Below are 129,018 nucleotides of genomic sequence, written 5' to 3'. Positions count from 1 at the left end.
GGGTGGGGTTGGGTCTGCTCTCCGCCTTGCACAGAAGACTGACGCTTTCCCCTCTTTAGGCCACCACTGAATCCAGATCCTCTTTTGCTTCCTGGAAGCAAAAAGCAGCAAGAGGAAAGTATCCAAGTTCTAAACGATTGTCTTGGGGTGCTTGTTGCTAATATGGTTATCTACTCAGAGTTGGGAAACACCTGCAGATTTGAGGATGGTGTTCCTGGAGGAGGCAAAAGTGGGGGAGAAAAAGGACCTCAGTAGGCTATAATTCCATAGAGTTCATTGTCCAAAGCAGCCATTTTCCCCAGGAAACTGATCTCTGTAGACGAGTTGTAAATCTGAGAGGTTGACCACCCTGCATTCAAAGTAATGCTTTCAAAGACACCCAAGGTTCTTCCACTCTCTCATTTTCATGGCTTGTGTACGTCTGTTGCTTCAGGGGGGGGTTTCACATGTATTGGGCACCTTTTAGTAGTCACTTCTATATTACATCCAGGGGTAATTTGGTAGAAAAATAGGTGATGGAGCTCATTAGCATAACTCATTTGCATATGCCCCCCAGCCAAAAGCAAGAAAGGAGAGCCTTGGACGAGCAAGGCCTTCTTGGGCTGGCTAGAGATCTAGTCAGCCCAAGCAGGCCTCGCTTGCCTGGGGCTCTCTTGGGCCACCCCCCACCCCATCAAAAGGCCAGTAAGCCACCCACCATCCAAAATCACATAAGAAGTGGAGAAGACTGGCATGGGCTCCAGGGGTTACTGTGGGCTGCTGTGGGCAAGGCAAAGGCCCTGGTGGCTGGCTGGCTGCCCGCCCGCTCTCCTAATCCAGGGATTGTTATGCAGCTGCACATACTATTCAATGACAAGGTAGGTGGGGAGGAAGAGGGGGAACCGTCAGAAAGGTTCAGGAGCTGTGCTCCTGCAAGCTCCTGCTGAATCTGAGGCCAGATTATATCACTGTATCTTTGGTATATTTCCCTGCAGTTAGATTCATAGAATCACAGAGTTCAAGTGGCCATGCAGGCCTTCTAGTCCAACCCCCTGCTCAATGCAGGATCAGCCTACAACATCCCTGACAATTGTTTGTCCAGCCGCTGCTTAAAGACAGCCAGTGAGGGAGAGCTCACCACCTCCCTTACTGGGCTCTTATTGCAGAGCCTACTATAAGCTCTTGGAGGACTGGCTACATCAGTGGGTGTAGCCTAATATGCAAATGAGTTCCTGCAACAAAGAAAAGCCCTGCACCTAACTATTCAAAAGTCTAGTCCACAGTCCTCCAGTTTGCCCATCAGAACATCATATGTAACCCTGTCAAAAGCCTTACTGAAATCCAGGTAAACCAGAAACTTGTCAATCAAACAATGAAGGAAATGAGGTTGTTCTGGCAGGACCCATTGGAGACAAACCTATACTGACTTTCCCAGATCACCAGTTTGTCCTATAGATGCTTCTAAATTGATCCCTTTAAAGTCTGCTCCAGTATCTTCCCTGGGACAGAGGTCAGACTGACTGGCCTGTAGTTTCCTGGTTCATCCCTCCTCCCTTCTTTGCAAACTGGGACATCCTGTGTGGCATGTCTCCCATCTTCCAAGAGGTCTGGAAGATGATGGAGAAAGGCTCTGCAAGCTCTCTAGAAAGTTCTTTGAGCACTCTTGGATGCATACCATCTGGCACGGGGGATTTGTACTCATTCAATACAGCCAGGTGCTTCTCAACTACCTCTCTTCCCACGTCAACCAGTCCTGATGCATTCCCATGCCTACTAACAATGAACCATCTAATATCTGGATTTTCTTAGAACCTAGGTCCCATAGAACAGGGTGGCCAACGGTAGCTCTCCAGATGTTTTCTGTCTACAACTCCCATCAGCCCCAGCCAGCATGGCCAATGGCTGGGGCTGATGGAAGTTGTAGGCAAAAACATCTGGAAAGCTACCGTTGACCACCCTGCCATAGAACTATGGTTGTCAGGCCAACATTGACAACATGCAGAAGGTTTGGGGGAGGAGATGTTCAAATAAGCAGTGTTCTGGTGTGCAATGTCTGGGTTTCTGCCAGAAGTGATGTAATTTCTCCTAAAATATAGCTTTTTTATAGACCTGTGGAGGCACTATCATGATGATATCACTTCCAACTTTGCATGGAAGTGATGTCACAGTGTCGGAACACTGCTATTTCCTCCATTGCTCTGTGGAGGAGTGGCAGGAAACCTGGGGCACCCTCCCAATGGGAAACATATGGCTACATTGACCTATTGGGATTTATCCCCAGTGGTTCTTCTAGACCAGCCTTCTGTTTCACACAGCAACCAGCTTGCTGACCTAGAGGGCCATAGAGGCTGAAGCCTCCTTCTGGTGCCACCTTCTAGCCCTGGTATTCAGAGGTTTCCTGCCTCTCAAAATGGAGACTCCCTTTAGCCATAATACCTAGTACCCATGGATGGATCTGTTGCACAACACTGTTGTAGAATAAGTGGGTATTTATTTATTTTTTTTTAAGTGCACATTTTGGACAATGAAAATTTAGAAATTTGGACGTTGAAAGAAGAGTATCGGCTATCAAAAATAATCTCTTCACGCAAAAGCAAACAACAAAGAAGAGAAATTCATTTTTTTTTCCTTTCCTTAAAAAGCGAGGGGGATGCCTTTCTTGTTTCTTCCAGAAGGAGTTCCTCAGATCTGAACACCGCGCTAGCAGTAGAGATGCACACGTTCTCCTCTCATTTCAGTTCCTGTCTCTGTAGTACTAGAGAGTGCCTTGCAAGAAAGCCTGCCTGTCAGAAGAAAAAAACAAAAATTATCAGGGCAGAAGATGAAGGAGGCTTGTGACAGTTCATCAGAAGCATCCGATCCACTGGTGGGTTTCTTTTCTGCTTGAATCCTCAGTGCTCAGAGCTACCAGTTTAGCACCTGATGCTCCCTCAAAGCAAGCCCACCTGTCAGGGGTGAAAAGAAACACCATCAGGTTAAAGATTAAGTAGAAGGGAGCATCACCCAAAGCATCCGGACCGCTGTCGGCTCTCCCTGCTCATCCAATCCGCAGAGTCCTTCCATGCTGATAGTCAAGAACTACATCAGAGCTCTACCAACTGTTGTAATGAAAGAGCCAAACTGGGTCAAAATTCAGATAAAGACAGCAGGTATAAGCAGAGCATTTTTTGTAGCAGGAGCTCCTTTGCATATTAGGCCACACCCTCCTGATGTAGCCAATCCTCCAAGAGCTTACAGCAGGTCCTGTCAGAAGAGCCCTGTAAGCTCTTGGAAGATTGGCTACATAAGAGGGGTGTGGCTGAATCTGCAAAGGAGTTCCTGCTACGAAAAACGCCCTGGGAATAAGAAAGCCCAGTAGTATAACTGAAAGTTATAACTTCGCTGATAATTGAAGCTCAAACTCAGGCTGTTGTGAGTCCTTTATTACAAAGTGGTACACATAAGTTCTCCCTATAAGCGCAGGAGCACCCTGGTCAAATGGTTTCACTTTACTGGCATAAATCTGCCCATGTTTCATACTTGGATTCCTGGTAACTGCTCACCTCTGCTATTTTACTTTGTGAAAAGCATCTCTAAGAAATTCTTTAATCCCTGATAAATATTTGCCTGCCTTTTCTTTCTCATAATAGTTCTTTTTCTGGCACCCAACATGCCCTCACAATATGCTTAACCAGGGGTCATTTCGTAGAAAAAGAGGTGTCGGAGCTCATTAGCATAACTCATTTGCATCACCCATTTGCATATGCCGCACACCTCTGACATCACCAGAAGGTGTACTAAATTATATCAGCTCAGCATCTACCTGAAAATGTTTCTTGAATTATAATTATCCAAATAATACCTTACTTCCATCTTACTCTTTAAATTACTTTCTCCTATGTGGCCACAGTGGCATGCGGAAGATTTCCATCTGTCTATATGTTTTTGGTTATTTTCCCTTTGTGTGTGTGTGTGGAGGGGGGACATATTAGAAATTTTGTCCAGTCTCAGAGTTCAGCAAAATTCTCACAAAGGGGTTGAACAATGGAGCCCAGAAGCAAGGTTTTTTTTAAGGGGGGGGGGGGCAGTAAGAAAGAGCACAATAAAATTTAGAGCTTCCGGAGCTCCACTCCTGTGAGCTCCTGCCCAAAATGAGATCTGTGCTTAACTTAAAGATTTCCTATTCCTATTCCTATTTATTTATTTAATCAATTTTTTATCCTGTCCTTCCCTGACGGGCTTAGGGCAGCTAACAACAGTTAAAAACAATATCCCCTCCTCGGTGGGGAGGCCGGGATATAAATCAAATAGATAGATAGATAGATGATAGATGGATAGATAGATAGATAGATAGGTAGATAGATAGATAGATAGATAGATAGATAGATAGATAGATAGATAGATAGATAGATAGATAGATAGATAGATAGATAGATAGATAGATAGATAGATAGATAGAAGAATATTCAATAAAATCATTTCCATGCATTTTACAGTTATTAAAACTCCAAGATACGGGTTGATGTTCTGGTTATTCTGATGTTCTGGTTTCAATTATATTGGCTCAGTGAGATTGTCGGTGCTGTGGAATAATAGCCACCTCCCCATAAACGTTGAAGGCAAGTTTGAACAGTTCGGTCTTACAGGCCCTGTGGAACTGTGGCAGGTCCCGCAGGGCCCTGATGTTTTCAGGGAGGGCATTCCACAGAGCGGGTGCTATTACCGAGAACGCTCTGGCTCTGGTGGTGGAGAATCGAGCTTCTTTCGGTCCAGGGATCTTAAGAAGATTTTGGGACCCCAAACGTGGTGCTCTCTGGGGTACATGTGGGGAGAGGCGGTCCCGAAGGTACGCAGGTCCCAGGCCATATAAGGCCGTTTAGAGCGTTGTCTTTGGTTCATTACTGAACCCCATTGGCATCTCGAGCCAGAATATGCGGGCCATTCACGTTATCACTTCCAGTCAGGCTCCAAATCGTTCGAGAAAAAATAATACGATTGCCCTGACCTGAACAGTCAAGGCAAGCTGAATCTCTTCATATCTAAGAAGCTAGGTAAGGCTGACCCTGGAAAGCACTTGAATTGGAGACCTCCAAGGAATACCAAGGCCACGACGCAGAGGCAGGAAATAGCAAGCAACCTCTCAGAAACATCCAAGCCCCAGTATGGGATGCCGGAAGTCAAGCATGACTTCTAGACGCACGCGCACACACCCCAAAATTAAAAACAAAATTCTGAAAAAAAAGTTAAATTACATGATAATTAGTTCTAATCATTAAGGTATATACTCACCAGTTATAGAAAACAGAACGGGCAAGAACCAGCCAAGACCATAGGACCATCCATAATATGTCCCTAAGAGTATGTAGTTCACACGGTACATTCCTGTGAATATCACCATGGCAATCGCGGAGCAAAGAACTGGGAATTAAAGAAAAAAAGAGGAGCTATCCCTTAGGAACCTCCAATTCCTGCAGAGCTCTTGCACCCGCCTCTCCACACAGAGCAGCTGGTAGTCAATGGTGATGATGATGATGACGACGACGATGATGACAATGATAATGATATTGGATTTATATCCCACCCTATACTCTGAATCTCAGAGTCTCAGAGCGGCTCACAATCTCCTTTATCTTCCTCCCCCACAACAGACATCCTGTGAGGTGGGTGGGCTGAGAGGACTCTCACAGCAGCTGCCCTTTCAAGGACAACCTCTGCCAGAGCTATGGCTGACCCAAGGCCATTCCAGCTGCTGCAAGCGGAGGAGTGGGGAATCAAACCCAGTTCTCTCAGAAAAGAGTCCACACACTTAACCACTACACCAAACTGGTAAATCTGGCCTCTGCCATAGAGTTTTGCCCAAATACCAAAGTGTCACCTTGACCTCCCAGAAGTGCTGATGTAACTTTCAGGTCACAGGATCAGTGATGCCAACATGGTGCTGCACATTGGATGCATCGCCCGCTTTTTCAGGATGTGTCCCTCCCCTTGTCAACCAGGTGATTGGCACCAGGCAGGTGGACCCTGGCAGCAGGGAACTCCCTCCTCAAACAGGGGTCTGGCAACCCTAGAATAGATGGAGCTCGACAACCGGGGAGATGAACCTTGCAAAATATCTCAGGGCTAGACAGCCAAACCCAAATCCAGACCATGAGTGACTGCCCCTGTGCAGAAGACCCCTGAGGTCCAGGGTGGCCTAGCTCCAAAGGTGTTTGGATTGAAGACTGATCTCCAGACTACAGAGATCATTTCCCCTGGAGAAAACGGCTGATTGAAAGGGGGGGGGGGGACTCTATGGCATTACACCTCACTGAAGTCCCTCCCTTCTACAAACTTTGTCCTTCCCGGGCCACACCCTCAAATCTCCAGAAATTTCCCAACCTGGAGTCAGCAACGCTCAGTCCACTGCTGCCATTTTGTAGGTACTAGTCTACAGGACTGAAGGTCAGGCTCCTCTCCTGTCCAGTTCATAAACCATGCTTCCTGAAGCCAACCCTGTGGTAGGACCAGGGCCTTTTTTGTAGAAAAAGCCAAGCAGGAACTCATTTACATATTAGGCCACACACCCTGACATCACCATTGTTTAGCATAGAGCTTTTTAAAAGAGAATGCCCAGCAGGAACTCATTTGCATATTAGGCCACACACCCCTGATGCCAAGCCAGCCGGAACTGTGTTCCTGTGCGTTCCTGCTCAAAAAAAAAGCCCTGGGTGGAACCAATGTTCCCTCTAAGCTGCAAAGTCTTGTGAGCAAAAATTCTACTTTGTGAGCTACTGGCATGAAAGTTGTGAGCTACTGCATAAATCAGTGGGCTTTGGGATCATCCTTCCTGAGCTAAGACAAAAATGTGTGAGCTGGAGGCTAAAAATCTGTGAGCTGGCTCACACTAACTCAGCTTAGCGGGAACACTTTATAGGACTCCAACCCCACATTCCTGTTTCCTCTACTAATCTGATTCTTCATTGTTATATTCAGGGCTTTTTTGTAATTTGCATATTAGGCCACACCCCTGACATTACCATTGTTGTACGCAGGGCTTTCTGTAGAAAAGGTCCAGCAGGAACTCATTTGAACATCAGGCCACACCCCTGACACCAAGCCAGCCGGAACTGGGTTCCTGTGCATTTCTGCTCAAAAAAAAAAAAAAAAGCCCTGGCTGTATATGCCTCCTTGCTATTTCCTTTTCCATTTCTTGCTTAAGTGGCTCCCTTCCCTTGTGAAACACTTCTTCGATTCCTATAGATCACTGCCTCTATAGCAAAGTGGAATTCTGCTCCAGAGACTAAACTAAGAAGTGACAAACCAAGCGTTGCCAATCCCCACGTGGGGCAGGGTAAAGGTACAAAAACCTCCACGAAAGCCAGCTTCAACAGTCAAGAAATGTAAGTGTAATTTACAAAATACTTATAACACAACAAAACATATCAAAAGTGAAGTAAAAAGTGACAGAACACTGACCACACCCTTATCCATAGTACTTGAGTCTTTAAGCATGAAATTTCTTGAAGTGAAGATCCGGGCTGTGGTGAAAAAAGGTCAATATCCAAACGGAGTGCAACGCTCCAGTCTTTTTGGTGAACAGGTAAAAGTCCAGCAGATCGAGTCTTTCAGAGCTTCTTCCCAGGAATAAACAAACACCTTTCAAGGTTTCCAAGAATTACCAAGCTGACCCTCAGGCTACCAGAGCTCCTTGCCTTGACTTTTACCTATAACTTAGGTTAAGCCTCGGCATCCACAGGCACACTAAGTCCAGGTTCACAAAAAAAACACCCTTGCCACCCTTCAGTACTTAGAAGCCACTTGTTGAAGCACTATGTGAAACAGAGAGAAGAGCGCAACTCTGTCGCGTTCTGATGCCTTGCTGCATTACATCATTCCACTCATCTGCTCACCAAAAAGATTGGAGCGTTGCACTCCGTTCAAATATCAACCTTTTTTCACCAAGCCCGGATCTTCAGTTCAAGAAATTTCATGCTTAAAGACTTAAGTACTGTGGATAAGGGTGTGGTCAGTGTTCTGTCACTTTAAAGTGTTATTTACTTCACTTTTGAGATGTTTTGTTGTGTTATAAGTATTTTGTAAATTACACTTAAATTTCTTTACTGATGAAGCTGGTTTTCACGGAGGTTTTTGTACCTTTACCCTGCTCCACATATCCACGTTTCTCTGTTGTGTTGCTAAATCCCCAGGTAGGGGCAGGGGATCCCCCAGTTTGGAGGCCCTGCCCCCGCTTCAGGGTCATCAAAAAGCAGGGGGGAGGGAAATGTCTACTGGACATTCCATTATTCCCCATGGAGACCAATTCCCCTAGAGTATAATGGAGAATCGATCCACAGGTATCTGGGGCTCTGGGGAGGGGGTGTCTTTTGAGGTAGAAGCACCAGATTCATAGCATAGCATCTGGGGCCTTTCCTCAAAAGACACACCAAGTTTCAAAAGGATTGGATCCAGGGGTCCAAATCTATGAGCCTCCAAAGAAGGTGCCCCTATCCTTCATTATTTCCAGTGGAGGGAAGGCATTTGAAAGGCGTGTGGTCCCTTAAAATGTGACAGCCAGAACCCCCTTTGGCGTTCAGTCATGCTTGTCACATCCTTGCTTCTGGCTCTACCCCCCAATGTCTCCTGGCTCCACCCCCAAAGTCCCCAGATATTTCTTGAGTCAGACCTGGCAATTCTAGACAAACCGGTACGTGTGAGGACTGGGTTTGGATGCTCACTGGGTGACTCTGGGCCCATTACTTTCTGTCTCATATAGGTCACAGGACTTTTAATGTGAGGAGTCGAGGAGAGAACTATGGGATTAGCAGCTTTGGTTTGTCACTGGAGAGAGAAGGAGGGAGAGAGAGTCTGGCATAGTGGTTAAAGTAAAAAGAAAAACAGAGAGGGGAAAGAAACCTAACCCAAAACCTGGAATCAAGAATCTGAAGGTTAATATACAATAAGCACCAAAAGTTAAAAGCAGAATTTAAAATAAAATTATAACCCAAAGCACATGTATTTATTACAGAAAGTTAAAAGCATCATAGTATCATAAGATCATAGAGTTGGAAGGGATCTCCAGGGTCATCTAGTCCAACCCCCTGCACAATGCAGGAAACCCACAAATACCTACCCCAAATTCACAGGATCTTCATCGCTGTCAGATGGCCATCTAGCCTCTGTTTAAAAACCTCCAAGGAAGAAGAGCCCACCACCTCCCGAGGAAGCCTGTTCCACTGAGAAATCGCTCTAACAGTCAGGAAGTTCTTCCTAATGTTGAGCCAGAAACTCTTTTGATTTAATTTCAACCCACTGATTCTGGTCCTACCTTCTGGGGCCACAGAAAACAATTCCACACCATCCTCTAGATGACAGCCCTTCAAGTACTTGAAGATGGTGATCATATCACCTCTCAGCCGCCTCCTCTCCTCCAGGCTAAACATCACCAGCTCCTTCAACCTTTCCTCATAGGACTCAGTCTCCAGACCCCTCCCCATCTTCATCGCCCTCCTCTGGACCCGTTCCAGCTTGTCTATATCCTTCTTAAAATGTGGTGCCCAAAACTGAACACAATACTCCAGGTGAGGTCTTACCAGAACAGAGGATTGGCTACATCATTAGCCTCCTTACTTAGTAAAATCATACAACAACAATGCACTACACCAGGCGTGGAATTCTAGCAGGAGCTCCTTTGCATATTAGTCCACACACTCCTGATGTAGCCAATCCTCCAAGAGCTTACAAAAAAGAGCCCTATAAGCTCTTGGAGGATTGGCTACATCAGGGAGGTGTGGCCTAATATGCAAAGGAGCTCCTGCTAGAATTCCGCCCCTGCACTACACATAACTCTTGGCACACTGACTCGGATCTGGCACTGACTTTGATCAATTCTGGACCATTTTGGCATACAATAAGACACGAGATGCAACACGTATGCCCTTGACCAGGACATAAGGCCGTATAATAAGAGACCTCGATTACATCTCTTAACCTTTGTCACTTTCTTAAACTACTTTCTTTTGGGTCCACCATTGATTTACTGTATTTTGTAATGTGAGCCTGTATACGTGCATATTTGTTTGACCTCTGAAGAAGACGATTCCAGGTCGAAACCTCTCAGGTCGAATGGTTTCCCATTGTTGTATGATTTTACTGAGTAAGGAGGTTAATGATGGGCCCCTAAATGCTTTTAACTTTCTGTAATAAATACATATTTTGTTATGATTTTATTTCAAATAGTGGTTAAAGCAGGGATGTCAAACATGTGGCCTGGGGGCCAAATAGGGTTGCCAATCCCCAGGTGGGGGCAGGGGATCCCCCGGTTTGGAGGTCCTCCCCCCGTTTCAGGGTCATCAGAAAGCGGGGGGAGGGGAGGAAATTGTCTGCTGGGCACTCCATTATTCCCTATGGAGATTTATTCCCATAGAAAATCATGGAGAATTGATTTGTGGGTATCTGGAGCTCTGGGGGGGGGCTGTTTTTTGGGATAGAGGCACCAAATTTTCAGTATAGTATCTAGTGCCTCTCCCCAAAATACCCCCAAGTTTCAAAAAGATTGGACCAGGGGGCCCAATTCTATGAGCCTCAAAAGGTGTCCCTATTTCCTATGGAAGGAAGGAATTGAAAAGGTGTGCCATCCCTTTAAATGTGATGGCCAGAACTCCCTTTGGAGTTCAATTATGCTTGTCACAGCCTTGATCATGGCTCCACCCCTAATGTCTCCTGGCTCCACCCCCAAAGTCCCCAGATATTTCTTGAATTGGACTTGGCAACCCTAGGGCCAAATCAGGCCCCCGAGCAACTGGCTCTTGTCCACTTCCTTCTCCCTTTCTCTTGCTTCCTTCTGCATCTCAGTTTGCTTTGCCAGGCTTGCTGTATCACACAGGAGCTACAGAGCAAAACCTCCATTTTCTCAATTGGTTGAGGCTCCTCCCCCTCCTGGTCCCCGGGGGAGGGGGGGGGAGGGAAAGAGCCAGAGCTTCCTTTGCTCAGTTCCCTGGATCGCGTGGGAGAAAGCATCTTTAAAACCAAAGAAAGAAAGCATCTTTAAAACCAACACGTGCTAGTGTTTTAAGCATTTTTGAAGATTTTTTTTTAAAAAAAAATAATAATCTTTAGTCATATTTTTCTGTTTCCTTTAAAAAGCTTATATCTCAGCTCCCTAATCTTAAATAGGTACACACACGTGGCCCATCCTGCCATGGCCCAGCCTGACAAGGTCTCATTTTTGTCAGATCTGGCCCTCATAACAAATGAGCGCAACACCTCTGGGTTAAAGTGTCTGACTTAGATCTGTGAAACCCTGGTTTGAACCCTCACTTCCCATTGTCCTTTATGACTGTGCAAAACTCTACAAACTACAAAGTCAACACAAATTATCAGTCACCAGACCCCAAATTGTGATTCTTTTAATCTTCTAAAAAACATTTCCATGATTTTGCATACTAATTCGCTGCCCACTTGCTCTATATTTAGGACTGTTTGCCGTTCCATCCTATTCTCTGATGAAGTGTGCTTCTAGCACGCGAAAGCAAACATTCTGAATAAAACTTTGTTGGTTTTAAAGGTACGACTTGACTCCTGCTTTGAGCAAAATTCTGCTATACGAACCAAATTTCCCAGTAATGTGATCTTGAGTTAGTCACACAGCCTCAGTTTAACCTCCCTCATAAAGTTTTAGCAAAGAGAACAATAATCATTTAATAGATAAGGAATGAAATACAATTTTAAAAATAAAGGTGTAGCAAACCAGTGCAAAGAACAGAACTGTAGGAATCCCAGCACTTCAAGTCTGTTAAACCACATACCTGCCACAAAGCTGGCCCATGCAGCAAGTTGCTTTATGGAAATGGAGCCAATGTGTGTGTGGGAAAATGAGGCACAAAGACCAAAGAATAAAACAGTGCCAGCCATCAACCCCATTAACAGGAAAGCTCGGGTGCCATGGAAATAACCTGCAACAAGAAAGAAAGGGCAGCGGGTTGGTGGGTTGGTTTAAATGGAGATTAACCAAACACACCAAAAAAGCAAACTTGATGCAAATATATGTATGCAAGGCTTTTCTTCTTTTTTGTAGCAGGAACTCCTTTGCATTTTAGGCCACGAACCTCTGATGTAGCCCATCGTCCTGGAGCTTATGGTAGACCCTGTATAGGGTTGCCAATCCCCAGGTGGGGGCAGGGGATCCCCGGTTTGGAGACCCTCCCCCTGCTTCAGGGTCATCAGAAACCGGGGGTAGGGGGAGGGAAATGTTTGCTGGACACTCACTATTCCCTATGGAGACAGATTCCCATAGGGAATAATGGAGAATTTATCTGAGGGTATCTGGGGCTCTGGGGGGGGGGCGCTGCTTTCTGAGGTAGAGGCAGGGCTCTTATTGAGCAGAAATGAACAGGCACGCAGTTCCGGTTGGCTTGGTGTCAGGGGGTGTGGCTTGATATGCAAATCAGTTCTTGCTGGCCTTTTTCTACAAAAAAGCCCCTCCCGAAACAGTGGTGGTGTCCGGGGGTATGGCCTAATATGCAAATGAGTTCCTGCTGGGCTTTTTCTACCAAAAAAAGCCCTGGGTAGAGGTACTATGTTTGCAACATAGCCTCTGGAGCCTCTTCTCTAAAGACACACCAAGTTTCAAAAGGATTGGACCCAGGGGTCCGATTCTATGAGCTCCACAAAAAGGTGCCCTTATCCATTATTTCCAATAGAGGGGAGGCATTTAAAAGGTGCGCGGTACCTTTAAATGTGATGGCCAGAACATCCTTTGGAATTCAATTATGCCTGTCACAACCTTTCTCCTGGCTCCACCCTCATGTCTACTGGCTCCACCAGATATTTCTCAAATTGAACTTGGCAACCCTAGCCCTGTAAGAAGATCCCTGTAAACTCTTGGAGGATTGGCTACATCAGGGGGTGTGGTCTAATATGCAAAGGAGTTCCTACTACAAAAAAAAGCCCTGTCTGTAGGTATCCTGTCCCAGGACAGGGAAGATTTGACATTCCATATTACTTTACCTGGCACACGCATCCCAAGCGATTTACAAGTGTCATCACGACACAATTGCCACAATCCTGTGTGTGTGTGTCTGGCTGAATTCAATACCCAGTAGTTGGAAGTCAGGGCAAGCATAAGCAGCGAGAGGCTCACGAAGGAGGAAAAGCAGGCGGCGATCCGCAGGGGTTCCATATGGAGGATGCTCAGGTGTCTGGTGGCACAGCAGGAATATCTTAGGCTTTGTCGGCCACAAGCTTCTGTTCATATACTATAGCTAGATGGATGCCTGTAATAGAAAATAGCTTGTGATTTTGATATTATTGTAAAAGGTCAATGAACTCCAGTTAAAGAACAGTTTCTAATTCTATTTGACTACAGTTCATTCAGTGGGTATTGTTTCTGGTTAGCCTTCCATACACCACATCCCCAGCTGGTTTTGTTTCTGCGTAGGCAGGGCTTTTTTTTGTAGCAGGAGCTCCTTTGCATATGAGGCCACGCCCCCTTGGTGTAGCAAATCCTCCAAGAGCTTACAGGGCTCTTCATACAGGGCCTACTGTAAGCTCCAGGAGGATTGGCTATATCAGGGGTGTGTGGCCTAATATGTAAAGGTGTTCTTGCTACAAAGAAAAAGCCCTGTGCATAGGTATGGCATTTCTGCACTGCAGGGAATCTCCATGTGCCTTCCTTTCCCCTTCCAATGCAGAAGAGGGTTCCAACACAGGATGGGGTAATTCATGGAGATCTGGCGAAGGAAGAGTTTGGGGAGGGGAAGGAGTTCAGGACTTGTATCTCTCCTAGCCTTTATGGCAGGGTTGTCAAACATGTGGCTCGGGGGCCAAATCAAGCTTCCAGAGGGTTCCTATCAGGCCCCCAAGCAACTGGTTGTCACCTGCTTCCTTCTCCCTCTCTCTTGCTTCCTTCTGCATCACAGGATGTGTTCCCAGGCTTGCTCATTTGCACAAGAGCTACAGAGCTCTATTTCCTCCATTGGCCGAGGCTCCTCCCTAGGGGAGGAAGATGGGAGGAACAGCTTGCTTTGCCAAGCTCTGTCAATCGCACAGCAGAGCTACCAAGCCAAGCCTCTTTTCTTTCTGTTGGCTGAGGCTCCTCCCACTCCTGGTCCCCTGGGAACAGAAGGAAAGAGCCAGGGCTTCCTTTGTCCAGTTCCCTGGATTGCACAGGAGAGACCAATGATTGCTAATGTTTTAAGCATGTTTCATTTTAAGCTTTTAAAAAAATCTTTGTGTTTGTCTGTGTCCTTTATAAAGTGTATATCTCCACTACCTGGCATTACATTTTATGACACACATGGCCCGGCCAGACAAGGCCTCATTTATAGACTGATCAAAGCCACCAAGTAATACACTGTCTTTCAGTTTGCAAAAATATTTTATAAGGAGCCCGATGCTCACACTGAAATGCGAAGCTTAATGCTGTGATTAGAGAATGTAGAACGGGGTTCCTAAATAATTGAGCCGTTAAACTGAAGAAAGAATTGAAATGTTATCAAAATCTAGAGACATCTTTTTAAGAAAGCGGCTGCGTTGAAGCTACACTCTTTAGGAGCACCCACCTTGTGAATTTCAGTTGGACTATTTCTAAGTTTGGGCTGATATCTATTAATTTGGGGATGGGGTTTTTTGGCCCCTTGGGGTTTCTGTTACTTTTAAAGGCCTTAGCCCCGCCAGCCTCTATCATTATTGTATTGTTTATTATGTATTGTACACAATCCTTATAATGTATTGTTGCAAACTGAAAGACAGTGTATTCCTTGGTGGCTTTGATCAGTCTATTAATTACACCAAGTGCCCTTCAAGCAGCAAGGTCTCATTTATGTCAGATCTAGCCCTCATAGCAAATGAGTTTGATACCCCTGCTTTTAATAGGGTTGCCAATCCCCAGGTGGGGGCAGGGGATCCCCCAGTTTGGACGCCCTCCCCCCACTTCAGGGCCATCAGAAAGCACAGGGGGAAATGTCTGCTGGGCACTCCATTATTCCCTATGGAGACCCATAGGGACCAGTTCCCACCCCCAGATATTTCTTGACAACTTGGCAACTCTGCTGCTTTATGGTATAACATAGCTTCAAGAGAATAAAGCAGTAGACAAGCACTCTATCGATATAGCTTCAAGAGGGAAGATTTTATTGTATACCATAGAGCCCACCTTCTGAGGCTGCCATTTCCTCCAGGGGAACTGATCTGTGGACTCCAGAGATCAGCTGTGATTTTGCTGATTAACTTGTAATTGAAAATGTTTTAATTGCTCTGCCATGACAGGCATCTAAAAAGGTAAAGGTAGTCCCCGGTGCAAGCTCGTGCTTTCTTAGCACTCCAAAAGCACATCATCATTTGCTCTCTCTCTCTCCACACCCCCCTTCTTCACTTTTTTAATTTAATGGTGAGCAGCATAAGGTTCCCCAATAGGGAAAATGGCAGCTTGCAGAGCCGTTTCCTGATGGGAAAATGCTGCAAAGGGAAAGGCATTTCTCCCCTATGTCTCTGCACAACGGTCTGGATTCAAAAGGGCCCCATACGCTACTCACTGTTTGCAGAAACAATGGCCTGCCCCTTTAACAGAGCTAAACTGGATGTTATTTACCTTTGTGCCATGGAAAACTTCACCTGTGCATTTCTACGCACTGAGCCTCTGTTAAAGGAACAGATCAGCTATAATTTCACAAGACCCTCCAGTCTCCATCTGGAATAGGGCTGCAAGGTCTGTCTGACTCAGGAAATATCTGCGGACTTTGGGGGTGGAGTCGGGAGACTTTGGGGGTGGAGCCAGGAGAAAGGGTGCGACAAGCACAATTGAACTCCAAAGGGAGTTCTGACCATCGCATTTAAAGGGACCGCACACCTTTTAAATGCCTTCCCTCAGTTTGGAATTATAAAGGATAGGGGCACCTTCTTTGGGGGCTCATAGAATTGGACTCCCTGGCCTAATCTTTTTGAAACTTGGGGGGTGTTTTGGGGAGAGGCAACAGATGCTACACTGAAAATTTGGTGCCTCTACCTCAAACAACAGCTCCCTAGAGCACATGATACCCATGGATCAATCCTCCATTATACCCTATGGGAATTGATCTCCATAGGGTCAAATGGAGTGCCCAGCAGACATTTCCTTCCCCCCAACCCCTGCTTTCTAATAACCCTGAAGTGGGGGAGGGGACTCCAAACCAGAGGATCCCCTGCCCCCACCTGGGGATTGGCAACCCTACTTTTTGCTCTGGGCTGACCTTATAATTATTGCAAATAACTTGGAAAGCTCTTCAAAACACAACTTTGACTTTGCAGTTGATCATACCTTTCTGCTCTTCTGTGAATCTTGCTTCCTGCAAATCAAATGTGCAAGTGTGCCTCCATTTAATGAGTGCCTTCTTTTCTACCAAACTATCCAAGCCCATTAAAGGGCCAGACTCCCCCTGTTATTTTTGCAAAATGATAGCTGGAATCAGGGGTCATTTTGTAGGAAAACAGGTGGTGGAGCTTATTAGTATAACTCATTAGCATATGCTGCCACCTCCCACCAACCAAAAGCAACCCAACACAAGAAAGAACCCCAGAGAGATCCAGTCAGCCCAAGCAGGCCTCGCTCGCCTGGGGCTCTCCTTGCCCCTCCCCCACAGTCAAAAGGCTAGCAAGTCACCCGCCACCCAAAATCACATAAGAAGTTGAGAAAGGTTGGCACAGGCTTCTCCAGGGGTTAGTGAGGGCTGCTGGGGGTGTGGTAAAGCTCCTGGTGGCTGGCTGGCTGTCCACTATCCTAATTCAGGGATTGTTATGCAGCTGCACCTACTATTTAATGGAGAAAGTAGGTAGGTGAGGAGGAGGCGTTAGAAAGTTTCAGGAACTGCGCTCCTGTGAGCTCCTGCTGAATTCAAGGGCTGGTTGGAATATTAACTCCAGAAACAGCAGCTGCTGATACATCACAAAGCCTGTGCAGAAGTTTGATATCAAGAGAGATTGGGTTACCCGTGTTAACCAAAGACTGCTTGAAGAGACTGGAGGATCAGTGGCCACCAGTTGTTCCCTGGCTCTCAGAAAATCTCCTCCTTTTTTGTTACTTGATAGGAGGCTTAAGTTTCACAGGAGGAAATGAAACAGAAAATGAATTTGTTTTTCAGAGAAGTAGCAAGCCAATATCTTGTGGTGAATGAAACCTGGGTGTGCAATTCAAGAAATATCTGGGGACTTTGGAGGTGGGGCCAGGATACTTTGGGGGTGGAGCCAGGAGACTTTGGAGGCGGAGCCAGGAGCACAGGTGTGACAAGCAGAATTGAACTCCAAGGGAGTTCTGGCCATCACATTTAAAGGGACAGCATACCTTTTAAAATGCCTTCCTTCCATAGAAAATAATGAAGGATAGGGGCACCTTCTTTGGGGGCTCGTAGAATTGGACCCCCTGGTCCAATACTTTTGAAACTTGGGAGGCATTTTGGGAAGAGGTACTAGATGCTATACTGAAAATTTGGCACCTCTACCTCAAAAAACAGCCCCCCCCCCCAGAGCCCCCGATACCCGCGGATCAATTCCCCATCATTCCTTATGGGAATTGTTCATGGAGGTGCATAATGGCTGTGGGGGTGGGGCTTCCCCCGCCAGCCAGCTGGCTGGGGGAGAGGGGAAGCCTGTAAAACCGGGGGATCCCCCACTGGGACCTGGGGATTGGGAAGCCTAACATAGCCTTTCAAGAAAAACAACAGGAGCAAGAAAACCATGAAAAAAATTGCAGTTCCCCCAACAAAACCAAGGCCTCCTTCTGGTGTTACCTCCTAGTTCTGGTATTCAGACATTTCATGCCTCTCAAAATGAATAATCCCTTTAGTCACCATAGCTAGTTCCCATTGATGGACCTTTTGCACGACACTGTTGCAAAATGGTTAGGTATTTATTTATTTATTTAAAATGCACATTTTGGACAGAGAAAATTATCAAAAAAATAATTTCTTCACGCAAAAGCAGGCAACGCGCAGCGGAGAAGTTTGTTTTTTTCTTTCCTTAAAAAGTGAGGGGGCTGCCTTCCTCATTTCTTCCACAAGGAGTTCCCTGGATCCGAATTCTGTACTAAGCAGTTGAGAACCCAGCACCATCCCAAAATTGTAGTTCATCTCTATGTTGCGCTAGAGACTGTCTTGTAAGCAAGCCCACCTGTCAGGGGAGAACAGAAAAATTATCAAGGCAGAAGATGAAGTAGGCCGACAACACATCACCAGAAGCAAGGCTCTTTTTGTAGCAGGAACTCCTTTGCATATTAGGCCACACGCCCCTGATGTAGCCAATCCTCCAAGAAGCTTACAGGGCTCTTCCTACAGGGCCTACTGTAAGCTCCAAGAGGATTGGCTACATCAGGGAGGTGTGGCCTAATATGCAAAGGAGTTCCTGCTACAAAAAAAGCCCTGTAGCCAATCCACTGGTGGATTTCTCTTCTCATCCAATCCTGAGAGTCCAGCACTTCCTATTAAACACCAGACGCTCTCTCAAAGCAAGCCCACCTGTCAAGGGTGAAAAGAAACACCATCAGGGTAAAAGGTGAAATCGAAGGGAGTGTTTCAAGAAACATTCTGGACCTCTGAAGGATCTCATTGCTCAACCAAACCCCAGAGTCCTTCCATGGTATGCATGCACACACACACAAATTCTCAAGGCTTTTATTGTAGCAGGAACATATTAGGCCACGCCCCATCACTGTAGCCAATCCTCCTGGAGCTTACAGCAGGCCCCGTACTAAGAGCCCTATAAGCTCTTGGAGGATTGGCCACATCAGGGGTGTGTGGCCTAATACGCAGATGAGTTCCTGCTACAAAAAAAGCCCTGCAGATGCTCATTAAAAATAATTCTGAGAAGGGTAAATGAGACGATGATCAGTTCTAATTATCAGGATATATACTCACCAGTTATAAGAAAAAGCAGGAACGTGGCCCAGCCAAGACCAAAGGACCATCCAAACTGGATCCCAAAGCCTGGGAAATGATGATTGTACACTCCTGTGAATGTGGACATGGCAATCATGGAGCAAACACCTGGGAACACACACGAAAAAGGAGTTATCCCTTACGAACCCCCAGTTCCTACGTTGCTCTTGTACTTGCCTAACCACGCAGAGGAGCTGGTAGTCCTGTTTCAGATGCCATAGGTTTTTAGCAAAATGGATTAAGGTTGCCATCTCCTTCCTCGCAACTGGTAGAGGATGGGAGGGGAGTTACTGAGAGTAGCAGTAGGGTTGCCAATCCCCAGGTGGGGGCAGGGGATCCCCAGGTTTGGAGGCTCTCCCCCCACTTCAGGGTCATCAGAAAGCAGGGGGAGGGGAGGGAAATGTCTGCTGGGAACTCTATTATTCCTTAGGGAGATTTATTCCCATAGAAAATCATGGAGAATTGATCCGCAGGTATCTGGGGCTCAGGAGGGGCTATTTTTTGAGGTAGAGGCACCAAATTTTCAGTATAACATCTATTGCCTCTCCCCAAAATATCCCCCAAGTTTCAAAAAGATTGGATCAGGGGATCCAATTCTATGAGCCCCAAAAGAAGGTGCCCCTATCCTTCATTATTTCCTATGGAAGGAAGGCATTGAAAAGGCGTGCCGTCCCTTTAAATGTGAGGGCCAGAACTCCCTTGGGAGTTCAATTATGCTTGTCACACCCTTGATCTTGGCCCACCCCTAATGTCTCCTGGTTCCACCCCCAAAGTCTCCTGGCTCCACCCCCAAAGTCCCCAGATATTTCTTAAATTGGACTTGGCAACCCTAAGTAGCAGGTAGGCCCAGCTGACATATAGCGATGTGTCCAGGGGTGTTTTTGAGCAGGAATGCACAGGAACATAGTTCTGGCTGGCTTGGCGTTAGGGGGTGTGGCCTAATATGCTAATGAGTTCTTGCTGAGCTTTTTCTACAAAATAGCCCTGTGTGAAACGATGGTGACATCAGGGGGATCTCCCTTTTTTTTCAGGATGTGTTCCCCCTTGCTGGCCAGCTGATTGGCAGGTGGAACCTGAGAGCAGGGGACCGCCCTCCCAACTCAAAGGGGGAGTCTTGCAACCCTAAAATGGATGGACCTCAGCAACTATGGAGAAGACAAACCATACCAAATATCTCAGGACTAGCCAGCCAAACCCAAATCCAGAGGAGAGAACTATGTGATCAACTAGTTTGGTTCCCCACTGGAGAGAGAAGGAAAAAGAGACAGTCTAGCTACAGGGGTAGGGAACAGTGGCTCTCCAGATGTTTTTTGCCTACAGCTCCCATCAGCCCCAGCCATTGGCCATGCTGGCTGGGGCTGATGGGAGTTGTAGGCAAAAAACATCTGGAGACCCACTGTTCCCTATCCCTGGAGCATATTGGTTAAAGCATTGGTCTTCGATCTGGGAAACCCAAGTTTGGACCCTTATTTGCCATTGTGCTTCTATGACTGGGAAAAACTCTGTGACAGGAACCAAATATCCCAATAATGTGATCTTGGGTCAATCACACAGTCTCAGCTTAACCTACCTCAGGGCTTTTGAGGGGAGCAGGAACACCGAGGAACGCAGTTCCGTCTGGCTTGGCATCAAGGGGGTGTGACCTAATATGCAAATGAGTTCCTGCTGGGCCTCTTCTACCAAAAAAAAATAAGCCCTGACCTACCTCATAAGGTTTTTGAAAAGATAACATGAAGGACTGCTTTTGGTTCCAGTTGGAGAAAAGGTGGTGTATAAATGAAGTAATCATTCAATAGGTAAGAAATGAAATACATTTTAAAAAATCATAAAGGTGTAGCAAACCAGCGCAAAGAATGAAACTGTGGGAATCCCAACATTTCTTGCCAATTAAACAACAATACCTGCCACAAAACTGGCCAACACAGCAAGACACTTTATGGAAATAGAGCCAATGTGGCTGTGGAAAAATGAGGCAAAAAGACCCAAGAATGAAACAATGCCGGCCACCTTCCCCATTAACAAGAATGCTCGGGTGGCGTGGAAAAAACCTGCAAGTAGAAAGAAGGGGCGGGGGAGGGGAATCAAATGAGCATTAATGAAACACAGTTTTAAAAGCAAACTTAATATGAACGTGTATGATTACATCCAGGCCTCAAATTCAGCAGGAGCTCACAGGAGCATAGCTCCTGAACCTTTCCGATGGCTCCCCCTCTTCCTCCCCCCCTACCTTGTCCAATGAATAGGAGGTGCAGCTGCATAACAATCCCTGGATTGGAGAGCAGCCAGCCAGCCAGCCACCAGGGGCTTTGCCACACCCCCAGCAGCCCTCATTAACCCCTGGAGAAGCCCGCACCACCCTTTCTCCACTTTTTATGTGATTGTGGGTAGCAGGTGGCTTGCTGGCCTTTTGACTGGGGGGAAGCAGCAGCTCAGGAGAGCCTCTGTAGAGTGAGGCCTGCTTGGGCTGGCTGGACCTCTAGCCAGACCAAGCAGGCCTCACTTGCCCGGGGCTCTCTTGCTTTTGGCTGGGGGAGGGGAGGCATATGCTAATGAGTTATGCTAATGCGCTCCACCACCTATTTTTCTACTAAACTACCCCTGATCACATCTACATTTTTATTTGTGTTGTTTTTTGGTAACACGCTGGATAGTGCATCTGCAGCAGCAATAAATATGAATTTATTGTTTTATTATTGTGTTGTTCACCTTAAATGTTGTTAGCCGCCCTGAGCCTGCTTCGGTGGGGGAGGGCGGGATACAAATAAAATTTCACATTACATTACATTACATAATCCAGATGTAAAGACAGTGGCAGTAGTATTGCTTTTTATAGCGTTGTATAGTCAAGGAAGAATAGGAATTGGGTGGGACCATGGCTCAGTGGTAGAGCATCTGCTTGGCATGTAGAAGGTCCTAAATCCAATCCCCGGCATCTCCAGCTAAAAAGAACCAGGCAGGAGGTGATGTGAAAGAGCTCAGCCTGAGACCCTGGAGAGCTGCTGCCAGTCTAAGTAGACAATACTGACTTCGACAGACCAAAGGTCTGATTCAGGATAAGGCAGCTTCATGTCTTCATGTGAATTACTGCAGAAATCTGCTATCATACAACCCCCCTCCCCTGGCAACACACACACGCATTTAATCCCAACAACAGAAGGACTGATTGACACTTTGTTGTACTACCCAGCAGTGGAATTCTAGCAGGAGCTCTTTTCCATATTAGGCCACACACCCCTGATGTAGCCAATCCTCCAAGAGCTTACAAGACTCTTTTTTTGTAAGCTCTTGGAGGATTGGCTACATCAGGGGAGTGCGGCCTCATATGCAAAGGAGCTCCTGCTAGAAACCCACCCCTGGATCTAACACATCCGTAGGTGTCCCGTCCCAGGACAGAAGATCTTACCTTACCTGGCACCTGCATCCCATATGACATACAAATATTATGATCGCACGTTTGCCACAATCCTGCGTGGGCACTTTGGTCTGAATTCACAATCCAGTAGTCTGAAGCCAGGGCAAGCATGAGGAACAAGAGGCTCAGGAAGGAGGAGAAGCAGGCAACGATCCGCAGGGGTTCCATAGTGGAGAGTGGGGGGACACAGCAATTGTATCGGAGTCTTTGTTAGCCACAAAATTATATTCATATGATATAGCTAGAAGAATGTCTGTAATAGAAAAGAGTTTGTAAGCTACAGAACAGCTGTAAACAGAGCCTGGAGAAGATGGTTGCTTTGGAGAGTGGAGTCTATGGCAAGGGTGGCCAACGGTAGCTCTCCAGATGTTTTTGCCTACAACTCCCACCAGCCCCAGCCATCAGCCATGCTGGCTGGGTCTGATGGGAGTTGTAGACAAAAAACATCTGGAGAGCTACCATGGGCCACCCCTAGAGTCTATGGCATTGTGCTCCACTGAAGTCCCTGTCTTCCTCAGGCTCCATTCCCAAATTTCCAGGAGTTTCCCACCCTGAAACTAGTAATCCTACCAAGGATTATTCCTTATGGAGATCAATTCCTATAGGTTATAATGGAGAATTGATCCGGGGGTATGTGGGACTCTGGGGGGTGTTTTTTGAGGTAGAAGCACCAAATTTACAGCATAGCATCCAATGCCTCTGCTCAAACCACCTTCCAAGTTTCAAAAAGATTGGATCAGGGGCCCCAATTCTATGAGCCCCAAAAGAAGGTGCCCCTAGCCTTCATTATTTCCAGTGGAAGGAAGGCATTTAAAAGGTGTGTGGTCCCTTTAAATGTGATGGCCAGAACTCCCTTTGGAGTTAAATTGTGTTTGTCACACCCTTCCTCCTGGCTCCACCCCCCAATGTCTCCTGGCTCCACCCACACAGACCCCAGATACTTCTTGAATTGAACTTGGCAACCCTAACTACACCCCCCCCCCCATGCCTGCTAGAGGGGACCTGCCAACCCTACCTTAAAAGGATGGGACCCTGTTTAGGATTGTGCTACAAGGGTTCAGAAGCTCTGCTGGAAGACTTGTTGGTAACTCTGTTTGCTGCCCCTGAATTCCTCAGGCAGGAGAAAAATTAATTGCAGGGGCTGCCGCTCAGAGCAGGTGGTGGAAAAATCTGCCCTTTGTGATGCAGACTACAGGGCAGGGCTGGCCAAACTTGCTTGATGTAAGAGCCACATCGAATAAATGTTAGATGTTTGAGAGCCGCAAGACATGAATGTCAGATGTTTGAGAGCCACAAGAAAGGGAGGCAAGCAGGCAAATAAATGAGAGATGGAGAAAGGGTGGAAAGAAAGCAACTTTAATTTTAAATGCATTCTCCAAGCCACCGGCTGGCTTGACTTGGTGAAGTGATTTAAAGAGAGAAATGCCTTCTCCAAGCTGGCCAACGGGGCAGCGGGGGCTTCAAGAGCCGCACAATATGTGTGGAAGAGCCACATGTGGCTCCCAAGCCACAGTTTGGCAACCCCTGGTCCAAGGGATTATTCCTCAAAAGCACCCACTGCTTCTTGCAAGAATCAGTTGAGTGGACCCAAGTACTTGGGATCCCTGCTAAAGACTTGCTTTGAAGGCTTATTTTCCGCCCTGTGCTGACAGCATAATTATCGTAAGTAACTTGGAAAGCTCTTCAAAGACACAACTTGAACTTGGCAACTGAACATACCTTTCAGTTCTTCCGTGAATCGTGTTTCTTCCTCCCTCCAAATCAAAGATGCAGTGAGCGTGCCTCCATTCAATTAGGGCCCGTCTTTCCTACCAAACTTTCCAAGGCCATTAAAGGGCCAGGCTCCCTCCCCTGTTTTTTTTTGTGTGAAATAATTAACTGGAATATAAGAGGTATGCCCTTGCCTCCATTTCTTGAGCATTCCCCTTTTCACCCTTAGCACATCATTGGAGTTTTCTCTTTATCCATAAGGGCTTCCTGGATCCTCTACCATGTTTGCTTCTTGTTGGAATAGCAATGGCTTGTTTTAGGAGAGCCCACCCTTCGCTTTGCTCTTTTCCCTTCCCGTCATGGAATGATTCTCATCATGCCTCCGAGTTTACTAAAGTCTGACCTACTGAAACCTGGCATAAACTTATGGCTATGGACTTCCTTGGTCCCCCCACAGGAAAAGGAACTCTAGCAGGGCATGGTCACTTCCGTAAGGTCCTCACCACCTTCACTCCATCTACCATCTCTTGCCCGTTGGTCAAGATCAAGGGTGGACAAACTTGCTTTACATAAGAGCCACATCGGGAAAAAGTCAGATGTTTGAGAGAGACACAAGCAGGCCTCGGATTCAGCAGGAGCTCACAGGAGTGCAGCTCCTGAACCTTTCTGAGGGTTTCCCCTCCTCCTCCCCACCTTGTCCATTGAATAGTAGGTGTAGCTGCGTAACAATCCCTGGATGACCTCCACCACCTGTTTTTCTACAAAACGACCCCTGGATACAAGACATGAACATCAAATGTTTGAGGGCAGGCAGGCAGGAAGGAAAGAGAAGGGAAGAAGAGGTGGGAAAAAAGCAACTTTAACTTTAAATGCATTCTCCAAGTTGCTGGCTTGGCTTGGAGAAGTGATTTAAAGAGAGAAATGCCTTCTCCAAGCCAGCCAATGGGGGGTGGGGGCTTCAAGAGCAATACAATATGAATGAAAGAGCCACATGTGGCTTCCGAGCCACAGTTTGGTCACTCCTGGTCAATATTAAGTTGAGTATGGCTGATCACTGCCACAGGAGGTGGTGGCAGCTACAAGCATAGACAGCTTCAGGAGGGGATTGGATAAGCAGATGGAGCAGAGGTCCATCAGTGGCTATTAGCCACAGTTTATTGTTGGAACTCTCTGTCTGGGGCAGTGATGCTCTGTATTCTTGGTGCTTGAGGAGGCACAGTGGGAGGGCTTCTAGCCCCACTGGTGGACCTCCTGTTGGCACTTGGTTTTTTGGCCACTGCGTGACACTGATACCAATTTCGCACACAGCTTACCTTGCGGTCATGTTCCTCTTCTCTGCGCAGTGTCCGTCGGACTTCCCACTATCTGCGCCAGAGTTACATGAAGTGTGGCAGTTTTCGCGTAGCAAACATAAACCACTAAAACCCAGTTTACGTTTGCTACGCGAAAGCTGCAGCACTTCCTGTAACTCCAGCGCAGATAGTGGGAAATCCGACAGACGCTGCGCAGAGAAGAGGAACGTGACCGTGGGGTAAGCTGTGTGCGAAATCGATGTGAGTGTTGGACTGGATGGGCCATTGGCCTGATCCAACGTGGCTTCTCTTATGTTCTTATGATTCCCTCATAGGTTCATCCACCATTTGATGAAGGAAAGTGTTGGCCAGGCTGGTCAGGATTCATGAATGTACTTGACTGTGGAAGCGTCGACTGCGGGGTGACATGATAGAGGTTTACAAGATAATGCATGGGATGGAGAAAGTAGAGAAAGAAGTACTTTTCTCCCTTTCTCACAATACAAGAACTCGTGGGCATTCGATGAAATTGCTGAGCAGACAGGTTAAAACGGATAAAAGGAAGTACTTCTTCACCCAAAGGGTGATTAACATGTGGAATTCACTGCCACAGGAGGTGGTGGCGGCCACAAGTATAGCCACCTTCAAGAGGGGTTTAGATAAAAATATGGAGCACAGGTCCATCAGTGGCTATTAGTCACAGTGTATGTGTGTATATAAAATTTTTTGCCACGGTGTGACACAGAGTGTTGGACTTGATGGGCCGTTGGCCTGATCCAACATGGCTTCTCTTATGTTCTTATGGACAATTTACAGAGTTTGTCTTCCAGCACATATCAGTTTTAAAGTTTTAATGTGCAGGAAAACAAACTGGAGGTACAGCAATGTAAAACACATAGAAACTTCCAGAAATAGGCCTGTCACTCCAGTTCCCCCATCCACTTAATTGCCTCAGAACTCTTGAATGAGCCAGATGGGAGGGGCCATCTAGAGTTGCCTTTGGGGGAGGGGGTTGAAGAGCCCTACAAATACAGCTGGTCTCCAGACCACAGGGATAAGATCCCCTGGAAGAAGCGGCAGCTTCAGAGGGTGAACTCTATTTCAACCACTGGGATTGCAATTGTCCTTATTTGGAACCCGGATACAAAATGTCAGAGAGGAGATAATACAATCACACTTGGCTCTGTTCACACAGTGTGTTGAGTCCATGCTGGATTTGATCTTTGCGTCGGGGGTTACAGTGTCCTGAATTACTGCTGATGTGGTGCCATGGTCGGACCACTATGCCCTGAAGGCCCGCATGGATGTGCCACCCCAAACCTGTCTAGGCGACGAGCGTATTTTAGCTCGCCCAAGGAACCTAATGGACCCACTACAGTTCCAGAGGGAACTGAGGGGTCCCTGGCCCCCTGGCGACTCACTCGATGACATGGTTGAGCTATGGCAAAATCAGCTCACCATGGCCATTGATGAGATCGCTCCTCGTTGTCCTCTGCACCCCCGTGAAAAGATGGCGCTGTGGTATAATGCGGATTTACGATCGATGAAACGGAGGCTCAGACGACTAGAGAGGCGATGGCGGCGGACTCGCGATGAAGCAACCAGAGCATCTTATAGAGAGTATATGAGATGGCAGTAAAGGCCACAAAGAAAACTTACTTTGCGGCCAAGATTGCATCCGCAAATTCACACCCAGCACATTTATTTAGTATCATTCGGACTCTTACAACTCTGCCACAAGGCAGACCAAACTATAGGAAATTGGAAATAGGCTGTGAGGCTTTTGCAGCATTTTTCACGGATAAAGTCTCGTTGCTCCACCGTGACCTCCCTGCCACAATTGAAACAGTAAGTGAACTCGAGCCTCCGTGCCTGTTTTCAGGGTCGGTTTTAGACAGTTTTGCAACACTCAGCTTGGAGGAAGTTGACAGAATCCTCACAACTGTACGCCCAACAACATGCGATTTGGACCCTTGCCCATCCTGGCTGATTAAAGCTTGCCAGATGGAGCTTCAATATCCTGTATGGGATATTGTAAATAGGTCCCTCTCGGATGGGCTTTTTCCAACACCTCTTAAAGAGGCGATAGTCCATCCCCTCTTGAAAAAGCCAAAATTAGACCCGGCCGAATTGGCACATTATCGGCCGGTCTCAAATTTACCCTTTTGGGGTAAAATTATCGAGAGGGCAGTAGTGTTACAGTTGCAGAGCTTCCTGGAAGATGCTTTCGACCTAGACCCACACCAGTCCGGCTTTCGCCCAGGCCATGGGATGGAGACGGTGCTGGTCGCCTTAGTAGATGATCTCCAGTGACAACTGGATCGAGGCGGGTCAGCAGTGCTGTTGTTGTTGGACCTGTCAGCAGTGTTCAACATGGTCGACCATCAGTTGCTGGTTCTCCGCCTCACCAATGCGAGGATTCAGGGGTTAACCTTACAATGGCTTTCCTCCTTTCTCTGTGATCGGGGACAAAGGGTGGTAATCGGGGGATGATTGTCCCAGAGGCATCCGCTTAATTGTGGGGTGCCTCAGGGGGCGGTGCTTTCCTTGATGCTATTTAATATCTACATGCGCACCCTTGCCCAGATTGTCAGGAGATTCGGGCTGGGTTGCCATCAGTATGCAGATGAAACTCAGCTTTATCTGCTGATGGATGGCCAGCCTGCCTCCACGCCAGAAAAACTGGCCTCGGTGTTACAAGCCGTGGCGGGGTGGCTCAGGCTGAGTCATCTGAAGCTGAACCCAACGAAAACAGAAGTCCTTTGCCTGAGTCGTAGTGGCCTGGAAAGGGAAATCCCTTTACCAGCCTTTGATGGAGCGCCACTGATATTGGCGCCTAAAGTCAAGAGCTTGGGGGTGCTATTGGAGCCCACATTGTCTATGGAGGCCCAGATAGCAGCCACTGCGAGATCCGCCTTTTTCCATCTTAGGTGGGCATGACAGCTGGCACCCTTCCTAGAGCACAGCGACTTAGCAGCAGTGATTCATGCTACGGTCACCTCAAGACTAGACTACTGTAATGCCCTCTACATGGGGCTGCCCATGTCTCGAATCCAGAAGCTGCAGCTGGTGCAGAATGCTGCAGCCAGGCTGTTACTGGGTCTCTCTATTCGGGATCATGTGCAGCCGGGGCTGCAGAGACTGTACTTGTTGCCAATAGTATTCCAGATTCGCTACAAGGTGCTGGTTATTATCTTTAAAGCCCTATATGGCCGAGGTCCTGTCTACCTTAGGGACCGTCTCTCCCCACATATTCCCCAGAGGGTACTGAGATCTGGATCACAAAATCTATTAGAAATCCCTGGGCCGAGGGAGGCGAGATTGAAGGCTACCAGAGAACGAGCCTTCTCTATTGCTGCCCCCCATTGGTGGAACCAACTCCCTGATGATGTTAGAGCCTTGTGGGACCTTGCCCAATTCCACAAGGCTTGTAAAACACTTTTTCAAATGGCCTTCAACTAAAGTACAGAGCTTCTTAACATCAGGGTATGGAACTTAGCACCAAAACTGTTTTTAAAATCTGTTCAATATTGAAAGTGTAATCGTTAATTTTAATTGATCTTACTGTAATTGTTTTTATTGCGTTATTGTTTTATTGTGGATATTTAATGATGTTGTTAGCCGCCCTGAGCCTGCTTCGGCAGGGAGGGCGGGATATAAAAGCGAAAAATAAATCAATAAACTGACCTGGTTCTGTTCTGAATATCTTTGTTCTGGATATTGTTGATCAGGCTGCCATACTGCAATTCGAATCACTCCGCGGTAAAACCGTCTTCTGCCATCCACATGACGGCACCATGAAGTTCTTTTGTTGTTGTTGTTTCCCCCACTATTATGCGTATATGCACATGCGCATAGGTCAGAAAACATTATGTGGTTATGCGGTTATGCTCATATCGCTAAGTAGTAAAAAAAAAAAAAGGTGACCGTAAACCGGAGGTCTGAGGCTCCTTTTGCTCTGGGACAGCCTTCAGACATCCGGAAGTTGGTTAATATTGCAGCAGAACTATCCAGACAGAGAAAACTACGAGGTGAAACCGGACAACTCAAAAAGCACCACAAAGGAGCAGGTAACGAAATAATCCAGTTTGGAGAAGGATTGGGGTGGGGCGACAATGATTGACTACCGGGAAAAGAAGAAGAAGAAGAAGAAGAAGAAGAAGAAGAAGAAGAAGAAGAAGAAGAAGAAGAAGAAGAAGAAGAAGAAGAAGAAGAAGAAGAAGAAGAAGAAGAAGAAGAAGAAGAAGAAGAAGAAGAAGAAGAAGAAGAAGAAGAAGAAGAAGAAGATGATGATGATGATGATGATATTGGATTTATATCCCACCCTCCACTCCGAAGAGTCTCAGAGCGGCTCACAATCTCCTTTACCTTCCTCCCCCACAACAGACACCCTGTGAGGTGGGTGGGGCTGGAGAGGGCTCTCCCAGCAGCTGCCCTTTCAAGGACAACCTCTGCCAGAGCTATGGCTGACATCAGGTAGATGTTGCTGTCTGATCAGCCATTTTTAATCCGGTAGGAAACAGCAGTGACAACTGATTAAACCATGCATCTGTACAGGCCCATAATGAGCCATCTGGGTTTTCTTAGAACCAAGGTCCCATGCAGCTAGGGCTCCCAGGCCAACACTGAAAACCAGCAGGAGGTTTGGGGGTGGGGGTATGCAAATAGGCAGTGTTCTAGCAGAAACCTGGAAGAGCTAGTATCTCTCCTAAAATGTAGCTTGATGATGATATCCAGGCCTCATCTTGGGCAGGAGTTCACAAGAGTAGAGCTCCAGAACCTCTAAATCAGGGGTGTCAAACTCATTTGTTATGAGAGCCAAATCTGACATAAAGGAGACCTCATCAGGCCGGGCCATGTGTGTACCTATTTAAGATTAGGTAGCAGAGACATAAACTTTATAAAGGACACAGACAAACACAATTAAACTTAAAACATGCTTAAAACATTAGCACTTATTGGTCTTAAAGGTGCTTTCTTTGTAGCTCTCCCATAAGATCCAGGGAACTGGGCAAAGGAAGTTCTGGCTCTTTCCTTCTTTCCCCAGAGAATAAGGAGGGGGAGGAATAGAAGGAAGAGAGGTTTGACTCAGTAGCTCTGATGGGTGATTGAGAGAATGTGGCAAAGCAAGCTCTCCCTCCCCCACGTCCTCTCCAAGGGAGGAACCTCAGCCAATGGAGAAAATAGAGGTTTTGCTCTGCAGTTCCTGTGCGATTGAGCAAGTTTTGCAAAGCAAGCTGCTACACAGAAGGAAGCAAGAGAGAGGGAGAAAGAAGCAGACAACAGCCAGTTGCTCAAGGGCCTGATAGGAGCCCTCCGGGGGCCTAATTTGGCCCCTGGGCCAGATGTTTGACACCCCTGCTCTAAATTCTATTGTGCCCTTTTTTTCCATACTCCAGCCTCCAATACTTGCTTCTGGGCTCCATTGTTCAAACCGCCTGGGAGAATTTTGCTGAACTCTTAAGATTTCACAAACTTTCTAATATCCCCCCCTCACAGAAAAAAGGGGGAAATAAATAAAATATATAAAGCAGACAGATGGAAACCTTCATCATGCCACTGTGGCCACATAGGAAAAAGTAATTTAAAAGGTATGATGGGAGTAAGGTTTCATTATTACTATTATAATTCAAGAAGCATTTGAAGGTAGATGCTGAGCGGATATGATTTAGTACGCTATCCAGTGATGTCAGGAGTGTGTGGCATATGCAAATGAGTTATGCAAATGAAATGTGCCTATGAGCTCTGGCATCTCTTTTTCTACAAAATGACCCCTGATGATCACTTTCAACTTTGCACTGGAAGTGATGTCATGGTGTTGGAACACTGCCTGTTTCCTCCATTGCTTTGTGGAGAAGCAGCAGGAAACTGGGGGTGCCCTCCCAACAGCATACTTATATCTACGCTGCCCTATTGGGATTTATCCTCAGTGGTCCTTCTGGACCAACATTCTGTTTCATAAAGCGAAGAGCTTGCTGTCCTAGAGGGACATAGAGGCCAAGGCCTTCTTCTGGTGTTACTTTCTAGCAGGGGTGGAATTCTAGCAGGAGTTCCTTTGCATATTAGGCCACACCCCTGATGTAGCCAATCCTCCAAGAGCTTACAAAAAAAAGAGCCTTGTAAGCTCTTGGAGGATTGGCTACATCAGGGGTGTGGTCTAATATGCAAAGGAACTCCTGCTAGAATTCCACCTCTGCCTTCTAGCATTGGTATTCTGGGGTCACCTGCCTCTCAAAACAGAGAATCCCTTCAGTCACAATAGCAAGCACCCACTGATGGACTTGTTGCACAACACCATTGCAAAATAATTAGGCATTCATTTATTTTTTTTAAAAGTAAACATATCGGACAGAGAAAATTCGAAAATCTGGGCATTGAAAGAACAATATTGGCTATCAAAAATAATTTCTCCACACAAAAGCAGGCAGCTTGCAGGGGAGACGTTCTTTTTTTTCTTTCCTTAAAAAAGTAAGGGAGCTGCCTTTCTCATTTCTTCCAGAAGGAGTTCCCTGGATCTGAACTCTGCACTAGCCAGTGAGAACCAGACACCATCCCAAAGTTCCAGTTCATCTCTATGCAGTACTACCGACTGTCTTGTAAGCAAGGCCACCTGTCAGGGGGGAAAAGAGCATTATCAGGGTAAAAGATGGATTAGGCTGATGTCACATCACCGGGAGAATCACGTCCACTATTAGATATCTTTTCTCATCCAATCCGGATTGCTCAGCACCACCAATTTAGCAGCAGACACTCTCTCAAAGCAACCCCACCAGTCAGGAGTGAAAAGAAGCACCATCAGGGTAGGTGAAGGAGAAGGGAGCATCGCCACTGACGGATCTCACTGCTCAACCAATCCTCAGAACAGGGCTTTTGTTGTAGCAGGAACTCCTTTTTATATTAGACCATAGCAGGGCTTTTTTTATAGAAAAAGCCCAGCACAGACTCATTTGCATATTAGGCCACATCCCCTGTCACCACCATTGTTACATGAAGGGCTTTTCTGTAGAAAAAAAACAGCAGGAACTCATCTGCATATTAAGCCACATCCCCTGGTGCCAAGCCAGATGGAACTGGGTTCCTGTGCATTCCTGCTCAAAAAAAACCCTGGGTCACACACCCTGATGCAGCCAATCCTACCGGAGCTTACAGTAGGCCCTGTACTAAGAGCCCTGTAAGCTCCTGGAGGATTGGCTACATCAGGGGGTGTGGCCTAATATGCAAAGGAGTTCCTGCTACAAAAAAGCGCTGCCTCAGAGTCTTTCCATGAAAGAAACAAATACTGTGATGTACTGGCTAACAATGTTTAATAAAACCATTTAAAAACCTTTTAAATAACGTTTTGTGCTTCACTAGAAATAACAATTTCACATAACAATATTGTCACCGAGGTCCATTCTCACATTCCAATATTACAAGTAAGGTCCTATGAGCACCCGGATATAGGCTCATTTTGTCAGTGAAGTTCCTCAGGAGTAATCCTTCCTATATTTCTTTCAGGGTTACCAGTCTCTTGTAGCAATCCAATGTTAATGCTCTTCTGCAACATCTTCTATTCTAAGTTTTCTTATCCACTCAATGACACTTAAGTGCATATATTTATATTAGGAGCATAAGCCAGTCCACACTTATTCAACCAGATGCACAAGCCTTCTGGAGTTTGCTGGCCAATAGCTGTCTGCAATGTTTTTATTAGAAGTAAGCTGTTTTTATAGATGGCCAATTGCTCTTATACTCTATAATAATTATTTATTCATTCGTTTGTTCTTAATTTCGAGCAAGCCATTCTTTCGACAGCAAATTAGCTCAAAACCACTTAAGTGTAAAATTTTAAGCAGGCCAGTACTGTGCCCCTTCTATAACCGAATGCAAAAACCCCTTAGAGTCCACTAGCAAATGCTCTATGCACATCCATGGCATGTGTGCACATACAAATACTCAGCAAAAAAAATTAAAAAAATAATTCTGAAAAAGGTAAATTACATGGTGATCGGTTCTAACCATTAAGCTAAATTCATGACGATCAGTTCTAAACAATAAGGTATATACTCACCAGTTATAAGAAACAGAATGAATGAGGCCCAGCCAATCCCAAAGGACCATCCAAACCATGTCCCATAGACTACGATTTGATCATTGTACACTCCTGTGTATGCAAACATGGCAATCATAGAGCAAACACCTGGGGACACACCCAAAACGAGTTATTCCTTAGGAACCCCCAATTCCTGCAGAGCTCTTGTACCTGCTTCACCACATGGAGGATTTTTTTTAGCCTTGTTTGGGATTGCAGAGATTTTTAACAAAATGGATTACGGTTGCCATCTCCTTCTTGGCAATCCGCAGAGGATAGGAGGTAGGGTTGCCCAGTCCCCCGAGTGACATCATCGCGCCAGAGACATTGCGTGCTGGCCACACCAGGTGTTTCCGGGAAAACTCTATGGTTTCCCCGGATGTTCTAGCGTTTGGGGAGGTAAAAACTCTATGGTACCTAGAGAGGTCAGTGCGCGACATCGCTGGCACGATGATGTCACTCACGGGTGATGCCATCATGCCAGCGACATCAGGGAAGGTTTCCCCCACCGGCACTGTGGGCCAACCCCAGGGGAACCTCCTGGGTCGGAGAACCCTTGCCCAGTCTGGGGGCTTGGCAGACTTAATGGGAGGGGACTTATTGAGAGCTGCAGGAAGGTCCAGCTGACATACAGCAATGTGTCTAAATCAGGGGTGGCCAACGGTAGCTCTACAGATGTTTTTTGCCTACAACTCCCATCAGCCCTAGCCAGCATGGCCAATGGCTGGGGCTGATGGGAGTTTCAGGCAGAAAACATCTGGAGAGCTACCGTTGGCCACCCCTGGTCTAAATCACTGCCCACATGACTCAGAAATTCTGTCATCATTTTTGGGAAATCAAGGTGACGTTCTGGAATTTAGGCAAAAACTCTGTGGTAAATTTGGCCTTTACCATAGAGTTTTGCCCAGAGTGTTACCTCGACATCCCAGAAGCGATGATGTGATTTCCAGGTCATGTGGACAGTGATGTAGACACATTGCTGCGCATTGGATGGCTCTCCCTCTTTTTCAGGATGAGTTCCCCCTTGCTGGGAGGTGGAACCTGGCAGAAAGGGACCCCCCCAACTCAAATGGAGGTCTGGCAACCCTAGAATGGATGGACTTCCCCCTTGCTGGGAGGTGGAACCTGGCAGAAAGGGACCCCCCCAACTCAAATGGAGGTCTGGCAACCCTAGAATGGATGGACTTCAGCCACTGTGGAGAAGACAAACCATGTAAAATATCTCACGGCTGGCAAGTCAAACCCAAATCCAGACAAGATAATTATGTGATCAGCTACTTTGGTTCATCATTGGAAAGAGGAGGAGGAAGAGACGATCTGGCATAGTGGTTAAAGTGTCGAATTTAGATCTGGAAGACTCAGATTTGGACTCTCATTTACCATTATGCTTCTATGGCTCAGAAAAACCCTGCTATATGAACCAAATATCCCAAAATTTGACACATAGGCTCTGACCTTACACCTACCTTGACCAATTCTGGACCATGCGGTGAGGCATACAATAAGATGTTGGATGTATGCCCTTGATTAGGACATAAGGCTGTAGAATAAGATGCCTCAAGAATATCTTTAAGCCTTTGTCACTTCATTAAATTTCCTTGTGGTCCAGCATTATTTTATTGTTTTATTGTATTCTATATTATGAGCCAATATGTGTACTGACTTTACTGAGCTCTGAAGAAGACCAGTCTAGGTCGAAACACGTCAGGTCAAGTTGACTGGGTTCCCACTGTGTTGTTTTTTTTTATTGTGCATAGGATAGAGGCTTATGATGGGCCCTTAAATGGTTTTAGCTTTCTACAATAAATACATGTATGTTGGTTTATGATTTATTTTACAGTTTGTTTTTAATGTTTGTCCTTTTAATTGCATATTAACCTTTCAGGTTTCGTACTCCAGTTTTTGGGTTAAGATTCTTTCCCTTCTTCGTTTTTCCTTGACCAAATATCCCAATAACATGATCTTGGGTCAATTGTACAGCCTGGCTTAACCTATCTCATAAGGGTGTTGTAAAGATAACATGGAGGACTGCTTTGGGTCCCAATTGGGGGGAAAGCTGGGGTATAGATGAAGCAATTATTCAACAGATAAAAAAAACCAAATAAAATTTTAAAACTAAAGGTGTCACCTACCAGTGCAAAGAACGGAACTGTGGGAATCCCAACACCTCTAGCCAATTAAACCACATACCTGCCGCAAAGCAGGCCCACACAGCAAGACGCTTTGTGGAAAAGGAGCCAATGTGGGTTTGGAAAAAGGAAGCACAAAAACCAAAGAAGGAAACAGTGCCGGCCACCATCCCAAGTAACAGGAAGTCTCGGGTGACTTGGATATAACCTGCAATAAGAAAGAAGGAGCGGGGGGCGAGAGGTTAGATGAGCATTAATGAAACACAGCAAAAAAGCAAACATGGTGTGAACGTGTGTATGATTACACCCACATTTGTGTGTGTGTGTGTTTAGTAATGTACAGGCTAGTATATGTGCAATATGAACAATAATCTAGATGTAAAGACAGTGGCAGCAGTATCACAGCAGTGTTTTATAGTCAAGGAAGAACAGGAATTGGGAGGGACTGCGGCTTAGTGGTAGAGCATCTGTTTGGCATGCAGAAGGTCCTAGGTTCAATCCCTGGCATCTCCAGCTAAAAAAAACCAGGCAGGAGGTGATGTGAATGACCTCAACCTGAGACCCAGAAGAGCCGGTGCCAGTCTGAACAGACAATACTGACTTCGATGGACCAAAGTTCTGATTCAATATAAGGCAGCTTCATGTGTATCATTGCAGGTCTGCTATCATACCGCCCCCTCTGGCAACACACCCACACAGTTAATCCCAACAACAGAAGGACTGGTCGGCACTTTGGTGTACCACGCCTGTAGGTGTCCTGTTCCAGAACAGAAAATCTGACTTTATATATTACCTTACCCAGGGGTGGAATTCTAGCAAGACGTCCTTTGCATATTAGGCCACACACCTCTGATGTAGCCAATCCTCCAAGAGCTTCCAAAAAAAGAGCCTTGTAAGCTCTTGGAGGATTGGCTACATCAGGGGTGTGTGGCCTAATATGCAAAGGAGCTCCTGCTAGAATTCTCCCCGTGACCTTACCTGGCACATCCACCCCATATGATACACATAGGGCATCCTCACACTCCTGCCATAATCCTCCGTATGCACGTCCGTCTGAAGCCACTATCCAGTAGTCTGAAGTCAGGGCAATCATGAGCAGCGAGAGGCTGACGAAGGAGAAGCAGGCAGCGATCCTCAGGCCTTTCATAACGGATGACGATCGAGCAATAATATCTGAGGCTTTGCTGGCTGCAAGGTTCTGTTCGTATGATATAGCTAGAGGGACGTCTGTAATAGAAGGAGGGGATAGAATAGAGGGAATGCTTATTAAGTTTGCAGGTGATACTAAATTGGGAGGGGTTGCTAATGCAGAAGAAGACAAGAACAGGATACAGGATGACCTTGACCGGCTGGAAAACTGGACTAAAATCAATAAAATGAATTTTAACAGGGATAAATGTGAAGTTCTGCATTTAGGTAGGAAAAATCCAATGCATGGTTATAGGATGCGGGAGACTTGTCTTAGCAGTAGTATGTGTGAAAAGGATCTAGGGGTCTTAGTGGATCATACGCTGAACATGAGTCAACAGTGTAATGCGGTGGCTAAAAAGGCAAATGCAATTTTGGGGCTGTATCAACAAGTTTAGTGTCCAGGTCACGTGATGTGATGGTATCGCTTTACTCTGCTCTTGTAAGACCTCACCTGAAGTATTGTGTTCAGTTTTGGGCACCACATTTTAAGAAGGATATAGACAAGCTGGAATGGGTCCAGAGGAGGGCGATGAAGATGGTGAGGGGTCTGGAGACCAAGTCCTATGAGGAAAGGTTGAAGGAGCTGGAGATGTTTAGCCTGGAGAGGAGGCATCTGAGAGGTGACATGTTCACCATCTTCAAGTACTTGAAGGGCTGTCATATAGAGGATGGTGTGGAATTGTTTTCTGTGGCCCCAGAAGGTAGGACCAGAACCAATGGGTTGAAATTAAATCAAAAGAGTTTCCGACTCAACATTAGGAAGAACTTCCTGACCGTTAGAGCGGTTCCTCAGTGGAGCAGGCTTCCTCAGGAGGTGGTGGGCTCTCCTTCCTTGGAGGTTTTTAAACAGAGGCTAGATGGCCATCTGACAGTGATGACGATCCTGTGAATTTTGGGGGAGGTGTTTGTGAGTTTCCTGCATTGTGCAGGGGGTTGGACTAGATGTCCCTAGAGCTCCCTTCCAACTCTATGATTCTAAGAAAGCAGCTCGATGCATTTACTAACTCTTTGATCGCATCTATCTGAGAAACGCATAACAATATTATTGTAAAAGGTTCATGAAATTGAGTTAAAGAACGGTTTTAAATTCTATTTGATGGCTGTTTAATCGATGGGTCTTATTTTTGTTTAGCCTCCCATATGCCGAATCCCCAGTTGGTTTGGATTCTGGGTAGGTATGGCATTTCTGCACTTGCAGGGAATTTCCATGTGCCTTCCTTGCCCCCTCCAATGCAGAAGAGGGTTGCCAACACAGGATGGGGTAATTCCTGGAGATCTGGAGAAAGTAGAGTGTGGGGAGAGAAAGGAGTCCAGGACTTGCATTTCTCCTAGTCTTTAGGGTATAACATAGCTTTGAGAGGGCAGATGTTGTTGTATACCATACAGTCCACCTTCTGAACCTGCAATTTCCTCCACGGGAACTGATCTGTGGACTCCAGAGATCAGTTGTAATTCTGGGACATCACTAGGCCCCACCTTGAGGCCGGTAAACCTAATTTACCACTCAGTTTTCCCCATGGCGCAGAGTGTTAAAGCTGCAGTACTGCAGTCCTAAGCTCTGCTCACGACCTGAGTTCGATCCCTGGAGGGAGCTGGGATTTCAGGTAGCCGGCTCGAGGTTGACTCAGCCTTCCATCCTTCCGAGGTCGGTAAAATGAGTCCCCAGCTTGCTGGGGGGGGAAGTGTAGATGACTGGGGAAGGCAATGGCAAACCACCCCGTAAAAAGTCTGCCATGAAAACGTTGTGAAAGCAAGGTCACCCCAGAGTCAGAAACGACTGGTGCTTGCACAGGGGACCTTTCCATTATTATTTTTTGTCAGTTCTGGCTCCATACTGCTTCAGTTTATCCCCTGATTTCCACAAGCATTTCTCTGCCTTTAGTTTTCACTCCACTTTTTTTTTTCCCACCCGGGTTTTTCCAGCTCTTCTAAGACCACCTTTAACCCAATCTTTTTTTCTGGAAGCCGATTTTGAGTCGGCTGTGTCCTAGTGTGTAGTGTTTCCAGGGTTGGTGAGGTTTTTGGTAGAAAAAGCCCAGCAGGAACTCATCAGCATATCAGGCCACACCCCCTGATGCCAAGCCAGCCAGAACTGTGTTCCTGTTGCTCGGGGGTCTGATTTGGCCCTAGGGTTGTCAAGTCCAATTCAAGAAATATCTGAGGACATTGGGGGTGGAGCCAGGAGACTTTGGGGGTGGAGCCAGGAGAAATTAGGGGTGGAGCCAAGATCAAGGCTGTGACAAGCATACTTGCACTCCAAAGGGAGTTCTGGCCATCACATTTAAAGGGACTGCACACCTTTTCAATTCCTTCCTTCCATAGGAAATAATGAAGGATAGGGGCACCTTCTTTTGGGGCTCATAGAATTGGACCCCCTGGTCCAATCGTTTTGAAACGTGGGGGGTATTTTGGGGAGAGGCACTAGATCCTATACTGAAAATTTGGTGCCTCTACCCCAAAAAACAGGGGGCCCCCAGAGCCCCATATACATGCAGATCAATTCTCCATTCTATGGGAATAAATCTCCATGGGGAATAATAGCGTTCCCAGCAGACATTTCGCTCCCCTCCCCCCGCTTTCTGACGATCCTGAAGCAGGGGGAGGGTCTCCAAACCAGGGGATCCCCTGCCCCCACCTGGGGATTGGCAACCCTAGTTTTTGTGCATTCCTGCTCAAAGAAAGCTCTGAATGTTTCTATCGGTTTTCTTTGTCCCACCCTCCTCCAGCACACTTTCCAACTATTGGACCGTTGTCATCACTCAACCACTCCCTCTCCCACCACAAAGAGGAGTGATGTCATTTTTACGGCTGATGGAAAAATGAGTGGGACTGCCAACATCCAGGTGTTGCCTGGTGATCTCCCAGTATTAGAACTGATCTCCAGGTGACAAGGAACAGATCCCCTGGAGAAAATGGCTGCCTTGGAGGGTGGGCTTTATGGAATGATACCCCACTGAGGTTCCTGCCCCTCCCCAAACCCCTCCTTCCCCAGGTCCCACTCCCCAAATCTCCAGGTATTTCTCAACTATAGAGTTGTTAACCCTAATAAGGAGAGAATGCTCTGGCACCTTTGATAATGACACCAATGATGACACCATCCTCCCTTGCAATTCCTCACCATTTAAGCCAAATGCAGAAGAAAATAAACTGATTTTTTTTAAAAAAAAAAAAAATGCAGGAATTCAAAGGGAAGACAGATATTTCAAAGAAACTTAACTTGTATCGGTTTCACTAGCAGGGACACCTAGAGAAAGGCACCTAGAGGTGAACAGTTAGTGAGTGAGGAGAGGAGAGACCATATATCAGGTACTAATTACCTGAGGGCCTCCAAACTGGGGATCCCCTGTCCCCATCTAGTGATTGGCAACCCTAAGATTGAAGAGGAGGGAGACCCAGAATAAAAAGAAGGTTGAATTCATTTTCATTGCAGAAGGGGGGGCGGGGGGGGACCCAGAATAAAAGAAAAGTTGAATTCAATTTTAGTGCAGAATTGCTTAGAGGACATCGTGGTGAACATGGATTAAAAGCAAAGTGCAGAAAGAAGCCAGGACCCCTGCTTCATTGTTGCCCTTCTTGTAGAAGAAGAAGAAGATGATGATGAAGAAGAAGATATTGGATTTATATCCCGCCCTCCACTCCGAAGAGTCTCAGAGCGGCTCACAATCTCCTTTACCTTCCTCCCCCACAACAGACACCCTGTGAGGTAGATGAAGATATTGGATTTATATCCCGCCCTCCACTCCGAAGAGTCTCAGAGCGGCTCACAATCTCCTTTACCTTCCTCCCCCACAACAAACACCCTGTGAGGTGGGTGGGGCTGGAGAGGACTCTCACAGCAGCTGCCCTTTCAAGGACAACCTCTGCCAGAGCTATGGCTGACCCAAGGCCATGCTAGCAGGTGCAAGTGGAGGAGTGGGGAATCAAACCGGTTCTCCCAGATAAGAGTCCGCACACTTAACCACTACACCAAACTGGCTCTCTTGTAGGGTTGCCAAGTCCAATTCAAGAAATATCTGGGGACTTTGGGGGTGGAGCCAGGGGACTTTGGGGGTGGAGCTGGGAGAAATTAGGGGTGGGGCCAAGATCAAGGCTGTGACAAGCACAATTGAACTCCAAAGGGAGTTCTGGCCCTCACATTTAAAGGGACGGCACACCTTTTCAATTCCTTCCTTCCATAGGAAATAATGAAGGATAGGGGCACCTTCTTTTGGGGCTCATAGAATTGGACCCCCTGGTCCAATCTTTTTGAAACTTGTGGGCTATTTTGGGGAGAGGTACTAGACGTTATACTGAAAATTTGGTACCTCTATCCCAAAAAACAGCCCCCCCAGAGCCCCAGATACCCGGGGATCAATTCTCCATGATTTTCTGTGGGAATAAATCTCCATAGGGAATAACAGAGTTCCCAGCAGACATTTCCCTCCCCTCTCCCCACCGCTTTCTGACGACCCTGAAGCAGGGGGGAGGGTCTCCAAACGAGGGGATCCCCTGCCCCCACCTGGTAGGCTTCCCAATCCCCAGGTCCCAGCGGGGGATCCCCTGTTTTGACAGGCTTCTCCCCACCCCCAGCCAGCTGGCCGACCGGGAGAAGCCCCGCCCCCACAGTCATCCTGTAGATTTAGAGCTCCTGCAGGTTTAGAAACCTGCAAACAGTTTTTTAAAATGTGTGCCTTTAAGGCTGAGCAGGAAGTAGGGAACAGGAAGGGCTTCATGGGAAAGGAGCAGTAACAGTTTCCTCAGAGAACGGCCCCTCCCTTTCTTTTGCTTTCGTTTTCAGGGCGAGTAAAGTTCTGCAGGAACAAGACCCAGTAAGTATTTGTGCGTGTGAGAGAGGGGAGGGGGGCAGGGGATTCCCTGGTTTGGAGGCCCTCCCCCCCTTTAGAAAGCGTGGTGTGTGGGGGAGGGAAATGTCTACTGGGCACTTTATTATTCCCTATGGAGAAGGGTTCCCATAGGAAATAATGGGGAATTGATCCGTGGGTATTGGGGGCTCTGGGGGGTGCTATTTTTGAGGCAGAGGCACCAAATTTTTAGTATAGCATCTAGTGCCTCTCCCCAAAATACCCCCACAAGTTTCAAAACGATTGGACCAGGGGGTCCAATTCTATGAGCCCCAAAAATATGGTGCCCCTATCCTTCATTATTTCCTATGGAAGAAAGGCATTTGAAAAGGTGTGCCGTCCCTTTAAATGTGATGGCCAGAACTCCCTTTGGAGTTCAATTATGCTTGTCACACCCTTGTTCCTGGCTCCACCCCCAAAGTCTCCTGGCTCCGCCCCCAAAGTCCCCAGATATTTCTTGAATTGGACTTGGCAACCCTACCACCTGGGGATTGGCAACCCTATTTTCTTGCCTGCCAAACTTTCCAAGCACACAAAAAGGCCCAACTGCCTCTGACGTGTCTCTGTTGTTTTTGTAAAATCATTATTTTAGGTCTCAGTGCCAAATGCAGCAGCTGCTGCCATACCACAAAACCTGTGCAGAAGTTTGATATTGAGAGATATTTGCTTACCGTGTATAGCCAAGGGCTGCTTTGAGGAACCCGAGAATCAGTGGCCACTTGTTGTTTGGTTGGGCCTCTCCAGAACTCGCACTTCTGTTTTCACTTCTACTTATTAAAGAGACTGAATCGCTCAAATTTAAAGGGGAAACAAGTCTGTTTTTTAGAGAGTTACACTCAATCTCCCGTGGTGCCACACTGAGGAATTGTAGTATGGCTTCCCACCGGTAGCATTTCTCAGCCACTGCATCTATCTTCTGAGGTAGCCTGGTAGAAACGTCATCTCTTTCATTATCCTCAACACAAATATTCATTGCTGTGAGGAAGCATTTCAAATTGAAAACAGGCTTTCAAGAAAAACAACAGCGTTACGAAAAGGAGGTCTCACAGAATAACCCCACCCCTGGTCCTTCTAAGGTATGGAGCCTTGTGAGCAAAAATTCTACTTTGTGAGCTACTGGCATTAAAGTTGTGAGCTACTGCATAGCTTAGTTTGCTCTGGGGGCATTTTTCCTGAGCTAAGACAAAAATGTGCAAGCCAGACACTAAAAAAAAATGTGAGTTAACTCACACATAACTCAATTCTCTCTCTCTCTCTCTCTCTCTCTCTCTCCTCCCTTCCTTCCTTCCTTCCTTCCTTCCTTCCTTCCTTCCTATCCTTCCTCCTCCTTCCTTCCTTCCTTCCTTTCCTTCCTTCCTTCCTTCCTTCTTCTTCCTCTCCGCTGTGTGTCACAGAATGTTGGACTAGATGGTCTATTGGCCTGATGCAACATGGCTTCTCTTATGTTCACTGGTTACCACTGGTTCACTGGTTGTGAATTCCAGGATTACAAAATTCCTGCATATTTGGGAGTGGAGCATCAGTGCCTAGGGTTGAAGGTTGGGACTTTCAACTGAAGTAAACAGTTTAACTGAAGCAAATTGTACAGAATAGGATCCCTAAGATATGCAGAGGTGGCGTATTTTTCAACAGGAATGCAGTTCCGGCTAGCTTGGTGTCAGTGGGTGTGGCCTAATATGCAAATAAGCTCCTTCTGGGCTTTTTCTTTTAAAAGCCCTGTGTGAAACAATGGTGATGTCAGCAGTGTGGCCCAATATGCAAATGAGTTCCCGCTGGGCTTTTCCTACAAAAAAAGCCCTGTGCAGAGGCATTATGGATAAAGCAATAATGAACTATAAAAGGGCTGAGAGATTTAACGCAAGCCATTAGCAAGGACATTTCAAAACCAGGTGGAAAGAGGGAGGTTTTAAATGCACTCCCAGCTCAAAATAAGTAAAAACTAGCAGCCCAGGAGCAAACGGCCATATTGTTCTAGACTTCAAGCTCTACCCGCCAGAGGGAGGGAGAGGACCAGGGCCTTCAGCTGATGCAGTGGTGCTCAACAGGGATTTATTTATTTATTTATTTATTACTTTACATTTATATCCCGCCCTCTCCGCAAGCGGACTCAGGCCTCATTTTGGGCAGGAGCTCACAGAAGTGGAGCTCTGGAACCTCTAAATTTTATTGAGTTCCAAGGGTGGAATTCTAGCAGGAGCTCCTTTGCATATTAGGGCAGGATCTCACAGAAGTGGAGCTCTGGAACCTCTAAATTTTATTGAGCTCCAAGGGTGGAATTCTAGCAGGAGCTCTTTTGCATATTAGGCCACACCCCCTGATGTAGCCAATCCTCCAAGAGCTTACAAAAAAAGCCTTGTAAGTTCTTGGAGGATTGGCTGCATCATGGGGTGTGGCCTAATATGGAAAGGAACTCCTGCTAGAATTCCACCCGTTGGGTTCTTTCTTTTTTACCCTCCCCCCAAATACTTGCTTCTGGGCTCCATTGTTCAAACCCCCTGTGAGAACTTTGCTGAACTCTAAGATTTGACAGACTTTCTAATATTTTCCCCCACAAACAATGGGAAAATATCCAAAATATATAAAGCAGACAGATGGAAATCTTCATCCTGCCACAGTGGTTACATAGGAGAAAGGAATTTTAAAAAGCATGGTGGGAGTAAGGTTTTACGATGACAATTCTAATCCAAGAAGCATTTTCAGGTAGATGCTGAGCTGATATAATTTAGTACACCTTCCGGTGATGTCAGGGGGGTGTGGCGTATGCAAATGGGAGCTTCTGGCTGTTAGGTAAATTGAATTACCGCAGCTGAAAGAGGTTCCATAAAGAACCTTTTACAAAATTGCCCAACTTTACCATGGTGCTACTCAATAATATAGCCCAGAGGTGGCCAATGGTAGCTCTCCATATGTTTTTTGCCTACAACTCCCATCAGCCCCAGCTATTGGGCATGCTGGCTGAGGCTGATGGGAGTTGTAGGCAAAAAACATCTGGAGTGCTACCGTTGAGCCACCCCTGATATAGCCCATTCCAAAATCTAGGTGAAAGTGTGTAGGGGAGTAGCTTCCAATCAGAATTCTTTCTTAGCATTTAGGCTTCTTGCATTGTTTGTAGATTGGTGCTTTGGTTTCTTTGTTTGGATGGGTATTTGGAATCTTTAGTTGGAATGCTTCATCCTCATCGTTTGCCTTAATTTTTGCTAGATTTTTTTTTTCCAACTTGCAGAATGTGGTTCCAAAAGAACCCTACTAAGGAAAAGAAAACAGGGTGTCGGAGGTAAACAGCAACAAAATAAAACAGAGTAACCTCCAACAAGTATTATACTCACTCTAATACAGGGGTGTCAAACATGCAGCCCGGGAACCGAATCAGACCCCCCCCCCCCCCCCAGAGGGCTCCTATCAGGCCCCTGAGCAACTGGCTGTTATCTGCTTCCTTTTCCATCTCTCTTGCTTCCTTCTGCATCACAGCTTGCTCTGCCAAACTTGCTTATTCGCACAGGAGCTACAGAGCAAAACCTCCATTGTCTCCATCAGCTGAGGCTCTTCCCTTGGGGAGGAGGGGGAGAAATAGCTTGCTTTGCCAGCCTCTCTCAATTGCCCAGCAGAACTGAGCCAAGCTTCTCTTCCTTATATTGACTGAGGCTCCTCCCCCCTCCTGGTCCCCTGGGAAAGGAAGGAAAGAGCCAGAGCTTCCTTTGCCCAGTTCCTTGGATCGCACAGGAGAGATACTTGAAGACCAACAAGTGCTAATGTTTTAAGCGTGTTTATTTTTTTTTTATTTGTATCCTGTCCTCCCCGCCGAAGCAAGCTTAGGGCATTTTTATGTTTTTAAAAAACCTTTTAATTGTGTTTTTCTATGTGCTTTATAAACGTTAACGCTCCCCGGCATTACATTTTATATACAGTTACATAGCCCGGCCCGACAAGGTCTCATTTATGTCAGATCCAACCCTCATAACAAAAAAAGTTCAACACCTCTGCCCTGGATGGCCTTAGGGGGCAAGGCCTCCTTCTGGGGTTACCTCCTAGCCCTGGTATTCTGAGATTTCCTGCCTCTAAAAATGGAGAATCCCTTTAGTCTCAATAGCTAGTTCCCATTGATGGACCTGTTGCACAACACTGTTGTAGAATAATTGGGTGTTCATTTTTTCTTTAAGAATACATTTTGGATAAAGGAAATTTGGACATGGAAAGAACAGTATTGGCTATCAAAAAGAATTTCTTCACACAAAAGCAAAGAACTTGAAGGGGAGACATTCATTTCCCCACCCCCTTAAACAGTGGGGGTGCTGCCTTTCTTGTTTCTTCCAGAATGAGTTTCCTCGAGCTGAACACTGCTCAAACAGTTGAGGAACAGACGCCATCCCAAAGATCTTGTTTCTGTAGGACTAGAGGGTGTCATGCAAGCAAGCGCACCTGTCAGGGGAGAAAAGAAAAATGATCAGGGTAGAAGAGGAAGCAAGCTGGCGAGACATCATCAGAAGCATCTGGTCCACTGGCGGATTTCTCTTCTCATCGACTCCTCAGAGTTCAGCACTATGAATTTAGCACCTTATGCTCTCTCAAAGCAAGACCACCTGTCAGGAGCGAAAGGAAACATCATCAGGATGAAGTAGAAGAGAGCATTATCAGAAGCATCTGGACCACTGACGGCTCTCCCTGCTCACCCGATCCTCAGAGTCCTTCCGTGATGATAGTCCAAGACCTATAGAGAGGCAGTTTGGTGTAGTGGTTAAGTGCATGGACTTTTATATGGGAGAACCAGGTTTGATTCCCCACTGCTCCATTTGCAGCTGCTGGAATGGCCTTGGGTCAGTCATTGCTCTGGCAGAGGTTGTCCTTGAAAGGGGAGCTTCTGGGAGAGAGCTCTCAGCCCCACCCACCTCACAGTGTCTGTTGTGGGAGAGGAAGATAAAGGAGATTGTAAGCCACTCTGAGATTCAGAGTATAGGGTGGGATATAAATCCAACTTCTTCTTCTTCGTATAGAACAGGATATAAATTCAATATCTTCTTTGTATAGGACGGGATATAAATCCAGTATCTTCTTCTATATCAGGGCTCTGCCACCTTTTGTAATGAAAGAGCCAAAATTCAGATAAAGAGGGCAGGTGTAAGGAAGCCCAGTAGCACAACTGAAAAGTTACAGCTTAACATCACCAATTATTGAAACATTAATTAAGCATCCATACAGTCTTTCTAGCTCAAACACAGGCTTTTGTGAGTCCTTTATTACAAAATGGCACACACAAGGCCTCCCTATAAGCACAGGAACACCCTGGGCAAATGGGTTTCAGTTTGCTGGCACAATTCTGCCCATGTTTCATACTTGGATTTCTGCTAGCCAAGTATGATTTTTGTCTGTGTGTAGCAGGAACTCCTTTGCATATTAGGCCAGTGCACTGTAGAGTCCCTGCTACAAAACAAATCCTCCTGCTAACGTTGTTTCACTTTTGGTAAAGCATCTCTAAGAAGCTCTTTTTTTAATGCGTAAAACAATTTTATTATGGTGTAATATACTGCAATTTTATCTAACCATTAATTATTAAAAAATTAATGCAAATACCAATACATTACATTTTCTCCACCCCTCCCTCTTTTCTGTGACCCCTGGCAGTGCAAATTTATCCCTTTAAGTTGTAAGAAGGTTCTTTCATAAAAAAAAACCCTTAAAAAGATTTTTAAAAAACCCATATTTGTAATCCATAATTGTAATCCATCTTGGTAATAGTTCTTTTTAGTCCTTCACAAAAAAGCAAAAAATATATACAGTAATCCAATAGTCTCATTTTTTTCATATTTCATATAAAGTTTTTAAGATTAACCATTGTCAAAGATCATCAAATGTCTTTTAACATTCCATTATTTTTCAATGTACTTTTGGAATTTCCTCCATTCATTTTTAAACTTCTCTAAGTCTTGTTCTTTTAAGATTCTTGTAAGCTTGTCCATTTTACTCCAGTGCATAACTTTCATTGTCCACTCCCACCTTTCTGGTATTTTGTCTTGCTTCCACATTTGCGCATATAATGTCCACGCAGCTGAAAGCATGTACCATATTATCATTCTATCTTGTTTTGGAAATGTCTCCATTTGTAATCCCAACAAAAAGAAATCTGGTGCCGCCTTGACATTATATCCCAAAATTTTCGAAATCTCTTGCTGAATCATTTGCCAAAATTGTTTCGCCTTTTCACAAGTCCACCACATATGGTAGAAAGATCCTTCATGTTTTTTACATTTCCAACATCTGTCCAACACCTGATTGCTCATTTTCGCCAGTTTCTTAGGTGTCATATACCACCTATATAACATTTTAAAGCAATTTTCCTTGATGTTATAGCATGTAGATATTTTCATAGAGTCCTTCCATAAGTGTTCCCATGACTCCATCTTATTTTGTATTTACTGACCATTTTATCATTTGTGCTTTAACTACTTCATCTTCTGTAGACCATTTCAACAATAACTTATAAGCATCTCTGAGAAGCTCTTCAGTCCCAGATAAATCTTTGCCTACCTTCTCCTTATAATGGTTCTCTTTCTGACAACGCAATATGCTTAGATTTCCTCTTCTTTTTTTAGGGTGTTGTCTATGGAGACTTACTGAGCCACATGGGTGTCTTAAGCCACAACTTGCAGGGCATTTAAGTTATCGCTTCCATAACGACTCTGAATCGTTCAAGAAAAATCACAGGACGATCCATTCTAATTGTTCAGTTCCATACTCACCAGTTATCAGAAACAGAGGGAACGAGGCCCAGCCAACAGCAAAGGACCATCCAAACCATGCCATCACATGTTTATATATAGCCTCGTACGCTCTTGTGAATGTGGACATGGCAATCATGGAGCAAACACCTGGGAAGACACAAACACACACACAAAGAAAATAATTATCTCTTAAAGGTAAGGGTAGTCCCCTGTGCAAGCACCAGTCGTTTCGAACTCTGGGGCGATGTCGCATTACAACATTTTCATGGCAGACTTTTTACAGGGTGGTTGGCCATTGCCTTCCCCAGTCATCTATACTTTGCCCCCAAAAGCAAGCTGGGTACTCATTTCACTGACCTCGGAAGGATGGAAGGCTGAGTCAACATGGAGCTGGCTACCTGAACCCAGCTTCTGCCGGGATCGAACTCAGGTTGTGAGCAGAGCTTTGTACTTCAGTACTGCAGCTTTACCGCTCTGCGCCACGGGGCTCCTTATCTCTTAGGAACCCTCAATTGCTACAGAGCTCTTGTGCCTGCCGCACCATACAGAGAAGCTGGTAGTCCTGTTTGGGATGTCAGAGATTCCTAGCAAAATGGATTACGGTTGCTGGCTCTTTTCTGGTAACTGGTAAGGATGGCGGGGGGCGAGGGAACTTACCAAGAGCAGCAGGTAGGTCCAGCTGATGTGATACATCACTGCCGATGTGACTGAGAAGTGACATCATCATTTCTGGAACATTGAGGTGATGTTCTGATATTTAGGCCAAAACTCTATGGTAGATGGGGCCTCTACTATAGAGTTTTGCTGAAACACCTGAGTGTTGCCCCCATCATCCTGAAAAAAGATGTAAACTTCCAGGTCAAGTGGGCAGGGACATAGACACATAGGTGCATGTTGGATGGATCTCCCCCTCTTTCTGGAGGAGTTCCCACCTGCTGGACAGCTGATCAGTGTGAAGTGGGTCTGGCATCCCTAGAATGGATGGGCCTCAGCAACTGTGGGGAGGACAAACCACGCAAAAATCTTAAGGCTGGCCGGCCAAACCCCAATCCACAGCTTGAGTGGGGGACCCTGAGCAGAAGACCCCTGAGGTCCAGAGTTGCCAAGCTCCCAAAGGGGCCTAAGGTTGCCAAGTATAATCCAAGAAACATCTGAGGACTTTGTGGGTGGAGCCAGGAGACATTGGGGGTGGGGCCAGAAGAAAGATTGTGACAAGCACAACTGAACTCCAAAGGGAGTTCTGGCCATCACATTTCATTGGACACCTTTCAAATGCCTTCCCTCCACTGGAAATAATGGATAGGGGCACCTTATTTTGGGGTTCATAGAACTGAACCCCCTATTCCAATCGCTTTGAAACTTGGAGGGTATTTTGGGGAGAGGCATTGGATAATATGCTGAAAATTTGGTGCCTCTGTCTCAAATAACAGCCCCCTCAGAGCCCCAGATACCCTTCAATCAATTCTCCATTATACCCTATGGCAGGGGTGGTCAACGGTAGCTCTCTAGATGTTTTTACCTACAACTCCCATCAGCCCCAGCCATCAGCCATGCTGGCTGGGGCTGATGGGAGTTGTAGACAAAAACCATCTGGAGAGCTACCGTTGGCCACCCCTGCCCTGTGGGAATCGGTCTCATAGGGAATAATGGAGTGCCCAGCAGACATTTCCCTCCCCCCCCCCCAGCTTTCTGATGACTCTGAAGCAGGGGGAGGGCCTCCAAACCAGGGGATCCCCTGCCCCCACCTGGGGATTGAACAAACAGGAAACCACAGTGTAAAGATTAGTAAAAATAAAAAGAACACTGTGTTCAGGGGTGGCCAACAGATGGCTGGGGCTGATGGGAGTTGTAGGCAAAAAACATCCGGAGAGCTACCGTTGGCCACCCCTGCACTGTGTGATTAACACACTTTAAACAAATACTCTACGCACTTTTCATATGCACTATTCATTATAATTGTTAGCAATCACTCTTAACAAAATTTATATGACTCTATAAGAGTTCAATGTCCACAAAATGAAATAATAATTCTGATTAAATAGATTTAGATGATGAATGCTGCAACACAATAGGTACCAGCTCCTGCTGTCTTTATATCCCTCTTTCTGGCAGACTCAGGTTGAACCATAGTGCTTGAATAAATACAGAGGTAGCAGTCCTTTATCCAACAGGTGCGGCTACATGAGTCCCAGGTTTAATTTGTGTTTCATTTTCCACTTCAACTGGCTGCGTATTCTTAATCCAGAACCCATCCTAAGGCAACAGCTCACATCCAGTTTGCTAATGTTTCTAATTTGTACAAACGCTTTCTCCAGTGGGGGACTTTCTCGCTCACATGTTACGCAATGAAGTCATCCAGAAGTGACACCATTGTGCCAGCAACATTGTGTGTGGCCGCTCTAGGCATTTCTGGGGAAACTCTATGGTTTTCCCAGATGCTCTAGCCATTTGGGAGGGGAAAACTCTATTGTACCTATTGTACTAGTTTCCCCTCCAAAATGACTAGAGCGTCCAGGAAAACCATAGAGTTTTCCTGGAAATGCCTAGAGTGGCTGCCGTTGCTATACGAACTACAGGAGATCCAGTTTGGTGTAGTGGTTAAGTGCGCGGACTCTTATCTGGATGAACCAGGTTTGATTCCTGACTCCACCTGCAGCTGCTGGAATGGCCTTGGGTTAGCCATAGCTCTCACAAGAGCTATGAAAGGGCAGCTTCTGAGAGAGCTCTCTCAGCCCCACCCATCTCACAGGGTGTCTGTTGTGAGGGAAGAAGATAAAGAAAATTGTATGGCACTCTGAGACTTTGATTCAGAGAGAAGGGCGTGGTATAAATCTATGGCCTTCTTCTTCTAAATATCCCGATAATGTGATCGTGGGTCAGTCGCACAGTCTTAGTTTAACCTACCTCATAAACGTTGTTGTGACTATTACAGAGTGGGGAGGAGAACTATGCAAACTACTTTTGGTTCCAATTAGGATGAAAGGCAGGGTATAAAAGTATTCATTCAATAGATATTAAAAAATAGGAAAATATATAAAAATAGGAAACCAGAGCAAAGAACAGAACTGTAGGAATCACAACATTTCTAGCCACATACCTGCTACAAAGCTGGCCAATGTGGCAAGATGCTTTATGGAAACGGAGCCAACGTGGGTGTGGCAAAATGAGGCACAAAGACCAAAGCAGGAAACCGCGCCGGCAACCATCCCCGTTAACAGGAAGGCTCGGGTGGCATGTAAATAAGCTACAACAAAACAGAAGGGGCAGGAGGTTAAGCGTGCATTAATGAAACAGCAAAAAATGTAAACTTGATGTGACAGTTTGAGTGATTTCTTTGGTCACAGGAACTCTTTTGCATATCAAGCCACACACCCCTGGTGTAGCCAATGCTCCTGGAGCTTCCAGTAGGCCCTGTACTAAGAGCCCTGTAAGTTCTTGGAGGACTAGCTATATCAGGGGTGTGTGTCCTAATATGCAAAGGAGTTCCTGTGACAAAAAAAGCCCTGATCACATCTACCTTCTTGGATCTGTGGGTGTATTGTGTTTTACTAATGTACATGAGAAAAACATGGTGTGATATGAACAGGCATTGACTTGTAAAGACAGTGGCAGCAGTATAGCTTTGTATAGTGTTTTATAAAAGGTGAAGGTGGTTCCCTGTGGAAGTACCAGTTGTTTCCAACTCTGGGGTGACATCACATCATGATGTTTTCATGGCAGACTTTTTACTGGGTGGTTTGCCATTGCCTTCCCCAGTCATCTACACTTTACCCCAAACAAGCTGAGACTCGTTCTACCAACCTCTGAAGGATGGAAGGCTGAGTGAACCTTGAGTCAGCTACCTGAGCCCAGCTTCCACTGGAATCGAACTCAGATTGTGAGCAGAGCTCGGACTGCAGTAGTGCAGGAATTGGAAGGGTCCATGGCTCTATGGTAGTGGCCAGCTTGGTATAGCGGTTGACTGTAATCTGGGAGGACTTGGTTTGATTCCCCACTCCTCCACATGCATGTCACAGAGCTGTTATCTCAAGAGCAATTCTCTCAGACCTCTCTCTGCCCCACCTCCCTCATCTGTTGTGGGGAGAGGAAAGGAAAGCCAGGGGTGCCAAACATGTGGCCCAAGGGCCAAATTAGGCCCCTGAGCAACTCACTGCCTTCTGCTTCCTTCTCTCTCTCACTTCCTTCTTCACCACAGCTTATTTTGCCAGACTTGCTCAATCACACAGGAGCGACAGAGCAACATCTCTGTTTTCTCCATTGGCTGACCAGTACCTGAAGCAACTTATGTACAAAAGCTCTTAACTTACGTACAACTCATGTACAACTCATGTACAAAATGCCCAATGATGTCATGTTTTCCCCTTGGTAACTTAGGCCCAAAGTATTGGCTATGAAATTTCTGTAACGAATGTCAATAAATCAAAAGTAGGTTTGCAACTTGCAGACGCACACCTGAACAGCATACTCAAAATTGCTACATCACAATTTCCACAGGTTTTGATGCAATAATTCAGAGCAAGAGGTGTCAATTTTCTTATATGTTAAATAAACACAATATTGCAAGAGTGCCAACCTTTTAAGCATATTTTAAGTTTTTAAAAAATCTTCAATTGTGTTTATCCGTGTCCTTTATGAAGTTTATATCTCCATTACTTGGCATTACATTTTATCAGACACATGGCCCAGCCCAACAAGGTCTCATTTATGTCAGATTCGGCCCTCATAACAAATAAGTTTGTCACCCCTCTAATGTAAGCTTCTCTGAGTCTCTCAGTGAAGGGGAAGGTTGTAAATCCAACTTCTCCTCCTCCTCCTCCTCCTGCATTTGCTTGGCATGCAGAAAACCCCAGATCCAATCCCTGGCATCTCCAGCTAAAGAGGAACCAGCCAGGAGATGATGTGAAAGACCTCTGCCTGAGACCCTGGAGAGCCGCTGCCAATCTGAGTATACAGTGTTGACTTTGATGGACCGAGGGTTTGATTCAGTATATGGCAGCTTCATGTTGTCAAGAACCACCCCCCGTAGTTCAGAGAAGACAAACGATACACTTCATAAATGGTTGTTTATTGACCCTTGACAACGGGTTACAGGCATGGAGGATTTTGCAAAGACTAAGGAGGCGGGCAAGCTGCCCCCTTATGTTGGTAAACCCGAACCGTTATACTTTCAAAAGCAAGCAGGAAGCAAAAACAGGAAAATCGTTATCCCTTTCCCCTAAGACATCTTGACCCCTCCCAAGTGCATCTTGGCTATCGTCATGGCCTTGGTAACGCTTAGCGATACTTCAGGCAAGTTGGAAAGAATGCATAGAATTGTTACAACAAGATAAATGGTGCAGCAAAAAGCAAAGCAACAGCACTGATTAATACAGCCTCATCAGAGCTTAACAAAAAAAATGGCAAGGCACTTGACACATGTCTTCATGTGAATAACTGCAGAAGTCCACCCTCCCCTGTCACAAGGTTGAGGGGGTTGGGGGGCTATGCCCCCTCCAACCTTAAGTAGAGGAGGGAAAACAGAGAACAATTTAAATCTCAATGAAGGAACATTGGGTGCGGTCACACATCACATTAAAAGCAGGTGTGTAGCGCTCAAATTTGAACAGCTGAATATTGATTCGATGCAGGGCCGTTCAGACGAGCAACCAAGAATGCGACTCATTCTGTTGTTGAGCGTTCAGACATCCAATACTATCACGCTATTTTCTTGGAGCATGCGTGATCAGATGGTGATTTCTGGGAGGGAGGGGGTCCATTGAACATGCGCCCAACTGTTTGGAGGTGGGAAATCAAATGTTGCTTCGGGGGGGGGGGGAGTTTCCAGAAATCCTCCACATTGAAAAAAATCTCTTTCTGAATAGTGGGATAACTCCCCCGCCCCCTCCGATCCTGTGTTGATTGGAGAAGCAGAAGCGTCACCTCAGATTTCCGGATGATCTGGCAATGCGCATGTCTGCTGGGGCTTTTTTTTTTTTTTTTAAAGGTGGGAGGCAGTATTGTGCGTGAGCTGTCCAAACACGAAAAAGCCGATCTTGTGCCGCTGTTTTGAAAAAGGGCCGGACTTTCTGTGCTGTCGAATTAATGCTCCATTCAGGCATAGCAAGCCTGCATGAGCCCGGATGACGCTCAATTCCCAGATGTGGATGACTGAACGAACACATTTAATCCGTCAGCCAGACGGAGTTGTGTCGTCACTAATGGTACGTGTGACCGCACCCTTAGGGTTCTTATGGTCTGGTAAGGTTAAATAGTTTTTCCATAGGACATGGAATCAAATCTTATAAAAACAGGAAAAGTTTTGTTTACAAAGATTAGGGTTAAAACATAGAAAGACAAGAAAACAAGCAAAGAATTCGGCAGTGTACAAAATGTAAGGAACACACAAAAAACAAACAAGACTACTGGCAGTCATTCACTCTCAGCAGTATAGTTATCTCAAGGTTGCCTGCGTCCCAAGCCTTCAGCTTAATTAAACCTGCTGCTGGAGTGGCCTTGGGTCAGCCATAATGCTCACAAAAGTTGTCCTTGAAAGGGCAGCTGCTGGGAGAGCTCTCTCAGCCCCACCCACCTCACAGGGTGTCTATTGTGGGGGAAGAAGATATAGGAGATCGTAAGCTGCTCTGAGAGCCAGTTTGGTGTAGTGGGTGTGTGGACTCTTATCTGGGAGAACTGGGCTTGATTCCCCACTCCTCCACTTGCAGCTGCTGGAATGACCTTGGGTTAGCCATCACTATTGCAGGAGTTGTCCTTGAAAGGGCAGCTGCTGGGAGAGCCCTTTCAGCCCCACCCACCTCACAGGGTGTCTGTTGTGGGGGGAGAAGATATGGGAGATTGTAAGCCGCTCTGAGTCTCTGATTCAGAGAGAAAGGCGGGGTATAAATCTGCAGTCTTCTTCTTATTATTATTACAACAGAATAACAACCATTTGCTTTAACCCTCCTAACAATGGAGCTCAACCTGTAGCCTGGCCGGGGTCCTTTAGCAGAGCATCCATCCCCTTTGCTTATCTTCCCAACAGGTGCAACTTCAAAATCAAATGAAAGCAAAGCAAAAAGCTTCCAATGCAGACGACATCAGCTTGCTCACCCTGAGTCTCTGCCTGCTCGAACACTTCCTCGGTCGGGCACTCTTCCGCCTCATCGGTAGTAGCCTCGTCTCTTCGTACAAAGAGGACAATGAGAATAATTCTTGTGGCCTCTGACCTCCTGATATCCTGCCCTTGCCATTAGCAGGTTTAATTAGGCAACCAATGAGATCTCATCAAAACTGTCAAACGACTCACTCTAGATAACTAGAGCTAGTTTGTTGTAGTTGGTTAAGTGTGCAGACTCTTATCCTGGAGAACCAGGTTTGATTCCCCACTCCTCCACTTGCAGCTGCTGGAGTGACCTTGAGTTAGCCATAGCTCTTGCAAGAGTTGTCCTTGAAAGGCCAGCTGCTGTAAGAGCTCTCTCAGCCCCACCTACCTCACAGGGTGTCTGTTGTGTGGGAAGAAGATAAAGGAGATTGTAAACTGCTCTGAGACTCAGAATATAGGGCAGGATATAAATCCGATATCTTCTTCTTCTTCTACCTGTCAAAGTTAGCATTAGATGGCCTGCTGTCAAATTACTGGCGGCACAGGTGAGTGTGATTTACCTTGTGCTTAGCTAGGTTATTAGCTTCTGCTAAAGCACCTTTAGTGAATACCAGTTCCTACAACACTTGCAACATGAGGATGATCAAACGAACACTTAGACCAGAGGTGTCAAACATGCAGTTTGGGGGCCAAATCAGGCCCTCGGAGGGCTCCTATCAGGTTCCTGAGCAACTGACTGTCATCTGCTTCCTTCTCCCTATATCTTGCTTCCTTTTCCATAACAGCTTGCTTTGCAAGGCTTGCTCAATCACACAGGAGCTGCAGAACAAAACCTCTATTTTCTTCATTGGCTGAGGCTCCTCCCTTGGGCAGGAATAGCTTGGTTTGCCAGGCTCTCTCAATTGCCCAGCAGAGCTACTGAGCCAAGCCTCTCTTCCTTCTATTGGCTGAGGCTCCTCCCCCTCCTGGTCCCTTGGGGAAGGAAAGAAAGAGCCAGAGCTTCCTTTGCCCAGTTCCCTGGATCCCATGGGAGAAATACAAAGGAAGCACCTTTGAGACCAATGAGTGCTAATGTTTTAAGCATGTTTTAAGTTTTTTTTAAATATATATTTGTGTTTGTGTTCTTTATAAAATTTATACCTCTGCTACCTAATCTTAAATAGGTACACACATGGCCCAGCCTGACGTGGCTCGGCCCAACCAGATATGGCCTGGCCCAACAAGGTCTCTTTTATGTCAGATAACAAATGAGTTCAACATCGGATGTGACAGATCAATTTCTAGACACACACGTACCCCCAAAACACTCACATTTAATCCAAACAACAGAAGGACTGATCAACACTTTGGTGTAGCATGTCTGAAATTGTCCTGTCCCAGAACAGGGAAGATCTTACTTTATTTAGTACCTTATGGTTGATAACAGACCGGCACTTTGGATCGACTCAGAGACGCTTCTGAAGTCGACCCCTAAAAATCTGTGCAGACGGCAACATCTGCTGTCCATCCTCCACCCATCCTCACCCTGTGCTCCAAGCACCTGAGACAGGCTCAAAAAGCTACCACTTCCAAAGTGGTAGCAAATCTTTGAGACGGCTGTCTATCACCTCCCTGCCGTCTGAACAGGGAAGGGCATAAGTGAAGCGACTTGACGGTGTGGAAGCGCCAAGCCACCCAGAGCTGTTGCTGGCTTTTTTCCCCCTGGCAGCCCAGTGGGAGCGCTTGTGCGCAGGAGTTCTCTGACCCTTCTAAGAAACACTTCTGAGGCACCTCCCCAAATGGAGGTGCCCGGCCGCCACACGGACGGGATGGGGCCACCTTCCCGGTACTGCGTGGAGGCTCCGGGATGGTTCTTTTTGAGCCGACCTGCTTTCAGCCGCCTCCCGCTCGCCCCAGAATGCCTGTCTGTTCTCAGCCTACCTGACACATTCATCCCATATTTGAAACAAATGAAAGAGTCACACGCTTCCCACAGTCCTGAGAAACTGCGGTCTACAGCCACAATCCAGTAGTCTGAAGCCAGGGCAATGATGAGTAGCAAGAGGCTCACAAAGGAGAAGAAGCAGGCAGTGATCCGCAGGTACTCCATAGCTGAGGATGATCAGGTGTGTGGTGGCATGGCACAATGTTCCTTGGGGGAGGGACCATCGAGGTGGCGATGCCCAGCAGTGACCAAACAATGGAAGACCTCGACAAGGCTCCATGTGTGCAGAGAATTGCACAGGGCTTAGGGAGGCTGGAGGTGATGTTATTGTCACTGTAACCTTTTGTGTAGACACGGCATTTCTGCACTTGCGACAGGGAATCTCCATGTGCCTTCCTTGGCCCCTCCAATGCAGAAGAGGTTTGCCAACACAGGATGAGGGTGATTTCTGGAGATCTGGAGAAGGTAGAGTTTGGGGAGGGGAAGGAGTTCAGGATTTGCAGTTCTCCTAGTCTTTCTGGTAATGGAGAATTATAATCAGGGGTGGAATTCTGGGTGAAGCTCCTATGCATATTAGGCCACACCCCACTGATGTAGCCAATCCGCCAAGAGCTTACAGTTCTAATTCCAGGAGTTCACCAGGTAACACCTGGAGGCTAGAAGACTAAAAGAAAACCATGCTTATATCATTCGAAATATCACTAATGTTCAGATTATTGTTAAATATACAGTATAACAAATTCAAGCAATTTGCTGATACTCCTTATGAACATACATTAGAAGACTAAACAAAGTATACAAAAGTCATGTACATAAAAAGTACAATAATCGACTTGAAAGTCCACTGACACATAAATCGGCCAAAAGTCCAATTTTTTCAAAGGTGCCAGAGTTCATTTGATCCAGAAAAATGCAATATTGGGACATGCTTCTGGTAGTAGGCATGTTTCAATGGTGATTTTTCGTCCAACAATAATTAATTTTTTCCAGAACTAAATATAACAAATAATATACACAAATAAATGTAATGATATAATGAATTCATCTTTACAATATACACACTCAAAAACAGTGACACGCACCAATAATTGAATTCTTACAACGTACTCCAGTTAAGAATTCAATTATTGATGCGTGTCACTGTTTTTGAGTGTGTATATTGTAAAGATGAATTCATTATATCATTACATTTATTTGTGTATATTATTTGCTATATTTTGTTCCAGAAAAAATAATTTTTGTCGGATGAAGAATCGCCATCAAAACACGCCTACTCCTGGAAGCGTGTCACAAATATTGCATTTTTCTGGATCAAATGAACTCTGGCACCTTTGAAAAATGTGGACTTTTGGCCAATTTATGTGTCAGTGGACTTTTGCGTTGGTTATTGTACTTGTTATGTACATGGACATATGAAGCTGCCTTATACTGAATCAGATCCTTGGTCCATCAAAATCAGTATTGTCTACTCAAACTGGCAGCTGCTCTCCAGGGTCTCAAGCTGAGGTTTTTCACACCTATTTGCCTGGACCCTTTTTTGGAGATGCAGGGGATTAGAACCTGGGACCTTCTGCTTACCAAGCAGATGCTCTACCACTTAGCCACCGTCCCTCCCATGACTTTTGTATACTTTGTTTAGTCATGTAATTTATGTTCATAAAGAAGTTTCAGTAAATTGCTTGATTCTATGTTATATGGCATATTTAACAATAATTTGAGCATAAATAATTAATGATACTTTGAATGATATAAGCACGGTTTTCTCTTAGCCTTCTACCTTCCGTGTCTTTTCCCCTCTTTGTTTTTGCAACATCCGGAGGCTGGCAATCCTACTCATTTTTTTAACTGTTTTTAAAAATGACATCACTCCTCTTTGTGGTGGGAGGAGTGGTTGAAAGATGACAGCAGTCCAACAGTTGAAAAGTATGCTGGAGGAGGGTGGAACAAAAAAACCCCAACAACAATCGTAAGACATTTTTTGTAGCAGGAACTCCTTTGCATATTGGGCCACACCCCCTGATGTAGCCAATCCTCCTGGAGCTTACAGCAGGCCCTGTACTAAGAGCCCTGTAAGCTATTGGAGGATTGGCTACATCAGGGATGTTTGGCCTAATATGCAAAGGAGTTCCTGCTCCAAAAAAAGCCCTGCCCAATGGAAACATTACACAGTAGGACACAGTTGACTCAAAATTGGTTTCCAGAAAAAAGACGGGTAAAAGTTGGTTTAAAAGAGCAGGAAAAACCCTAGATGAAAAATAATGAAAGGCAGAAAAAACACATGCAGAAATCAGGGGATAAATAGAAGCATTATGGGGCCAGAACTGACAAAAAAAACAACAGCAGAAAAGAGCACAGACACTCTTTTGTTAGGGTTACCGGCCTCAAGGTGGGATCTGGAGATCTCCCAACGTTACAACTGATATCCAGAGGCCACAAATCAATTCCCCTGGAGGAAATGGCAGCTTCAAAAAGTGGATTATATAGTATATCATAGAGCCCACCCTCTGAAGTTATGGTATACCATAAAGACCACTCTGAGCTGGATAGACCAGTCTAGCTGCAGAAGGTAATGGCAAACCAACTCTGAAATGTCTCTTGCCTAGAAAACAAGTCTCGCTCACAACCTAGTGGTGTATAATGTTAAAAGGGCTAGAACTTGTGGCAGCCAGCCAATCTTAGGATCTTCTGGGCATACTACACATGATGCCAAACAATAAGTATAATTCTCAGTTACCAGAAAGACTAGGACCGATTTCGCACTACACTTGTCCCGGGGTGGAGAGTCCTTTTGCTACCGGGGCTTCACTCCGTTTTCGCACAAGTTGCCCTGGAGCTAAGATTTGGTGTGCCGCTATTCTGCAGCAAGCAGAAACCACTTGTCAGCGTCTCCCACTTGCTGCGGAATAGCGGTGCGCCAGCTCACAGCTCCGGGGCGACTTGTACAAAAATGGAACAAAGTCCTCGTAGCAAAAGGGCTCTCCAACCCGGAACAAGCGCAGTGCAAAATCGGTCTAGGAGAACTGCAAATCCTGAACTCCTTCCCCTCCCCAAACTCTGCCATCTCCAGATCTCCAGGAATTACTCTCATCCTGTGTTGGTAACCCTCTTCTGCATTGGAATGGGCAGGGAAGGCACATAGAAATTCCCTGTCGCAAGTGCAAAAATTCTGTGCCTACACAGAAGGCTACAGTGACAATAACATCACGTCCTGTCTCCTATGCCCTTTGCAATTTGCTGCACATATGGAGCCTTGTTGAGGTCTTCCATTGTTTGGTCACTGCTGGGTGCATACCTCATTGGGCTACTCTACATATGTCACAACCTCCATGGTTCCTTCCACCCCGCAAGGTTCATTGTGCCGTGCACCGCACACCCGATGATCCTTCCTCTATGCAGTACCTGAGGATCACTGCCTGCTTCTTCTCCTTTTTGAGCCTCTTTCTACTTATCACAGCCCTGGCTTCAGACTACTGGATTGCGGCTATAGACAGCAGTAACTCAGGATTGTGGAAAGACTGTGATTTTTCCATGTGTATCGAATATGGGATGAATGTGAAAGGTAAGGTACTGAATAAAGATCTTCCCTTTCCTGAGACAGGACAACAACAGACATGGTACACCAAAGTGTTGATCAGTCCTTCTGTTGTCGTGATTAAATGTGAGTGTGTTGCGTAGCAGGGGTGGGGGTTTAGTCTTCTGTGGTTATTCACATGAAGACATGAAGCTGCCTTATACTGAATCAAGCCCTCAGTCCATCAAAGTCAGCATTCTCTACTCAGACTGGCAGTGGCTCTCCAGGGTCTCTGGCAGAGGTCTTTCACAACCCCTTCTGCCTGGTTCCTCTTTAGCTGGAGATGCCAGAGATTGGATCTGGGGTTTTCTGCATGCCAAGCAGATGCAGGAGGAGGAGGGAAGAAGAAGTAGGATTTACAACCCTGCCCTTCACTCAGTCTCAGAGCAGCTTACATTACAGGGGTGCAACCCCAGACCTCATTTTGGGCAGGAGCTCACAGGAACAGAACTCCAGAACCTCTACATTTCATTGTGGTCTTTCTTAAAAAGGTAAAGATAATCCCCTGGGCAAGCACCAGTCATTTTCAACTCTGGGGTGACGTTGCTTTCACAACTTTTTCACGGCAGGCTTTTTGCGGGGTGGTTTGCCATTGCCTTCCCCAGTCATCTACACTTTCCCCCCAGCAAGCTGGGTACTGATTTTACCAAACTCGGAAGAATGAAAGGCTGAGTCAACCTGGAGCCGGCTACCTGAACCAGCTTTCGCTGGGATCGAACTCAGGTCGGGAGCAAAGAAAATTGCTTCAGGGTTCTATTGTTCAAAATCCCCGTGAGACTTTTGCTGAATTCTAAGATTTGACAAACTTTCTAATAGTTTCCCTCATAAAAGAAAGGGGGAAATAGCCAAAACATATAAAGCAGACAGATAGAAATCTTCATCATGCCACTGTGGCCACATAGGAGAAAGTAATTTAAAAAAGTATGTTGGAAGGAAGGTTCTATGAAGACAGTTATAATTCCAGAAGCATACTAAGGTAGATGCTGAGAGCGGATATAGTTTAGTATATTTTCTGGTGATGTCAGGGGGTGTGTGGCATATGCAAATGAGTTGTGTTAATGAGCTCCAGCACCCCTTTTTCTACAATATGAGCCCTAGGCAACCCAATATGTGAAACCGTGAAAATAATAATGAATACCAATTTTAAACATTCAATAACATTGTTAGAAATTTTATAGATACTTTGAAGCACAATTCATAAATAACAAAAGTTATTTTGCAATATATAGTCACAATCAAGCCTCTGATTCAGTGGGAGCTCACAGGAGTGCAGCTCCTGAACCTTTCTGAGAGTTCCTCCTCCTCCTTCTGAGAGTTCCACCTCCTTGTCCATTGAATAGTATGTGCAGCTGTGCACATTTGCAGGAGTCCAAGTTCTATGAGGAAAGGTTGAAGGAGCTGGGGATGTTTAGCCTGAAGAGGAGGTGGCTGAGAGGTAATATGAATATGATCACCATCTTCAAGTACTTGAAGGGCTGTCATATAGAGGATGGCGTGGAATTGTTTTCTGTGGCCCCAGAAGGTAGGACCAGAACCAATGGGTTGAAATTAAATCAAAAGAGTTTCCGGCTCAACATTAGGAAGAACTTCCTGACCGTTAGAGCGATTCCTCAGTGGAACAGGCTTCCTCGGGAGGTGGTGGGCTCTCCTTCCTTGGAGATTTTTAAACAGAGGCTAGATGGCCATCTGACAGTGATGAAGATCCTGTGAAGTTGGGGTAGATATTTGTGGGTTTCCTGTATTGTGGAGGGGGTTGGACTAGATGACGCTGGAGGTCCCTTCCAACTCTATGATTCTATAACAATCCCTGGATGAGCTCCACCACCTATGGTCACAATAACAGCAGTGGGGGTGACACTCCAGCCACAAATCACTCAATCAATACTCTCACAACTCACTCATGATCCATTCCAAATTTTACAACAATTGTCCAATTGATATTATTCAACCGTTTCTCCTAATACAATATAGGAACTATTGCACGATAACTGGAAAAGTGCTTGGGCGCTATAATTGCTATGAAAGTTCGCTCTTCATACAATTTCAGTGGACTCCTTGCAGCCACCTCTGACGGAGCCGAATGCCGGCATTCTTTTGACGCACCGTTTTCGACACTTTTTCAAAGAGGCGTCTTGGAAATCTTTCTCAATTTACACAACACTAGTTATTCCAGCCACTCTGAAAATTGGGAAAGACTTCCAAGACCCCTCTTGACAATTGTTGCAAAATTTGGAATGGATTGTGACAGAGCTGTGAGAGTGTGTGAATACTGACAGAGTAATTTGTGGCTGGAGTGTCACCCCCACTGCTGTTAATGTGACTACATATTGCAAAATAACTTTTGTTGTTTATTAATTGCACTTCAAAATATAAGAACATAAGAGAAGTCATGTTGGATCAGGCCAATGGCCCATCCAGTCCAACACTCTGTGTCACACAGTGGCCAATATATGTGTGTGTGTGTGTGTGTGTGTGTACACACACACACACACACATACATATATATATATATGTTAATAGCCGCTGATGGACCTCTGCTTCATATTTTTATCCAATCCCCTCTTAAAGCTTGCTATGCTTGTAGCCGCCGCCACCTCCTGTGGCAGTGAATTCTATGAAATTTCTAACTAAATGTTATTGAATGTTTACAATTGGCATTTGTTATTATTGTCACAGTTTCACATATTGGGTTGCGACTTTTCCCATGATTCTCCTTTTGTGTATTGTACATTACAGGGGTAAACTCATTTGTTAGGAGGGCCAGATTGGACATAAATAAGACCTTCTTGGGCTGGGCCGTACGTGTCATAAAATGTAACTCCAGGTGATGGATATATAAACTTCATCAAGGACGCAGATAAACACAATTAAAGTTTTTTAGAAACTTAAAATATGCTTAAAAGATTAACATAATATTGTGTTTATTTAACATTTAACAGTCTCTGATAACGGACACCTCTTTTATCCAGCCTATTATAGTAGGCTGGATATGAGCCAAGCAGTTCCTGCCTAGCAGCAGAGGAACCACTGGGCCATGGCGTGTTTTACTGTCGCAATCAGCACCTGGAATTTCCTGTACCTTCGGCCATTTTACTGCACTTACCGTTTCAGTGTGCTTCTCAGTTATATGCAGGCCCATCAGAAGGAAGCCCAGAACTAAGACTATCACTACCACCACAACCACAACAATCAAGAGCTTCTTGCAAGGGAGCCCAGGAAGTCGGGGGGATGCAGTATAATCCTGCAGCATAATCCTGCATCATCATCATCATTATTATTAGTGAATCGCCTCATCCCGGCCAATGCCGGCGACTCTGTGATGTACAACAAAAATATACATAAAAGCCATAAAACCAATGAATTAAAAAGTTACAACCCAATGCCCATTCCTTATAATGTACTGTAATTCTGCTTTCTAAGCAATGGGAGCAGTCCCCCCCCCCCTTTAAGTGGAGGGGGGAGGGAGGTTGCCAGCCTGGCAACTGTCGCTGTCCTCAAACAAAGCCTGGCGGAACATCTCTGCTTTACAGGCCCTGCAGAATTGTAAAAGATCCCACAGGGCGCTGGTGTCTTCCGGCAGAGAGTTCCACCAGGTCGGGGCCAGGACTGAAGAAGGCTTGGCCCTCGTTGAGGATAGCTGAATCTCTTTGCATCAAAATTGCATCAAAACCTGTCTGTGCCATAGCAGTTTTGAGTATGCTGTTCAGGTGTGTGTCTGTTAGTTGCAAACCTACTTTTGATTTATTGACATTTGTTACAGAAATCTCATAGCCAATGCTTTGAGTCTAAGTTACTCCGGGGAAAACATAAAATGGCTGGGCATTTTGTACACAGGTTGTACATGATGCGAGTTTTTGTACATAAGTTGCTTCAGGCGCTGGTCAGCCAATGGAGAAAATAGAGGTGTTGTTCTGTAGCTCCTGTGTGATTGAGCAAGCCTGGCAAAGCAAGCTGTAGTGAAAAAGGAAGCAAGAGAGAGAAGGAAGCAAAAGGCAGTGAGATGCTCTGATTTGGCCCTTGGGTCTTGAGCAATGTTTGACACCCTGGTTTACAATCTCCTTTCCCTTCCTCCCCCACAACAGGCACCCTGTGAGGGAGGTAGGGCTGAGGGAGCTCTGAAAGAACTGCTCTCAAGACAACAGCTCTGTGGGAACAGCTTTGTGAGATGCTTGTGGAGAACTGGGGATCAAACCTGGTTCTCCCAGTTTAGAATCTCCTCACTTAACCACTACATCAAACTGGCCACTACCACAGAGCCATGGACCCTCCCAGTTCCTATTATCCCTTGACTATAAAACACTCTAAAAAGCAATGCTGCTGCCATTGTCTTTACATCTCGATTCCGGTTCATATCACACCATGTTTTTCTCATGTACTATCCTGGACATTAGTAGAATGCAACACACCCACAGACACAAGAAGGTGGATGTAATCACTCACACATTCACATCAAGTTTGCTTTTTTGCTGTGTTTCATTAATGAATGTTTAACCTCCTGCCCCCTGCCCTTTGTGTTTTGTTGTAGCTTTTATCCATGCCACCCGAGCTTTCCTGTTAATGGGGATGGTTGCCGGTGCTGTTTCCTTCTTTGCTCTTTGTGCCTCATTTTCCCATGCCCACATTGGCTCCATTTCCATAAAGCATCTTGCTGTATCGGCCAGCTTTGTAGCAGGTATGTGGCTAGAAGTGTTGGGATTTCTACAGTTCTGTTCTTTTCACCAATTTCCTACACTTTAAAAAAAAAAATCATTTCATATCTTTTGAATGATTACTTTGTTTATACACCTCCTTTCTTCCCAATTGGGACTAAAAGCAGTTCACGTAGTTCTCCTTTTCGCCATGTTATCTTCACAACCTTATGAGGTAGGTTAAGCTGGCTGTTCAACTGATCCAAGATCACAGGATATCTGGTTCATATAGCAGCATTTTGCCCTATCATAGAAGCTCTCCTTGTTTCGCTCTCCAGTGGGGAACCAAAACAGCTAATTCCATAGTTGTCTTCTTGTCTCTTCACAACAAAAAGTCTTGTGAGATATATTAGGTAGGAAGTGATGGGCCCAGGGCTGTTCAACAAGCATCCAAGTCCAGTTCTCTAAGATATGGGTTTGACAGTTTTCTGCTGTGTCCCTGGAAGAGAATTCCACTCTGCTATGGAGACAGTGACTGATTCCTCACTAGCCTTGACCCAGTCTCATGCTCCTCTTCTCCACGGGGCTTCCACTTGAATTTGTACAAGCTGCCACGAGGCTGGGATTCGCTCCGACTCTTCCCATTGGCAAGCAAGATCCTCTGAAAACTGGATTCTGCTTGCCATGGGAAAGCAGTGGAGCGAGTCGTAGCCCTGTGGCAGTTTGTGGAAAATCAAATGGAAGCTCCACAGAGAAGAGGAGGGTGAGACCGGGACAAGGCTAATGGGGAATCAGTCAATGACTTATAGGAGTAGAAGAAAATTTTCACAAGGGGAGGGAGCCACTTAAATGAGAAAGAATGGAAAAGAGGAATGGCAAGGAGGAGCAGGAACACATCTAATACAACAGTGAAGAATCAAACGAGGAGGGGGTTGAGTCCCACCATGGGGAGACATCCCATTGGTTGGCTTAGGAACTGGACAGGAGAGGATTATGAACTTATTCCTGTTGACCAGTGCCTACAATGACTGAGGGTTGCCAATGCCAGGTTAAGAAATATCTGGCAATCTGTGGGTGTGGCCTGGGAAGGGCAGTGTTTGCAGAAGGGAGGGACTTCTGTGAGGTGTAATCCCCCCTTTCAACCTGTCATTTTCTCCAGGGGAAAGGATCTCTGTAATCTGGAGCCTTCATTCCAGACCCCTTTGGAAGCTTAACAAAAACAAATGAGAGAATCACGGAAGAAGTAGCAACTATAGAATAAAGAAACCGTGACTATTATAACAAATAAAATTCACAAATATTCTAATGTTCTTATTATGCAAAATTAATAAATGTATAGTATTTAGGGATTATTACAATATCATACAATTCATACAAGTAGGCTCGATACCCCAATTAGATATTCTTACACTCTCTCACACACTAACAAACACTCATCCATAACAACCAAACAATATTATATCATATCCATATTTTTCACAAGAAAGTACCAATATCAAATTAGTGTGCTTAGTCACCAAAAGTGCTGCAAACGTTCATTCGGAAGCCAAAATTCATTCAAAATGGACTTCTTGAAGCCACCTCTGATGGAAGCAGTTGCTGGCTTACAGTTGACGCTCCTGTAATGAACTCAGGCAGTTAGCCTGGTAGCTGGGAACAGCTTGCACTGGTTGGCTGGGCTGCGACCGTGGTTACCAAAATGTCTCGAATTGCAAAGAGGCTTGCAGGGAAAAAAACACCTCACAGTTAGTTCCGTCTGAGTACTGGAGGAGTTCAGTTGCAAGAAGCAACTGGGAAGGAGCTGAGAACAGCCTGTGGGCTGAGTTCCTTGTGAGACAGAACTGAGTTTAAGGTTTATGTCTGTGAGGGAGTTATTGTGAAGAAAGGGGCAAAATCAGGCACCTTTTGTGAGAAAAAACTCTCTGAGGAGATCTGTCAGCACATCAGGGCAGACTCCTGGTTCAGTTTAGAACACTCAAACACACTGAAAGAAAGACTCGATTCTTGTGGCTAAGAAAAAATACTAAGGACAGACTGGGATTCCAGCTGGGTAGGACACACAAGATTGAGGGGCTTGTGATAGCACCCAAAAGGTGTGAGTCCTGGGGGCATTACCCTAAGGTCTGGAGTTTGCCTGTATGCTAGTGAATGAGTCTGTGAGGGAATATTTCTGGCACAAGTCAGAAGTCCCTGTGTGAAAGGCAAAGATTATGTGATCCTTTTCCTATTTTTATGGTTTAAGAAGCCTGAGCATAGGGCTATACAATCTTCTCTAAACAGAGTGATTCCTAAGGCTAAGGAAGCACTGACTGACTGCCTGTTTATAGATTTTATATAACTGCTGAATAAATTCTATATATCTTCTGCCAGTTCAATATTTTATATTTTAATAGTACTTCAGCCTGACAATATCTCTGGTGATCAGAGATTGTCTATTCCAGGGGTAGGGAATGTCTGGCCTGAGGGCCGTTTACGGCCCTCGAGATCACTTGGTCTGGCCCTCGGGGATTGTTGGGCTGAGCCAAGCCATGTGGCAGCCTCGCTGGGATCCAGCTGGGCAGCCAGGATCACAGTGGGGCCTGGAAAAGTCCCTGTCACCATTTAGGTAAGTTTCCCCCCCCATTTCTTTATTTCTATTTCTTTCTATTTATTCCCCCCATTTCTTTGTTTCCCTTTATCTTCCTTTCTTCCCCCCATTTCTTTATTTTGTTTTCTTCCCCCTTTCCCCTCCCTCCCTCTCTCTCTCTCTCTGCAGCCTGAGTGGTGGGCATTGTGAAGGGCTGATGCTGGGGTATGTGGGTGCAGCTGCAGTTTCCGCATGAAGGGAGGGAAGGGAGGCAGGAGCTACCACCAGTTCAATTTGCACTTGATTATCCCAGATGGTGTGACCTAATATGCTAATGAGTGTGTGACCTAATATGCTAATGTTAGGGGATGTGGTCTAATATGCTAATTAATTCCTGGTGGGCTTTTTCTACAAAAAAAAAGCCCTGGACCTAGGTATTTGCCAAGGGCGATGGGCTGGGTGTGTGTGTGTGCCAAATTAGGCTCTTCCCACATGTCTTCAAATAGAAAAACAATTATTTGCATTAATTTTGCTGGCCTGAATCGTTCTCCCTCGGCAGAGCACTGTTTTTAAGTTGATAATTTTGTATGCCCCGTGAGTGATGTTATAAATATCCAAATGGCCCTTGGCAGAAAAAAGGTTCCCCACCCCTGGTCTATTCATTTGAACTTCTGCCCGCTAACTGATTTGATTATAACCAATTACTATTATTTTACTCTTTTTTTGCCTTTTTGTGAACCAATAAATATTCCTTGTGCTTTTCACTCTAAAAAGACTGGTGCCTAGTTATTTTCTGACAGGATTTTATTTGGTGTGCCTGAGGTACTGGGTGAAAGTGACAGGAAAAATATGTAAACTTCTCTGTACGGTGAGCCAGGTACAAGAAGTCTGCAGGAACTGAGGGTTCCTAAGAGAGAATTATTTTCCTTGTGTGTGTTTGTGTCCTCCCAGGTGTTTGCTCCATGATTGCCATGTCCACATTCACAGGCAAGTACAGGGTTAAACCTTCACTGGCATGGATTGGATGGTCCTTTGGCATTGGCTGGGCCTCGTTCCCTCTGTTTCTTATAACTGGTGAGTATGTAACTGAACAATTTGAAAAGATCGTCCTGTGATTTTTCTTGAATGATCCAGAACCATTCTGGAAGTGAATAACCTTAAACGCCCTGCAAGTTGTGGCTCAAGACACCCATGTGGCTCAGTAAGTTGCCAAAGACAACATCGTAAAAAAAAGAAGAGGAAATCTAAGCATATTGAGTTGTCAGAAAGAGAAGAAGGCAGGCAAAGATTTATCTGGAACTGAAGAGCTTCTTAGAGATGCTGTACCAAAAGTAATAGATGAACAGTTACCAGCAGGGCTTCTTTTGTAGCAGGAACTCCTTTGCATATTAGGCCACACACACCCTGATGTAGCCAATCCTCCTGGAGCTTACAATAGGCCCTGTAAGAAGAGCCCTGTAAGCTCTTGGAGGATTGGCTACACCAGGGAGGTGTGGCCTAATATGCAAAGGAGCTCCTGCTACCAAAAAAAAAAGCCTTGGTTAGCAGAAATCCAAGTTTGAAACATGGGCAGATTTATGCCAGCAAACTGAAATCATTTGCCCAGGGTGTTGCCCAAGGCGCTTATAGGGAGGCCTTGCATGTGTCACTTTGTAATACAGGACTCACAACAGCCTGTGTTTGAGCTGGAAAGTCTGTATGGATACTTAATTAATATTTCAATAATTGGTGATGTTAAGCTGTAACTTTTCAGTTGTGCCACTGGGCTTCCTTACACCTGCCCTCTTTATCTGAATTTTGACCCGGTTTGGCTCTTTCATTACAAAAGCTGGCCGAGCCCTGATGAAGAAGAAGAAGATGATGATGATATTGGATTTATATCCCACCCTGTACTCTGAATCTCAGAGCCTCGGAGCACCTTACAATCTCCTGTATCTTCCTCCCCCACAACAGACACCCTGTGAGGTAGGTGGGGCTGACAGAGCTCTCCCAGAAGCTGCCCTTTCAAGGACAACTCCTGCAAGAGCTATGGCTGACCCAAGGCCATTCCAGCAGCTGCAAGTGGAGGAAAGGGGAATCAAACCCGGTTCTCCCAGATAAGAGTCCGCACACTTAACCACTACACCAAACTGCCTCTCTATAGGTCTTGGACTATCAACACAGAAGGACTCTGAGGATCGGATAAGCAGAGAGAGCCATCAGTGGTCCAGATGCTTCTGACGATGCTGTCTTCTACTTCATCCTGACAATGTTTCTTTTCGCTTCTGACAGATGGTCTTGCTTTGAGAGAGCATCCGGTGCAAAATTCATAGTGCTGAGCTCTGAGGAGTCGATGAGAAGAGAAATCCACCAGTGGGCCGAATGCTTCTGATGATGTCTCGCCAGCCTGCTTCCTCTTCTACCCTGATCATCTTTCTTTTCTCCCCTTACAGGTGTGCTTGCTTGCATGACACCCTCTAGTCCTACAGAAACAAGAACTTCGGGATGGTCTCTGTTCCTCAACTGTTTGGGCAGATTTCAGCTGCATTCTGGAAGAAAGAAGAAAGGCAGCACCCCCACAGTTTAAGGAAAGGGAAAAAAATATGGATTTCTCCTCTTCAAGCTCTTTGCTTTTGTGTGAAGAAATTCTTTTTGATAGCCAATACTGCTCTTTCCATGTCCAAATTTCCTGTCCAAGATGTGTACTTAATAAAAAAACACACCCAAATATTCAACAACAGTGTTGTGCAACAGGTCCATCAATGGGAACTAGCTATTGAGGCTAAAGGAATTCTCCATTTTGAGAGGCAGGAAATCTCTGAATACCAGGGCTAGGAGGTAACCCCAGAAGGAGGCCTTGGCCACTATGGTCTTCTAGGGCATCAAGCTGGTCCCTGTGAAAAACAGAAAAGGACCACTGGGGACAAATCCCAATGGGACAATGTAGCAGAGAGCCAGTTTGGTGTACTGGTTAAGTGCGCGGACTCTTATGTGGGAGAACCGGGTTTGATTCCCCACTCCTCCACTTGCAACTGCTGGAATGGCCTTGGGTCAGCCATAGCTCTCACAAGAGTTGTCCTTGAAAGGGCAGCTTCTGGGAGAGCTCTCTCAGCCCCACCCACCAAACAGGGAATCTGTTGTGGGGGAGGAAGATAATTATGAGCCACTCTGAGACTCTGAGATTCAGAGTGGAGGGCAGAATATAAATCCAATATCATCATCTTCTTCTTCTATATTAGAGAGCCTGTTTGGTGTAGTGGTTAAGCGGGTGGACTCTTATCTGGGAGAACTGGGTTTGATTCCTCACTCCTCCACTTGCAACTGCTGGAATGGCCTTGGGTCAGCCATAGTTCTGGCAGAGGTTGTCCTTGAAAGGGCAGCTACTGTGAGAGCTCTCTTAGCCCCACCTACCTCACAGGGTGTCTGTTGTGGGGGAGGAAGATAATTGTGAGCCACTCTGAGACTCTGAGATTCGGAGTGGAGGGCAGAATATAAATCCAATATCATCTTCTTCTTCTTCTTCTATATTAGAGAGCCAGTTTGGTGTAGTGGTTAAATGTGTGGACTCTTATCTGGAAGAACCGGGTTTGATTTCCCACTCCTCCACTGCACCTGCTGGAATGGCCTTGGGTCAGCCATAGTTCTGGCAAAGGTTGTCCTTGAAAGGGCAGCTGCTGTGAGAGCCCTCTCCAGCCCCACCCACCTCCCAGGGTGTCTGTTGTGGGGGAGGAAGGGAAAGGAGATTGTGAGCCGCTCTGAGACTCTGTCCTTGAAAGGGCAGCGGCTGTGAGAGCCCTCTCCAGCCCCACCCACCTCACAGGGTGTCTGTTGTGGGGGAGGAAGGTAAAGGAGATTGTGAGCCGCTCTGAGACTCTTGAGTAGAGGGTGGAATATAAATCCAATGTCTTCTTCTTCTTCTTGGGTTGCATTGCACCCACCTGGCATCTGACAACCTTATAACTCTGTATGTTTATCTTATAACATTTTTTGCTGTGAAGAAGAGGCATGTGATCTCAGCTGATACAAATTCAGTTTTGAGAACTGTAATACCAAGCATATGGGATAATATTGTCAGTGTATTGAGTCCTCCATCCACAGCATGACAGAAGAACGAAGCAGCAGGTGGATCTACAGTGACAGCATCTGACAGGTCAGGTCAGATCAACCTTGGGAGTGAGACAGTTCTGGCCGGACTATAACCAGGGGAAAGCACCTGCTGAAGTCAGCAACTGTATGGACTGCCGTGATTGGCTGAGCTGTATATATAAGGACTACTGTGCCAGACAGTATTTCTCTCAGTCAAGAGTTGGTTCCTGGCGTAGCACTTTGTCACTCAGTTTAATGTTATTCACCGCACTAGTTGTATTGTATATAGTCTGTAAATACACTACTTTTATACTAGGTGCTGGTGTGTGGCTCAACTTCTTCCCAGAGTCTACTCTTAAGCAGTTCTCTGTTCTGCACTCTGCACATGCACCACCAATAAATATCTTCTAGATAGAAAAACTGCCCTGGGAAATCTTACAGAACCCTCTGGATGAGCAAGACATTGTGAGTGGATTCATGGAATTCATTTATCAAAAACATGTAAGCCCTGCATGAATATACAGCCTCATGCTACATAACTAAAAACTAATCCATATTTCATGATGACTTTTGGACTATAGTGTATCTCAAATGGAAAACTAGTTAGAGTTCCCTCAAAATGCATTTTATTTTAAAAATCCAATTTAAATTTTTAAAAATCTGATTAAAATCAAAAATCCACATTTAAAAAAAAAATCATTGATTTTTTTATCCACCCTGCTCACGTCCTTGAAAGGTCAAAAACCCTCAAAGGCAGAAATGAAAGTCTGCAAATGTCAACTTCACAGATTTCAACACATTACAGGAACCTCAGCAAGTTTTGAGGAGGAGGGGCTAGAGAGGGAAAGGACACCGATAGGATAGAATGTCACAGAGGTAGGCTTGTCAATCCCCAGGTCCAAGCAGGGGTTCTTCTGTTTTCCCAGTCTCCTTCCTGCCCCCAGTCAGCTGGCCGGTGGGGGGAAGTCCCACTCCCAAAGCCACCATGTGATTTTTTTTTTCCCCTCCGGAGGCTCCAGTCTCCGATTGGAAAGGCTTCCTCTTGGGATGGGGTGTCTGTGTTACTTTGAAGAAGTTGGCTGCAACTCATGAGTAGAGAGGCCAATCCCTCGCTTCAGAGTCACCAGAAACAGGGTGAGGGGGGGAGGGAAACATCTGCTGAGCACTTCATTATTCCCTATGTGGAGATCGATTCTCATAGGGTATAGTGGGGAATTGATGTGGAGGTTTCAGGGGCTCTGGGGGAGCTGTTTTTTGAGGTAGAGGCACCAAATTTTCAGTATAGTATCTAGTGCCTCTCCTGAAAGGACCCCCCAAGTTTCAAAACGATTGGACCAGGGGGTCCAATTCTATGAGCCCCAAAAGAAGGTGCCCCTATCCTTCATTATTTCCTGTGCCTTTAAATGTGATGGCCAGAACTCCCTTGGAGTTCAATTATGCTTGCCACACCCTTGTTCCTGGCTCCGCCCCAATGCTTCCTGGCTCCACCCCCAAAGTCCCCAGATAGTTCTTGACTTAGACTTGGCAACCCTACACAGAGCCCCCCTTCCAAAGCAGACTTTTCCTCCATGAGAATTGATCTCTGTAAACTACAGATCAGTTGTAATTCCACAGGAATTAAAACACAATAGCCAAGGGGTGTCGAACTCATTTGTTATGAGAGATGAATCTGCTATAAATGAGACCTTGTCAGGCTGGGCCATGTGTGTCATAAAATGTAATGCTGGATAGTGGAGATGTAAACTTTATAAAGGACAGAGACAAACACAAAGATTTTTTTTAAAAAAAAAAAACCTTAAAATAAAATATGCTTAAAAAAATAGCACTTGCTGGTCTTAAAGATGCTTTCTTTGTATCTCTCCCATGGGATCCAGGGAATTGGGCAAAGGAAGCTCTGGCTCTTTCCTTCCTTCCCCAGGGGACCAGGAAGAGGAGGAGTCTCAGCCAACAGAAAGAAAGGCTTGGCTCAGTAGCTCTGCTGTGTGACTGAGAGAGCCCAGCAAAGCAAACTCTCCCTTCCCCCTTCCTCCCCCAAGGGAGTAGCCTCAGCCAACAGAGAAAATAGACATTGTGCTCTGTAGCTCTGCACAATTGACCAATTCTAATAGCACTGTCGCCCAGGGCTGGACTGCCCACTAGGCAAATTAGGCAATTGTCTAGGGCACCAATGGTCCAGGGGTGCAGAATTGCTCCCCACCCCCCGCCCAAAGTTCTACTTCCAAGGAAATGGGCTGAGCCCAGACAACAGAGGTCAAGGGGCACCATTGCCCTGGGTCCCCTCTCTGCTGGCCATTCCCCCTACTGCCAGCCACGGGCTGTTTGCTTGCCTCACCAAGGCGGACGGGAGGGAGCTGGGGAAGAAGTACTCCACGCTAGGCCAGGCGGGAGCCTCCTTGTTTCCCTCGTCCTCCCAGGGGTGGCTGGTCGGGCCAGCAGCCAAGGCGAGGTGAGGCAGAGTGCTCGAATCCTCACTCCCAAGACAGCAGAGGGAGACAGAGAGTGAGTGGGTGGGCTGGAGTGCATCAGGGCCAGGGCGTGGTTTGTGTCCCCTCCAGAGGGTCAGCCAGCCAACCCTGCATGTAGTCCCTGAGAGGCGAAGAGAGCGCTCCCTTCCCTGCTGGGGGATCAGGCTGCTTGGCATGTCCAGAAGCTCCTCCCTGGGGTGGCCAAGCCTCCCCATAGTGCAGTGCCCCAGGAAAAGGGGTGTCAAACTCAATTATAAGGGCTGGATCTGATATCAATGAGACCTTGGCGGGATGGGCCATGTTGGGCTGGGCCATATATGTTCCTGTTTAAGATTAGATAGTAGGGATATAAACTTTATAAAGGACACAAACAGAATTAAAGATTTTTAAAAAAAAAAAAAAAACTTAAACCATGCTTAAGCACTCATTGCTCGTAAAGATGCTTTCTTTGTATTTCTCGCATGGGATCCAGGGAACTGGGCAAAGGAATTTCAGGCTCTTTCCTTTCTTCCCCAGGGGACCAGGAGGGAGAGGAGACTCAGCCAATAGAAGGGAAGCTTGGCTCAGTAGCTCTGCTGTGTGATTGTGATAACCTGGCAATGCAAGCTCTTCCTCCCCCCCCCGCACTTCCTTCCCAAGGGAGTGGCCTCAGTCAATTGAGAAAATAGAGGCTTTGTTCTGTAGCTCCTGTGTGATTGAGCAAGCCTGGCAAAGCAAGCTATTATGCAGACGGAAGCAAGAGAGAGGAAGCAGATGACAGCCAGTTGCTCGGGGGCCTGATAGGAGCCCTCCGAGGTCCTGATTCGGCCCCCTGGCCAGATGTTTGACACCCCTGGTGTAGCGGTTAAGCATGTGGACTCTAATCTGGGTTAGATTCCTCACTCCTCCACTTGCAGCTGCTGGGTGATCTTGGGTCAGTCACAAGTTCTATCAGAGCTGTTCTCTCAGAGACCTCTCAGCCCCACCTACCTCACAGGGTGCCTGTTGTGGGAAGAAGATTGTAAGCCTCTCTGAGGCTCTGAGTGAAAGGCAGGGCAGTAATCCCATCTCCTCCTCCTATGCTGTACATAACAGTATGTTTCTCAAAAAAAGTTGTTCTTTTCAGCCACAGCTTTTGTTTTCTAGTGCGTGCTCCCAATGCAAGCATTCATTGCCAAGGATAAGATTGCAAAGAAGGAGCCAGCTTTCAAGAAAGGGAACAACAGTAATGAAAACAAGGTGAGATATTATATTTCAATCACCCCCCCCCCCCTCCAAAAAAAACCCCTCCACCACTCTTCCCTGGCTGCCAGCTACAATAGTGGAAAGTAGTTCACGGCTTTCAAAATTGGACCTGTTTCCTCAAGAGCAGATAGCAGGTCAGCCCTGCCTCCACAGCATAGAAAAGAGTGCAAAAGACAGGAATGCAGGAAGACAAAGTATGACTGGGAAGATGTGGGAGCAGAGAGATCTAAGGTCAAGACCCCTGATGGGAGGGTACCTGGGGGATAGAATTCAGGAGGCCCAAGACATCCCCTGAAGCTGGCCCCCTATTCAGGGAATACATCAAGGTTACTTTTAGTGAGTGTTGAGCCCTCTGAGGTAAATTCTATATCTTATGAGATTAGTTGCCTGTGAAGGAGTTCTGTATTCGTTTTTGTTCTGTCTGCTCACAGATTCTAAATTCCAGAAACCTCTGTACAAATCCCTCACTTCCTTGCCAATCTTTTTTTTTTTAATTTACAAACGCTTATTGAAATTTCAAAGGTTTACAACAAACTCTGTAAAGTCAACTTTTGGAAATGTGTAGATGGATAGTATATAACTAACAAAGCAGATCTCAAGATCATGAGAGCCAGTTTGGTGTAGTGGTGAAGTGCGCGGACTCTTATCTGGGAAAACCGGGTTTGATTCCCCACTCCTCCACTTGCACCTGCTGGAATGGCCTTGGGTCAGCCATAGCTCTGGCAGAGGTTGTCCTTGAAAGGGCAGCTGCTGTAAGAGCCTTCTCAGCCCCACCTACCTCACAGGGTATCTGTTGTGGGGGAGGAAGATAAAGGAGATTGTGAGCCACTCTGAGATTTGGAGTGGAGGGCAGGATATAAATTCAATATCATCATTATCAATAAATAAATAAGTTAATCTCATTCACATACAAAAAAAGAATGATCTAATACTGCTATACCAGGAGTGGCCAACGGTAGCTCTCCAGATGTTTTTTTGCCTATAACTCCCATCAGCCCCAGCCATCAGCTATGCTGGCTGGGGCTGATGGGAGTTGTAGGCAAAAAACATCTGGAGAGCTACTGTTGGCCACCCCTGTGCTATACAATTAACAGACCAATTGAAAGGAATCAGACAAGAAATAAAACGGAGACCCATTACAATCATTAAGCGCTGTAAATTCATTAGAAATAACAGGAAACCAGAAATGGAAATAAGAGAGCCTAATAAGAATTTAAAGAAAATAGAAGAATATAAAATAAAACAAAAATTACCACTCCTGTACCATAAAACATGATGTTGTGAGCCGCCCTGAGTCCGCTTGCGGAGAGGGCGGGATATAAGTTGAACGTAATAAATAAATAAATAAATAAATAATAAAACAAAAGCAAGAACTAGGAGTAAAATAGCAAAGAGTCAGAAGAGAAGCATAGACATTTGAACGGAATTGAAAGGAGGAAGTTCTAGAGAGGTAACAATCAATACAAGGAAACCATTTAGCAAAAAAGTTAGAAAAATCAGATTGTTGCAAATTAGAAGGGATTTTTTCCATAATGAAGAATTCCCACACTTTGGAGAACCAGGTGGTCATCGTGGAGTCTTTGGAGGCTTTCCAGAAGGAAGCAATGGAGGCTTTAGCAGCAATTACCAAGCTAATAATTAGTTTTTGTCTCACTCTAGGAACAGCAAGAGAGCCCCCAAAATTAAGAAAGATGGCAGCAGGACTGAAAGGTGTCTGGTAGGAAGTGATAAGTTTGATGAAATGAAGAACATTGGTCCAAAATTTTACAAATGATGGGCATTCCCACCAAAAAAGGAGGCCCCAGGCCGCCTGCACAGCTGTGCCCCCCACCAAGAGCCACGGGAGTGCTGTCCACTGCCATGCCTCGATCTGAGGCTGTCTCCCCTTGCAGGGGAGGCAGCTTCAGAGTGACATCGCTGTCTTCTGAGCCCGGCTAGGAAGCCAGGCTTGGAGGAGATCACAAACTGGTGCGCAGTTCCGCCACTCTCAGCTTCCAGGGTCTGCAACTGCGGAAGCTGAGAACAGTGGCACAGTGGGAGAGGACACCTGAAGGTGCCCTGTAGGCAAGGTGATGCCCGAGGCGGCTGCCTATCTTGCTGACTCCCAAGCACCAGCCCTGCCACCGCCTCCCAAAGTAGCCTGTTCCACTGAGGAACCACTCTGTCAGGAAGTTCTTCCTAATGTTGAGCCAGAAACTCTTTTGATTTAATTTCAACCCACTGGTTCTGGTCTGACCATTTGGGGCAACAGAAAACAACCCCACACCATCCTCTTCATGGCAGCCCTTCAAGTACTCTCCAGTCCAAACATGCCCAGCTCCTTCAACCTTTCCTCATAGGATTTGGTCTCCGGACCCCTCACCACCTTCATCACCCTCCTCTGGGCATGTTCCAGCTTGTCTATATCCTTCTTAAATTGTGGTGCCCAAAGCTGAACACAATACTCTAGTTGAGGTCTAAGCAGAGCAAAGTGATACCATCGCTTCATGTGATCTGGACACTATACTTCTGTTGATACAGCCCAAAATCACATTCGCCTTTTTAGCTACCGCATCACATTGCTGACTCATGTTCAGTGTAGGGTCTACTAAGAATCTCAGATCCTTTCTGCACATGCTACTGCAGTGATAAGTCTCCCCCATCCTATAATTATGCATTGGATTATTCCTACCTCAATGCAGAACTTTTACATTTATCCCCGTTATAACTCATTTTATTTGTTTTAGCCCACTTTTCCACCCCATCAAAGATCCGTCAAGGTCAGATGGTGCAGCCGTGCTCAAGAGTTTAACTAGACTGGGTAGGGCTTAACGCGTGGGAGATCAGGAATAGTATTTGCTCTAAAAAAACTGATGTTTTCTTTGCAAGCCTCATGAGGATGAAGGTTAGCAGGATCTTTAGTTAGCAACTGTTGCCAGAACACTCTCAGCATCTTTCTCAGCATCTTCTAGGAAGTCCTTCAGCATGTAATAGGTGGCTGCAAAAGAAACCGCTCCACCAAGTAGAGAGCCTAAGATGGGTATGAAATGCGAAAGCTCTTCCATCGCTATTGCACAGCCACACAGCAGAAACTTGGCTGCGAGAGACCACACAAAATCCGAATTGATCTGGTTCCCCATCGGAGTCTTTTGGACAGCAGATTTCAGCACATCCACTGGCATACCAACCCGTTCCCCAAGATTATGGAGGGAGTCGTCATCCAAGCCAAAGGTCTTGCAAATCTCTTTCATCGCTGATACTAAGAGGGCAGTGTCGAAAGCAACAGAGAGACCGGGCAGAAAGATCGCCCCAACGCCGCAAGATTTCAGGGCTTTTTTCCAGATGAGGTCCTCCATGGCTTCCTTTTTCTGTTCCAGGTGTTCTCTTGAGAAAGCGGGCATCGCCTTAATCAGAAGAGATCTCTTGAGATCGTTCAGGTCATCTGCTAGGGTCTTATGCAGAGTAGGGAAATCGTACATATTCAAATGCCATCTGGATATTAGAAAAACCGTTGGACTGACTATTCCTTCTTTTATCAAATTGGAAAGGCAATATGTTCTTATCCGTTCCAAGGTTTGTGTCTCACTGAAGTTTGGCTTCCTTCTCTCATTATCCATCGCCTGATCCACTTTGGTGCGGACAAAGTAAAACCGTTTCTTCATCTTTTGAATCTCTGAGGCCAGCATCGCGTCATTCATGGTGAAGCGTTCTGACGCGACGATGATGAAGAAGTCATACCTGCTAAAATTGACCTTCTTTAGGTATTCTTTTGCCTTAAATTCACGTGTCCCAATTCCCGGTAGATCCCATAATGTAATCTCTGGGAATACAGGATGTGGATATTTCTCTGGCTCCATAGTTGTCTGTTCCACCCCCGTTTTAGCTGAACCTTCTTCGCCATCTGTCATATTCCGAAAGGCATTCAGAAGGGACGATTTACCAGCTCCCGAATTCCCTGTGACAGCAATATGAAGCGTTGTGTTTTCTAATAGTTTTAATTTTTTATCAGTTTCAGCTAACGCACTTCGGAGACTTTTGTTTTCCAAATTGGACCTCAGTTTAATAAAATCCTTTTCTATGAATTGTTTTCGAGTGGCATCCATAACTGGTCTTGGGGAAAATCAATTGATCTGAGGAAGAACAGAAAGTATGATGACTGTTACTTAAATTTTACAGGATGGACAAGCAACCTTTGTTTTTGACATTTCTTATTTACTTTTGTAAGGAAACTGATTTATTTACACCATTCTTCCATCAGCAAAAAACCTAGACTTGTACTGGATACATTTGGTTTTTCTTATGATGGAGGAGGAGATGTTGGAATTTTTAAAAATTGCAAGACTTTGATCCCCTGTAGCATAGGGCTGGTGAGTGGTAACCAGATACTGGACAGCGGGAGACACAGAGACAAGGCCTCAGAACTTGGAAGGGACGCTGGGAATCCTCACTCTCCCAGCAGGTAATTCCTTACAAAGGTCAGGTAGTGGCAATGGGTTACCTTAGAGAGAAAGAGAAAAGCCGCTCCAGGTGTTGGAAACCTCTTGTAGGGCAGGTAGGAGTCCAAGGTCCAATTCAAGAAATATCTGGGGTCTTTGGGGGTGGAGCAAGGAGATTTTGGGGGTGGAGCCAGGAGCAAGGTTGTGACAAGCATGACTGAACTCCAAAGGAAGTTCTGGTCATCACATTTAAAGGGACTGCACACCTTTTAAATGCCTTCCCTCCATTGAAAATAATGAAGGATAGGGGCACCTTATTTCGGGGCTCATAGAATTGGGCTCCCTGGTCCAATCTTTTTGAAACTTGGAAGGTGTTTTGAGAAAAGGTACTAGATGCTATGCTGAAAAAAATGGAGCCTCTATCTCAAAAAACAGGGAGGCCCCCAGAGCCCCAGATACCCCCAGATCAATTCTCCATTATACTCCCAGGCCAAAGCTCATGGTGAGTTAAAGCTCGTCAGGGAGGCTTGTTACAACAAGAAAATGTAGCTAGGTGCTTCACAACCACCTCTCTTTCCACGATAGGGCTTTTTTTTGTACCAGGAACTCCTTTGCATATTAGGCCACACACCCCTGATGTAGCCGATCCTCCAAGAGCTTACAGTAAGCCCTGTACTAAGTCCCCATAAGCTCTTAGAGGATTGGCTACATCGGGGGTGTGGCCTAATATGCAAATGAGTACCTGCTACAAAAAAAGCCCTGGTCCATGTCGACCAGCAACCCAGATGCCTGCATTGAGCACGGGATTGGACTAGATGGCCTGAATGACCTCTGCCAACTCTGTGACTCTCTGATTCTATGAACGCTTGCTGGGCACCAGGAAATGTGATGGCAGTCACCATGCTGGGATCCCTGCCTGGAATAAAGGTTGCCGTTTGCATGCTTGGAGAAGGCAAACCCCTCCCTTACTCCATAATTTGTAGAGCAGGAGAAAAAACGTGTGCGAGATTGCTGCAGGTTTAGGGGTGGGAAGATGATAAAACAGGGGTGCCAAACTCATTTGTCATGAGGGCCGGATCTGACATAAATGAGAGCTTGTTGGGCTGAGCCATGTCAGGCTGGGCAGCGTGCGTACCTATTTAAGATTAGGCAGCAGAAATATAAACTTTACAAAGGGCACAGACAAACACAAAGATTTTTTAAATGCTTAAAATATTAGCACTCATTGGTTTGAAAGGTGCTTTCTTTGTATCTTTCCCATGGGATCCAGGGACCTGGACAAAGGAAGCTCTGGCTCTTTCCTTCCTTCCTCAGGGGACCAGGAGGGGGAGGAGCATCAGACAATAGAAGGAAGAGAGGCTTGGCTCAGTAGCTCCGCTGTGGGATTGAGAGAGCCTGGCAAAGCAAGCTCTCCCTCCTTCCTACCGCCCCATGGGAGGAGCCTCAGCCAATGGAGAAAATAGAAGAAGAAGACATTGGATTTATATTCTCAGAGCAGCTCACAATCTCCTTTATCTTCCTCCCCCACAACAGACATTCTGTGAGGTGGATGGGGCTGAGAAGAGTCTCACAGCAACTGCCCTTTCAAGGACAACCTCTGCCAGAGCTATGGCTGACCCAAGGCCATTCCAGCAGCTGCAAGTGGAGGAGTGGGGAATCAAACCAGGTTCTCCCAGATAAGAGTCTGCACACTTAACCATTACACCAAACTGGCTCTGCAAAGAGGCTGTGTTCTGCAGCTCCTATGCAATTGAGCAAGCCTTGCAAAGCAGGCTGCTATGCAAAAGGAAGCAAGAAGAGAGGGAGAAGGAAGCAGATGACACCAAGTTGCTCAGGGGCCTGATAGGAGCCCTCCAAGGGCCTGATTCAACCCCCAGGCCACATGTTTGACGCTCCTGCTCTAGGAATTCCCTACTCTCTTTACCAAAGAGGTTGGGAGAGTTCCTAAAGCATCACCCAGAAGTGACACCACATCCACCTGAAACTCCACCTTCCCCAAGCCCTGACCCAAAAATCTCCCATTGTGTGCCAGCTCAAGGCTGGGAACCTTACAGAGAATGAATTTCGGTGAAAACAGGGCTATTCCTACATAAACCTGTCTACAATACACGTTTCCCCAACAACAGTCAGCAACCTGCTTTTCCTGCTTAGAGACAACTCATGCTATGTTTTCCTGACCATTACTTACTCACTCCCCAAAATAAACCCAAAACCTGCAGCAATTCAGGGGTGGAATTCTAGCAGGAGTTCTTTGCATATTAGGCCACACATCCTTGATGTAGCCAATCCTCCAAGATCTTACAAGGCTCTTTTTTGTAAGCTCTTGGAGGATTGGCTCCATCAGGGGTGTGTGGCCTAATATGCAAAGGAGCTCCTGCTAGAATTCCACCCCTGCAGCAATTACTTCTCTTCCCCTCAGTTCTCACTACGCTTATGAGAGATGGGGCTAAGAAACTGAAATACCGCCCCCCCCCCACCCAACTCCAATGCTGGCATTCCTCAAAAAGAAAGGAAAGGGTACCTCCTGAGATGTGACGGGGATGAGTGAAGATGGAAGTGTGTGTTCCTCTTGTGCAGTGAGCTGTAATTCCAGGGGATCCTCAGGTCCCGCCTAGAGGCTGGCATCCCACCCACCCCCGACTCAAATACGAAATGGTACCTCTGTTCAACTAACACCCTTCTTTCCCACCAACTTCCCAAGTGCAGGACTCCCCCTGTTGTTTTGGTGAAACAGCTGGAATATCGACACCAGACGCAGCTGCTGCTGACGCACAGCAAGGTCTGTAAAGAAATCTGCTATCGAGAGAGATTCGCTTACCGCTTGTGGCCGAGAATTGCTCGGAGAAGCTGGATGATTAGTAGCCGCCAGTTCTTTGGTGAAGCGTCTTCTCCTCCCCAGCTCCTTGGAGCTCCCTCTTTTATGTATTACCTGAGAAGGGGCTTCCGTGAAAGCGAAAGCAAGTTTCTTATTTTGAGAGTTGCCCTCAGCCCTCTGATATGCTTGACCCAGCAGTGCACCCAGATTTTTTACGAGATGTAACATGAGTTCTTTTCGTTTTCTAGGCACGGTTCCCAATACAAATATTTGTTGCTGTGGATAAGGTTGCAAACATGGAATAGGCTTTTGAGAAAGGCAACAGTAGTAAACAAGGGTCGTTTTCTAGAAAAATAGGTGGTGGAACTCATTAGCATAACTTATTAGCATATGGGGCCCCCCACCAGCCAAAAGCAACCCGATGCAAGAAAGGAGAGCCCCAGGCAAGTGAGGCCTGCTGGGGCTGGCTAAAGATCCAGCCAGCCCAAGCAAGCCCCATTTACCTGGGGCTCTCCTTGGCCGCCTCCCTCCACAGTCAAAAGGCCAGCAAGCCATCCACTACCCAAAATCACATAAGAAGTGGAGAAAGGGTGGCGTGGGCTTCTTCACGGGTTAATAAGGGCTGTTGGGGGCACGGCAAAGTTCCTGGAGGCTGGCTGGCTGGCTGCTCTCCTAATCCAGGGATTGTTATGCAGCTGCACCTACTATTCAGTGGAGAAGGTAGGTGGGGAGGAGGGGGGGCGTTAGAAAGGTTCAGGAGCTGGGCTCCTGTGAGCTCCTGCTGAATTCAAGACCTGGTAGTAAAGAAAACAAGGAAAGAGATTACAGTCCCCTTCTCTCCAAAACCCCATCTTCCCTGGCAGCCAGCGGCAAAAGGGGAAAGTAGTTCATGGCTTTCAAAGTCGGACCTGTTTCCTCAAGAGCGGGTGGATAGCAGTCCTGCCTGCCTGTGCAGCATAGAAAAGAGTGCAAAAGACAGGAACGAAGAGAGACCAAGTCCGACTGGAGAGATGTGGGAGTAAAGAGATCTAAAATCAAGGCCTCTGATGGGAGGGGCTGGGGGGAGATTCAGGAGGCCCAAGATATCCCCCAAAATTGCCCCCTTCCTGTATTCAGGGAATGCATTTTAAAAATTCTCATGCCATTCTGGCTGCAGCCACTGGGGGCTTCAGGAAGGCAGGGCACAGCAAAAACAGTCTCTGACTACAGGGTTTCGCCTTTCAGCAGCGTTTACTAGGATGCTGAGGGTAACTGGTGCTTCTCAGATCCTGCTAAATCCATCACCCAAAACAGCCCTGGAGCAAGGCTAGACCAATCAGGACAAGCTACAGCAATGTCAGGATGCAGCCTCCTAACAGGGTAGCTCTAGGAATTGCTAGAAACTCTATGGTGTTACCACAGAGGTGGTCTCCAGTTTGTTCTTCCCTTCAGTTCCACCCAGCTCCTGCACAGTCAGATCTTGCAAAGGGGTGGCCTGTTTAGTCTGAGGTAGCAAAATAAATTAAAAAAAATATTTAAAAAAAAAAATCCTGAGAGCCAGTTTGGTGTAGTGGTGAAGTGTATGGACTCTCATCTGGGAGAACTGGGTTTGATTCCCCACTCCTCCACATGCACCTGCTGGAATAGCCTTGGGTTAGCCATAGTTTTCACAGAGCTGTTCTTGAAAGGGCAGCTTCTGTCACAGCTCTCTCAGCCCCACCTACCTCACAGGGGGTCTGTTGGGGGGGGGGGGGAGGTAAAGGAGATTGTGACCACTCTGAGTCTCTGAGATTCAGAGTATAGGGTGGGATATAAATCCAATATTCTCCTTCTTCTCTGTTGTCTTTTTGAGCTCTGGAAATTCATGGAGATTTCTCTGCTATACATAACTAGACGTTCTTCAAAAAGGATGTTGCTGAGCTGGAAAAAGGGTAGAAGAGGGCAACCAAGATGATTAGGAGGTTGGAGCACCTTTCCTATGAGGAAAGACTAAAGAGTTTAGCTCTTCTCACTTTAGAAAGGAGACGACTGAGCAGTGCCAGATTAAACCCTGTGCAGGCCCCTAGGCAGTCAAAATCTTGGGGGCTTGGCCCCCTCGCAAATTATCTCAGAGTTGGAGTGCCCTTCCCACCACCCACAGCCCCGCTGCATCCTACAGGCACCTTCTCAAAAGACCCTTTGACAAAGCTGTGGGGGAGAAGTAGACGGAGGCAAACGTGGAGACGACGCTAGCAGCCACACTAGGCAAGTTGGGCGAAGAGTGGCTCAGTTGCTGGCTGCGCATGTAGGATGGGAGGGCTGCAAGCAGGGGGGGACTGGGGGGAGCTGACCCGGGGCCCCTAAAGGCATGGGGGCCCATAGGCCAGTGCCTACTTTGCCTAATGGTTAATCCAGCCCTGCAACTAAGGGGACATATGATAGAGGTTTTAAAAATCATTCATGGAGTGGAGTAGGGTTGCCAATCCCCAGCAGGGGATCTCCTGGTTTAGAGGTCACTTCAGGGATATCAGAATGCAGTGGAGGGAGGGGGGGGGTTGAATATTCACTGGGCATTCCATTATACAATCTAAAGACTTGTCCTCATAGACCAGAGGTGGGGAACCTCCGTCCCAAGAGCCGTATATGCCCCTCGAGGTCACTTGATGTGGCCCTCAGGGATTGCTGGATTGAACCAAGCCAGGAGGCAGCCTCCCTGGTGCCTGACTGCCCAGCGAGGATCATGGGGCCCAGCCGTGCTGTGCAGCAGCCTCCCCAGGGCCAGGCAGAGATCACAGGACCCAGAAGTACTGTGCGGAAGCCTCCCTGGGGCCTGGCTGGCTGGCCAGAATTGCTGCAGGGCCTGAAAAAGTTACTGTCACAGTTCAGTTTGCACATGATTATCCCAGATGGTGTGGCCTAATATGCTAATGAGTGTGTGAGCTAATATGCTAATATTAGGGGATGTGGTCTAATATGCTACTGAGTTCCTGCTGGGCTTTGATAATTTTTTATGGCCTGCAAATGATGTTATAAATATCCATATGGCCCTTGGCAGAAGAAAGGTTCCCCACCCCCGTCATAGACTATAAAGGAGAATCAATCTGTGGGTCTCTGGGGGGGCTGTTTTTTCTGATAGAGGCACCAAATTACCTGCATGCCATTTGGTGCCTCTTCTCAAAATATCCCCCCAAAAGATTGGACCAGGGGGTCCAATTCTATGAGTCTCAAAAGAAGGTGACCCCATCCTCTAATATTTCCAATGAAGGGAAGGCATTTAAAAGGAGCATGGCTCCTTTAAACGTGATGGCTAGAACTCCCTTCTGTGTTCAGTCATGCTTGTTACAATCTTAAAATGTGACACGATTCTGCCCATTCTTGTAACTACTCCAGGCCTTACACACCCTGGGAAATGCTGTGTGCCACTCTGGGGTCAGGCAGCAATTTTTCTCTAGGCCAGTTTTTTTTTTTTTTTTTGCATCTTCTGGGTGTGGGGCAGGTGTCATTGGGTGCTGGGAGCAATGTTCCCTCTAAGCTGCAGAGACTTGTGAGCAAAAATTCTACTTTGTTAGCTTCTGGCATTCAAGTTGTGAGCTACTGCATCAATTACTGTGCTCTGAGGTCATCTTTCCTGAGCTAAGACAAAAAGGGTGTGAGCTGGAGGAAGGGTTGCCAAGTCCCCAGCATCCTGCAGTGTGGGACTTGCGTGCGTGCGTGATGCAACGATGTCACCCAGAACTGACGTCATCGCTAGGCTTCCCAAGCCTCCCGCCCTGGCAGGAGAATACTGGATTTTCAGCCTCTTTTCCCGCTTTCCATAACTCTGGAAGCGGGGGGAGGAGGGGGGAATGGCACCAAGGAGCATTTGCGTCGTCCGGGGAGGAGGTGCTGAGCCTGGCAAGGGAATCTTGAGAAGGGAGGCTGGCTCGCCAGCGAGCGGGTGGAGGTGGCTGCCGAACGCAGGCGGGTCTTGACGGACTCCAATGCCCGATGCTTCTCCTCCTCCCTTCCCTTCCCACCCAGCCCCGTTGCAGCAGCCGTTCTTCCTTTTCGCAAGCTGCTTCCCGCGCCCAGTCAGCTGGCTAGGGGGGGGGGGGGAGGAGAGAAGCCCCGCCTGCAAAGGACCATGTGCCTTTGCACCTCCGGAGGCTTGATTGCAAGGCTCCACTTTGGGATGGTGTGACTGCTGCTGTAAAGAAGCTGGCAGCAACTCGTGAGTAGAAAGGCCAGTCCCTCGCTTCAGTTGCCAGAAAGGGGGGGGGAGGGAGGAGGAGAGGGAAACGTCTTCATTATTCCCTATGTGGAGATCAATTCTCATAGGGTATAATGGGGAATTAATCTGGAGGTTTGGGGGGCTCTGGGGGAGCTGTTTTTTGAGGTAGAGGCACCAAATTTTCAATATAGTATCTAGTGCCTCTCCCCAAAGTACCCTCCAAGTTTCAAAACGATTGGACCAGGGGGTCCAATTCTATGAGCCCCAAAAGAAGGTGCCCCTATTCTTTGTTATTTCCTATAGAAGGAAGACATTTTAAAAAGTGTGCTGTCCCTTTAAATGTGATGGCCAGAACTCTCTTGGAGTTCAGTTATGCTTGTCACACCCTTGTTCTTGGCTCCGCCCCAATGTCTCCTGGCTCCACCCCCAAAGTCTCCTGGCTCCACCCCCAAAGTCCCCAGATATTTCTTGAATTGGACTTGGCAACCCTAGTCATCGCTATGGCGATGCCGCATGGGGCTGCTCTAGGCATTTCCAGGAAAACTCTATGGTTTTCTCAGATGCTCTAGCCAAAGGAAATCCTGCGATAAAAAAAGCTTCCCAACCTGCTTCAGGCAACCCTATCCCCTCATCCACCTCCATTGGCCAGGGGGGACCTGGCAACATTGCACCAGACTCTCTGATTTCACCTCAGAGGCGGAGCGAGCGACACCGCTGCGCTGCTGCTGCCTCTTCTCCGCTTCACCGTAGCTGCTCCTCCGAGATGGGCTCAGGCTGAGCCCATCTCAGAGGAGCAGCTAAGGTGAAGCGGAGAAGAGGCGGCAGCAGCGCAGCGGCATCGCCCGCTCCTCTCCGCCTCTGAGGTAAAATCAGAGAAGGGGAGGGTGGAGGCAGGCCAGGAGCGTGGTGAGCCGCGAATCTGGGTCCTTCTAGAGCCCATACGCACGGCTTGCCACACTCCTGGGCTGCCTCCACCCTCCCCTTCTCTGATTTCACCTCAGAGGTGGAGCGGAGCGGGTGACACCGCTGCGCTGCCACATTTTCTCCGCTTCACCATAGCTGATCCTCCGAGATGGGCTCAGCCTGAGGTGAAATCAGAGAAGGGGAGGGTGGAGGGAAGGAAGGCGTTTAAAAAGTTGTGAGGTCCCTTTAATTGTGATGGCCAGAACTCCCTTTGGTGTTCAATTGTGCTTGTCACACCCTTGCTCCTGGCTCCACCCCCAAAGTCCCCAGATATTTCTGGAATTGGACTTGGCAATCCTACACCAGACTGTTGTTTGAGGACATATCTGGAATAAAATGTAATGCCAGGTACCAGAGATATAAACTGTGTAAAGGACATAGGATTGCCAAGTCCAATTCAAGAAATATCTGGGGACTTTGGGGGTGGAGCCATAAGCAAAGTTGTGGCAAGCACAATTGAACTCCAAAGGGAGTTCTGGCCATCACATTTAAAGGGGTGGCACACCTTTTAAATGCCTTCTCTACATTAGAAATAATGGATAGGGGCTCCTTCTTTCAGGGCTCATAGAATTGGACCCACAGGTCCAATCTTTTTGAAACCTGGAGAGCACTTTGGGAAAGTCGTCGGATGCTATGCTGAAAATTTGATGCCTCTACCTCAAAAATCAGCCCTTCCAGAGCTCCAGATACCCCCAGATCAATTCTCCATTATACCCTATGAGAATCGATCTTCATAGGCAATAATGAAGTGCCCAGCAGACATTTCCCTCACCCCACCCTGGTTTCTGATGACTCTGAAGCGGGGGATTGGCATCTCTATTCATGAGTTGCTGAACTTCCAACTTCTTCAAAGGAATACAGAGCAACCAAAGGTTCAAGTTTACCTTTCCGATGCAAACGACCACTGCAAAGATTATGCAACCAACAGAGGGTCTGGGAGCAGCCATGTTCTTCTGCCTACTCTACCTGCCCCCATTTAGCCTTAAAGACACAGACACACCATCCCAAGAGGAAGCCTTTCTCTTACATAACTTGATGTTAAACTACTTGCTAGGTTTCCTATCTTTTAATTTCTTTTTTATACATAATGTGCCTGTTATGTTCTTGTCCAATACGGTTTCCAGCTTGTTTATACATACTTATTTAGCTATAGTCAATGTTATTTACTGCACTGCAATGTTATTTCCAATGTTATTTACATCCTTGTTCCTTTGCAATCTTGTTTGTTTTTAGTATTGGAAAACTCCAATAAAATGTTAATTACCAAGAGGAAGTCTTTCGAAGCCTCCAGAGGTGGAAAGGCACGTGGTGGCTGTGGGGGTGGGGCTTCCCCTGCCAGTCAGCTGACTGGGAGCGGGAAGGAGCCTGGGAGCCTGAACCCCAGAGAGCACTGAGGTCAGCCGGGAAAAACCTGCTGACTGTCCCCGGACCGAGAGAGGTGAAGCTGCAAAGCACCCGTAACCGGGCCTTCTCCTCTGTAGCCCCGAGCCTATGGAACCAACTTCCAGAGGAAATGCGGGCCCTGCGGGACCTAGAACAGTTCCGCAGGGCCTGCAAGACCTTCCTCTTCAGACTGGCTTTCCCTGATCGAAATGGAAATTGCGAAGGAAACCGCCATCAGAAAAAGTAAACATAGCACTAGCACTTTTAAAATTAACTTAATTTTAAAGTTTAATCAGATTTTAAGTAAATGCTGATAATGTTTAATGTAGTTTTATTCACTTGTATAATTTAACTCCGAACCATGTTGTTAGCCGCCCTGAGCCTGCTCCGGCGGGGAGGGCGGGATACAAATAAAATTTGTTGTTGTTGTTGTTGTTGAAAGCAGGAGAACCCCCGCTGGGACCTGGGGATTGGCAAGCCTAAAAGGACAGGAGCTCTGAGTTAGTGTATCCTCACTACAAGGCCCCATTGGCTAGGAGGGGGATTCAAAGGAAAAGAGAGCCTGTTTGGTGTAGTGGTTAAGTGTGCGGACTCTTATCTGGGAGAACCAGGTATGATTCCCCACTCCTCCACTTGCACCTGCTGGAATGGCCTTGGGTCAGCCATAGCTCTGGCAGAGGTTGTCCTTGAAAGGGCAGCTGCTGTGAGAGCCCTATCCAGCCCCACCCACCTCACAGGATGTCTGTTGTGGGGGAGGAAGGTAAAGGAGATTGTGAGCCGCTCTGAGACTCTTCGGAGTGGAGGGCGGGATATAAATCCAATATCTTCATCTGGGTAGACTAGAAAGCCAGTGATGCAGCACTGGGCAGATGCTCCCACATTGCTGCAGACAAGGTTATTCAGCCATGCTGAAGTCACAATCAGAGTCGCGCCACCCAATCCCCACCCACTGGCCAACCTCCTGTTCCCTCTCATATACTGGTTGCTCGTGACACCAGCACATTCACAACTGTTAATCTGGTCACTTACAGCAAGAGACGTCTGCTATTTTCCTGGTGAGTACACAATTGCCAGCAAGAAGACACAGACTCCAAGGTCTTTCTGATATGAACCAAATGGTTTATTGGAAGGCCCTCTAGTACAATACACTACACAAGCAACCTGCATGATGCACAAATAAAAGGTAAGAGGCGTGGATAGCGAATGCCCAGAAAGATGTGAATATGGGGCACATACAGAGGCAGGGATTTCAGTACTTACTAAATTTTGTTTTATTGGAATTCTCTCTGTGTGCCTGTAAATTTGTACTCTATAGCATTTGCATGTTATTTAGTTGTGGGTTTTGTAATTTTCTAACGGTCTATGGCTAAACACAATAAATTGATTGATACATAGGCAATGCAGAGGCATAAGCAAATATGAGTCGACAGAGCAGTTCTAAACCAGTCCCCAACAGAGGACACACTGGGTAGAGGAAAGATGAATCATAAACTATCATGCATTGCAAATACTCTTGAAATGAAGGGTTACAAAGAGGTGAGCAAACTTTTAGCCACTCTAAATGTTAGTTGCCAACTTGCCACCCTACCACCCTCCTGCCCTTCTAGTTAACAGTTCCCTAGCAAAGCAAAGCAGTCTGAAAGCTGAAAGTCCAGGGACCCAGAAAAGTTGATAGGACAGAATCTTCGATTAGGCTTGTGGGTCTCCTGAGGATGGGAGGACAGGGTGGGGAAAGGCTATTGGAGGCCTCAAGACACAGCAAAGTGTCCTCCAGGCAGGTCAACCCTACAAAGTAAAGGCTGCTGCTTTCCTGCCTTCCTCCTGGATTTTCCCAACATTTCCATTGGTTAGGAGCAGGGCCTTTTTTTGTAACAGGAACTCCTTTGCATATTAGGCCACATACCCCAATGGAGCCAATCGTCCAAGAGCTTACAGGGCTCTTAGTACAGGACCTACTATAAGCTTCAGGAAGATTGGCTACATCAGGGGTGTGCGGCCTAATAGGCAAAGGAGTTCCTGCTACAAAAAAAAGCCCTGGTTAGGAGTGGTATGATGGAGACAAGGAGAGAATTGTGGGCTTATTTTATTCCTTTGTTTATGGCTAACTTGAGCAACCAAAGTTCTGGAAACCCCAATTCTCTGTCCTGTCTTCCAGCCATCCAGAACTTGGAGCCAGTTTGGTGTAGTGGTTAAGTGCATGGACTCTTATCTGGGAGAACCGGGTTTGATTCCCCACTCCTCCACTTGCACCTGCTGGAATGGCCTTGGGTCAGCCAGAGCTCTCATAGGAGTTGTCCTTGAAAGGGCAGCTGCTGTGAGAGTCCTCTCAGCCCCACCCACCTCACAGGGTGTCTGTTGTGGGGGAGGAAGATAAAGGAGATTGTAAGTCACTCTGAGTCTCTGAGTCAGAAAGAAGGGCAGGGTATAAATCTGTAATTCTTCTTTTTCTTGTCAGGATAACACTGGTCATCTCATCGGTGAGAGATGAAGGAACAAACCTCTGTCCGGGGGACCTTTTGCTTCTCATCAACCAGCAGTGCCTTGTGGAGATTTCAAACGAGTAATTTCAGTCTGAGGTCTATGGAAGAGCAGTCCCGGGAAGTATGATTCTGCTGGCAAACTGTTCAATGGTCTCTCTTATATATGGTATAACATCCTCGACCATCTGGCTACTTGGAATCATGGCTTCCGATGCAACAGAAGCCTATAGACTTCTTTGGCACTGCAGTCACTGTTTAGCTGTTTAATGTCACACACAAAAAATCAAATACAAGCAAAAAAAAAACAGCTATAGGAAGTGATTAAAACTTCTTCAGATTTTATCATCGTTAATGAGCTTTTAAAAAAAATCCTAAAAACATTACAACAGCAAAATCATGAAGCTTCAACCTTTGTGGGGTTTTTTCCCACAAACTAAATCTGCACTTTTCTGAATGACTGGATAAAGCCAGTTTTTGAGAGGGTCACATATAAAAAAACCCTGCTGTAATAGAATGTGATTTAGAACTTAATGAAAATTTACTTTCTTTAAAAGTTCCAGAGTACTTTCTGGCTCAGGTCAGATCTGGTAGCCCTTCTTAAGAGTTTAACAAGACTGGGGATGCCTTAACGAGAGAGAGATAAAAACTACTATTTGCTCTAAGAAACCTTTTTTTTTTTTTTTGCAAACGTCAAGGGGGTGAAAATTAGCCGGATCTTTACTCAAGAGCTTCTACCAGAACATTTTTGGCATCTTCCACGGCATCTTCCAGAAAGCTCTTCAGCACGTAATAAGTGGTAGCAAAAGAGGTAGCTCCACCAACTAGAGAGCCTAAAACCGGGATAAAACGTAACAACTCTTCTGCCACCATTGCAGAGGTGACAAGCAGGACCTTGGTTGCAAGAGACTTCACAAATTCCGAATTGATCTGGCTAGCCATGGGAGTCTTTCGGACAGCAGATTTCAACACGCCAACTGGTTTGCGAATCCGTTCTGCAAGATTACGGAGGGAATCTTCATCCAAGCCAAAAGTCACGCAGATCTCTTTCATCGCTGATACTAAGAGGTGAACGTCATAAGCAACAGAGAGACCAGGCACTAAGATTGCTCCAACGCCACAAGACTTAAGGGCTTTTTTCCAGATGAGGGCCTTCACAACTGCCTTTTTCTGCTCCAGGTGTTCGCTTGAGAAAGCAGGCATTGCCATAATCAGAAGAGGTCTCTTGAGATCATTCAGGTCTTCTGCTAGGGTCTGGTGCAGAATAGGGAAATCGTACTTATTCAAATCCCATCTGGATACTAGAAAAACCCTTGGATTGACGATTCCTTCTTTTGTCAAATTGGAACAGCAGTTTGTTCTTATCTTTTTCAAGGTTTGTGTCTCACTAAAGTTTGGCTTCTGTCCCTCGTTAGAAATATCCTGATCCACTTTGGTGCGAACGAAGTAAAACTGCTTATTCATCTTTTTAATTTCTAAGGCCAGCATGGCATCATTCACAGTGAAGCGTCCAGAGGAGACTATGATGAAGAAATCGTACGTGTTAAAATTTACCATCTTTAGGTATTCATTTGGTTTAAATTCAGGTGTGCCAATTCCTGGTAGATCCCACAATGTTATTTCTGGGAACTTAGGATACAGATATTTCTCTGGCTGCATCGTTGTCTGTTCCACCCCAGTTTCAGCTGCATCTTTATCGATATCTGTCACCATGTTCCGAAAGGCATTCACAAAGGATGATTTACCAGTTCCTGTATTCCCTGTGACAGCAATATGAAGCGTTGTGTTCTTTAATAGGTTTAATTCTTGCTCATTGTCAGCTAATGCATTTTGGGCACTGCTTTGTTCCCAAAAAGGCTTCAGCTCCGCAAAATCCTTTTCTATTAATTCTTTTGAGTTGGCAGCCATGATTGTCCTTCTGGACAGGTCAGATGATCTGAGTTAGAACAAAAAGTATGATGATTATTACTTCATGCTACAGGATGTACAAGCAACATTTGTTTTTGACATTTCATAGTTACTATTGTAGGCAAACTGATTTATTTGTACCATTCTTCCTTGGGCAAAAAACTTGTACTGGATACATTTGGTTTTGACGATGGAGGAGGGGATGTTGGAATTTTTTAAAATTGCAAGATTTGGGCTCCTTTTTCTGCAAGGCTGTCATGCCCCTGATGGGAGTAGGAGACTCCCAAGTGTCAGCTCCTGTTTTCTGCCGCAGTTTGTGATGCTGTCAGGAGAAAATAATTTTTTTTAAAATGGACATTGGGCCAATGGCATGGCTTCACTTCTGGGGAAAACCCTGGTAATAACATCAGTCCTTTTTAGTAATCTGTGAAACTCTCTGGTTTTACCATAGAGTTCTTAAAGATTCCTTGAGGGGCATTGTCATGGGTGGCAGAGACCGGGCAGGACCCTTGCTCAAGCTGGCATCTGAGCCTGCAGTCAGCCCCTCTAGCACTCCTGAGGTTGACAGCTTGCTGCCAGCATTCCCCACACCTGGCGCAGCAATGGAGAAAGAAGAGGAGGCACAGCTGCAAGCAGGGAGCCCGCCTGACTCACCCCCGTGGTAGTGAGGTTGAGGGAGTGACTATGCTAAGACTTAGCAGCCCGGCAGAGGGACGCATGCCTACGAGGAAGGCAGTTGCTGAGTCCTGAGCATTTATTTACAACGGAGAGAGGTCACTGCTAAATGAATAAACACACAACCACAAATGGTTATAGTGACCAACAATTATTAAGACTATATAGCAATACAATAATGCGATAAGGGTGAGAATACGCAAATACATAGGGACATAGGCAAAACTCTCAAAGAGTGCATTCATGGAAGATAGTAGAGCACCAAAGTACAGGGAGTCGACTTGTAGCTCCTGTTTCGACAAATCTTCAAGCAGTGGAAAGCTCTACTCCCATTTTCCTCCAAATCAAATAATCCACGAACCACAATTCATACAGCTTCACAGTTAATCAGTATCAACAACCTCTTCCATATAACGCTAAAGTTATCTCACAATGTTTCACCCCAGGACATGTAGTCTCAGCTAACTTCAAACAGGCAGCAGCTCAGAAATGGCTCAAGGCATCATTTCTGAGTTGGTGCCAGTTTGAAGTTAGTTGTCTTATGGAGTAGAGCTTTCCATTGCTTGAAGATTTGTCGAAACAGGAGTTACAAGTCGATTCCCTGTACTTTGGTGCTCGACTGTCTTCCATGAATGCACTCTTTGGGAGTCCTGAGTATTAGCAGGAGCTTCCCTACTTATTAACTGGAGTACCACCCGGGGCACATTTGGCCCCCTGCTCAGTCTGGGCTCTCCGTGGAAGCAACACGTCGTTTTCAGCACGACACGCATCTACCCTGGCTCTTGCACTCCTGCTTGTACTCTTTGGCTTCCTGACTCCCAGCTCCAGGTGACCTCGCTTTCCACTCTCCGACTCAGCTTTCTGACAGTGTTTTAATTTGAACTCTCTGGCTTGACCCTTGACTGGGCTTGAACTCTGCTTTCACCTGCACCCAGCCCATGACAGGCATGATGTATACCTATATTGACTATCCCATCAAGCATCTAAAGGTATAAGGCAAGTATGGTGTTTCATTGGTATATGGTGTTCATATGGTGTTTCTCTGCTTCAGCAGCACAATAAAAAAAATTAAATAATTGATCATACTTATATGACATATACAACAAAATATTGTTACCATACTAGAATGTGAAAAGCCAGATGCTCAAGTTGGACTTGAAAACTGAAAATGCACTAGAGATCATATTGCAAATTTATATTGGATATTGGAGCATACAAGAGAATTTCAGAAAGAGATCAGCTTTTATTTTATTCATTACAAAAAAAAACTATGACTGTTTGGATCATGAAAAGTGATGGTTGGCTTTAAAGGAAATTGGTATGCCATGGCATCTGATTGTTTTGATGTGCGACCTATACTCCGCTGTTAGGACAGAACATGGGGAAACAGAATGGTTTCCAATTGGAAAAGGTGTCAGATAAGGATGCATTTTATCCTCTGTCTCTTCAATCCATAAGCAGAAAATATCATAAGGAAAATTGGATTAGTTTTAGATGAAGGTGGAGAGTGAAAACTGGTGAAAGGAACATTAACAATGTGAGATATGCAGATGACACTGTATTATTTGGTAGAATGTGAAGACTTGAAACAGCTAATGATGAAGGTTAAAGCAGAAACTACCAAAGCAGGATTACAGCTGAACATCAAGAAGACAAATGTTATCGAAACATGTAGTCTTTTGAAATATATGTTAAGACTTTTTTTCTTCTTAATGCAGTATAATTTAGTATGTTGCCTCTTTGATGCCTATGTGATATCACCCCACTGATTGTTCATGTATTTACTTTTTGCAATTGTTGTATTTGGTCTAGTTTTTTCTAATAAAAAAAAGACAAAAGAATGAACTGACTCCTAGGAAATTACACAACTTTAAGGATGATGAAGAAGAAATTGAAACGTTCAAAGTTTTCTATTTCTTGATTCCATGTCAATCAAAAGGCAGGCTGCACCCAAGCAATCAGGAGATTGAAACTCAGAACAGCAGCCATAAAAGAGCTAGGGAAAATCCTTAAAAGTAAGGAGGTGCCACTGACAACCAAAGTTAATTCATGTCATAGTATTGCCCATTAGTGTTTCCCATAGTATCCCCGAATTTATCAGTGTGAAAGTTGGACAATAAGGAAAGTTGTCAGGAAGAAAGCAGATTCCTTTGAAATGTCGTGTTGGAGGAGAGTTTTATGGATACTGTGTGGACTGCCAAAAAGACAAGGTGAGTTCTAGATCAAATCAAGCCCAAACACTCCCTAGAAGCTACAAGTACTAAAATGCGGCTATCATACTTTGGTCACATTATGAGATGACAAGAGTCACTGGAAAAGACAATCCTGCTAGGAAAAGTTGAAGGCAGCAGGAAAAGCGGAAGACCCAACAAGTGATGGAAGCAACAGCCCTCAGTCTGCAAGAACCGAGAATGGCTGTTCACCACAGGACATTAATTCATGGAGCCGCTATAAGTCAGAAGTGACTTGACAGCACTTCACACAAACACACACACCAGCTACTGGAAACGTTGCAACCATCAAGTCTTTCAACTTGTGTGAAGGAACTGGGTTCCAGATAAGCAAGAAGAGGGACATCTAGCCCCTGTCAAGATGGTAAGGTTGCCAGCTTCGAGTTGGGAAATGCCAGGAGATTTTGGCGTAGCGCTTGGATTTTCAGACCCCCACGTGGAGGATGGCGCTCTTTTTAGGCAATGTTCAGTATAAGGCAGCTTCATATGTTCATATGTTCAGTTTGGTTTCTATTGGTTCTGTGACTAGCGTGTACCTCCATTAACATTTCCAATTTTGGGGGGGGGCAAGAGTCATGCACCTTCAAGAGCTGTAAAGTCCCCCATAAAACATAGCACACCTCCAAGAAAGGAGGGGATTATACATTTGTGCTGGGAAGTGGGGCTTTGGTTAAAATATGGCAGATTGTAGGAAAGCTGAAGAAAGATTTGATGGGTTTTAAAAATGCAAAATGTGTAATCTTATCTGGGTGTTTTGGTAACTTGGATGAGGCCTAATTGGTTTAAGATAGCATTAAAATTAATGCAGACCTCAAGTGATGTTATTAGATACAAGATAATGTCTTTGGATGCGTCCTATAGGCTGAGAACAGACGGGCATTCTGGGGCTGCTTGGAGGCTCAAAAAGTGCCATCCTGGAGCCTCCACACGCTCACCCACATGCCACCCGCATCCCGTCAGTGTGGCAGCTGGGTGCCTCCGCACTGGAAGGCAACCTAGAAGCTGGATTCTTTTTCTTTTCTTTTGGGGGACAAGCCCTGGTGCGCACGAGCACTCCAGCACTCTGCTTGGTTTCCAAAAAAAAAGAACACCCCGGGAACAGCTTGGGGCGGCTTGGCAGTTCCACACTCACATGGCCTGAAGGCGACTGACAGCTGGCTCAAAAATTTGCTACCACTTTGGAAGTGGTAGCTTTTTGAGCCGGGTGGAGTGGCCTGGAGGACGGGGTGAGGACGGGATAGGGATGGCTGGCAGAAGTTGCTGTCTGCAGAGATTTTTAGGGGCCGATACAGCTCTGTGTATCGGATACCTCTTATCAGTATATAACAAGGGTGGCCAAACTTGCACAATGTAAGAGCCACACAGAATATATGTCAGTTGTTTGAGAGCCACAAGACATGGGCATCAGATGTTGGTGAGCCCCAAGGAAGGAAGGAGAACCACAAGGAAGTAAGGCAAATAGAGGGAGAAGGGAGGGAGAGGTGGAAAGAAAGCAGCTTTTAACTTCAAATGCATTCTCCAAGCCACCAGCTGGCTTGGCTTGGAGAAGTGATTTAAAGAGACAAATGCCTTCACCAAGCCAGCCAATGTTGCAATGGGGGCTTCAAGAGCCACACAATAGGTGTGAAAGAGCCACATGGGGCTCCCAAGCCACAGTTTGGCCACCCTGGTATAGAATATTCTTAACCAATGTAAAGTCTCACAAATAATGTCCAACAAAGATGCCTTCTCCAAATAATGTAGAAAATTCAATTTCTTTTACTCATATCCAAAAATTCATAAAAATTCATTCATACAGGAATTCATAAAAATCCACAGAAATTCCGGAATTGCACAATATATGCAGGGGATACTGAAAAACCTTCAAATATCACAAACAGCTACAGGCACAACCGGGGGCTGGCCAGTGTTTTCAAGAGGAAACAGCCTTTTTCAAGAGGAAAAGCAACAATAGTAAGAAAGAAGGGTCACATATTAAAATGCCACCCACAGAGCATGCCCCTTTAATTACATGGGATTGCCAGCCTCCAGGTGGGGCCTGGAGAACTTTAGTTATTACAATTGCTTTGGAGGGGGGAGTCTATTGCATTGCACCTGGCTGAAAGTCCCTTCCCAAACCCCATCCTCTCTCCTCCCTCCCCTTCCTCCGCCTCCTCAAATCTCCAGGTATTTCCCCACCCAGAGGTGGCAATCCTATAATGAAAAGTAGTACTTTGCTTCAGGAAACAGAAAAGTAGTACTTCGCTTTGCTTCAAGACTTTGGGCTGTAGGAAGAAAGAGGCAGAATGGAGAGATACGGCAGCCAAGAGATCTAGGGCAGGGGTGGCCAATGGTAGCTCTCCAGATGTTTTTTGACTACAACTCCCATCAGCGCCAGCCAGCATAGCCAATGGCTGGGGCTGATGGGAGTTGTCGGCAAAAAACATCTGGAGAGCTACCGTTGGCCACCTCGATCTAGGGCAGCGCCAACAGAAGAGAACGTTCTGCGGGCCGTATAGAAAATGGGCTGCATGAGGTGCTCAAAGACCAACATGGTGAGGAAATAAGGGACAACTCAGTTGGCAGAGATGGGTAGAGGAAAGCCAGAGGGGTGGGGAAACAGACAATGAATGGAAGAAGAAGAGGAGGAAGGAAGGAAGGAAGGAAGAGGAAGAAGACTGCAGATTTATACCCTGCCCTTCCCTCTGAATCAGAGACTCAGAGTGGCATACAATCACCTATATTTTCCTCCCCCACAACAGACACCCTGTGAGGTAGGTGAAGCTGAGAGGGCTCTCACAGCAGCTGCCCTTTTAAGGATAGCCTCAGTCAGAGCTATGACTGACCCAAGGCCATTCCAGCAGCTGCAAGTGAAGGAGTGGGGAATCAAACCTGGTTCTCCCAGATAAGAGTCCACACACTTAACCACTACACCAATCTGGCTCTCCCAGCTGAGGAGTAAACATGCTTTTGGGTGCAGAGAGGAGGAAAAGGGGGGGAGATCAGCTATGAAGCTGCATTCCTGAGACCTTCTCCTTGGTTTGCATTGTGGGGGGGGGGGACAACTCTGACATGAAATTCCTGGAGTTTTGGGGGTAGATCCTGAGGAGGGTCCTCAGCAAGGTAGAATACTACGGTGTCCATCCTCCAAAGGAGGTAATTTCTCCAGAGACTTCTGTAGTCTGGAAATCACTTGTAATTTTGGGTGATTTCCAGACTCCACCTGGACTCAGCTGGCAACCCTAGCTGTGCATGAAGTATTTCATACTTCTCAAACCGAGCTGAGCACTAGTGGTCCCTGCCAAAGATGTTTTGTTTTTGCAAAAACACAGGCTTCCTGTTGATAGTTTCCCATAATCATTGCAAGAAACTATGAATGTTCACTGTCTTCACCTTGCTATAGAGTCGACCATGCCGTTCAACCTTTTTGTGAGTCTTCCTCCTAGACCCTGACTCAGATATGAAATAGAGGCCTCTATTAAATATGAGCCCTGTGGTGCAGAGTGGTAAAGCTGCAGTACTGCAGTCGGAGCCCTCTGCTCATGACCTGAGTTTGATCCCAGCTAGTTCAGGTAGCCGGCTCCACTTCGACTCAGCCTTCCATCCTTCCAAAGTCGGTAAAATGAGTATCCAGTTTGCTGGGGGGGAAGTGTAGATGACTGGGGAAGGCAATGGCAAACCACCCCGTAAAAAGTCTGCCGTGAAAACATTGTGAGAGCAACGTCACCCCAGAGTCAAAAACGACTGGTGCTTGCACAGGGGACTACCTTGTTAAAAATTTAAATACTGCACTTCTTTACTATCAAGCCTTCCAAGCATATGAAAAGGGCTTGATGTATCTTTTTGTTGAAAGAGTTCTTTAAATGTCCACAGAGTTTTTGAATATCAATACTAGGTGTAAAAGCTGCTGAAATACCACAAAGCCTACAAAGAACTTTGATATCAAGAGAAATCTGCTTACCCTTTACAGCCAGGTGCTGCTTTGAGAAGCTGGTGGTGACCCGCTGCTTTGTTAGGATTCCTTCGTTCTCTGAGCCTTGAAACCCCTGTTTTCCTGTCGACAGCCTGAACTCTCACCGGCAAAGAAATAGAACTCTCACTGGCAAAGAAACAAGCTTGTTGGACTCTAGACTTGACATCCGAGGGGGGCTGATGTCATTCTACTCCCTCCACCCTCAAAACCCCTGCCACCCCTAGGCACCATTCCCAGTCCTACAGGAAATTCCCAAACAATAACTAGCAGCCTTCCATATTTGAACCAGAACTGAAACTAAATGAAAAAGCCTCCATTTGTGCAGGGGGGGGGGGGGGGGAGTTGATTTGGGATGGTTCCAAGCTTAGTTTGGGTCCTGAGGTATGTGAAATCTGGCTCACAATTCAGACAGTTCTGTGGTGCTTTTCAGGCCAGAAGGCACATACACCCTTCCCCCTCACAGCCTCTTCTTGTCAAGGCAGCCGCTGACAGGAAAACGAAAACTAAACCTCTCAGCCTAGGCTACTCTTTCTTCTAAATCAGCTGTCTGAGCAGACAAAGCAGGGAAGAGGAGTAAACAAGGTGGTATTCCTGAGGGAATGAACAAAATGTTTAGCAGAATGGCTAGGATATATAGTTAGAAAGCAGGCAACATACCCCAAAATGTTATTGTATTATTAATATGAGGCTATCTTGAGGAAGGTCAGTGCAGAGTTTCCTTTGGCCAGGCCTCATGAGGAATTTGTGCCCTCCTGGTTCCTGATGCCACTTTGCTACCTGTTTCGGAGGTTTTGGAAGGGCCTTAGCAACACCACACAGAGCATTTTGGTTTATGATTTCATGAGTTTGTTTCTTGGAGCATCTTCAACTGAGCCCTGGCTCATGAAAAGTTTTATTGGGATACCTTTTGTCAGTCTTTAAGGTGCCTCTGGACTCCTGTCAGTTTGAGGCCTGGTAGGGATACCAGCCTCCAGGTGGGACCTGGGGATCTCCCAGCATTACAGTTGCTTTCCAGATTACAGAGACCAGTGCCTCTGGGGAAACTGGATGCTCTAGAGGGTAGACTGCATGGAACTGTACCCCACTGAGGTCTGTGTCTTCCCCAGGCTCCATCCTCAAATCTCTAGAAGTTTCCCAACCTGGATCTGGTTACCCTACCTCCGCATCCCCCGCTGGATCTGGAAACCAGACTGGATCTGGAAACCCTGGTTAAAATAGATGGTAGATGTTGGTTACCCAAATTAGTTCACCCAGCCAACCCAACAGCTGTGAGGAACTTTGTGGTTTCCAATTCATTCATTCATTCATTCAGTCCAAGACTCCCTTTGGAAACGAGGCAACCCCACCTAACAAAGGTAGGCTGACTATGGGAGCATCAATTCCTATGCATTCATTTTGGGTTGCCAACCTCCAGTTGGTGGCTGGAGACTGGGACTTCAATGATCAGTTCTCCTGGAGCAAAGTGGCTACTGTGGAAGGTAGATCCTAATATATTACCATAATATATGGAGGTCCTTTCTCAGGCTCCCTTGCTCTGAATCTCCAGGAATTTCCTAACCCAGGGCTGGCAATCCTCTTTCATATGCGCCTCTGCCCATTCCTGTGTATAAAAAGAGTGCTTGCTTGAGAGACTGGGCAAGCAAACAAAACCCTCTGCCCTCTTATCTCCCACACACATACACACACCCATGTGCCCCAGCCAATGTTCCCTCTAAGCTGAGTTGCTGTGAGCTAGCACATTTTTTTAGCCTTTGGCTAAAGCAAACCAATTTATGTAGTAGCTCAAAACTTTATTTCTGGTAGTTTACGAGGTAGAATTTTTGCTCACAGGACTCCACAGCTTAGTCCCAGCCCTGATTAAGGTTTCCAGATCCCAACTTCTCCCCAGCTGGGGGAGAGACTATCCTCAATTTGATGTCATGTAGAATGACATCATCATGCAGGAATCACACTCACCTGCTTTTCTCAACCATTTGAAGGGACCTTCCCTTTATATGGCTAGGAAGACATCACATCCCTCAATGAACACAACCTTCCCCAAACTTTGCTCTTCCCAGGCACCCAGCTTCCTAAATCTCCAGGAATGACTGGAGCTGGAATTGGCCATCTTACTTCTCTGCTATACATAACTCTACGTTTCTTAAAAACAATGTTGGAAAGAGTGCAGAAGAGGGAAGCCATGATACTTAGAGCACCTTTCCTGTGAGGAAAGGCTGTAGAGTCTGTTGTTGTTGTGTGTAATTTAGAAAGGAAATGACCAAGGTGGTGGTGGTGGTGGACATGATAGAAGTTTTTTAAATTATACATGGAGTGAAGAGAGATGGCAAAGATATTTTTTTAAAAAAATCTCCCTCTCTTCATATACTAGAACTTGAGGGCATCAAATGAAGCAGATGGGCTATAAATTCCTAGGGCTGCCAAGGCCCCAGGAGGTTCCCAACCCACCGACCCACATTGGGCCAGTGGGCGGAACCTCCCTGACGTCACCGGTGCGATGACTTCACCCAGAAGTGATGTCATTGGGCCAGTGACATCGCACAATGGCTGCTCTAGGTGATTTTGGGGACGTGGCAAAATTCCTGGAGGCTGGCTGGCTGCCTGCTCTCCTAATCCAGGGACTGTTATGCAGCTGCACCTACTATTCAGTGGAGAAGGTAGGTGGGGAGGAGGGGGGGGCGTTAGAAAGGTTCAGGAGCTGTGCTCCTGTGAGCTCCTGCTGAATTCAAGACCTGGTAGTAAAGAAAACAAGGCAAGAGATTACAGTCCCCTTCTCTCCAAAACCCCATCTTCCCTGGTTGCCAGCTGCAAGAGTGGAAAGTAGTTCATGGGTTTCAAAGTCGCACCTGTTTCCTCAAGAGCGGATGGATAGCAGTCCTGCCTGCCTGCGCAGCATAGAAAAGAGTGCAAAAGACAGGAACTAAGAGAGACCAAGTCCGACTGGAGAGATGTGGGAGTAAAGAGCTCTAAGATCAAGGCCTCTGATGGGAGGGGCTGGGGGAGATTCAGGAGGCCCAAGACATCCCCCAAAATTGCCCCCTTCCTGTATTCAGGGAATGCATTTTAAAAATTCTCATTCCGTTCTGGGTGCAGCCACTCGGGGCATCAGGAAGGCAGAGCACAGAAAAAACAGTTTCTGACTACAGGGTTTCGCCTTTCAGCAGCGTTTACTAGGATGCTGAGGGTAACTGGTGCTTCTCAGATCCTGCTAAACCCATCACCCAAAACAGCACTGGAGCAAGGCTAGACCAGCCAGGACAAGCTACAGCAATGTCAGGATGCAGCCTCCTAACAAGGTAGCTCTAGGAATTGCCAGAAACTCTGTGGTGTTACCACAGAGTTGGTCTCTACTTTATTCCTCTCTTCAGTTCCACCCAGTTTCGCCTTTCAGCAGCGTTTACTAGGATGCTGAGGGTAACTGGTGCTTCTCAGATCCTGCTAAACCCATCACCCAAAACAGCACTGGAGCAAGGCTAGACCAGCCAGGACAAGCTACAGCAATGTCAGGATGCAGCCTCCTAACAAGGTAGCTCTAGGAATTGCCAGAAACTCTGTGGTGTTACCACAGAGTTGGTCTCTACTTTGTTCCTCCCTTCAGTTCCACCCAGCTCCTGCACAGTCGGATCTTGCAAAGGGGTAGCCTGTTTAGTCAGAGGTAGCAAAATAAATAAATAAATAAATAAATAAATAAATAAAATATTTTTCGGGGGGAAATCCTGAGAGCCAGTTTGGTGTAGTGGTTAAGTATACGGACTCTTATCTGGGAGAACCGAGTTTGATTCCCCACTCCTCCACTTGCACCTGCTGGAATGGCCTTGGGTCAGCCATAGCTTTCACAGAGATGTCCTTGAAAGGGCAGCTTCTGTCAGTGCTCCCTCAGCCCCAGCTAGGGTGTCTGTTGCGGGCGGAGGTAAAGAAGATTGTGATCACTCTGAGTCTCTGAGATTCAGAGTATGGGGTAGGATATCATCTTCTTCTCTGTTGTCTTTTTGAGCTCTGGAAATTCATTGAGATTTCTCTGCTATACATAACTAGACGTTCTTCAAAAAGGATGTTGCTGAGCTGGAAAAAGCATAGAAGAGGGCAACCAAGATGATTAGGAGGTTGGAGCACCTTTCCTATGAGGAAAGACTAAAGAGTTTAGCTCTTCTCACTTTAGAAAGGAGACAACTGAGCAGTGCCAGATTAAACCCTGTGCAGGCCCCTAGGCAGTCAAAATCTTGGGGGCTTGGCCCCCTCGCAAATTATCTCAGAGTTGGAGTGCCCTTCCCACCACCCACGGCCCCGCTGCATCCTACAGGCACCTTCTCAAAAGCCCCTTTGACAAAACTGTGGGGGAGAAGTAGACAGAGGCAAACGTGGAGACAACACTAGCAGCCGCACTAGGCAATAGGGTTGCCAAATCCAATTCAAGAAATATCTGGGGACTTTGGGGGTGGAGCCAGGAGTCTTTGGGGGTGGAGACAGGAGACATTGGGGCGGAGCCAAGATCAAGGCTGTGACAAGCATAATTGAACTCCAAAGGGAGTTCTGGCCATCACATTTAAAGGGACGGTACATCTTTTCAATTCCTTCCTTCCATAGGAAATAATGAAGGAAAGGGGCACCTTCTTTTGGGGCTCATAGAATTGGACCCCCTGGTCCAATCTTTTTGAAACTTGGGGGGTATTTTGGGAAGAGGCACTAGATGCTATACTGAAAATTTGGTGCCTCTAACCCAAAAAAACAGCCCCCCCCAGAGCCCAACATACAAGCAGATCAATTCTCCATGATTTTCTATGGGAATAAATCTCCATAGGGAATAATAGAGTTCCAAGCAGACATTTCCCTCCCCCTCCCACTTTCTGATAACCAGAAGCAGGGGGAGGGCCTCCAAACCGAGGGATCCCCTGCCCCCACCTGGGGATTGACAACCCTACCAGGCAAGTTGGGCAAGGACTGGCTCAGTTGCTGGCTGCGCATGTAGGATGGGAGGGCTGCAAGCAGGGGGGGGTTGGGGGGAGCTGACCCGGGGCCCCTAAAGGCATGGGGGCCCATAGGCCAGTGCCTACTTTGCCTAATGGTTAATCCAGCCCTGCAACTAAGGGGACATATGATAGAGGTTTTTAAAATTATTCATGGAGTGGAGTAGGGTTGCCAATCCCCAGCAGGGGATCCCCTGGTTTAGAGGTCACTTCAGGGATATCAGAATGCAGAGGAGGGGGGGTTGAATATCCACTGGGCATTCCATTATACCCTCTAAAGACTTGTCCTCATAGACCATGGGTGGGGAACCTCCGTCCCGAGGGCCATAAGTCACTTGATGTGACCCTCGGGGATTGCTGGACCGAACCAAGCCATGTGGCAGCCTCCCTGGTGCCTGGCTGCCCAGCGAGGATTATGGGGCCCAGCCGTGCTGTGCAGCAGCCTCCCCAGGGCCAGGCAGGGATCACAGGGCCCAGAAGTACTGTGCGGCAGCCTCCCTGGGGCCTGGCTGGCCAGCCAGAATTGCTGCAGGGCCTGGAAAAGTAACTGTCACAGTTCAGTTTGCACGTGATTATCCCAGATGGTGTGGCCTAATATGCTAATGAGTGTGTGACCTGATATGCTAATGTTAGGGGATGTGGTCTAATATGCTACTGAGTTCCTGCTGGGCTTTTTCTACAAAAAAGCCCTGGACCTATGCATTTACCTAGGGTGGCAGGCCGGGTGTGTGTGTGGGACAGATTAGGCTCTTCCCACATGACTTCAAATAGAAAAACCATTATTTGCATTAACTTTGCTGGCCTGAATCATTCTTCCTCAGTGGAGCAATGTTTTTTAAGTTGATAATTTTTTATGGCCCGCAAATGATGTTATAAATATCCATATGGCCCTTGGCAGAAGAAAGGTTCCCCACCCCCATCACAGACTATCAAGGAGAATCAATCTGTGGGTCTCTGAGTGGGCTGTTTTTTCAGATAGAGGCACCAAATTACCTGCATGCCATTTGCTGCCTCTTCTCAAAATATCCCCCAAAAAAGATTGGACCAGGGGGTCCAATTCTATGAGTCTCAAAAGAAGGTGACCCCAGCCTCTAATATTTCCAATAAAGGGAAGGCATTTAAAAGGAGCACGGCTCCTTTAAACGTGATGGCTAGAACTCCCTTCCGTGTTCAGTCCTGCTTGTTACAATCTTGCCCCTTGCTCCACATCCAAAGTATCCTGGCTCCACTCCCAAAGACCCCAAATATTTCCTGAGTTGGACCTGCCAACCCTAGAGTGGAGACAGGACAAAAAGAATTTTTTCACCCTCTCCCCGTATACTAGAACTCGAGGGTATCCAGTGAAGCTAATGGGCAATGTTCAGAATGGACAAAAGGAAATATTTCTTCACATAGTGAGGGATTAAAATGTGAAGTGATTCTGCCCATTCTTGTAACTACCCCAGGCCTTACACACCCCGGGAAATGCTGTTTGCCACTCTGGGATCAGGCAGCAATTTTTCTCTAGGCCAAATCCAAATAGGCAGCCGTGCTGGTCTGAAGTAATAGAACAAAATAGGAGTCGATTGCACCTTTAAGACCAACTTAGTTTTATTCAGAACGTAAGCTTTCGTGTGCGCGCACACTTCTTCAGACGAGGAACGAGGTACAGTAAGCAGAGCCACATATAGCTGGTGGGGTTTGGAATGCCAAGTGGTACAAAGTTAAAAACCAATAGCAGAATAGTAAAATTAACAAATTCAGAAAACCTTTGATCTGGGTTGCATTAGCGCGGAAAACCATTAAACAGTAACATGTCAGAATGTGAGAATGCCTGTTAATTATTCTATTGCTAATAAATCTGGGTCCAAAAGAAGGCATTTCTTTCCCAGAAGTTTGGCCAGGGATCCTGGAGATTTTTTTTTTTTTTGGCATCTTCTGGGTGTGGGGCAGGTGTCATTGGGTGCTGGGAGCAATGTTCCCTCTAAGCTGCAGAGTCTTGTGAGCAAAAATTCTACTTTGTGAGCTACTGGCATTAAAGTTGTGGGCTCCTGCATCAATTACTGTGCTCTGGGGTCATCTTTCCTGAGCTAAGACAAAACGTGTGTGAGCTAGAGGTAGGGTTGCCAAGTCCCCAGCATCCTGCAGTGTGGGACTTGCGCATGCAATGCAAAAACATCACCCGGAAGTGATGTCATCACTATGGCGACGGCGCATGGGGCTGCTCTAGGCGTTTCTGGGAAAACACTATGGTTTTCTCGGATGCTCTAGCCAAAGGAGTTCCTGTGATAAAAAAAGCCCTGGAGTTTCCCAACCTAGGTCTGGCAACCCTACCCCCTCATCCACCTCCATTGGCCAGGGGGGACCTGGCAACATTGCACCAGACTGTTGTTTGAGGACATATCTGGAGGCAAAGTCATAAAGTGTAATGCCAGGTACTGGAGATATAAACTGTGTAAAGGACAGGAGCTCTGAGTTGGTGTATCCTCACTGCAAGGCCCCATTGGCTAGGAGGGGGATTCAAAGGAAAACCCATCTGGGTAGACTGGAAAGCCAGTGATGCAGCACTGGGCAGAAGCTCCCACACTGCTGGACTGCTGCGGACAAGGTTATTCGGCCATGCTGAAGTCACAATCAGAGTAGCGCCACCCAATCCCCATCCACTGACCAGCCTCCTGTTCCCTTTCATGTACTGGTTGCTCGTGGCACCAGCACATTCACAACTGTTAATCTGCTCACTTACAGCAAGAGACCTCTGCTATTTTCCTGGTGAGTACGCAATTGCCAGCAAGAAGACACAGACTCCAAGGTCTTTCTGATATGAATCAAATGGTTTATTGGAAGGCCCTCTAGTACAATACACTACACAAGCAACCTGCATGATGCACAAATAAAAGGTAAGAGGCGTGGATAGCGAATGCCCAGAATGATGTGAATATGGGGCACATACAGAGGCAGGGATTTCAATACTTACTAATTTTTGTTTTATTGGAATTCTTTCTCTTATCTGTAAATTTGTACTCTATAGCATTTGCATGTTATTTAGTTGTGGGTTTTGTAATTTTCTAATGTTCTGGGGCTAAACACAATAAATTGATGGATACAGAGGCAACGCAGAGGCATAAGCAAATATGAGTCGACAGAGCAGTTCTAAACCAGTCCCCAATAGAGGACACACTGGGTAGAAAAAAGATTACCTGAAAAGCTATTGTGCGTTGCAAGTACTCTTGAAACAAAAGGTTCAAAGAGGTGAGCAAACTTCATGCCTGTTAGCTACCTTAAATACTAGTTGCCACCCTATCACCCTCCTGCCCTTCTAGTTACAGTTCCCTAGCAATGCAGTCTGAAAGCTACCAGTCCAAGGACCCAGAAAAGTTGTATAATATAGTGCAGGGATGGCCAACGGTAGCTCTCCAGATGTTTTTGCCTACAACTCCCATCAGCCCCAGTCAGCATAGCCAATGGCTGGAGCTGATGGGAGTTGTAAGCAAAAAACATCTGGAGAGCTACCGTTGGCTACCCCTGATATAGTGCGTTTCAAGCATTGCAGAGACGAGATCATAGTGAGGACAGCTCTTTATTAGGGGCAGCATGGTGAGGGCTGCTTCCACAAAAAAGACTGACTAAGGGTCTGTGTGCCAAACCTATATACAACTCTAATCTCCCATGCTAGCTTGCCATTGGTTCCTTCATACTGGTTTATTGAAGCACAATATAGATAAGAGATAAACAAAATATCTGCTCATGCCTGCCACAGAATAGTCTGATTCAGTCTGCAGGGCTTTTTTATAGCAGGAACTCCTTTGCATATTAGGCCACACCTCCCTGACATAGCCAATCCTCCAAGAGCTTACAGGGCTTTTAGTACAGGGCCTCCTGTAAGCTCCAGGAGGATTGGCTACATCAGGGGGTGTGGCCTAATATGCAAATGAGTTCCTGCTACAAAAAAAGCCCTGCGCATAAGACAGCTTTATGTATATATGCATACAAAGCAAACAGAACAGATCAATAAAACAGCTAAGCCGAAGAACTGAAATAAAGACAAAATATCAAATGTTTACATCTATGAAATGACTATGATACAGATGTCAAAGCATTTTGGATGCAAACTGGAAACAGCTGATAATTGCTGTAAACAAGTAGCAAAAACTTTTCAAAACCTGAGGGAAAGAAGGAATTACAACTGCGCTTGAGATGAAACAGATCAAATATGTTAAAAAATAAGTCCAAGAGCAAACAGCTACATTGTTTTAGAATACAAGCTGTGCTTCCCAATCCTCTCTAGCCCACTTCATTAAAAGCTAAGCGAAGCCCTAATTGTTACCATCCAGACGCCTCTTGCTGCTGAAGGAGTACCTTAGTACCCAGAAAGCTTAAGCCAAGGTGCTCTTCAGTCTTATAGCACCCCAAGATCACACAATCTGGGCACTTCCTGGTCTGCAAATAGAACCCAAATGGTTCTTGTGTCACACAAAATGGAAGCCATCAGACACAGGCCAGAAGTATGTCTGGGAAGCAATTTGGTAAAGTGTATTGTGTAAGGGATCTAACCGCTTACGACTCTGTCCCCACCCACCTTAAAACCATACACCATGGCAGTGGTGAGACACCTGGAAAAGACAATGTTTCACACCTGGCTAATCAGTTCCCCTCCTGGCCTGATCATTCCTTATCTGTTTACCTTCATTAAAAGTAGATTAAAGACCACTTAACACTGTTGATTAGCCATTAAGGAATGGTAAATTGAGACCTATTTCCCACTCGCCTTACGCCACTCTCACATTCCTCTTCTCAGTGGGGCTTCCTTCCGATTTCACACTATCTGCCCCAGGGCTGCAACTAGCGCCAGCTTTTTTGCGCAGCAAACAGAAACCTTTTAGAAACCTGTTTTCTGTTTACTGCGCGAGAAAGCCGATGCTAGTTACCGTCCCAGGACAGATATCGGAAATCGGAAGGAAGCCTCGCTGAGAAGAGGAACGTGAGAGCAGTGTAAGGTAAGTGGGAAATTGCTCTGATTTTATTTGAATGTTTTTCTTATTTTGTGAGCTTTTGAATAATAAAATGTGGTTGTAATTTTTTTTAAAAAACGACTTAACATATCTACCCAACCCCAGTAGTTTCCTCCATCCAACAACAGTGGGTCATCAAGCACACGTTAGCTACCTCCATATAAAATATCATGATTTTCCCATATCATTTGTCCATCCCTGGGAACACTATTTGGCCTTTCCCAAACATATTGTATCATCTCTAGCTAATTCCATCAAGGTATTGTTTTAAGGGAAATTGCGTCACCTATGGCCTAAGGAAGAATTTTGCCTTATAACTGGATACAGGTGCCCCAGTGTGGTGTGTGTGTGTCTTGGGCGGCTAATTACTTACTCCCCCAAATTCCTCTGGGTCCTCTCCATCTTCACTCTGTGGGATGCTGAGTCATTTCACAACCTCTTCTCCACGGACCCCTGGTCTTCTGGACTGATAACCATAATTCCCTGAAAAACATCTATTCCTTCTACTCTCTATATACCTATAGCCTTTTCTACATGTTTTTTCAGTGTGTCTTTTCAGTTCTTATGTGTGTCTCAGTTGTTATCTTTATTTCTTTTTCAATAACCCCCCCCCTTCTTTAACTTTTGGACTGGTTTATTTCTGAGAGTTCTTCTGTGGAAAAATCCCTATAAACAAAGGTGGAGATCTTGCTCAGTTGCTCTCCTCTCACATTTCTGGGTCTCCTTGCTAATTCCCCCCAATAATACAGGAGACCCCCCACGACCACCACCACTTAGGGTAACATAAGGGCATTCATATCAACCTTTTACAAGTCTGGTGGTCAAGGCTGTTAACTCAGTAGTTGGAGCTACTATTGTTTTTGAAAGAGAGGAGCAAATAAGAGGTTTTTTAGGGGGAAAAAATAGGTGAAAAAGAAATGAGAGTTAAAGTGAAAATAGAAGATATTAAAAAGGAGGAACGAAATAGTGACAAAGAGAAGGAGAGAGAGAGGAGACCAATGCCTCAAAAAAAAAAAAAAACAACCAGGAACTGCTGCTCAACAGTAGAGGTTCTCCGTAACATGTCACTGCACATGTTAGCACCCCCAAAAGCACAACCATATTTCCCTTTGAGTCAATGTATTGCTGGGGAAGAGCAAGAGTGGTGGGAGTTGAGGGGAGGCTGCTCACCACTTTTGATCTTCTCATTGATGAGCCCCCAATCAGCTTCTGAGGGCTCTTGAAAACCACTGCTCTGTTCTTTCCAGCCTGACATCCTCTTTGACGCAGCTAAGGGAAAGAAAAGCTGCCTCAAGAAAGTGATACAAGCGAGCACCAAGTTTCTGAGCAACACTCTGTTTCAAAAAGTGTCACCTCTATGGCTCTCCCTAATATTTGATTTCCAGGCAGAAGAAGGGGGAGGGACGGTGGCTCAGCGGTAGAGCATCTGCTTGGGAAGCAGAAGGTCCCAGGTTCAATCCCTGGCATCTCCAAAAAGGGTCCAGGCAAATAGGTGTGAAAATCCACAGCTTGAGACCCTGGAGAGCCGCTGCCAGTCTGAGAAGGCAATACTGACTTTGATGGACCAAGGGTCGATTCAGTATAAGGCAGCTTCATATGTTCATATGAAACCAACACAGGATATTCACGATTCCCCATTGAACCTCTGGGTGTTAACATTCAATCATATTAACTGCCTTGACATTGGTGGAATATAGGGGACTGCTTTACAACAGCTCTCCTTCTTCCTATTTATTTATGTTATATTTATATCCCATCCATTCTATACAGACTCAAGGCAGCTAACAGCATCAAATAAACAGGTCGGGGGCAGAGAGTGGTGCTTGGGGAGGAGTTGTCCCAGCAACATCCATTGATATGTGGTGTGCCACAGGGGACCATCCTCTCCCAAATGATATTTACCATCTATAGACTCCCCCTTGCCCAGTTGACCCAGAGACATGGACTGGGTTGTCATCAGTATGATGATGATATCCAGCTATATCTGTAGATAGGCAGCCAGCCGGACTCCACACTGGAGACTTTAAACAGGGCATTATAGGCTGTGGCCAGATGGTTTCAACAGAGCTGACTGAAACTGAATCCAACGAAGACAGAGGTCCTGTAACTAAGCTGCGGGAATCTGGTATAGGGAATTCAGCTTGCGACTCTCATCGGTGCCATCCCTGAGGGTGAAGAGCTATGGGGTGGTGTTGGATACTTCCCTTTCTATGGAGGCCCAGGTTGCTACCACTGCTTGATTGGCCTTATATCACCTCCAGCTGGTCAAGCAACTGGTTCCCTATCTCAGTTCTCAGGGCTTGGTTACAGTGACCCATGTAATGATCACTGCCAGACTGGATTATTGTAACTCGCTCTATGCGGGGCTACCCTTGAACTTGATGTGGAAACTGCAGCTAGTGCCGAATGCAGCAGCAGGGTATTGACTGCAATGTTTGTGTGGGCATGCATTCAGCCCGTGCTGTGCCAACTTCACTGGCTGCCAATAGAGTACTGGAACCAGTTCAAGGTCTTGGTGGTAACCTTCCAAGCCCTAGGTGGCCAGGGAGCTACATATCCTTGGGACTGTCTCTTCCCATATGTGTCAGCAAAGGGTTCATTGAAGTTCCAAAAATGATCCAAGTCGTCTTGGTTTAGAAACTAAGTTTCATTTTATTGATTACAACAATGCTACTCTCTACATGGATTCATTGAAACTGATAACAGATAGCCTGAACCATTGGTATTTATGAATATACTTCAAAGACTAGGGCTTTAAATTGCTTCTCATAATAAATCTACATTCGTCCCTGCAATTGCTACTTTCACACGCCGCTTATCTCTTCCCGGGAATAGTTACATCCTCCCTCCTGTGGTGTCCTTGCTCTCGCCAGGGAGGCGCCAGGATGGCCAGCCTGGTATTTTGCACTTCAAAGGCTGGGCTGCCCTTTGGAGTTTTGGCAACCTCCTTTCCCACCCCTCCTAGGTATTTTGCAGGGCACAGGTATTAGTACTTAGCAATCTATTAAACAATAGGGTTAGTAAGCATGGATTAAATACAATCAATAAGCATAACTGGCTTCAATGAAACATTGCCTGACAATATGTGCCACCCAGATTGTTAGCTCCAGTGATCAACATCTTTTTAGGTGTCCCCAGCCTAAAAAATGTCTGATTAACCTCAACCAGGACTATGGCTTTTTCAGTCATGGCTCCTGTCTGGTAAAACAAGCTCCCACATGAGATTAGGGGCCTGAGGAACGTGTTACAATTCGTAAGGGCTTCTAAAACAGAGGTGTTCCACCGGGCTGTTGGTTGAGGCACCAAACGTCCAAATCCATCTTGGTCTTCCACTTCTGACAGTGTTGATTCTCTTAATCTAGTGAGCTACCCAACTGCGCCTCTCCAAAATGCCTCCATTCGAGCTAAGGCATGCTCACTTTGGTTTGCTGCAAGGTTGATTTTAAGGCTGATCTCATTGTTAAATTTTTATTGACTGTTATCTTCGTCACAACCTCTATGTGACTCTGTAACCTCCCAGAGCTCGCTTGAGAGGAGGGTGGGATAGAAATAAAATTAATAAAATACATAAGAACATAAGAGAAGCCATGTTGGATCAGGCCAACGGCCCATCAAGTCCAACACTCTGTGTCACACAGTGGCAAAAAATGTTATATACACACATACACTGTGGCTAATAGCCACTGATGGACCTAATACAAAATAAATCAGCACACCTCAAAGAATTTCCATTAAGATTTTTTTAAAAAAATGGCTTTTATGGTTCACTATGTCAAAAAGAGCAAAAGCCAAAAAGAGCAAAAGACCAACAATATTTGTAGCAGGGTAGGAGCATTCATGAGTCACTGCTGAAGAAGTGAGCAGTAGTCGCTTTTCCTCCATTTGTGTAATTTAAGAAGTGAGCAGTGACTGTCACTGATTCTGTTAGTCTTGAAAGTGCTACTGGACTTTTGGACTGATTTCCCACTTGCCTTCCGCCGCTCTGACGTTCCTCAGCGGGGCTCATGTCCAATTTCACACTATCTGCCCTGGGGCTGCAACTAGCGTCAGCTTTTTCGAGCAGCAAACAGAAACTGGGTTTTAGAGGTTTCTGTTTGCTGCACGAAAAAGCCAACACTAGTTGCAGCCCCAGGGCAGATAGTGTGAAATCGGACAGAAGCCCCGCTGAGAAGAGGATCATCAGAGAGACATAAGGTGAGTGGGGAATCGGTTTTGATCTTTTCCACTGCAACTGACAGACTAACACAGCTAACCATATTGATCTCTGGTACTCAGTTGTATAGTTCACTTCAAATGTTAGTTAAAAGTCTTGGGTGGGTGAGGGGTTGATTCCAATTAGAAAGTCAAGTTCCGTTTCCTTTTGTTTCCAAAATTTAGATCATGTGCTTCATTCGTATAGTTAGTGCTTCAGCATCTCTTTTTGAGTGGGTGTTTGAATCTTTAGTTGAAAGTCTTAACGCTCGGCAGCTTTGGCCAGAACGTTTGCAGCATCTTCCTCAACATCATTGAGGAAGGTATTCAGCATGTAGAACGTAGTGGCAAATGAACCAACTGCACCAAATAAAGAGCCCAATACAGGTGTAAAATCAAGAACAAGTTCTGCTGCTGTCATTGTTTGAAACACAGTTGACTTCTGCAAAAGATCCATTACAAATGCAGGTGCTATCTTCTTACCCACTGTGGACGCCTTGATAGCTGATGTCAGCGCAGGGACAGATTCGCCAACTAGCCTTGCAAGTCTTTGGAGGGAATCCTTATTGATGCAATTTGCAGATGTCTCCTGCAAAAGACCTTCTACAACTCCAGTTGTGATCTTGCTCCCTCTGAACTTCTTGATAGCTGATTTCAGCACTTCAACAGGTTTGCCAACTCGTCTCGCAAGTCTACAGAGGGAATCGTCATCCAAGCCAAACATCTTAAGTATATCTATCATTGCTGTTGACAAGATGACAAAATCAAAAGCAGTAGAGACCCCTGGGACAGGAGTTGCCCCAACAGCACCAGACACAAGTGATGCTGTCCATATAAGACCCATCATAATATTCTTCTTCTTCCTCAGGACTTCTCTTGATAAATTTGGCATTGTTGTAATTAAGGCGTACCTCTTGAGATCATTCAGATCATTTGCCAAAGTCTCTTGCAAAAGTGGGAAATCATACATATCCAGGTTGTCTCTTGAGATCAGGAAAACCTTTGGATTAGATTCTCCTTCTCTTTTCAGACCATCACATAAATGTTTCCTTAACTCTTTGAGGGTTTTTTCCAAACTAAAGTTTGGTCTCTTTTTTTCAGAAGCTACATTGACATCCACTTTGGTGCGCATGTAGTAAAACTTCTTTCCCATTTTCTGAATTTCACAGGCCAGGAGGACATCATTCTCAGTGAAGCGTTCTGAGGAAAGGATCATGAAGAAATCATACTTTTCAAATTGAACCTTCTGCAGGTATTCTTTTGCTTTAAAATTAGGTGACCCGATTCCTGGAAGATCCCATATTGTTACTTTGGGGGATATAGGATGTGGATATGCCTTTGTTTTCATAGTTGTTTCTGTTATTCCAACCTCAGCTGAACCTTCTTCATAGTCAGTCATTCCTCGCAGGGCATTGACAAGCGATGATTTTCCAGCACCCGTCACCCCTGTGATGGCAATGTCTAAGGTGGTGTTCTTCAACAAATTCAAGTTGGTGTTACTTTCCTCAAGCACTTCTGAGAGACGGTTATTCTCCAAGGCTTTCTTAATCATTTCCATTTCACACCTTAACAATGGTTTCGAGATTAAAGATCCCATGATGGCTCTCCTTGCTTCCTGATCAAAGAAAGAAGAAAAAGGTGAAGGTTAACTCCGTCCTAATTAACATTCAAGCAACACTTTCCTTTGTCCATATGAATTTAGCTGTGGGGGAAGGGAATGATCCAGTGGGGACATTACTTCACAGATGGAAAACAAAACCCACATTAGGTATTTCTAAAAGTGAAAGTCTTGGTGGTGTTTCACATTGCATGATTTGGTTCCTTTGTGATTCTTCTCTGCACACCAAATTCACATCTAGTTCCACATTGTCTGGTTCCTTCAGTTCTATTCCCCTTGTACCCAGAAGCCCTGAGTGTGATCCTCACAAGCTTTGAAAAAATGTAGATGACTCATTGACCGCGACATTTTGCTGCTCAGATTGAACAACATTTGTGTGAAATATGTGAGCTGCATAACATTAATATGAATGATGTAAGCTGAATTCTGAAATCAAAATTGTACTTTAGGGAAATGGTCTGCTCTCTTTTTTCTTCTTCAGAATTCTCAGGGACCCAGGATTTTCTGACTGTGAGGGAATCCAAGAAATCATCCATTGTATGACTCACCTAATCAGCAGTGCATATAGTGCTAGGGCTGTCAAGTCATGTTGGGAATCCTCGCCCCAAGGTACTGTTGTCCAGGGAAAATGTATAGCTCTAGGAATCACCAGCAACTGTTGTAAAAATGTCTAATTTTATCATACAGTTTTGGATAATTCCTAGAAACTACCCTTTGTCACTTCTATCTGCAAAGTATTAGGGGGCATTATTGACTGTGATCTAGTCCCAAAGGGATATCTGCCAAAGCAGGAAAAAACAAACTGGCCTGCTCTTGTGCCCTTAACAAAGTTTGGGTCAGCAGAGATCATAGAATCATAAAGTTGGAAAAGACCTCCAGGGTCATCTAGTCCAACCCTCTGTACAATGCAGGAAATTCACAAGTACCTTCCCCACACACACGCGCGCGCACACAGTGACACCTGCTCCATGTTCAGACGATGACAAAAAAGAACCCTCCAGGATCCCTGGTAAACTGGTCTGGAGAAAATTATTTCCTGACCCCAAAGTGGCAATTAGCATTTCCCTGGGTGTGCAATAAATTGGAAGACCATTTGGTCTGGATAGCATGGGAAACCAATAAAAGGTAATAAAAATTGCCTGTTAATTGCTTTACCTAGACTTTTAGCAAAAGCAATTAACAACCAACCTTTATTATTATGTTTTTGTTTCCCATGCTATCCAGACCAAATGGTCTTCCAATTTATTACACTATTTTGCCTTTTGATCCTAAGCCTGTATCAGTTTACACTCTTAACCCACCACTATATGTATTTCAGCTCACTGTTCCCCATCCACTCATCTGAAGAAGTATGCATGCATACGAAAGTTTACATTCTGAGTAAAACTTTGTAAGTTTAAGTGTATGTGAACCAAAACAACTGTGGGTTGAAAGCAGAGACAGCATCAAAGAAGAATGCACAAAGACTATTCCTATAGTTAAAAGAAAAGAGAAGCCTTGGTGGCTGACTGATGAAATAGTTAACATTGCTAAAGATAGATGAGAAGGAAAAGTAAGAGGTAACAGAATCGAAAGCCTAATGCAGCTTTCCAATGACTCACACATAGACTCAAAGAGAATTATTATAATAACCAATGTAAAGAAATTGAAGAGAAAAACGAAGAAGAAGAACAACACGAGACTTGTTCCACAAGATCCGAGAAATCAAAGGGAAATTTAAATCATGGTTAGGCATGCTGGAAGGTCAATATGGAAATATATTCACTGAATAGAACAAAATAAAGAAAAGTTGGGGACAATACACCAAAGTACTATAGGAAAGAGAGAAAAGGTTGGCAGATTCCTTCCAAGAACAATCTTTTTATGAAGAACCTCCTGTCTTAGAAAGTGAAGTGAGAGCTAGATTGGGAGCAATCAGGAGAAAAAAGTCACCAGCAGTAGATCAGATGTCAATAGAGATATTCCAAGCCAGAGAAACAGAGTCTATTAAAATATTAATGAGATTATGCCAACAAATATGGAAAACAGAACAATGGCCCACACCCTGGAAACACTCAAGTTACATCCCAGTTCCAAAAACAAAAAGGGTGATGTCAAAGACTTCAGCAACTATCAGACTGCCATATTACTTTCACACACAGGTAAAATGATCCTCAAAAATCTTACATTAAATATTGTTACCATACTAGAATGTGAAAAGCCAGATGCTCAAGGTGGACTTGAAAACTGAAAATGCACTAGAGATCATATTGCTAATTTATATTGGATATTGGAGCATACAAGAGAATTTCAGAAAATAATCAGCTTTTATTATATACATTACAGGAAAAAAATTGACTGCTTAGATCAAGAAAAGTGATGGTTGGCTTTAAAGGAAATTGGTATGCCATGGCATCTGTTTGTTTTGATGTGCGACCTATACTCCGCTGTTAGGACAGAACATGGGGAAACAGAATGGTTTCCTATTGGAAAAGGTGTCAGATAAGGATGCATTTTATCCTCTGTCTCTTCAATCCATAAAAAGAAAATATCATAAGGAAAATTGGATTAGTTTTAGATGAAGGTGGAGAGTGAAAATTGGTGAAAAGTACATTAACAGTGTGAGATATGCAGATGACACTGTATTATTTGGTAGAATGTGAAGACTTGAAACAGCTACTGATGAAGGTTAAAGCAGAAATTACCAAAGCAGGATTACAGCTGAACATCAAGAAGACAAATGTTATCGAAACATGTAGTCTTTTGAAATGTATGTTAAGACTTTTTTCTTCTTAATGCAATATAATTTAGTATGTTGCCTCTTTGATGCCTATGTGTTATCACCCCACTGATTGTTCATGTATTTACTTTTTGCAATTGTTGTATTTGGTCAAGTTTTTCTAATTTAAAAAAAGAAGACAAAAGAATGGACTGACTCCTAGGAAACTACACAACTTAAGAATGATGATGAAGAAATTGAAATGTTCAAAATTTTCTATTTCTTGATTCCATGTCAATCAAAAGGCAGACTGCACCCAAGAAATCAGGAGATTGAAACTCAGAACAGCAGCCATGAAAGAGCTAGGAAAAATACTTCATAGGAAGTGCCACTGGCAACCAAAATCAAGTTGTCATGTCATAGTATTCCCCATTAGTGTTTCCCCTTGTATTCCTGATTGTATCAGTGTGAAAGTTGGACAATAAGGAAAACTGTCAGGAAGAAAGTAGATTCCTTTGAAATGTGGTGTTGGAGGAGAGTTTTATAGATACTGTATGGACTGCCAAAAAGACAAGGTGAGTTCTAGATCAAATCAAGCATCTCTGAGTCAGCCCAAAGTGCTGGTCTGTAATCAGCCATAGAATCTCTTTTTTTGCCCTTGCAGCTAAGATAAGAGCAAGAGTAATATCAAATGCTGTAACTTCTTGAGGTTGGCCTTTCTGGGAAACTTTTAAGGTGTTAACTGGAAACTTTGTTGTTCGGGTTCTGTTTTGTTTTGTAACGGCCAATGACTATACACAATAAATTTTTGACTGACTGACTGCATGCTTTATCATGAGATACTTTGAATATTGTCAAATTTCTTTCAGGGGAATTTAACTGTAGGATAATGACTAAGGGGAGGAATACTGGGGCTTTCTCCTACTTTTTCTCAAGACAACATTGGATCATTTTTACTCAGGAAGAATTTTGAAGAAATTATTTTGTTAAAATTGGATGGAAAAAAGGTTGAACTTGATGTTAAAGAATTTCAGTAGATTTACAATTGCAGAAAACTGAACAAGAATGAGAATAAATTAGACAAATAACAGCTGATGTTAAAGAAATAGAAATTTATCTAGATCTCTTAGAAAAAAAACTAAAAAACTTAACCAAAATAATGACCATAGAGAATAATGATAGATGCTCTGATTTAGAGAACAATGTTGAAGATTTGGACAATAAAAGCAAAATATCATGCGGTAGGAGTGTTGCAGAACACAAATATTTTGGCATATTGTTTATTAAATTAATACTGATATTTGGAACATTATTCTTCCAGCAAAACCTGAAGTTTTGTTTTGGCTTGGGGAGGTTTTTGCTGTTTGCTTTTTTGGCTTTTTTACTTAATTGCATTGAAATAATTCCAGTTACTGGTGCTAAATTTCATAGCAGTGGCAAGAATTATTTTTCCCTAGACATTGGAAGACTAGGTACTTCCTAATTTAAATAAAGAATGACTTAAAGGTTTATATGTGTCTTATATGTTCAATATCTTACCTACCACAGGGTTGTATGATGCTGCTATGTTATTATTTTGTATATATACTGTAATAACCTCATTGTATTTATAATGCAATACAGGGCTTTTTTTTGAGCAGGAACTCCTTTGCATATTAGGCCTCACACCCCTGATGTTGCCAATCCTCCTGGAGTTTACAGTAGGCCCTGTACTAAGAGCCCTGTAAGCTCTTGGAGGATTGGCCACATCAGAGGGTGTGGCATAATATGCAAAAGAGTTCCTGCTTCCAAAAAAGCCCTGATAATGCAATATAAATTCTATAAAGATAAACAGTGCGGTGCTTCTGCAGCCTCAAGAGCTAATGACTGTGTAGAAAATTATGGAGTCACAGTTTGAATGGTTGTAAGCGCTGACAAAGCCTATTTGTGACATGCAGAAATTCCGGATAAATTTTCCCACATGCAGCTGAAGAGAAGGTTAAAGTTTCTGCCACTGAATCTCCTTTTCCTTCACAGTCTTTCAGAGTGAAGTTCTCAGCTGATTTACACCCTTTCCAGCCCATGCTGTTCAGTGGAATTAGAAAGGTGTAACTCTGCTCTTAGGACTACACTGTAAGGGTAGAGGAGCCCTGCTGGGATAAAAGTTGGCAACTCTGTTTTCTGACCCACTGCAGCTGCAGTACTCCCCCAGAGCTGGATCTAGAATGGCCCACAAAGGGGTGCCATTTTTTAATTTTGCCCCCCTCAAAAAACACATAGATTCGGTCCTGCCTCTCCCCCACAGCTTTGTCAAAGGGGCTTTTGAGAAGGTGCCTGCAGCCTGCAGCCTGCAGCGGGGACAATGGGTGGTCAGGTGGGTGCTCCAACTCTGAGATAATTTGCAAGGAGGCCCCCAAAATTTTGACTGCCTAGGGGCCTGCACAGGGTTTAATCCAGTCCTGCTCCAACCGCATGCGCGAAACATGCGCGGCGCAATTACATCACCCAAAAGTGACATCTTCATGGCAACGCATCCTCTGCCCAGCCCCCTGCCCTCTTCACAGGGAGCTGAGCAGGGGCTGCCTGCCTTGTTCTTCCTTCACTCGAATCAAGCAAAGGAAGAACGCTCCACCGCCCCTCACCCAGCACTCTCCTGCTTTGGAGGCGGCTATGCAGGTGCTGCTTTGTTCTTCCTTCACTCCAACTGGAGCAAAAGAAGGACAAGGCAAAGTCAGGGTCAGCATGAGTGGGGACAGGGAGGGGGCGCTCGCCCCTCTACAGTGAGGTGGTGCCCTAGGTTGCCGCCTACCTCGTCGACTCCCACACGCTGGCCTTGCACAGAGTCCAACCTCCAAAATAGCCACTTTCTCTAAGAGAACTGCTCTATACAGTCTGGGGAACCACTGTGGTTCCAGGAAATTTCCAGGTTACACTTTGAGGTTGGCAACCCTGCCACTTTACTGCTTTGCCTTGCTATTATAATAATCAGTTAGGTGCACCTGAGCTCAAAGAATCCCTGCTAAAGGCACAAATGAACCTTTTAAGGGAAAGAAAAGCTACCTGTATTAGAAATAATCTGTTAAATACATGGATAAAGTACAAGAAATATGGTGGTGAAAGAAAGCCATTATGGATAGTGCCAGCGGAAGTAATAAAAATAACGGCTGAAACTGATGAAGAGAGAGGGTTGTCATATAATCAGTTATTAAAAATACAAAGTGGCAAAATAGAACTGAAATCTGCTGAAGAGCTGAATAACAAATATGATTGGTTTCAAATGCAACAAATAAAAAGCCTGATGGAGAACGACATTAAAACTGAAGGAATTAGACGTGAACAAACAGAAATGGAAAAGGTTCTGCTTGGAGATAATGAAAAATTAATTTCGAAAATGTGTAAGTTATTGCTGAAATGGTCTACAGAAGATGAGGTAGCAAAATCTCAAATGATTAAATGGGCAATTAATGTAAATAAGGAAATACAGATGGACACATGGGAATATCTTTGGAAGAACTCTATGAAAATATCAACATGTCAGAGTATTAAAGAGAATTGTTTTAAGATGATGTATAGGTGGTATATGACTCCTAAAAAAATGGCAAAGATGAGTAAAAAGATGTCAGATAGATGTTGGAAATGTAAAAACACAAAGGTTCTTTCTATCACATGTGGTGGACGTGTGAAAGGGCGAAAAAGTTTTGGCAGATGATACAACAAGAAATATCTAAGATCTTGGAAAATGAGTTGAAGAAAGTAGCAGAGACTTTTCTGTTGGGAATACAAATGGAAAAATTTCCAAAAGAAGACTGAACTCTGATTTGGTACTTGCTTTCAGCGGCTAGAACATTATATGCACAGTTATGGAAGCAGTAAAAAATACCAGAAAAATGGGATTGGATTGTTAAAGTTTTATCATGGAGTGAGATGGACAAACTAACAAGAATCTTAAGAGACTATGATCTGGAAGTATATAGAAAGGAGTGGAAGAAGTTTAGATGTTACGTAGAAAAAGAATGGAATGTAAAAAGACATTGGACAATTTTCTAATAATAATGATTAAGTATTAGGAAAAGGTAGAATATGATTTTAAGTTTTTACAGTTAAGGGTACCCTTAACAGTTAATATTAAGTATATAACTTCAGCAGGAGTCAAGTAATGGAGGGAGGGGGGATTAGAAAATAACATATGGGATAGAGAAAGAGAGGACTTAAGTGGATATTGTTATCATATCTTATTAATAAAATTGTTTTGACACAAAAGGAAAAAAAAGCTACCTGTTTTTATCTATGAAGACTAGGCATGGGCATGAATCGCAAAAATGGAACTTTCCAGGGACTGCACAGCAAAATTTGCATCTGAGCAGCAGGGAGCAGAAATCAGGGGTTTAAAGGGACTCAGTGTCAAGTCTGCTGTAATTTCTAAATGTAGTTCAGTCACAAGCTTTGGATCAGGAAAAGGATCTTGGATAAAAACCACACTGTATTCCGATGCTGCTAGCTTAAACTCTCCTTTCCCCCCTCCCTTCCTTTGTTATGTAGCAATTCTTTGAAATGGGAATATGGGAACAAGATTGTGGTGGCTTCTCAGAGGTACATGGGGGGATAACCGGTGCCAAGAAGATGCCCAAGGCCGGCCAAGCCTGAGAATGAAAAAGTAACATCAATGTGTGACAATATGTTACAATAAACTAGAAACTTTTTATCAAAAAGGTCTCGTTATTGAAACATCTTTAAATCACTGCTTTAAATCACTGCTTTCTTCTTTAGCCACAAACCACCACAAACTGGTTTAGAAGTTTGTGACAGTACACTCATCATGAATTTCAGTTTAACTACCACAAACAAGAGCCCCGTGGCACAGAGTGGTAAGCTTCACTACTGCAGTCCTAAACTCTGCTCACGACCTGAGTTTGATCCCAGCAGAAGCTGGGTTCAGCTGGGTTCAGGTAGCCGGCTCAAGGTTGACTCAGCCTTCCATCCTTTCGAGGTCAGTAAAATGAGCACCCAGCTTGCTGGGGGGGAAAGTACAGATGACTGGGGAAGGCAATGCTTAAACCACCCCATAAAATATCTGCTGTGAAAACATGGTGATGCAACATCACCCAGAGTCGGAAACGACTGGTGCTTGCACAGGGGACTGCCTTTATCTTTTTACCACAAACATGGTGGTGCTATTTATGCCATCCCTAATGAAAACAGCATTCCTGAAGTTGTCACAAGGGATAAGTAAGTAACTGTGAAAGCTCTCCAAAGACACTGCCTTTAGCTTGCCACTGAAAATGTCTTTCAGCCTTTCTGTGAACCTTGCTTTCTCCTCCACTGACTCAAATATGAAACTATACCCTAATCATGACCCTTCTCTCCTACCAAATTTTCCAAGCACATGAAGAGGCCTACTCTCCTTATAGTGTCTCTTCTTTCAGTGGAATAATTAATTTGAATATCAGCACCAGATACAGCAGCTGCTGACACATTGCAAAGCCTGTACAGAAGTTTGATATTGAGAGATATTCGCTTACCGTTTGTAGCCAAGGGCTGTTTTGAGGAACTGGAGAATCTGTGGCCACCAGTTGTTTGGTTGGGAGGGGGAGGGCTTTCTTCTCTGGCTCCCAAAACTTTCTCCGGTCTTGCCTCTGTCTTGATAAGAGGCTGAAGTCCTACTAAGAGTGGAAGCAAATATAAAGTTCTTTATCACAGGGTTAAACTCAGTCCCCCTCCCTGGTGTGCTCCCCCAGCAATTATGGTCTGGTTTCCCTCATAGTAACCTGAGTTTTTGTCAGCCACTGCATCCGCCTTCTCAGGGTGCTGATTAGAAATCTCATTTTCTACTTGATACTAAGGAAAGGAAAGGTCCCCTATGCAAGCACCAGTCGATTCCGACTCTGGGTTGACATTGCTTTCACAATGTTTTCACGGCAGACTTTTTATGGGGTGGTTTGCCATTGCCTTCCCCAGTCTTTTACACTTTTCCCCCAGCAAGCTGGATACTCATTTTACCGACCTCGGAAGGATGAAAGGCTGAGTCAACCTTGGGCCGGCTACCTAAATCCAGCTTCTGCCGGAATCAAACTCAGGTCGTGAGTATTTTTCTCCCTTTCTCACAATACAAGAACTCATGGGCATTCGATGAAATTGCTGAGCAGACAGGTTAAAACGGATAAAAGGAAGTACTTCTTCACCCAAAGGGTGATTAACATGTGGAATTCACTGCCACAGGAGGTGGCGGCGGCCACAAGCATAGCCACCTTCAAGAGGGGTTTAGATAAAAATATGGAGCAGAGGTCCATCAGTGGCTATTAGCCATAGTGTGTGTTGTGTGTGTGTGTGTGTGTGTATATAAATGTTGCCACTGTGTGTCACAGAGTGTTGGACTGGATGGGCCATTGGCCTGATCTAACATGGCTTCTCTTATGTTCTTATCTTCTTCTTATGAGAGAGTTCAGACCACAGTACTGCAGTACTGCTGCTTTACCACTCTGCGCCACGGGGCCGCTTGATACAAAACACAGGTATTAATTGCTATGAATAAGCATTTGAAAAACAGAACAGGGCTTCAAGAAAAGCAACAATAGCAAGAAAACCATGTAAAATATTACAACCCCACCAAAGCTTTGGATGCTTTGAAGTGTGGGCTCCGTTGCATTGTACCTACTGAGGTCTCTCCCCTCCTCAGACTCCAGACCCAAATCACCAAGAGTTTCCCAACCTAGATCTGGCAACCCCCCCCACCCCCTCATTCTCTGCTGGGGGCTGGCCACTGGTTCAAAGAGGAAATAGCCTTGCAAGAAAAGCAACAATAGTAAGAGAGCAGGGTCAGATATTAAAATCCCACCCACAGAGCATGCCCCTTTAATTATATGAGGTTGCCAATCTCCAGTTGAGTGGAAAAAAGCAATCGCTCTGTGTATCGGATACCTCTTATCAGCATAGAACAAACTCGCACAATGTAAGAGCCACACAGAATATATGTCAGATGTTTGAAAGCCTCAAGACATGGGCATCAGATGTTGGTGAGCCCCAAGGAAGGAAGGAGAACCACAAGGAAGTAAGGCAAATAGAGTGGGAAGGGAGGGAGAGGTGGAAAGAAAGCAGCTTTTAACTTTAAATGCATTCTCCAAGCCACCGGCTGGTTTGGCTTGGAGAAGTGGTTTAAAGAGACAAATGCCTTCACCAAGCCAGCCAATGTTGCGGTGGGGGCTTCAAGAGCCACTCAATAGGTGGGAAAGAGCCACATGTGGCTCCCGAGCCACAGTTTGGCCACCCTGGTATAGAATATTCTTCACCAATGTAAAGTCTCACAAATAACGTCCAACAAAGATGCCTTCTCCAAATAATGTAGAAAATTCAATTTCTTTTATTCCTATCCAAAAATTCATAGAAATTCATTCATACAGGAATTCATACAAATCCACAGAAATTCCAGAATTGCACTTTATATGCAGGGGATACTGAAAAACCTTCAAATATCACAAACAGCTACAGGCACAACCGAGGGCTGGCCAGTGTTTTCAAGAGGAAACAGCCTTGCCAGAAAAGCAACTATAGTAAGAAAGAAGGGTCAAATATTAAAATGCCACCCACAGAGCATGCCCCTTTAATTATATGGGGTTGCCAGCCTCCAGGTGGGGCCTGGAGATCTTTAGTTATTACAATTGATCTCCAAATCACAGAGATCAGTTCCTCCAAAGAACATGGCTGCTTTGGAGGGGGGAGTCTATTGCGCTGCACCTGGCTGAAAGTCTCTCCCCAAACCACATCCTCTCTCCTTCCCCCCCATCCTCCACCCCCTCAAATCTCCAGGTATTTCCCCACCCAGAGTTGGAAACCCTAATAATGAAAAGTAGTACTTTGCTTCAGGAAACTATTTCAAGACTTTGGGCTGTAGGAAGAAAGAGGCAGAATGGAGAGATACGGGAACCGAGAGATCTAGGGCAGGGGTGGCCAATGGTAGCTCTCCAGATGTTTTTTGCCTACAACTCCCATCAGCGCCAGCCAGCATGGCTAATGGCTGGGGCTGATGGGAGTTGTAGGCAAAAAACATCTGGAGAGCTACCATTGGCCACCCCTGATCTAGGGCAGCGCCAACAGAAGAGAACGTTCTGTGGACCGTATGGAAAATGGGCTGCATGAGGTGCCCAAAGACCAACATGGTGAGGAAATAAGGGACAACTCAGTTGGCAGAGATGGGTAGAGGAAAGCCAGAGGGGTGGGGAAACAGACAATGAATGGAAGAAGAAGAGGAGGAAGGAAGAGGAAGAAGACTACAGATTTATACCCTGCCCTTCCCTCTGAATCAGAGACTCAGAGCGGCTTACAACCGCCTATATCTTCCTCTCCCACAACAGACACCCTGTGAGGTAGGTGAAGCTGAGAGGGCTCTCACAGCAGCTGCCCTTTCAAGGATAGCCTCAGTCAGAGCTATGACTGACCCAAGGCCATTGCAGCAACTGCAAGTGGAGGAGTGGGGAATCAAACCTGGTTCTCCCAGATAAGAGTGCACACACTTAACCACTACACCAATCTGGCTCTCCCAGCTGAAGAGTAAACATGCTGTTGGGTGCAGAAAGAAGGGAAAGCGGGGGGGGGGGGGGGATCAGCTATGAAGCTGCATTCCTTGGTTTGCATTGGGGGTGGGACAACTCTGACATGAAATTCCTGGAGTGTGAGGGGTAGATCCTGAGGAGGGACCTCAGCAAGGTAGAATGCTACAGTGTCCATCCTCCAAAGGAGGTAATTTCTTCAGAGACTTCTGTAGTCTGGAAATTACTTGTAATTTTGGGAGATCTTCAGACTCCACCTGGACTCAGTTGGCAACCCTAGCTATGCATGAAGTATTTCATACTTCTCAAACCAAGCTGAGCACTAGGGGTCCCTGCCAAAGGTGTTTTGTTTTTGCAAAAACACAGGCTTCCTGTTGATAGTTTCCCATAATAATTGCAAGTCAACTATGAATGTTCACTGTCTTCATCTTGCTATAGAGTCAACCATGCCGTTCAGCCTTTTTGTGAGCCTTCCTCCTAGACCCTGACTCAGATATGAAATAGAGGCCTCTATTTAAATACGAGCCATGTGGCACAGAGTGGTAAAGCTGCAGTACTCCAGTCGGAGCCCTCTGCTCATGACCTGAGTTCGATCCCAGCGGAAGCTGGTTCAGGTAGCCGGCTCCAGGTCGACTCAGCCTTCCATCCTTCCAAGGTTAGCAAAATGAGTCCCCAGCTTGCTGGGGGGAAAGCATAGATGACTGGGGAAGGCAATGGCAAACCACCCTGTAAAAAGTCTGCCGTGAAAACATTGTGAAAGCAATGTCACCCCAGAGTAAAAAACGACTGGTGCTTGCACAGAGGACTACCTTTTTAAAAATTTAAATACTGCACTTCTTTACTATCAAGCCTTGCAAGCATATGAAAAGGGCTTGATGTATCTTTTTGTTGAAAGAGTTCTTAAAATGTGTCCACAGAGTTTTTGAATATCAATACTAGGTGTAGAAGCTGCTGAAATACCACAAAGCCTACAAAGAACTTTGATATCAAGAGAAATCTGCTTACCCTTTACAGCCAAGTGCTGCTTTGAGAAGCTGGTGGTGACCAGCTGCTTTGTTAGGATTCCTTCGTTCTCTGAGCCTTGAAACCCTGTTTTCCTGACGAAAGCCTGAACTCTCACTGGCAAAGAAACAAGGTTGTTCGACTCTAGACTTGATATCCGAGGGAGGCTGATGTCATCCTACTCCTACATCCACCCTCAAAACACGTGCCACCCCTAGGCACCATTCCCAATCCTACAAGAAATTCCCAAACAATCATTAACAGGTTTTCCATATTTGAACCAGACCTGAAACTAAATGAAAAAGCCTCCATTCGTGGGGGGGGGGGGGAGTTGCTTT

At 45.6% G+C, this 129,018-nt stretch overlaps 4 protein-coding genes across 7 annotated transcripts; 1 reads left to right on the top strand and 3 right to left on the bottom strand.

Moving 5' to 3' along the window:
- Window positions 1-17,793: 17,793 nt before the first annotated feature.
- LOC132586081 (protein NKG7-like) lies at window positions 17,794-24,188 on the bottom strand. The gene is made up of 5 exons (XM_060258024.1): window positions 23,968-24,188; window positions 22,245-22,501; window positions 20,738-20,884; window positions 18,816-18,944; window positions 17,794-18,072 (listed from the first exon to the last, which is right to left on the bottom strand). The coding sequence occupies exons 2-5, from the start codon at window positions 22,414-22,416 to the stop codon at window positions 18,035-18,037; spliced, it is 486 nt and encodes a 161-aa protein (XP_060114007.1). The 5' UTR covers window positions 22,417-22,501; window positions 23,968-24,188; the 3' UTR covers window positions 17,794-18,034.
- Window positions 24,189-31,547: 7,359 nt separating this feature from the next.
- On the bottom strand, window positions 31,548-42,349 carry LOC132586082 (protein NKG7-like). 4 transcript variants are annotated; one of them, XM_060258025.1, is made up of 5 exons: window positions 42,154-42,349; window positions 36,429-36,677; window positions 35,512-35,658; window positions 33,301-33,429; window positions 31,548-31,860 (listed from the first exon to the last, which is right to left on the bottom strand). In XM_060258025.1, exons 2-5 carry the CDS (start codon window positions 36,595-36,597, stop codon window positions 31,823-31,825), a joined length of 483 nt encoding a protein of 160 aa, XP_060114008.1. In that variant the 5' UTR covers window positions 36,598-36,677; window positions 42,154-42,349; the 3' UTR covers window positions 31,548-31,822. The 4 variants fall into 4 exon arrangements, with proteins under 4 accessions (XP_060114008.1, XP_060114009.1, XP_060114011.1 ...); XM_060258026.1 differs by having other exon boundaries at window positions 33,301-33,393; window positions 42,154-42,276; XM_060258028.1 differs by having other exon boundaries at window positions 33,301-33,393; window positions 36,471-36,677; window positions 42,154-42,267.
- Window positions 42,350-60,587: 18,238 nt separating this feature from the next.
- On the top strand, window positions 60,588-70,679 carry LOC132586078 (protein NKG7-like). The gene is made up of 4 exons (XM_060258020.1): window positions 60,588-60,756; window positions 65,294-65,440; window positions 68,914-69,036; window positions 70,395-70,679. Exons 1-4 carry the CDS (start codon window positions 60,588-60,590, stop codon window positions 70,526-70,528), a joined length of 573 nt encoding a protein of 190 aa, XP_060114003.1. The 3' UTR covers window positions 70,529-70,679.
- A 7,934-nt stretch (window positions 70,680-78,613) lies between these two features.
- LOC132585838 (interferon-inducible GTPase 5-like) lies at window positions 78,614-128,802 on the bottom strand. The gene is made up of 4 exons (XM_060257714.1): window positions 128,684-128,802; window positions 116,224-116,458; window positions 92,662-93,628; window positions 78,614-79,805 (listed from the first exon to the last, which is right to left on the bottom strand). Exons 2-4 carry the CDS (start codon window positions 116,438-116,440, stop codon window positions 78,614-78,616), a joined length of 2,376 nt encoding a protein of 791 aa, XP_060113697.1. The 5' UTR covers window positions 116,441-116,458; window positions 128,684-128,802.
- Between the last annotated feature and the right edge of the window lie 216 nt (window positions 128,803-129,018).

Source organism: Heteronotia binoei, chromosome 17 (assembly GCF_032191835.1).
Source record: "Heteronotia binoei isolate CCM8104 ecotype False Entrance Well chromosome 17, APGP_CSIRO_Hbin_v1, whole genome shotgun sequence".
NCBI classification, from domain to species: Eukaryota; Metazoa; Chordata; class Lepidosauria; order Squamata; family Gekkonidae; genus Heteronotia; species Heteronotia binoei.
This window is presented reverse-complemented; position numbering and strand designations above follow the sequence as displayed.

Coding starts and splice junctions, on each gene's coding strand:
- LOC132586081 (XM_060258024.1), bottom strand. CDS start 22,416: ATGGAACCCCTGCGGATCGTTGCCTGCTTCTCCTCCTTCCTGAGCCTC. Junction 20,885..22,244: donor ATATGGGATGCAGGTGCCAG/GTAAGGTAAGAT, acceptor TTCTACTTGCAG/GTTTTTTCCACGCCACCCGA. Junction 18,945..20,737: donor GTTGGCCAGTTTTGTGGCAG/GTATTGTTGTTT, acceptor GTGTGTTCCCAG/GTGTTTGCTCCATGATTGCC.
- LOC132586082 (XM_060258025.1), bottom strand. CDS start 36,597: ATGAAAGGCCTGAGGATCGCTGCCTGCTTCTCCTTCGTCAGCCTCTCG. Junction 35,659..36,428: donor ATATGGGGTGGATGTGCCAG/GTAAGGTCACGG, acceptor TTCTTATTGCAG/GTTATATCCAAGTCACCCGA. Junction 33,430..35,511: donor GTGGGCCTGCTTTGCGGCAG/GTATGTGGTTTA, acceptor GTGTGTCCCCAG/GTGTTTGCTCTATGATTGCC.
- LOC132586078 (XM_060258020.1), top strand. CDS start 60,588: ATGCAGTACCTGAGGATCACTGCCTGCTTCTTCTCCTTTTTGAGCCTC. Junction 60,757..65,293: donor ATATGGGATGAATGTGAAAG/GTAAGGTACTGA, acceptor GTTTTGTTGTAG/CTTTTATCCATGCCACCCGA. Junction 65,441..68,913: donor ATCGGCCAGCTTTGTAGCAG/GTATGTGGCTAG, acceptor GTGTCCTCCCAG/GTGTTTGCTCCATGATTGCC.
- LOC132585838 (XM_060257714.1), bottom strand. CDS start 116,440: ATGGGATCTTTAATCTCGAAACCATTGTTAAGGTGTGAAATGGAAATG. Junction 93,629..116,223: donor AATGACTGACTATGAAGAAG/GTTCAGCTGAGG, acceptor ATATCGATAAAG/ATGCAGCTGAAACTGGGGTG. Junction 79,806..92,661: donor GTTCTGGTAGAAGCTCTTGA/GTAAAGATCCGG, acceptor ATTTTCCCCAAG/ACCAGTTATGGATGCCACTC.